This window comes from Calonectris borealis, chromosome 20 (assembly GCF_964195595.1).
Source record: "Calonectris borealis chromosome 20, bCalBor7.hap1.2, whole genome shotgun sequence".
Classification (NCBI taxonomy): Eukaryota; Metazoa; Chordata; class Aves; order Procellariiformes; family Procellariidae; genus Calonectris; species Calonectris borealis.
In genome coordinates, this window is record NC_134331.1 from 8,316,834 (window position 1) to 8,437,003 (window position 120,170).

At 45.4% G+C, this 120,170-nt stretch overlaps 1 protein-coding gene across 4 annotated transcripts; it reads right to left on the reverse strand.

The window, feature by feature from the left end:
- Nucleotides 1–6,711: 6,711 nt before the first annotated feature.
- GAS7 (growth arrest specific 7) lies at nt 6,712–112,203 on the reverse strand. 4 transcript variants are annotated; one of them, XM_075169745.1, is made up of 14 exons: nt 111,944–112,203; nt 73,101–73,224; nt 53,158–53,229; nt 51,800–51,885; nt 48,636–48,689; nt 38,971–39,060; nt 36,662–36,777; nt 30,286–30,360; nt 26,946–27,024; nt 22,607–22,735; nt 20,492–20,615; nt 17,964–18,043; nt 15,497–15,595; nt 6,712–14,785 (listed from the first exon to the last, which is right to left on the reverse strand). In XM_075169745.1, exons 1-14 carry the CDS (start codon nt 112,124–112,126, stop codon nt 14,672–14,674), a joined length of 1,425 nt encoding a protein of 474 aa, XP_075025846.1. In that variant the 5' UTR covers nt 112,127–112,203; the 3' UTR covers nt 6,712–14,671. The 4 variants fall into 4 exon arrangements, with proteins under 4 accessions (XP_075025846.1, XP_075025847.1, XP_075025849.1 ...); XM_075169746.1 differs by having other exon boundaries at nt 73,101–73,221; nt 111,944–112,150; XM_075169748.1 differs by lacking the exon at nt 111,944–112,203 and adding an exon at nt 78,496–78,651 and having other exon boundaries at nt 73,101–73,221.
- Between the last annotated feature and the right edge of the window lie 7,967 nt (nt 112,204–120,170).

The following is a 120,170-nucleotide window of genomic DNA, read 5'->3' on the forward strand; positions in this document are numbered from 1 at the left end:
TGTGGTGTCCTCAGTTCACCAGCTGTCACCATCTTTGGGTCTCCCATAGCACTTCTCACTTTCTTAGCTACCCCAGCATTCCTACCTGCCATTGCTATATTGGCTTATTATTTGGCCAGGATACCAGGTTGTTAGACAGGCTGCATACATGCCTCAACTTTGTAGATCCTTCCCTTCAGGATACAACTTCTTCCTTTCATTTGATTCAGGAATTTTCTTACTTTTTCTTACTTTCATTTGATTCAGGAATTTTCTTACTTTTTCTTACTTTTTCTTACTGTCTTACATCAGTCTCAGCTCCCAGTAAGAGAAACTCTGTGATCTGTAAAATTCTTCCTGACATTACTAATTTTTTTCTTTTTTAATCAAGAATATTTTACCGATGTAATCTTTTCCAGCTTTCATAGCTACCACAGTTCTGGATTTTTATTTATTTCTTTTCAGCCTGCCATTCCAAATCTCACAAACCATCTGCTGTGCTAAATGTCATGTTGTGTTTAGGTATCTTTGCAGTCATTCCTGGAGCCACACAGAACTACAGTGAGAAGCAGCTGCTTGTAAACTGTGTCATTGCAATTAGCTCCAGGAAATGAAATTGGAGCTGCCGCATAACCAGGCCTCAAAGGCTTGAAGGCTCAGTTTCCTTGTGTATCATGCTCATCACATTGTAATGATTATTTTCTCCCATCACAGCCAAATTCCCACTGCTCTCCCTGTTTGCTGTTCAGCTTGTTCCTTTGCCTTCTCTGGGGTCAGCTCTTATTTTAAGCCCAGCAGCATCTCTACAGACACTGCTGAGCAGCCGTCCTGGGCTGTTCACCCTCTCCCAGAGACTGCTCTCTTCCATGCATGTATCTGAGTCCCTCTAGGGCTGAGAGTCCTGTCTACCCAGCATGCCACGTCTGTCTACCCAGATGCCAAAACCTGTTTGATTTTACCATGTTCCACATGGGTTCTTTCCCCACAGTGTCACAGCTTCCCTGCCTGGAGGACCATATGATTGCCAGAAAATGGCATGATTTGCAGGATTCGGGCCTGCTTGAATGTGGAAAGCTGACTCCATGTGATGTGTACGCCTAACCACAGACCCACATGGGCCACATCAACAACAGAGATTATGAGGCTGACTGGATGAGAAGATGCTGTTTGATGAGACTAAGTGATGCATGGTGGGAGAGAAAGCAGGAAGAAACAGGGAGGTCAAAAAGAGAATAGTTTACTGGAGGCCGAGTTGTGGGAAGTGAAGGGGCTGACTCTGAAATGAGACAATGAGATAGAGGAGTGTGTATGGTCCAGGCAGGAACTGAGGGGCCTGAAGAAAGGGTGAAGAAATGATTGTCTGCGGCCAAGGGTAGCTCAAAGGGTAAGATGGAGTGATGTCTTTGCTGGGTGAGCAACTGGTACGTGTGACGGTTAAAAAAAGTACAGACCAAAACCATCAGAGGTAGTATGTGTGCAAGGAGAGCATTTACTCTGACAAGAGCATCACTGTGCTGGAGCCATTGCTGAGAGTCAACACTTCGGTGGTTACTTTTCTGATAGCTTCACACATGGATGGTAGAGAGGATTTAGTATCTTAAACTTCACTGTTGTAACCACCTTGCTTTTAGTACTAGCTTGTGCCTAAACTGGTTCTCTAGGCCTTCTTTCCTGTACCAAATCAGTAGAGGTTATGCTTGTTTTCTTTTAAGATTTTAGAAGATACAGATCTTTCTCCAGATTTCAATGATACTGTTTTAGATAACAGCATCTATAAGCATTGCAGAACAATTTCTATGCAAGAAATTCAAAACACTGTTTTCTTATAGTTGTTAGCTAAAGTTCCTATTAACTTTGAGGCAAGGAATTGCAGAGCAGAGGAACTGTCAGGAGAAAAAGCAACATAAAAAAAAAGTACTATGGATTATTAGGAAAGAAATAGCCACTCAGCATTATGTTATTGTCAGTGGTCCTACATCTTAAATATCTTGTGTAGTTCTGTTTGTCCCACCTGGACAGGACAGAGCAGAGCTAGGTCAGGCACATAGCAGGAGGATTTTGGGATCAGAACTGCTCACCCTGAACAACAAATGATTGGGGCAGGAGTGAAGGAACACGACAGTGAGCTGTCAGATCGTGGGTTGACTACAGAAGGCAAGTAGCTGTCTCTTCCTGTGCAAGAACTCGACAACAAATTAACCTGGAGAGGTGCAGAGTAGTAGGAAGCAGAAGGAGATACTTCATATCGTATATGACTGTGCTGTGCAGCTGTTTTCTACATAATGCTACGGGAAGTTTATATGAGTTCCAAAATCAGCTCATGGGAGAAAAAAAATCTGTCAAGTGCTGTTTAAATACAACACTGCCACTGTTGGGGAAGAGAGTCCCTGAGCAGGGATCACCAGGGGCTCAAAGTGAAATCTAGGGACGAATCACAATGTATTTCATTACAAAGCTTTCTTCTCCCACCCTTTCCTAAGAAACTGGTACTTACTGGTCACTGTCCGTGCCAGGACACTGGACTATATAGACCTTTGGCCTAACCCAAATTTTTACTTTTCATAGACTTGAGAGGCAAGAAATGAATTTGTTTCAGCAATAGAAAAGACTGAGGAAAAGCATAAAGCAACAAAGGACAAAAAAGGCATTGACCACACATCTTCCTTCAATATATGTAAGCACCACAGCAACCAGTTAATTATACTCTTAAGCATACAACTGTAACACGATTGCAGGCATTTTCATGACAATGTGAGCGAACATGGAAGATTTCTGAGAATTCTGAGCAGTGCTAAGAGGGTATCCTGACTTGACTCCCACATTTCCACATTAACCACAGCGCCATCCAGAAACCTTTCTCCCTTTTAAATAGGCTTGCCAGAAAGTGAAAGGGCAGTGAGAAGAGCTCCTGAAGCCTGGACCTGTGAGCAGAGAGCCATGGTTGTCACCATGTTGGAGAAGTCAGTTTACAGACATCTAAGCAGCTGATATAAAAAGAGTGTCCTAGTCTGTTTGAGCAAACAAGAGAGACAAATGATACAGTCTTAAAGCATTTGCTAAGTCTACAAATAAAATCATAGCTCTGTAAATAAAAAGACTATAAATTATGCTGTAGCTCCAGGAGACTGAGTGCTTGTTTTTCTACTTTATGAAACAGGAAGTCAAAATAAAATTGGAGCTAGATGTTCTCATCCTCTACTTTCAGGGACTTGTGAAAAAAACAGTGCAAACAGAGCATGCAGCATTAACCAGTGAGGCTGGACTGTTTGTCCCTACAATAAATACTTCACTAGTGCATGTTTGTAATTTTTTTTTCATTTGTATAAGGACCCAGACAGTAATTTATACAAGCAAGATTCTTTGAGTAAGAAATGTGACATTAGTATTTCTGTGGTTTGAGTCAAGGTAGAAGATCCTGACTGCTGAAACTTCACTTGTGTGTGAGGTTAGTTCAATGTAAGGTGTGCAAACAGAATTCCTTGGGCCATTTTGTCTTGACCATCAGTTCAGAAATTGCCTTTGTATTTAATGAAACCACGTGACAGAAATGGTAGCTGGCACCTGGGTAGCAAACCAGGAAATATTACAAGAGCTTAAGTTAAACCAATTGCTCAACTTTGCACATAGCTTTGCTTTTAAGGGCCTCATGAAGGACATATGTCACAATGACCTGTGAGGGTTTAAAAACATTTTCATCCCATTCAGCTTGCAGAATAAGTTTAACTTCTTCATTTGACTCACAGCAGTAATTATGACTGCTGCTATTCAATGGTCTTGTGTGAATACTTCCATGAGCAGTGTAAATCACCATGAGCATCTCTGACTTTCTGCAACCTGTTTCTCTGTCCATCTGAAGCCCTGCAAAGCAGAATTGTCTCTTCTTGTGTTTGTACAGTGGCCAACATGGATGCAGACAGGTCCAACAGATCACTATCTGTCAGGCCCTTAAATGCACCTCACCAGCCTGACCTGGGGCTTCCACCCACACCCTCTGCCCATCATTCCAGGAGCACCATTTAAGTTCAGGCCTGAGCCATGTTGCAGGTGTCTAAGCTATCTCTAGCTTTGCCTTATGGATGGACCTCAGACCTTTGTTGTAGCCTTGTCTCCTACTCCTGTGTCTGCCTCATCTCCTATTGCTCCTGACAAATTCGATGGATGATTCCATTCATTACCACACCTTGCCTTAGGATGTCGATGCACCCCATTACCAGCACCTTGCTTTTTCCACATTTTTCAGACCTGTGCCCCTGGTCAGTGAGGGTTCTGCCTGTGCTGTGGTCACTTAGCTCCCAATTTGTTCCACCCTGCCTCTTGCTGCTTCCTGACACCATTGTTCAGCACATTTTTCATCAGGAAACATGACTATTTTTGATGGTTATATGTGAAACATTAGAAGACATAAGAAGCAACTCCACTAGGGTGATACCAGGGAAAAGAACTGTCCAGTAGGGATTATGTGGTCCCTTTCCAAACTTGGCACCCTGTCATCCACCTGGCAGGTGGAGATGCTGGGTGCTTTGGTGCTTCCAAGACTGTAGCTCCCCGTGGTATAAAGCTCCAGCATCACTTCTTTCTAGCTGCAAGTTATGCCCTACTCCTTGAGCAAGGCATCTTGTGCTGCACCACCACTTCTCTTCCCTAGAAGGATGCTTTACGTGCAAGGCTTTTCCCTGAAATCCCATCAGAGGTTTCAGATCAGGGTTAAGCAGTAATGCTTGAAGTAGAGTATGTAATGTGGCTACAGATGTGTTGTCTTCTGCTGACCATACGTCAAGGTCATACACAAAGAAAATGATGCAATTAGAAATACATCACATGGCACATCACAGGACATGGCCTGCCATCTCCTCTTTCCTTTTACTGTTGAGATACATTGTTCCAAATTCCTCTTTCCTTTTACTGTTGAGATACATTGAGGCACTGTAGACTGACAATGAGCAAGAATGAGTCAATTATGGCAATAAAGCCAGATTTTAAAAAGCACGCTGCTTTCACATTTGTGGCTGAGGTGATGGATTTCTATGCTGTTGGGTCTGTGCCTGCACATGGTCCACCACCAGTCCTGGTAACACACCTTGCAATTTTCAACTGACACAGCTGCAGTTCTCTAAAGACATCCCAGTCCAAAGCCCTCTAAGGCAAAAAGGGAGGCACACTGACATCTGGTGTAAAAGATTGAAACATGCACTCCATTGTAAGATGCAGAAATGGCTTTGAACTGCAGGAAGGTGAAAGGGCACTGGCAAATAATCCTAGGGTTTCTACTCAGGCAGCAAGTTGCTTAAAGAGAAAAATATGTGGAAAAGCTATCATCTCATATATTTTAAAAATAAACACTTAGAAGCAGTTTACCCTGTGTTCAGGAGAACTTGCAGATTCATTTTCAGTGCTATTTTTAGCTGATATTTTTATTGTGATAAATAGATTTAATCGTGCTACTGATTAGATTGCTTGTTTCTCTGTCTCAATGACTGGTCTTTTAACTATGCTTTTGTCAAGCACCTGGTGTGTTTCTTGTCTGTAATCAGAATAGAGCTGGAGCCTCTCGGCTCTGAACTCTTCGGATCTCCAGTGTAAACCAAATCAGCATGGATTAGGTATAAATGCATGTACTCATAACAAGACTGCTGAGTTCACCCATGGGGCAGAAGCAGAAGAGTGCCGGGGCTTGCTGGGGCATGTCCTGTTTTAACCGCAAAACCCGAGCAAATCTGAGCCTATGAGGAAGCCTGTAAGAACCTTTAACATGTTCTTGAAACTCACATTTTTTGCTGCTTTGTGTTCTGTCTCCAGTGGTGGAAAACCCCATACAGCCAGGGAGGAGTGCACGGACAGGCACATGCCTTGTGCTCCCTCCCTCAAACTCCTGCCATAGTCCATACAGCTGCAGGACCTTCTGCCACCAGAGGCTGAATCTCTGGCTCCAGCAGTGCACACACCACGGAGCTGCAGGATGCCATTCTGCAGGTGGTTGCAGAAACTAAATTTTTACATGAGTTCAGAACTGGACAAATTCCTAGAAGAAAGCTCCACTGAGGTTTATGAGATGTGTGGATAATATCGTTACCTTCAAGGTCTGAGTCACACATTGCCGGGAAGGTGGGCTCGTGTTCTGCAGAACTGCAACACCCGCTTGCTCTGAGCTCTGCTTCTATAGCAGTATCCCATGTTGGTCACTTTTGAAGACAGTTGTTAGAGTAGACAGGATTTTGGCAAGGCTGATTTTGACTTTGTCAGAAAACCTGCCAGCATGCATGTTAACTCAAATATCTGAAGTAGAATGATTTATTAACAACAACATTTTACAACAGTGTTTTCTTTCAGTGAAACTTCAAGATGCACATGGAACTTGCAGGTAAAGGCCTGACTGGGTGTAGAAGACTTATAGATCACTTAAAGCATGCCTATTTCACGGCAGCTGCTTTCAGACTGATCACGGTCAGCTTGCCTGCTTGTTTAAGAAACAAAACCATTTAACTATAGGTGTTTCTTAAATTGATTTGCTAATAAAAATGAAATTTTAGGGACTGTACTCATCTGAATATCATAAGAAGATCTGAAAAAGATAATTAGATTACACCCGAGTGATGTGATTGCAAATTCAAGCTGCATTAAGCTGGTATCAACAAAGCAGTACATGTGCATATGGCACCCCAAGTGTTCTTCGATGATACTGCATTCAAAAGGTGTATGGCTTTGGTAGAAGAAAAAGCAACGGGGTAAAGACAATTCCATGCTCAGTATGTCTCTGTACAGTTTATTTTACAGATGAGATGAGCACTGTGGCGCATATAAACTTGCAGAACAATATAGGAAAATACAGTTTAACCATATGAAATTGTTTTACAGTAAGACAGAAAAATTTTGTACAGGAAATGCCTTCAACACTGAAGGACAAGATCCTCAGCTGACATAAAGTAGCTTCCACCAAACTCTGCCAGTTTATCTGAGCTGAAGATCTGCCCCTTAAATCTTTTCTGCATTCAACTTCTTAAGTTCCATAAGTGATTCCATAAGTGATGTATCCTTACGGAACAAAAGCCATCCTGTAATTTGCACAATGATCCAAGATTTACTAGTTACCCAGACAGAGGCTGCATGATACATAAACTATTTAAGGGGTCTATTCAGCCAACATTTATGGAAAGTTATAAAATTTTGGTTAAACATCTTTAAAAATAAGTCATTAGTACTGGCAAAAGACAACTTTCCTAGAAATTTAGAAGTATTTAGCAAAGTTACACAAAAAAGACCAAACAAGCAACTTTATTTTAGTAGAAAACTCTGGTTTAGTTTATGACTGGTGATCTGGCCCACCTTTGAATCCCTGCTGTTAGAATGTCTGCAAAACTGTTCGGTGGATTTTTCACACTGTCTTGGGCTGCCGGAAGAAAGGAAATCATCTAAGGAGGAGAAGAAAATACCAGTACCTGCTTTTTTCATAACGGATAAGAGGTTGCTGTCCCTAAAGAGTGTTTTTGACCTGCTGGATTAAAAGAGTGGTAAATGGACATCTAAATTCCTTAGGCTATTCTGAAAATTTCAGCCATCACATAAAAAAACTCCAAAGGAACAAGGGATTTCAGGTCAAGCGTTCCCAAATTCAATGACAAAAGATTGTCATGTCATGCAAACGTGAGATCCCCGAAATCACTATTCAGCTTTAGACTTCCAGTACCAGAAAATTTCTTCTCAGCAACTGCTTTAACCAAAGAGTCAAGTTTTTTTATTTTACACAAGAGAGGCCTATTTGGGCCCCAAATGCCACGTACTCAACAATTATTTATGCAGAATTCCCTGCTTATTCTGCTGAGACCCCTATACTGAAGGATGTGTCAGAAGATTAGGTTAGCAACGCTCCTTCAATACAGTTGCTTTTCCTACTCTGTTTTCAGCATTGAGAATTTAGGATGACTGTGCTGGACAGTAAATGATCAGTGAGACAAAGGCAGGTCTACTGGATATGTGGATGTCCTAAAAGAGTGCACAGTGCAGAGCAAGGAAGGGGGGTTAAGAATCCTGCACAGATCTGTACATACTGCCTGCTCCTGAGTTTTGGAAATCAGTAGGGTGAATCTGTGTATTTTACATGCTTGTAGCAGATACAATTTAAAGAGGCACTTAGAGGGGAACTACTACCAGAATTTTAGTAGGGTTGTGATACAAGCCATTACTCAGTTACTTGTTAAATTAGTAGCCCTGAAAGACTGCATATATTCAAAATTATAGTCTTGTCCGCTCACTGAACCTGAATACAGCAGCTGAAAAGCTTTTGTTCTGAATATCCACTGAGTTTATTTCTTATGACACACCTGAAATAGTTCAACTTAATGTAAGTTGAGGGAATTAAATTTGAATGTTTCAAATTTATGTATTTTTTCTGTAATTATTATGTGGTTAACCTAAGACTTATTTTTTTATTGGTCTATGAAAGATTTTTTCTGTGTACAATTCTTAGAATGAGATGCATCATTAGGCACAAAAGGTTTCTGCTTTGAGGAACACAGGGGATTAGAAATTTAAGTCAAATTGTGCTATGTGTTGGTCCCTTCAGAAAAAACGTCCAAGAAGAAAAAATAAACTGTGACTAGCACAAAAAGGAGTCATTGCACTTCCAAACTCGGTGGCTGATACGAAAAATCCGAAACAAAAACCAAAATAACCCCTCCAAAAAGCATGCACTTATCACTCTCAGAAAATATCCAAAAGCATGAAGTTTGGTCAGCACATTAAAGCAACAGAGACGTTCTATGAAAATTCAAAATTAAAGAAAAGATTCTGAAAACTGGTCTATCTCAGTGATGGAGGGTTGGCTACAGTAACAATGAAGAGGAAAAAATAAGAATTGAAAGATGCACATTTATATGAGTAAGATCTACTAGAAGACAAAGTAATGAGTATTATTTACACAATAGTGCTTTTCAGGAAAATACAAGGATTTGCTGACGGGAAAGACTTCATCACCATTATGCAACAGAAAGACTGTGTGCTCCAAGCTCCTGGAGAATACCTGCATGCCAGGCTTGACATGTCTCCACCTGACTTGGAGGAGTGCAAGGGCGCAGGACATCACAGCGCTGCCAAATGCCAAAAACCATTCTGTAGTCACCAGTGTGGCATTGCCACATACAGGTCTCCCGCTGGCACAACCAGGTGCTAGTTGGAGAGCCCTGTATCAAGCAATAGATACAAAGGAACACTTCATTACTGATTTTCATGTGCTAAGCGGAATTCAGAGAGTGATGAGCCTGTTACTGGACCCATCAGGGTCTGAGGGAGACGAGTGCCTCATGTCGAGAAGCTCAAATGCCACTGGGGCAGCTAAATATTTTCCTGTCCCATGTGTCTGTTTTTAATTTGAATCTGCCTGTGACTATTGCCCACCTGATTAAGTTAAATGTGACCAGCAGGCTCCTCTGGTAAAATGTCAGACACTTCTGCTGTACAAGAAAGATGCCTGTCAGCCGTTCCCTACCACTGTACAAGTACGGAAGGAATGCCCACACAGCAAGAACCATTCACAGCAATGCTCCGGCAGCCTCTGGGACCTCGTTCTCCTATTTCAACACATGCTGGGTAGCAAAAAGCCTACAGACCTTCCAGAAAGCTCTGTGATCAGGAAAGCTCATTATTTTGAAAACTGCTTTTTTGACACTGTCTTTTGAAGACCTAGTTCTCGCAAAGCAGAAATGTAAAGCTGACCAGGACTGCCTCCAGGACACTAGACTCTGACTGTCATCTCTGGGAACAGACCCAGCAGACTGCACTAGTGCAAAAGAGCACAATAGCTACTATAAAATAGCAAATATGTTTTCAATTCAGAAGGAAACAATCAATTGATCACACCAAGAAGTCACATCTACTCATTCCGGGAGGACCTTCAAGGTGCTGGTCTGGATTTCTTAAGGTGCTTGATAGTGAAGGACCCACCTGGGTAAGCAGTGCTCTTTTTTCTCCCTGTGTGTGACTGAAGAAATAGATGGGCAGAGCTACTTTTTCCACTTAATTTTGGATTTGTTTTTTTACAGTTGCTCTAGAGCTGCGCTCCTAGCACAGCCTGACACAGGGTCAGTCACGGAGCTGCTGGGAACTGCATGTATAGCAGCTAGGTCTTATTCATGAAGTATCTGAGGTTCTCATTTCTTAATGTTTACCTTACACATGTACTCAATGACTAAGGAAAAGAGGCTTGTGCATTTCTATTTGTTAGCCTGATTTTCAAAGTCTCTTATCACTTACATGCTCTCTGTTGTGTTCCAAGAAATCTCTGAGTGCCGAGCACTTCCAAAGAGCAGGTGAAGAGTGCACATTCCTACACAGAGAGTCTAACTTGCAGCAAATATTTAAATAATGACATTAAAAACAGGGACAAATTTAAAGAGATTCTGAAAAGGTCTAGAGAAATTAATGCTGCTAGTGAGCATGTGAAAGTTTCCTGTGAATGCTTTACAGAAAACTCGTTAGGGAAAAAAAAGAAAAAAAAAAAAAAAACAAACCAAAAAAGAGGTGATCTGAGTGCAGTGCAATGTCACAAGACAGCTACACACACTGACATTACAGCATGGGGCTGTCAGTTAAACAAAAAGCAGCTAATTCTGCAACATGAAACTACACAGATGCATAAAGGGTAAAGAGAACCAGAGCAGAAGTTTGCATGCTGCCTGTTATGCACGAAAGGAAGAACGATTTCAGTGTTTACTGTAACTGTAACTGGGGGAGCACAGCTACCCCACAGCAGCTCAGGCAGGGCTGCAGAGGGGGAAAAGTATTCTAGAAACATAACAGGGATTTCCATTTTACTTTCACTGCTGTTACGATATTTTAACATTTAAAAAAAAATTAAAGTTATCTCTAAAGATCCCAGTGTCAAATAATGAAATAACATTCCTATAAGGGAACAACTGAAGTCTTTCAACACATAGAAGTGATGAACAAATGTGAGATACAGATGTGAGTGAATCTGGAGCAGACTGGAAATCTGAGAATTAGGCCTTTTTGGATGTTGCTCTATGAAAGCAACTGGAACTTTGCCAGTAATGGGAGAAAAGTCCACTTGGCCCATGCGGTAAAGGACTCATCGCTTTCAGCTCATTAACTCCAACAGGAATCAGCCAATAGCACTGGATCCAGAACGAGTTCTGTTAGGAAATAAGCTCACCTTCTGCTCTGTGACCACAGAGCCGTATGAAGATGTAAGACAGCCTTGTCACTCCACAAAAAAAGACTGATATCTGTAGTGACTAAAATAGTAAAAACTTGCACCAAGTGTGTGAGCCCACCTGCCACACGAAGTGAGATGACCCTTAAGCTCAGTACCTACGGAGGCAAGAGACTTACTTTCCTATTCCTATTAATCAGTTACATTGCAACATCATCATGCTTTTCACATGATGATGAACATAACATGTTCACGTAACACAAAGCTTGATCTTGCTCCGGAGAAGCAGCTGTTTAGGATGAGCTATTGCATGAGGGAAGACTGGGTTCAACTGCATTTTTGCAACTCAATGGAAGATGAATAGAGCAATGCTGAAATCCCGAAGTTACCTTGTTAGGAACGAACACAAGGGTAGGCGTCCACGCTTCCCTTCAAACATGCCACTACCTTCTTTGAAGATGCTGTCCGTTCAGAAGCACAGGGGCTCCAGTACTCCCTGGCTTGTAAGGCATCACACTGTCCAGGATCCATCAGCCAGAGAAGTCAATGAACCAGGTAACACTGATCCCACCGTCTGCAGAGTCATATCACAAGGGAGTATCATCTTTTGCAGGAAATAAGCTGGAAACTGTCTACAAGCAACGGCAGAACTTCCCTAACATTTCCACCGATTACAGATGAAAGTCTTGTTGTAAAGGAAGCATCTCACCCATTGCAGAGCAGCGCCGTGAGAGAGTTTGCTGGGCCTGGTAAAGATTAACAGCCAGGTACAAGTGCTCTCCTCAGATTATCGAAGTGAAAAAGAGATACAGACTCCATCAAGAGAATTATCGTTCTGTGCAGCTCACACATTCCTGCAACATTTCAAATGGACCAAAAGCTAGAATTAGGAAAACTGTCTGGAAATAAAACAAAAGGCAAAAAAAATTTACTAGAAAATACAACTGAGAATTGAGAGCAGCTTAAATACACCTTAAGAAAGGAACCAAAATACATTTCAGTCCTCAGAGAAAGCTGTGCTAATGGACAGTATTTCCAGTCCAAAATACATAAAATAACAAACATCTTTAAAGAAAGAGGAAAAATTAAGTCTCATTGATAAAGATTATTTCAGATACTTATTACGGAGAATACTGTATAAAGTGCACAACTAGCTTGGTTTTGCAATCAAAAGAAGAATGTGGTGAGGTGTCGTCAAGATTGCTCATTTTAATTTACAATACAGCTTAGAATACAGGGGTCGACCTGAGATGCAACTCTTAAGTACTCCAGTTATTTTTGGCCACTGAAGTTTTGAAAGCTCACCCTGCACCTGTGGTTTAAAAAAAAAAAAAAAGAAAAAGAAAAAGTGCCTGTCCTCCAAAGTGCATGGTAGAGATAGGAAAAGTATACATTGGTATGCCAAAAAAATTAATAGGACAGAGAGTGAATCAATAGGAAGACTGAAAAAGAGAGATCATCACAAAACTTCCCTGCTTGAGCAGCAGAAGAGGAGTCCAGGGAAGTGCATGTACGGTAACCGAGCTCAAGGACTACGCGACGCTTAGGCAAACCATGTTCCATTTGTATTGCAATGGTCTTTGCAGTAACTTAGGAGAGACTCACATAACAGTGTGCTGGATGCTTCCAACACCAAGAATAAAATAGTAGTCACAAATTCAGAAGTGTGTAATGGAAGTGCAGTATGGGAGGTGTCACACCAGGAACAGTGATCCTGAGCATGCAGTGGTCATGGCATTGCACCTGCCAAGGTGCAAAGGTTTATAAAGGTTAATGATGCAGCAGAGAAGTGGATTGTGGAGGCATTTGCAAGACAGGAACAAATCTATACTGGTAAAGAGATGGTTGAGAAAAAGGGAACGATAAGAAAATGCAACAGAATTCAGTTTGAAATAACAAACCAGGAAAATAATCACTGTAGAAACATTAAAAATGTGTTTCAGATAAGACTCCTCTGTGTCTCAGTTTGTATTTGTAAAGGGGAATATTAATTCTCAATGATCTAACCACAGCACTTTGAGGCTGGTGAACAAAAACCTAGAAGAGTAATAGAACAGAAGAAGGATGCAATTTTGGTGCTGGGGAAAAAAGGATGGTAACAATGAGATAAAGTGGAGCATAACTGTGGATCAAAGGAAAGAGTACGGTTTGGGAAATTGTAGGTAACAACACAGTAAACACTAAGTAAAGGCCACAGTGCTCAGAATCAAGGTTTCTGCTGGATTTAAAGCAAGAATCTTAAGAATCTTGGCATTGCATGAAATGCTGAAAAATATATTAACAGCAACACTGAATAATCAATCAGAAATAACAGCAGCAGCAGAAGATGAAAACCTTTTCAAAACCAGTCTCCAAACTACAAAACACTATGTGCCAAGAGCAGTGTTGAATTTTTGGTAGTTTGTGGCAAGGGTAACTAAGGAAAAACCTAAGGTTAAGAATCTGATGGTGCAGAAGTCCTGGGTACCTACATCTACATTTAATGCAATCTAGTATCACAGATTCGTGGCACCTTTGAAAATCAGTTCTAAAAAGATAAACCCCACAATTTAGCTGGACAAACTTGATAATTAGAGATACTTAAAGGCTGTGATATTCACCTGAAGGAACCAACAAAGGGCAATTTAAACCTGGATCCCAAATAAAATGTTAAAGGACTGTCTTTAAGTAGATTCTGTGAGAAAACACCTTGCATAAACAGGGAAGGTTTTGAACATCTCTTTTATTCGTTGGTATATAACCTCTTTCTGTCATTGAGGGCACTCAGACAGCTGATGAGGTAGGTATAGCACAACCAAGTCTTTCCTGATAAATAATGGTGATGGTAACACTTTCAACCTTATTGATTGGCCTAGAACAGAAATCATGATGATGATGGGTTTATGTATCCCTGAGAGGGAGTATAAAACAGGAAGAACAGAAGTCTTCTCAATAGATTTTGGGAGAAGGGCCATCACTTCACTGCCATGGTGAGAAACTGTTACATGAAATAAATGTATTTGCACAGCATTGCTGTGAGATACGCGTGTTTTATAGATGGGGGAGCCAGAAAAGTTAATTGACTTGCTTATGGCCATGAAAGCAGTCAGTGACAGAACTGCGATTCATGATCAGGACTTCCTTGCCTCCTGCCTCATGTTCAAAGTTATCTACTTGCTGGCCAGAGGCTCACTGCATGGTTGTTCTAACATACTGTATAAAGATAGTCATGCAAGGGATGTAGCACAAAGTCACTGAAGAACAGAGCGCTCTCTGTACAAGAAAGCAGATTTCTTCTGGAAGCTGCGTGTAATTGGGAACCTCTGGTGGGACGCACACATCTGGTTTCTTCACCCTGGAATGTCTGGTGCTTAAGGCTTAGCACAATGAGGACCATTTTAACGACTAAATGTAACAGAGAGAGCCCATACAGGCATAAATTACAAGGTGTCTTGTAGTGGAACAATCTTTTCCCTATGCTGTTCTGACCCTTAAAAAAAAACGTTAGCCTGGTTAATTCAGTGGACTCATCACATACAGCTATAGATCAGTCTATATTTCCATGTCCACAGGTCGGATATCTCCAGTTTTGTGTTCTTTTACCCACAGTTCCCTGTCTTTGGCAGGATCCACTTTCCGAAGCAACTGATCCACGAGCTCTACTGTCTAAAATGAACAAAACAAGAATCAAAATGTCAAGGGCGCATTTCAAGCAGAGACAGTCATTGCTCTGAAGCGTAGACCAGCTATGGGCATGCCTACGTTGCATTTGCAGTCAAGTGAGAACTGCGAGGCTTGGTGGACAACAGCCAGATCTGAATGTGAAGCCTCGTAGCGGGAAGCAGAGAACGTCAAGCAGAGACAGGCTTCCTATGCCAAGCATTGACCAGTCAGTCTCTGACTCCTGTCCTGCAATCTGTACCTTACACCAAATACAACCACGTACTGAGGTCAGCATTCATCCCCCATATTTTAATATTTGAAAACTAGCCAGTTTTTTAATACGAAGAAAATATATACTCCCTCCCCCAACAGTGAAACTATTTACCATCTTCCTTGCAAGAACAGATGACCTCAAGGAGTAGTGCATCATGCTAGGAGAGCTAATAATGGCTCATGCTGGCCAAATGTAATTCAATTCATTGTGTCTCCCCCAGCAAAAAGCTGTGATCCAGCAGTAGGAAATGTAACCAGGATCAGAGAGTCTTGGAGGAGCAGGACTGTAGGGTGGCAGTACAGTACTGCTGCAAACTAAGGCTGACCGCATACACTTTTCACATCTCCTTTTGATACACGTCAGTCAGATCAGAATAGGGACCGTTCTGCTTAGCTGAAGTGCAGTGAAGACCACAGGGACCAAACAAAAAGCAGACTTACACTTTGGTTGAACATATCTGTCTCATGCCGCAGCTGTGTATACTGGCAAAGATGCTGCCGAATCATCTCCACCCTTTCAACTTCTAGTCTCTCAAGCTCCTGGACATGAAGAAAAACAAGTCCACATTTTTCTTGGAAGCTGAGCTTGAAGGCCCAGAGAAAGGACGACACACAAGAGGTTGCCAGTCAGTGCAATGCTACCCCAGGGACATGCTTTGGAGCTGAACTCTATGGTTGGACATCCCTCTGATTTGCAGAGAATCAGAGACAGCAAGCAACAGAAGTCACTTCAGCCTGAGCCTAACGACAGAAAAGAAGGTCAAAACCTTTCCAAAACTGAGACAACCAAGGCAGAGAGAGGAACTACTGTCTTCAGGGACGCTGCAAGCAAGAGGAAATCCGTTTCCTGCAAGAAGCTTTGCATGCTTCGTTGCTAGCTCCAGAAGTTATAGTGATTCCTTGGGAAAGCAGGAGACCATGTTGGGGTATATAGTTCAGAGGGCCTGACTGCCCTCATTCAAACCAGACACCTGTAAGAGTAGTTTTATCTGTTCACCAGATGATGAGCTGGGACAAGTCTCCACCTCACTCAGCTGGCAGTAAGCAGACCCCAGCAACACTTTAGTTGAAAAGGCAGGTGATATCTAACTTTCCTCCTAATTTTTTCTGCCTCTTTCTTCTCCTGGATTCTGATATTATACCCCAAAAGCTGCATTTAATCCCTCCTTGTCCATCTGAGTGGTAGCAGTGGAAGCAGCATGCTCTGGAAGTCTGCCTTTAAAGACATATACTGTAATGGAGTTTGGTGTTTCCCTAGAAAACTCTGTATTCACAAGGACATCAGTGGGGCCAAATCTTAAAACAACTGCCTTCAGAGGGCATTTCTGGTGTCCACTTACTGGGCATCATGGTGGAGTGCAACGTGAGCATATAAAAGCAGGCAGACTGCTACATGGCCTTCCCTGTGCTATCTACAATTTGTTAAACGTCTTTTGGGAAACATCCTTCATTAAAGCACAAAAATCTCAGGTGGCAGACTATCTGCCTGGGGAGGAAGAAGAACAAAGGAGCTTATAGTAAGGACAGGACTGAAATACACTGAGCTCCTATTGCTGTTGCCGGTTGATGTACTGCCCTTATGGAAAAAATGGCCCACTTTGAACTCAGACTCCCTTACTTAGGGCACAGATGCACAGGACCAGAATGCAGAACCCAGTGTACTAGTGCTGGTAAGCGTGCCATACGCAGAACGTGCATTATGTCTGCACCAGAAACTTCAGGGAGGAAGGTATGGAAGGAAACACAAATCTTCAGACCTTGACTCTCTCAACTTTGTATTGCATATGAACTAATCTTTATCTGAGCTGATCAGATGCAGACTGTTTTTCAATTTAGATTGTTATATTCATGAATACCAAGACTTACCTTCAAATGCTTCTCAGCCTGAGTTTCACAACTGACAAACCTGCTGTGCAGCCTGTAGGCTATGACTTCCCTCTTGAGCTATCTACTAGAGCACTTCTGAGTTGTACTTCTCCGGAAGCAAATATGCAGCTAACATGTATCTGGCTGTATCTGGACACAGTGGCACTGATGGTCAGTGTCATTTGCATCAGTGAGAAACCACCAGTGAAGGTGAGAGGAGAATCAGATCCCTTATGTATAGGAACAGCCAACTTTTTCTCTTTTGTTCCGCTTTTGGGAAGATAACTGCCTCTGGTTTTCCACTCACCCATCTGCCTTTATTTACTGCAGTTTAAATATTGCACTGACACACTTCGAAATGCTGAGGAATGTATTACCCTGCTTCTTATTAGGAGGAGTTTACAGTTTTGTGTTTGTCCAATGACAAAAATACATGCAAAAGATATTTTTATTTCCCACTTTGGAAAGCAATTGGCCGTTGTCCAGAAGGGCTCTAAGGAATGACATGAAGGAGGAGCCCTAAAGCCAAAGCACAGGTATTTCAAGGAATACAGCACATCCAACCTGTATCTTGGAATCTCGGTGACTAACCTCAAAGGTAACGCCCTTAGGGTGAATACTGTGAGCTGTGTTAACTTCAGAGAAACAGAACAATAGGCAATTAAAGTATGCCTCTTCTGAGCTGGCAATACTCTGTGAAGAAATTGTAAAATCATGGAATACAAAAATTCATTAACGTATAAATGGATACAGTGATTTATCCTATGTTTTTCCATGTCTTCCTGGGGACAATTCCAGCATTCTTGCCCCTAAGCAGCCCTGAACTGGTTTAATGCCTTCTGCAAAGAAATAATTATTTCTTCCTTCCCCTAATGATGTAAGTTTTTCTTAGAACTGAGAATGGGAAATTTATCACAATGAGAGATTTATCACCCAATTTTTCCCACTGCTTTGCACAGTAACTAGGTATGAGTGATGAATGCTGTACACTATTACAATTTCACAATATTATACATGTAAGATGCTAGACAGAGTTACATACTAGAGTGGTGGTCACCATTTCCTCAAACCACTTGGACTGGGCTTGATTGTAAAGATCCACGCAGCGCATCAGGTCATCTCCTGAAAAGTTCAAGATAGCAACACATTAGTCTTCTCTAGCCAGTGTTATGGAGCTTAGAAGGAAATTGCAGTTCAGGTTTTGTAGACAGACCCAGAGGGTTTGAAGGTCAGTCCTGGTGGAGTTGAAGGCAGTTCTGTTACATGGCATTTTTTAGGTGCAACAAAATTTCAACAAAATGCATGCACTTGATGTGTGGTAAAAGATCAGGTGATTGGGGTGAGAAAGAATGAGGGGGAAAGACTTTTAAAAGGAAAATATGAACATTAAGCAATATTTTAGAAAATGCTCAGAACTATGAAAGCAAGTTACTTCAGTTAAAAAAAAAGGTCATAGCCAGCAAGTTGTATCTGAAAAATAAAATCATTAAAATGGGAAATCAGTAATAATGAGTTATTAAGCTGCAGGGTAGCACTCTGTATGTGAGACTACATTCTAAGACAGGTCTGTTTAAAATGGTAGCAAAGCTCAGGCTCAAGCTGTCTGAGATTGAGGAATGCTTATTTGCAACCTCAACCCAGCTGCACACTCATGCGTTCTCCAGCCTCTGAAGATGCACGATTCCAGTCGAGCTCTGGCTTCTTCCTGCGTTACGGCAGTAACACAATAAGCTGCAATTATTTCAATTTTTTCTTTGTTACAAGACTCTGCTCTGACAGAGAGGGAAAGGTGGGTGGAAAATTTGGAAGGCATGTCACGGAGATTACTGCTTTCTGGCTAGTAAATTCTTTCTTCTTTAAATGAGCCTGTTACACTTTCCCGAATGGTTTGATGCCTAGGTCCAGGGCTCAAATTTATCCTGTTCTTTTAGGTGCAAAAAGGTCTTTCTACATGAACCAGGGCAAATTAAGCTTTAAGAACAGGACTCATAGACCAAACAAGTATCAAAGAAGTAAATGCATCTGGAAGTCTCTCAGGGGCTTAGACCTTGGGGTGGCAACCAAACTCTACGAAGAAACCAGGATTCAGGGCTTAAAGCTCTGCAATAAGCTTATCCATCCAGACAGGGGATGCCTAGCCTGACATGACAAGTCTGAACTAATGGCTGCCACACTCCAGGAGGCTCCTTGGAAGCTATCTGACTTGGGGTTATACCACCCACCCGAGTGAATCTGAGCTGCTGCACAGCCAGGAAAATGAAAGCCGTGAAACACATGAACAATCCATGGGAGCAGAAAGCAACGACACCTATCAGTAACCAGTGGGATCATAGAAGGGCTCTGGTCTAGAGCTCTCTAGTCCTATCGTCCACTTGCAGCAGGCCTAATTTCAAAGCTAGATCACTACATGCTGCTGCTGTGCGCATTGCAAGCACCCCAGCTGGGCTGCTGGGTAGCACTACCTGCGGGGATGGGGCAAGTCCTCCCCTGCCACACACCGAAAGAGTGGCACGAAGTGGGGGAGAGTGATGGGGAGACTCACACCAAACTCTGCGTTACTCCCATCTGATCCTCAGCTCTCCCTTGCTTGTTCAATAAATACCTATTACAAACAATTTCTGAGGACCCAAGAAAACACAGAGAGGCTGTGAATTTGCAGATGGTTAAAGAGCATCTCTCATGGAACCTCTTGTTGCTAACATATAAGTTTTGTTTCTCCTCAAATGGTTGTCTATACGCATGGTCACACTGCAGATGACTCTTCTCAGTCTCCTCAAAACCCAGATAGCCAGACAGGCTATCCTGAAGTTCTAAAAGCCTCAGAACTATGAAGGACCACTCTGCCAAGGAACAGACCTATGAAGGGAGGAAACATGGAAGCCCTAGTTAAAACATATTTTCAGCAAAGCTAACAGAGCTGCACATATCAGCTTTGCAGATCTCAAGAAAGACAGTTCCTGATAGATCCTGTAGAAGTAGTTTAAGCCTCTGTAAAACACGCGTAGGTCACATCAAGTAGATGTGTCCTCAGTACAGTATAGCACATACTACTATATCCTCAGTATCCCTTGAACAGAAATCATTTTAATCACTGAGTAGCAGTGGAAAAAAGACAAAAAGTTCACTTTCAAGGTAAAAGACAGTAATAGGAAGCATAATAGGCACCCACGTAGTTGTGGGTGACTGTGATTTAGGAAAGAACCAAGGAAGGAACTATGATTTAAGGAAGAAACATCCTCAGCTGAGCTTCTTTGAATCTGACTTTGAAAGTTTCACAAACCTTCACTTATCTCAGCACACTGTCACAAAATGAAAGGATAATCCACCCTCCTTTTACTGTTCTCACACCAATTATCAAAATCATCATTTGGAACGTCTGACTTGGAAAAACTGGGCTTGTTTCTTCAGAGGATTTAATACCAAACAGATTTGTAGCATGGTTCATTTTGACTTTGTAGCTACAATATTAAAAATAAGAAACACGCAGGTGGATGGGCAGTTACATCCCATGTTGTTCCTGCCATCCATGGGGCTGCTCGCCTCCGGCCGCTGACAGACACAGGTACTCACCCGCCTGAGTGGACTTCCGTCTCGCCTTCTTTATTTCCTCTTCTGTCTTGTTGCTGAGCTTCACCTCTAGCTGCTGCGTTTTCATTTCCAGATCCTTCTGTCTCTCTGTCAAGGCTTTCCGGGCCTTGGAGTAATTAAAGAAAAGTCACATGTTTTCGAGGAAAAGAGCTGTCAGCTGCTTTCAGCCACGTATGACTCCTTCACACAAGTAAGAAGTCAGGGACTCTGCATAAAACTGGGTCCTAACTGGGATTCAAGTTCTTAGGACACCATGTAGTGTTCAAAGAAGTGTCCTACCACTATACAGATGTTGTCACCAACAAATCACAAAAGCATCTGAATACTTCATAGGTTCTTAGAAAGACACAGTACAAAAGGCATCATCAGACTTTCATGTTTCTTATTAACATTATCACTATTTCTGGAAGAAAGGGGAACGGGAGCTTCTTCCAAATGTCTTAACCAGTATCATCAAGACACCTTGTCCATTTGCTTTTCTTAGGATCTAAATTGTTGAAAGAATTTCAAGTATCTTACAAAATTTATTTTTAAGTACCTTCTGGATTCAATATACACTTATCAGAAACTCTAACAATAGAAACTTTTAGACTTATTTCAGAAAAACTAATTCAGGTTCATGACAACAGCAGTTCGTACTGTAGAAATCAAGAACCTGAGACCTGGTTACAACTGATTATTTAAATTACTTTACTTCAAAGTCCTTCAGGCTTTTAAAACCTGATTTATCAGTATCATTACTGAACTTACACAGGCAAATTAGTGAAGTGTCTTAACAAATAAACATCATTACCAAATATGCATGCTGTCACCTCATTTGCCAAGGTTGCCTAAATACATAAAATAAAAATAACTTGTTTTGCATGGACTTGTTATAAAATAAGTCACGTTTCTTCCCAGGTATAGTGTTTAAAACTAGATTTGGATGATTACACTTTTGTTAGCACTTTGCAGTTTTCTACAGTCATACCAGCCTGTCAGTTACAACGCTCGAGGCATTACCTGATTTTTTTCAATTTGCAGTTTTAAAGACCCTGTGCTTGGTTCGGCAGGTCGCAAGAGGGAGCTGCAGGAAAGCAATTTGGTGAGAAGCTGTGTGCTTCATCAGGCACACTGCAGACATGGCTTTTCCCTTTTTTTATTCCTTCTTCTCAAGGCTATTCTAATTCATTCTTTTCAGTATCCCCATTGAGGACTGTGTTTCTTTGCAGATACGACTGTGAAGAACTTGTTTTGCAGAAAAATGCCTCCCCGGCATACAAACAGTCTAATAACCTTGTGTATCCTGCAACAATTCTGTCCCTGGGCGAACTTTCTCATGTGTGCTCTGATCTTTAATGAAAGCCCAAACAACCTTCTGGGTTGACTGAGCAACTTACACCCAAGAGCAAACTGCATGAGGATACCATTTGGCATAAGCGTCTTGGCAGCCGAGGCATGGGTAACCCGTTTCCTGCCAACTGCTGATAAGAGAGCACTTTTTGTGGGTATCTCTCCCTAAATCACAACCTCAGCTACTGGGTGTTCACGTTACAACAGCCCCTGACACTAGGGTGCTGCTGACGTTTGGGTTTTTCAGGTGAGGATGTTTGCTGTGAGGCAAATGGGAACTGGGAGAGGATTTGTGACTTGCTGTGCCAGGTTCGAGCTGCCTTCCTTGGCCATCTGCTTTTGGCCATTGCATGAGAGGATAGTGAGCCAGGCGAGCCTTTGGCCCGACCCTGCTGCTATTTTAAGGCAAGGTTTTCTAAATTTTGAGGGCAATATATGTGACTTCCAGATGCACACGAGCAAGGAGTATTTTTATCAAATGTATCAGAAATATATTGTCCCAAATTGGGAAGGGGAGGATGACACAAAAAGCCAAGCCAGTTCAGCAGTAACGTGTTAGCCCTGCCTGTAGCCCCCAGTTTCCCAAATTTCAGCTAAGCAGCAAACTACATCAGGGGCCTGGCATAGCATAACTAACAGCAGAAAGCACTCAGCAGAAACCTTTGTGGTTCTTCATGGCAGAGCAGAAACTTTTCACGGGGCAGCTGCTTTTCTGTCCAAACCAGCAGTATCTCATAAACTCTCCAGTTTGTTCTCTGCTCCCACCTTTTCAACTGCTGCATAGCGGCTGGCCAGATGCTTCCGTAAGTCTGCAATATGGTGGTCACACTTCTTCATGTCTTTCTTAAAGTTCTCTCTGAAGTTGAGCAGGGGTTTCTCTACCTCGCTCTGAAGCTGGTAATGAAAACAAAGGAAGAAATGGCAATAATGAGGAGCTGGGCAGTAATTCCAGGCCCGTCTGCTGAGCAGAGCTCAGGACAGAGAGGAAACAATACACACACTGCAGCCAAAGGCAATGTCAGACAGCGACACTTCTCTTCCCCAAGAGAGCTCTGAGTGAAGGTACTGCAAAACTCAGCTCTTCGCAGGACAGCTCTGTTAAGGGAATATTTACTGAAGGCAGCAAAAGGACGGAAATCTTGTCTTCCTCTCTCGCCGTTAAATTATATCTCTCTTCTTACAGATAAGATCAAACTGCAGGCAATATCCAGAGCACTACTTGAGGTGCTCTGATTCTGGCCTAGCTGATGCAACTTAAAAAAACCCCAAAGTACACAAACTAAAGCTGCTAACCCTGACTGCAACAAGGTGAGTCAGTGGACCGATCACCTCCCTGCTCCTGCTGGCCACACTAGTTCTGATACAGGCCAGGATGCCATTGGCCTTCTTGGCCACCTGGGCACACTGCCAGCTCATGTTCAGCCGGCTGTCAACCAGCACCCCCAGGTCCTTTTCCTCTGGGCAGCTTTCCAGCCACTCTTCCCCAAGCCTGTAGCGTTGCATGGGGTTGTTGTGGCCAAAGTGCAGGACCCGGCACTTGGCCTTGTTGAACCTCACACAGTTGGCCTCAGCCCATCGATCCAGCCTGTCCAGGTCCCTCTGCAGAGCCTTCCTACCCTCGAGCAGATGAACACTCCTGCCCAACTTGGTGTCATCTGCAAACTTACTGAGGGAGCACTCGATCCCCTCATCCAAATTGTTGATAAAGATATGGAACAGGACCGGCCCCAAAACTAGGCCCTGGGGAACACCGCTGGTGACGGGCCGCCAACTGAATTTAACTCTGTTCACTACAACTTTCTGGGCCCGTCCGTCCAGCCAGTTTTTTACCCAGCGAAGTGTGTACCTGTCTAAGCCATGACTGCCAGCTGCTCTGGGAGAATGCCGTGGGAGACAGTGTCAAAGGCTTTACCGAAGTCCACATCCACAGCCTTACCCGCGTAAGGTGAGTTGGGTCCATAATCACCTAACATGCCCCACAGTGGAGTAGTATTAAATAGTCCTTGAAAGCAAGTATTTTCAGCCTTTCAGTGCTATTTTAATGGAGAAAGAAACTTCATTCAAGCTCAGTAGAGCCTTTTAATGCAGAGAGGCTACAAAGACAGCCAAGGCCCTATAGCACGCATCCTGGAGAGGTTAAATAAGCGTAAAGCAGAGCTTGTTTAGGCAGATAAAGACGGGCACCATGGTGATCTAATATGGCCTACAGCTATCTGAAGGTCAGATGCAAAGGTAACAGAGCCAAATTCTTCTTTGCAGGGCCAGGCAATGTCACAACAATGTAATTTAAAAAAAAAAAAAAAAAAATCACCAGAATGGTAGCTGGGCACTAGAACAGGTTGACCAGAGAGGTCGTGAAATCTCTGTCCTTAGAGATATTCAAGACTCTGCTAGACAAAGACGTAGCTGACTTGATCCACTGTGGGTGATGGTCCTGCTCTGACTGGGGGGGTTGGACTAGAAAATTCTGGACAATATTTTTATGACATCATCAGGATGGTCCCAGGCAAGCTAATAAAGAGCTGTTAACGATTCTGTTACAGCATGGTTACACAAGCTCTCTCAAAAACAGAGGTACAAACTGACAGCTGTGCCAGAAGCATTGTCAACGCTCAACGAAACAAGAACTGGAACAGAGAGAAGTTCAGGATGGCTTCAGTGAACTCCAGAGGCAATATATAACAATTGATAGAAATGTCTGTGTCCAACTGAGTTTGAAATAGCTAAACAATCTGCGTGCCCTTCAGACTGCTCCATTAATAAATGGATTAACCTGGGTAAACAACCCAATATGAGTCAATCATACTCAGTGAAAGAAGTGGCAACCTGACTCATCTGACATAAGCAGGCATTGCTGTGAAAACCCTTATAAAAATCCCCAGGGCCAGGGACACACCAATGAGGAGGGAATTTCACTAGTAGTTTTACTTGAATAGAAAGTAGAAGATATTTGTTTATTTCACATGGTTTATAATGGGACAGGAAATTACAAGATCCTCATAAAGATGGGAAACGCACCACCAGGAGGCTCAAAATGCAAACAAGGCAACTGCTTTCTCCAGTTTTGTGTTCTGGGAATCAAAGAGGCGGACTTCTCAGTGAAGGCAGTCATCTTTCCTCTAGCATCATTACCCCGTGTGAACTTCCATCTTGCAAGAGGTACCATAAAGCTATCAAAATAGACTCACATGTGAATACCCAGGCTTTTAAATGTTGCATTATAGTCGGCCATATTTATTCTTTTTTCTTTTTTTTTTTTTGCTAGAAGATCTTGCTAAAAGACTTTCAAATGCATAGCTGAAAAAAACATAAACTACTTTCCTAAGATGAAGGCATTTAAAGCACCAGTGCATACAGACAACTCTGACACCTACCCATCACTGAATGGGTGAGATGTGACAAAGGACTTGAAATCTCAAGAAGGTTGCTAAAAGAAGTTATCAGGTATAGGACAGAGACCCCGTATCTCTGTACCAGTATGGTAGAGACTTAGGCAGAAAGACAGAGGCATAGGGTTAATCATAGTATTAGATGCTGGAGAAACTACACAGCTGAGTTATCAGAAACCACACTGCAGAAATTCCGCTGATTTCACAAGTACTTATTTTTTCCTTTGCTCCATCAACCATTTCCAGAATGGCTGGTAACACACCATCATATTCAGGCCAGCCCACCATGACTTCAACTAGTACAACATGTGTGCATCTTCTCTTCCAGCAGAACTCACCTCCTGGCTCTCAGTGAGGGATAATCAGATAGCTGGGGAAGAGGTTCTTCTTGAAGGATTCCTCGTGTGCATGTATCTACAGCCACCATGCCAGTCTGTACAGGCATTAGTAGTGTAACAATATTTTATGTTCCAAGTGCCACGAGAATGCTGTCACATTCTCCGATCTGTTCATGACCCCCAATATAAGTGCCGTGAAGGACTGTCACAAAAGTTGTTCAATGTCTTCATGGCTGGTGTTTATGTTTGAGTATTCTTGGTGTGCTCTGCACTGTACTGACTGCTTTGTGCCAGCACTGACTGGTTTCGTTCGACTATCAACGAGAAATGTAATTACTACTTCTAAGAATAACTTCTCTGAAAGTAATAGCAATTATCAATACGTTTAAAAACATACTCTGTTAATAAAAGAAAGCCGGAACCAAGAACTCCCAAAGCAGGTACAGGAACAGTGGGCAGAGTTCAGAGGATGCTACAGGAGTTTCTGTGCAGGGTTTAAGGAAAAGTAAAATCATGAAAGAGCCCCTATACATTGCCTGCCTAGATGCACACACCACTCCAGGGTGCATTTCTTCCTCTTGGAAAACAGTATGAGAGGACAACTGGGAGCAAAAGTATTTCACTAATTACAGCCCTGAAGTAGAAGTTCGAAGCAGAGCAGTGGGTTACCAAGGCAGCAGCTGGTTGCCTGAGTAACCTCTGCATAATCACTTACAAACAGTACAGAGCTATAATTTTCCTCCAGAACATGGCTGTTGTGCTGCGATATCTGCCCCTGTACTGAACCTGATCACAGGGGTTAACATAATGAACAGGACGCAGGAGCATGTCACATGTGGTGGAAAAAACCAGACAAATACCATAATTTGTATAAGAAATCTCCCTGGGCATCACTTGAGAGAAGATCCAAAAATAACATGAAGTAAGTTCTCAGTGTAGTTTTCAGAAAGGCTAACGATACGAAGAAGTCAGAGTCCTGGTTCTCTTCCTTCCAGACAGATACAGTAGACTCTTGTTGGAAAGCCAACTATTATGTTTTATTTCTTACTCTACAGAAGTAATCTGTACAAGCTCTAGGTAAATTTACTTGAACAGGCTGGAACTTAGAGCCCTAGATGAATAACCTCTAGAATCAGTTTTCCTTCTTTTTTATGAAAAATTAAGGCTAGATGTGTTTTAAGTTACTCATCGGGTAGATTAAATAAACTATGATTTTGGCAGGAAGAATGGATAGAGCTTCAGTAAGTTTGTTCACCAACTTATTAATTCTTCTAAATTTGTACCATATGCATGTGTATTTTCCCCACTAACAAGCACTGAAGGAAGATCCACACCAATTACAGGGCAAAAATCTTTGCAAAAGGAAAAACTATTTACCTTAGAAGAAAATTTGAGATGAACCTCTGCTTCATCAGCTAGACTCTTCTTTAGCTGAGCCCAAGCCTCTCCTAGTGTGCTGAAAGAACACAGAGAGACAATGATCAATGCTCTGTCTTCTGCACATCCTCCTGCAAATCTGCAAGATTTGTCAGATAGTGTCAGATAGATATGGTAGAACACTTTGTCCCATATCATGCTCAGCAAAATCATGGAAAAGGGATAGCAGAAATCTAAGAAGATAACCGATCTCTGTGACCAAGGCAAAATTATATTGGCATTGTATGTAGCAGATCTTTGAAAACACTGTTCATAATCTCCAGTTACAGAGATGCCACAGTCTTCATAAGCAAGATACTTCAGTATCTTATCCTTACCATAACAAAGTTTTTCTTTTCTAATCCTTAAAATAAATGTTCACCAATGCAGTTTTCCCATTGCCTCTTCTACTTTACACCCTACCTTTGGTGAACAGATTATTCTACCTCTCCTCGGAGAAGCCTTTCAGTATTTGAAAATTACCAGTTTTTTTCTCCACCTTCTTTTTCCTTCAGACAAATTATTTTCTAGACAACGGCGGTTCAGGTATGCTTCTCTAGACCCTCTCCAACAGCCTAGATTCCTCTTAATGCGTCATAACCAAACCTACACTGTCTTCCAGCAGAGGTCTCCCAGTTGCTAAACTGGTAACAGATTATTTCGTATCAGACACTCTTTCTTCTACATATCTCAGTATGATTGCTTTTTTAGACAACAGCGTGAAGTTGTTGATGAATAAGCTTGTGATTCACTATAGCCAGATCCTTCTCCCACAAACGGTTATGTAACTGTATCTTTCGCATCCTGTGAAAGTATAAAACCTGGTACTTTGTCCTCATTGAAATGCATCTTAATTTTTTTCAGTTCCCTTCTCTAGTTTAACAAAATAATTCTGAATTGCAACCTTTTCTTCAAATTGTACAACCATCCCACCTACCTTTGTCTCATCTCTGATTACAGTAAACCCACTATTTATTCTGTCATAAGTCATTAACAAAAATATGGAAAAAAATCTGGGCTTGGGACAAACCTTATGGGATCTCACTCCATAGCTAATTTCTGCACTTTAATTTTTGTAAGTAGCAGGCATGATTTCTTACCTAGTTTTGCACCTTAGGCTTTATTTAGGCTGCATTTCTCTTGGCTGCCTACAAGAATCTCCCATTGCAAAAAGCTATACTAAATTAAGAACTATGATGCTGACTTCTTCTGTTATTCCGGAGGAATTTAGGTTGGTTTGACATTGTTTGTTCTGTATGCATCCACAATAATTGCTTATCACTTGAGTTTTCCGCTGAGTGCTTCTACAAAACTTGATGGTTTATTCTACCACTTTGCACAGGTTATATAAAGCTGACCAACCTACAATTTCCCCACTCCTTCTCTCTCTCCCCCACCCCCTTTTCAAACATAGTCATATTTGAACCTTCCTGATAGCCTGAAAAATAGCCTGTCATGTGCAGTGCCAAAATAATGATCTGTAATCTCCAACATTGCTCCAATGAGTTGAGTCCTCAAGTATGGTGTTCACCACAGCTAAACAACCTGAGATTGTTTCCACTACATAAGTGCTCCCAAATGTTCTCCTAGTCCCGCCCTGAGGTCCCCTCCCACTGTCCAGTTCTTCCTGGTACTAACTATTTTATTTGATCTATTTAAGTAAAGAAGGCATTTCAGCCTGCTAAGCATCGTCTGCATCTCTTATCCAACCACAATGACTTAAATGACCATGGATTGTATCACTTTCTGTGTACATGCAGCACCACTGTACTCACAGAAACTTGGACAGAACCATCCCGATACCACAAATCGGTCCCATCTTGTCACCCTCGCGTCCCACTCACATACATGATGGTGGGTCTTCTTACCACCAGAAGGAGGGCTGAGGACCCTGGAGGGACAGCCCATACCTTGTGTCAATTCCATAGACCGCTGGACAGCAAAGCTGGAAAATGCTCTGTGGAGTATGAAACCAGCAGTGGTAACCAGTGTGCTCACAGAGCAGTTCATGGGGTCCTCTGACTCACACCTTCTCAGAAATGAGAAGACGACCCTGGTGAATGTTTACTTTGAGTGTGCTAGGCTGCAGTCCCACTTTTGGCTCCTTCAAATCCTCCTGTTGGCTGCTCTTCCTCCTTCACTTTTTTAAATGGAATTTTTCCCTTTCCTGGGCCTCACCAATAATGAGGATCTTCTCACTAGCCTCTTCCTGGTCCTAGCCAATTTGGCCACCACAGCACCTTCCATTCCCTCATCTTGCCACCTCTCCAGGCAGAGCACCACCAGGCAGTGTTCCTAGCTCCCTACAGTCTGCTCTGTGTCCCCTTCAGTTCCCTACTTCAACTTTTTTTTATGCTTCGGTCCTTATTCTCTCTCTTTTCATCTACTCTCCCCTAGTTTCCTTCCCCTTTGTTTTTTTTTCTCCTACTGGGGGTAGGAGAAAGTGGGAGGAGGATGTGGAAGAAAGAGGTTTTAGCTTTGCTAGGACCAGTTTAACACCCACCCCTAAAGGGGAAAGAAGAACAGAAACCATTGTCAGTGTAGGTGCTTAGAGAAGTAACAGCCTAGTTAGCCTCTTGCAATTTCTGTCCCTGCCTACTGGAAGCTGAGCAAACACCTCGTGGAGCTTCACTGCCAGTAGAAACACACTGTGTCAGAACTAGGGTGAAGACAGTCATTTCCAACCTTGGCTTTCAGTGCTTAAAGGGTTAGAGCAGATCGAGCTAACAACTTCTAATCTTTCAGGAGAGGTGTCTTTTCATTATTACTGAAGAATTACAATCTAGTCTCAAGTGCATTGCCTAATACCTTCTTAATAACTTCCAAAGCATGAACACGCTGTAAATAAGGGACAATCTGCTGCTATTCTTGGAGGGCCAGACCCAAGATGAGAAGAGACTTCTTCCTCCCTCTGTATGTGCTGCTCCAGTTCTACTGGCCTGACCTTATGGATCTACTATCAGCAGTGTATATATTCCATATATTCTTCCATATTCAAAGTAATTTAGTACTTATACACGCTAATCCCTAAAGGAACTAGTGCCGGCTAGAACAAGGATAGCATAAACACATTGTCAGAAATGCAAGGTTTTATACAGATATTCCTAAAAATTTACCATGAACATCTTCAAAAGAAAAATATTCCAAAGCAATTCTATCTTCCTCAACACACCCAGGATGCCAAGCTAAATAAACCTCTACTCAACGGGAGAACTCGGGAAAAATACATGTACCTGTGTGGGAGGAATGCCTTTTATGTTAAAATTCTTGTCTCCTGCAAAAGTCACAGAGACTCACTTACCCTTCTTCCTGAGCAGCCAAAGAATTCTGAGACAGTTTGGACAGGTTCTTAGCATATTCCTCCTCAATCTTTATCCTACACTCACACACACACAAAGACAGAGAAAATAAAAAGACAGCAGTAAGTAAGCTTTAAGGCAGAAACCCACACACATAATTTAAAGAAATTCTCTGTATTTTAACAGATCTTGCCACAGCAATTTTCCTTTCAGTCTCCAGGGCTTGGCAACACCAGTTTCAGGATCCATCCCTCCCCTCCATATGCTAAAAATGCAATGGCAAGAGCAGGGATATATGCAGGACAGCATGTGTGATAAAATTAGAAGAAAAAAATACAGTTCTGGAGAGCAAATAACAAGGACAAAGTGTTTCTACCGTGCAACATGGACTGCCTGCAAAATTGAGCTCACTTGAGAAGCATGTGTTTCAGTATGCTGCTAAACGTGAGGTCGCACATCCTTGAAGCAAAGATGAAGGAATGCAGCGATACAGAAGAAATCCAAATAAGGTTTAGGGTGCTGGATGGCGCCTTTCCTAGGGACACTGAATGTTTTCTGCTCCCTGTTACAGACAACAAAGCTGGTGAAGATGTGGCAGGGGCTTCTATCACCGACAGCCCCTGCCCTTCACCCATCCCACCCACTGCCCTGTCCTTGTCTCCTCTCCATTCACTCAGCAGCACCACACCAGGAACAGGATCTGAGCTTGCCAGGGGTGAGGGTGCAGAAGAGGGAAGCTGTTGGCACACAACCGCTATGGGAATGGCTGCAGGGAGAAGAACAAGTGTAGCTGTTGAGCAAGGGGTCAAGTGTAAAAGCTGACTGCACAGCAGGGAGGAAAGCAGCAGCTGCTGGTTCAGAGGTGATGTGCATTATGCCTGAAACCCACCTCCAGCTCTCCTGAGTTCTTCTCCTAGTGAAACATTTGCAAAGTAGGTGCGATCCCAACTAGGGCAAACAACAGGCTATTCGCTGGTTTTCAAACCAGCTTGCTCGATAGAGCATCTCCAAGAGAGAGCTGAGTGACACCCAGGTGGAGCAACTCCTGATTCTGTGCTAACTATGTACAAGCAGGGGAAAAACTGTACTATGCACAAGCAGGTTTGAAATCCATCTCCTTCCAATGAGAAGACAGAAGGTGGGATATTTTTGGCATGCCCATTTGCAGTAGCTAGTTGAGCAAGCTCTGTTATGCATGGCACATTTGAGACAAAAGGGGTCCCTTGAGCCAGCTAAGAGGGGTCTGATATTCTGGGCTGCTGAAAATATGATCTGGATGTCACTCTGTGGAATGTAGCTGGCTGAGGCCCACAGTGATACCCAGCTCGGTATGGCACAGTACAACTACAGACTTCACCCAGCATGTAGGGGTCCTCTTTTTCCTGCTCCCGTGAGAACAAAACCAGCCAACCCCCAACGCCTGCTGTAGCAAGACCAACAAATACAGTTGTCCAGCAGCAAAGGCTACACTGTGGCTAGGACTTCACTATGAAAAGGGCTTTATCCAGGCACATTTAGAATCATAGAATCATAGAATCATTAAGGTTGGAAAAGACCTCTAAGATCATTGCATCCAACTGTCAACCCAACACCACCATACCCACTACACCATGTCCCTACATGCCTCATCTACACATCTTTTAAATACTTCCAGGGATGGTGACTCAACCACTTCCCTGGGCAGTCTGTTCCAAGGCCTGACCACTCTTTCAGTAAAGAAATTTCTCCTAATGTCCAGGCTAACCCTCCCTTGGCGCAACTTGAGGTCATTTCCTCTCGTCCTATCGCTGTTACTTGGCAGAAGAGACCAACACCCACCTCGCTACAACCTCCTTTCAGGCAGTTGTAGAGCACGATGAGGTCTCCCCTCAGCCTCCTCTTCTCCAGACTAAACAGTCCCAGTTCCCTCAGCCGCTCCTCATAAGACTTGGTCTCCAGGCCCTTCACCAGCTTCATTGCCCTTCTCTGGACACGCTCCAACACCTCCATGTCTTTCTTGTAGTGAGGGGCCCAAAACTGAACACAGTATTCGAGCCTCACCAGTGTCGAGTACAGGGGCACAATCACTTCCCTACTCCTGCTGGCCACACTATTTCTGATACAGGCCAGGATGCCATTGGCCTTCTTGGCCACCTGGGCACACTGCCGGCCCATGTTCAGCCTGTTTCACCTGACTTACTTTAAATACCTACTTTAGGATGAGACTAATCTTGTCTTAGAAGTGACAATTTCTACAGACTGGAAAGGGACCATAGGTCAACTATAATGAAGATGCAAATGTCTAAATGTAGCAGAGATAAGTGTCCAGCCCAAAGCTATGGCTCACTACTTTTACCTCAGTTATCAGGAGTTCCCAACCAAAGCTCTAGTCTACATCCTTCACCATGCAACTTTGTCCTGCTGGATTTTGGCTTAAGGGTGCCTTTGAGTGATTTACTTGTGGATGGTAGGTGTGCAAAGGTGCTAGCTGGTCTGCTGACTGTTCTGAGCTGCCCATACAGACAGACCCACACAGAATCTGTCTGTCTTGGTCCTTCAACTCATGAACAGAGGAATAACCATCTTCCATCATAAAGGTTTGCTGTGAAAATAATGAATTGAAAACCCTGGGAAGTTCTTCCTTGATATTGCTGTAGCTGGGGAAGACAAAAGGAAGCCTCATGATTTTCACAATCACACGTGACACACTATGTCTGCTGCGATCAGTGCCATCACCCTAAATGCAAAGCCACTGGCTTCGATGGAATGGTCCTCACCGGTCACAGCTTTGGCCCAGGCTCTGGGATTTCAAGTGGTAGTTGTACTGCAGGTGTATGGCACTACCAACAGGGCAGACTGCCTTGGCAAGGAGGAATAACAATAAAAAATAACAATAAAAAGGTGAATTGCTTATTGCTTAAGAGTCCCAATTATAAGACATAAATTGTTCCACCCCAGCCTGGCGTCCTGTCACCATCTGTGGCCAAAACACCTGTTACCTTGAACACCTCAAAAGATGCTAAAAACCAAGATGAAGATACACCTCAAAGAGGGGAAAAAATATGCCTCCCGGTCCTGGCTGATATAAACACCCTGCAAACTCTGGATTGTGGTGACTGTGAAACACCAACACACCAATACACAGGGACTCCTGAGCCTTGTAAGCCAACCTCCAGAAATCCCCATGACTGTTTTGCAGTTACTCCAGCTTCACACCAAAAAAACCCTAAGTTTCTTGTTTCCACTAACTTGTTTGAAAACTTTCAGAATTTCACTCCCTGTGTAGTCAGAGGCATTACATATAAGTGCATTTTGACCCATATTGTCTTGACTTTATTAGTTCTAGTTGCTCTTGGATGTTTATTCTCTGCTCTCTTAGGCTTTTTTTTTTAAATAAAGCACTTCGTGTGCCCACACTCAAGTAGTTTCAGTCACACCATGTTATAATGGATGAAGAAAAACTAGAGAGCTACAAAGGGAGGCAAAGATGATCTGATGTGACTATCATGCAAGAAGAAACTAAATCCATTAAGATAACATGGGGATAACACAGAGAAAAGGTGATAGAGGATACCTGACAGACATCTACACAACTGTCACTGTGTGAAGACAGTGCTATGAGTCTTTTTACACTATTTCTCCAAATTAGGAGGCAACAATGAAATTAACAGAAGCATAATTACTTTTCCTGTCGTGCATAAATTGCTACAAACTGTTGCAGTGGTCAAAAACATAAAAAGACTCAAAAGGATCAGACAAACAGTGGAAGATGTTTACAAGTATCTGCTGAACATGGCAGACCTAAGGCAAACTCTGGCTCTGGAAATCCCCAAACTTCTGGTTATTGGAAGCTGGGAGGACATAGACTCTCATGCTCTTTTCCTCTTACACACCCTGTATTGTCATGGCCAGATTAAAGTCAGCGGGCTAGACAGACCTTCATCAGATTCACTACAGCCATTCTCCTGCTTGTGTTTCTTTTCATGTAGCTAAATAATCTGCTATTTATTTTAAATTTTCAAAGCATAGCCTAGCTCAATTAAAAAGTGAGTGGCCAAAAGCCTAAGACAATGTTCCTTTGCTAATAAAAACACCGCTTCTTGCACTTGGAAAGACTAATGCTATTCAGGGCAGTCTGCAGATTTTCTTGGCTGTTTTGGAGTGCTTACTTGAATGCAAACGCTGGACCATATTTTCACTTTTGACTTAAAGTAATTCTTTCCTTCTTTCACACCCACATCCTCCATCTTTCAGTTCAGTCAATTTACTAATTATTTTCCTCTCTTTCTTGAGGTCTGCCTTATTAAAATTTGAAGTCTGTATTATAACCCTACCTTTGTCAACAAGAACTGAATGAACACATAATTGCTCAGTCTAAGATTGCTATTTACAAGTAGCTCCTCTAAAAGCATCTACTTGATAAACTAAGTTTCAGTTAGTTTTTGGTTATTTGATGAAGAAATCTGGTTATAATGCTCATCCCAGCTTCCTATTTAAAGCTATTTTTATTAGCTGCCTGAACCTCGTCTCCAGAAGGCTGGTTGTGGATGGAGAGAATTTTTCGGGACATGAAAACCCCTAGTTAAACGTGGTCTTGTATTCCCCGAACCGCCTGATGGTCATCAAGAAAGTCTTATCAGTACTTCTTCCCTCTTAGCTGGAAATGTAAAGGTTCCCCTGATGGCCTGAGCTCTCATTTCCGTGAGTAACCTCTCCAGCTCAACACCGTCCTCCTCCTTCTCCACACAGAGCAATCCTGAATCATTTGTCCCAAACAGAAGAAAAATATACTCATTTTTTTTATAACTCCCATCTAGATCCTCTTCACACTCAATTCCAAACCTTTTTTGTTTCCAGCACACAGTTAATCTTTTCTGTCTTTTCTTCTATAACATGCCTACTTCTTCCTCTACTTAAGACACAAACACGCCTCTTCCCAGTGTCAGAGCTGCTCCCTCCTTGCTCTCTCTCATTTCACGCCAACTTTCCCTCCCTCTTGAATGCTGCTTTCTTTTGTTTCTGTCAAATTTCATTATATATTACTTTCTTTGAAGCAGCTTTCCATCTCTTTTCCCTGGCCACAGCTATCACAATTCTGCATGCCTTCTCCTCATCTTCTAGCTTAGCAAGACTATTTCTCAATTGTATTCTTCCTTTGCCAGCTGGTCCTTTCTTCTATCTGCATCCTCTGGTCACACTTTTTCATGGACCATAGAGGCAACTGTCTCTCGGACTGTCTTACGTCAAAGGCATTAGGAACCACACATGGATGCTGGGCACTCTGCACCTCCTGTATCAGACTGTCTTTACTGCCTGTGCTATACTTCGCATTTCTCCACTTCTGCCATATCCCTAATACTAAAAAAAGACAAGAGGGAGAAAGAAAACAAACCACAAATGAAAGCAGCTATCTGCAAGTTCTGCCCAATTGAACTGTCCCCCAAACGCTAACATTGGTGCCTGTTTGTTGTCCCGTTCATTGCTTCCACCACTATTGATTTACATCAGCACAGCCACGCTGTGTCTGCAGCAGCAGAGCAAGAAGGCAATACCATCCCAGCAGCAAGCACCAACACAGAGGCAATAACAGAGGACAGCAGCTCTTCAACTGGTGCAATTGCCTCCAGGTGAGAACATCCATCAGCATGCTCTGCCTTCCTCCTGGGAGTAAACACTACTTGTTCTCTATGGGCTGTCCTCAAGTTTTGAGAGTCATCCTCAAGATGATTTACACTGGCTTGGACACATGACAAGCAATTTCAAATAACGGTGACACTACTTATGAGTAATGGTGTCACATCATCTCCTGTACATGGCTGAACTGAGCATCTATCAACTGCTTGTTTGGTGCTCAGTGCACTTCCCATGTCAGCAGGGCAACGGACCATTAATAGCATTCTGGTATTTTCTGGTAGCGACATCTGCCTTTATGACTTGGGGTTCACTCTAAATATCTGTATGTGTAATTTAGCTCCATAACCAGCTTAAGTCCCAAGTGATGTCTTTTTACATCTTCTCCCAGGAAACTGTGCCTATGTCAACAAATTGCTTCTCTATTTTTCAGGCAAAATATTTCCTTTCTAAATATCATCTCTCTGCTTTTCCCATGTCTGTGTTTTTTCCTTGAATCTGCAGCATAAAACCTTCTTGGTTCCCTTTATCTAAACAGACAGCCCGTGTGCAATACAACTGAGACAGGCACAGCAGGAGAAATGAGTGAGAGCTGGGGAAGACTGGAGAATGTGGATGGACATTAAAGAAATATTAAATGTTCTTTAAGAATTGTAGCTCATCTTTTACGCAGTTTACGCTACGTCATTAATGTACCGAAGGAATTTCTAAATCAGGAAAAAAAAATATTGCCATAAATAGTTAATTTGATAGCAAAGTGCTAATTACCTTTCTCGAACGAACTCTGCCATTTCTTTCTGCATTTGTTTCCCTTTAAGTTGCTTTTGAAGAAGAATTTCAAATCCTGACACTGTATTGTTCCCTTGCGAATCCTTCTTATCAGCCTGGAAAGAAAAAGGAAGTTCAAGAAAAAGATATGGGGATCAAAACCACAGACACATAGTTCCCAGCGGCAACTGCCCAAGCAGTCCGAGCGACAGGGGGCAATGGTATCTGAAGAGTCCTCCTCTAACAGCAGCTGATGGTTGCCGCACCTCAGCCCCTCTCAGAGGAATAGTCTAACACTTTCTCTTTCCCCTTCCTCTTATTCCTTTTTTTTTTAATTAAGAAAAAAAAAGAAGTTTTACAGTTATCTTTAGCCAGCATAAAACTATGTTGGGGCCAAAGCAGCAGTCTTGCCTTCCCTTCTGCCCGTGGCCTTTCAAACCTGATAACGCCCCTGGGCTGGCTCCGGCAAGTGTGAGCCCTGACAGCTCAGCCCTGCAAAGAGAAGAAGGCATCCTGGAGCCAGCACAAGGGAACTGCTGGAGGAGAGGGGAGGACACTGCTGCTCTTTCCAGGGGTAATGCAGCCCTGGATAGACTGTAAAGCTCAACCCTGATTTGCACTCAGAAAAATAGAGCCAGTCTGCACAGGTCTGCTGTAAAGCAGGGTAAAACAGCACCTTGTTCAATAGATTACCGCCATACATCCCATCTTTCATTTTTTGTTTCCTACACAGCCCTTTTCACCCCTTGCTCCACTGACTTCAGGGTTGCTACAAGGACCAACACAGTCTTCTCTCTGCTCTGGCTTTTCTCTCCTCACTCTGCTTTCCCTTATTTCATTTCCCACCCTCTTCTAACAAACAGGCCTGGAGAACACTTCCCTAAGGACTACAGGTTTTGCTCCAATACCCTGGGTGCTGCACATTTGCACAGAGAAAAATGCCACATTAATCAAAGCAGGAGACTTGCAAGACGTCATGCCAGGCACTGGGCAGCTGGGCACTACCAGCCTGAGACAACAGGAGGAGTGGAGCTGATTGAAGAAGGAGGCAAGTCATGGGCAGACCATGGATTACAAGGCTGAACAAGAGGAAAGTCCTGGGAGCAGAACTATGGGAGGATAAAAGTTTGCAGAAGAAAGGCAGCTTTAGGTGGAGTTTCACTGAGAGTGAGATGTGACCAAACCCAAGGAGCCAAGCAATGGCCAAGCCTAAATGGAAAGACCCAAGGAGGGCAGCGACTTCTGTAAGACACATGCAAAAAATAAGCCTATACACCATTTCCGATTTATTGTTCGTGGGACCAGAAGACTGGAAGCAACCGAAAACACTCTGATGGTTTGGTAAAGTAACCATTTGCAAGTATGTCAGTGTATTTTAGCAAGTTACTGTCATTAGTCCTCACACCAACACTGAGCAGGCATGAGGGGAAGCGCTGCTGTGCCTCCAACAGCTACATTTTTTTGTAAGTGAAACTCCTTTTTTTTTTTAAAAAAAAAAAAAGGAAATTCTTCAAAAACTGATAACTGAAAACACATATGAAATTCATAAAATCTTCATTGTTGAGGTAGTATTCCCCCCACCCCCCAAAAAACAGTTTTGCAGTGGAAGATTTTTTCTATCAGTTCCACACTTGAAGGACTATTGTATCATTTTAATCTGATTCAGGATCCTGAAAGTGGAGCTAAGCATGAGAGGGCACACACAAAAACACAGCCACTGGAGACTTCCCGTGCTGAAGGCTGCATTAAAGCTACTCATTTAAGAGCTACTAATGGGCTCGTCCTTCACAAACTTCATCCTTTAAAAAAGTCATTTATCATCTGTCCTCCAGAATATCCCGTGGGAGTGAATTTTACAATTTAACACAAAGTTTGTAACTACCTGCTTGTATTAAATGTGATACCCTCAGCTTCCTTGTGCATCCCTAGCTCTCATGCTCTGGGAAACACTGAAATAACATTCCCTGCCAGCCACCTCGCTATCCTTCCTCCTGCTGCACAGCCCTTTTGGCTGAGGTATTTTGAGATCTGTAGTTTGTCCTACATCCTCCCCATTTCCTGACCAAAACCATCTCCTGACACCTGATCTTGCCTTTCTGGACACTTTTCTGATAATTGCCCACATCTGAGACCAGTTAGATGGTTTCCACCTGATCTTCATTGGCATTCTCAGTCTCCCTGGTGCTGCCCTAATGCATTGCATTTCAGCCCAAATTCTCCTTTACTTTGTACCACAAATCAAGCTGTTTGTTCCACTTTTTTGGAAGCTCAGGAGCTGCAATATGGCATGTGGCTGGCTGCCTACTTACCCAGAAATAATCACAGTAGCTCCACTCCGAAGGTTTCAGCAACTGCTGCTCTGGCATTACGTCAGGGTGGGGGAAAGTCACACAGTTTATCTGTTAAAAAAAAAGCAAAAGAGAGTTAGAAGGTAATGAAATTTAGCTGTTGATGAGAAATATGCAAATGAAAGGTTATATATACACGCGCTTCCAATCAGAAAATCCACAGTAAATGCATGTCAGTGAAGAAAAATTGGTTGTTGCATGGAAACAGCAGCTAAGTATTCCCAGAAAGCTCCTCTGAGCAAGCAGGAGTGTCAGCTCAGAGGAAAATAACTATCCATTTCACATGAGGAAAACCTGCTTAATTTGGAAAGCGCCATACAGGGAGTTCTCCTAGATCCCTAACAAACTGTGGTAAAAATCCTGACGTGAAACACACTGAGCACGTCCTGAACATAAGAAATACTGTGAGCAGCAGAGAGCACTGAAGGCACTATTGCCGTATCTCATCAGAAAATCTTGGCTATGTTAGTCTCTTACAGGATTACAAAAAAAGGTGTTACTTTTTCAGCGCGCAGCCCTTCCATCTATCACAGAGACCTGTTCAGATGAAAGTGATGCTCCCTGCAAAAAGGAACAGGGGCTCTCTAAAGTCAGCTAGCCTTCAGTGCACAAAAAACACAGCAATCTGTGAGACAGTCATTAAAAAAGGCATAAAAAAGTACAAGTGCTCATTAAGTTATCGCAGTAGAAAATGTAGCCTGATAAAAGCACTGAAAAGTGGAAGCGAAGAATGTGACAGCTACTGCAGAACGTGCTGCAGAATAACTCTGGATGCAGTTAAGCCCTCCAGGGGAAGCATCAGCAAGACTCAGAGCTCACTGTCAGTATGTAACACTCACCTAAAATTTCTGTTGGGCAGGCACACTAAAAGCAGTCCCTCTTATCGCACCCACGGGTTCACTGGACACTAAAAGTACTTATGTATTAATCAAGGAATCAATAGAAATTGGGGATGGAAGACTCACAAATGTAACTGTATGGGTTTTGGGGTTTTTTTTTGGATCAGTTAACATTCACAGGAAATCCAAAAACAAAGCTCTGGGCAGGGTTAGTACAGCTGCACCGGCAGACCTAAAGGTAGTGCTTACATGCAGTGAATCAGCCTTTGGACTATTCAGAGAGGATCAAAAAGGACACGACAACATGCTGCAAAGTGCTGACACAGTGTAAACCCACCGTGCTAGAGCAATGCAGACAAAGCCTTTAGCTGATACAATGCTGTTCCTACAAACCCACAGTGGCTCTGCTGCTATCTGCCCATGCTGAAGTTTCAGTGGCTGTCCTGTATGTAATGCAAGAGCTTTCTCCACCCCCCTTCTCACAAAAATCACTCTGTCCAGAGCTTGCCAAGTCCATTTCAAAGCAGGCTGAGGACCCTGTACCTATGGTGTCTTTGGCTATCACCTCAGCTAGATCCTAAACTATGCATCTTCCCTTCCAGCTTCCTTCCAGCTCCCATCGGGCTTCAATCTGATCTGCAGGAGGTCAGAGACCAGGGCCCTCACTTCACCATCACTTTGCAGGCAGCAGCTGTGCACCAGTGAGCCTGCATCTCCAGCCAGAGCCAGCCTTCACTGGCCACATGGTCCCAACAACAGACAACAGGAGCTGCTAAAAACACCTTCCCATTCCTTCACACTCCCCATCAGAAGTGCCACACATCAGGAGTTATAAAACATTAGTTCAGTTCAGAGAGGGATGGCCGCGCAACAGAGGTGCCGGTGCTCACCCTCGCCCGGGCACCCCGCACCCCTGTGGCATCAGGGGACATGCCAGAGGACATGCCAGTGCAGTCACACTCAGCTGGGCTTGCTCATGCTGCAGCGATGCTCCCCTGTGTTATCCCAGGCTGACCTCTGTCACCACCACAGCCTCCAGCACGAAGCCCTTCCATGAGGGATGTTCCACTGAGGACACAACCTATCCCTGCTAAAGTTTTCCCCTCCTGCCTCTTCAGCTCAGTTATCTCAGGACAGCACCGCAAGCCCATCTTGCTCTGTTTTTTTGATTAGATAGGTTGGGTTACCTTCCCTTCTCCATTCAGGGATCACCAGATCTAAAAGCCTGCGAGCAGATCCCATCATCCACTGGAAGCGGCCCAGCCACAGGAGAGGAGCTAGCACCTCTCCTCTGGGCACAGCCAGCACAAGCAGGGGTGTGCAGAGCTGCTCACAGGCACTGCAAAGCTCCAGCGCGAGGGGCTGCCAGCATGCACTGGCTCCACACCCTGTTAGGAGACTCCTCTCACCTCCCCACCAGGAAGCTTCACAACTGATCAGCCCAAATGTCTTAAAAATACCGTCTAGAAAGCTTAAGCCAAATTGATAATTTCAGACAGCGTCCAACAAGCACTGACCTGGACCAGAGCTGGACCAGCGCACAAGGACAGACGAAGAAAAGGCTCCGCTTCACAGATCACCAAATCCCATGCCACTGCTGATCACGGGCTGCACTGGTACCTGGACATGCCCCTACGCTGTCACAGCCACACACTATTTCTCAAATAACGCACTATATTGTAGTTTTGCCTTAAAAAAATGAGATGGCCTCAGAACTCGTGCACAATTGCTCTGCCACATATCATAGCAGGCCAACTGCTTCCCATGAGTGAGCAACGCTGCAGCTCATCCTCCTAGAGCAGGGGAGATATGGGAAACAAAGTATTGTCAGCAATGACAATATTACAGGTAACCATGTGAAGGTATGCGGTGTCAAGACAGGTTTTAAACAACTTCTGGCTTTGAGGATTTCTGGCTTTGATGCTGCATTTCACACTCACTGAATAAAACTTTGGGTGACAGGTCACTTGGATGCCAGCTCTTCCGGCCCCTCCAGCCTCTAGAGCATCTCCAACCCCCCCAGCAACCTCAATCCCCCCCAGCAACTCCAACCCCCGCAGCACCGGCAGCCTGTCAGCCTGCACGAAACACTGCCCTGTGCACAGCTACCATGTGTGCTTACACAACACACCTCATGGGCATCCAGGTCAAGGTGCTGCCCCTTGAAAGCAGACTGCCAAGCTACAGGAACTCGGGATTTAGCTCAAGTTAAAAATCGTTAGCAGCAGAAGGCAAAAGAGGTAAAGAGACTGCATGGAAGTTTTAGGTATGCTGGAAACAATTCACATCTCCGCATCAGGAGCGTCAATACTGCAGTGGTAAAAGGAGAGAGGTTATTCTGGTTTCCACCTATCTTCTAACTGGTGGTCTTGCAGAGAATGGCTAGGAGGTCCCCTGTGGAAATACACTGCTGAGTGGAGTTTTGTGTTGCCCAGGATGACTTATTTCAACTAAGAAAAGACCAAATGCTTCCCATGAAGACAGCAGTGTTTTCAAGGCAGATTTCTAGGGACCAACATTGTCACACTGGATAATGAGAAGGGGGGAAAACAGGCACCTCCTAAGTGTATTTTGCAGCCCTTACCAGAAGACTGGGCATCATCGCACCGCGCACCAGGACATGGAGGTGACGTGCAGCCAGGAGCACGTACAGCGGCACAGGAGTTGTTCCCTGCAGCCTAAAAATCTGCAAAGGGAAACTGCAAGGGAAATTCATATTCCCTGCTAAAATCGGCATCTGTTTCACAAAAACTAAATCTGTGTCAATTGGAAGCTGCTTATTAACTTTATGACTCTCGGTTACATCACTAATGTCCTGAAGAAATAAAGAGTCACTGGAAATGCCCACACTTGGACGGGTCAAGGTGTCCCACTGCGATGGACCGAACGCACTGCACCACATCCATGCACGTAGCAGGAAGAGGAACAGTGAGTACACATGTCAACAGGTGATGAGAGTAAGGTTAATTCACATATTTCTCAAAGAGTATCATCAGATTCAAAGTTTTAGGAATAAATCAAACATTCTTCACTTCTCAGAAGCTTATACTTAATTGTCTAGAAACGATGATGAATTGTCTGGAAAAAGTCATGAGGCCGTTTGGGTCTAGTATCACATTTAAAAGGAAATTGGTGTCAGAATTAAAAGAAAAAATGCAGAAGCTTTTGCAATCTTAACAAAAAAAAGAAAAAAAAAAGGATTATTTGTGTGGTAAACAGAACTTACGGTTTTCTACACAATGTCCCAGAGGGGGCATGAAAATTTTCAAAACTCTAGAAATATTACTAAAAATTATACACGACTGCATAGGAAATCCTGTGACTCTTTCTTTCCTTTCATCACCACAGATTTCTTACACTTAAACAAGAGCTCTTGGATCTGTATTTCTGAACATTTCTAAAACCTCTCAGGGTTTCCCAGCAGGGAGGGGAACACCGGGCTGGCACTGAGCAGGACATGGCCACGCGCCAGCAGTGGAGTGACCACATCTCACTCCCCCCACAATCGTCCCTCTGAAATAGTCCTTTTCTTGTTTCTAAAATCAAAGATAGCTGAAGAAAAGCACTTGGTTCACCAGCTTAGTCGCACTGATGAGCTTTTTGACTTATGCTAAAGAGAGAAGCATCTCACGATGATGTCCTGATGTTTAACAGCATTAAATAGCTCTATCAGTCCCACAGACAGTGACACCCTCTTCCCGCGCAAGGGACCACTGCTCTCACTCATTGCATCCCTGACAGCGGGTCAGGCTATGTGCAAGGTCTAAATTCAAACAACAGGATAGATCATCGCAGTGCTAATCTCTTTCAACAATGCTGACTAGCCAACAAGGCCTGAACAAAAGCATGCAGAAGCTATTACAGCTGTAATTGCCACTAAGAAACAAAACAAATTAAAACATGTATCTCAGCTAATGACGGAGTCACAGAACTTTAAGAGAAAACAAGGCGTTATGACCCGCATTACATTCGCTCAGGCTCTACTGGGACAGTCGAGATGATAATCAGCCTTACCATGATATTATGTCCTCATCCAGCCTCTTCACTAATAAAAATAATTGCTGTTGTCAGCTTGCAACAAAGCAAAATTAATGACAAGACACCAGCAAGGCGTACTCCAAGTATAAGCTAAGCAAACACGCCAGAGGACAGCTGCCTGTCCTTCCAGCTGCCACTGGACACAAGTGGCACCATAAAACCTGTGTGAGAGAGCCACTGGATCGCCAAGGCTAGAAGAAGGTACACAGTCAGAGAAGACACGCTGTGAAAAATATGGTGAAAACAAAGCTCAGGGTTAGGGCAGGGGGGAGAAGAAAACCAGACAAGCAACATAAACTGATGCATTTCTCTTGACAAACCTGCTGTGTACCAAACACAATAAACAGGTAAAATACTTTTGCCCGTATACCGATCATGAGCAAAAGCAATTATACTCTTAGCAGCTAAATATTCCAGCTCATATTTCACATGAGTGCATCGGCAGTGATGGCAAAATGAGCTGTTTACGTTGTAGGTGACACTTGATTATGTCTGAGATGTGAAAGGGTGACAGAAGAAGGAAAGTCACAGGGAGGCAGGTGAGCTCACAGGATTTGCACAGGATCAAGAAACTTTGTTGGGTTGGACATGCACATTAATTTCATGGATTTCAAAGTCCTCTGGAGGCTTTTAAGTTGCTACCAGCACTCACCAGTAAGTGAGACATTGCCAAGCAACATGAATAAAACAAGAATAATTTGTTCAAGGCTTAGGTAATCAACTACATGTTTATTACATAAGACACTATATAAATAAATGAGCAGACAGTGGGTGAGCTTACTGTGCTGTGCTAAAGTGACTAAAGCTGGGCAACATTCTTGCTCATTTCTTCAACTTAAAAATACAAATTATTTTGCCTGATTTCTGCACATTCATAGCACATTAAACACAGCACAGCTGTGCCAGATTGCCTAACTCCAGTATCGGCTTTACAATTTCAGCTGAGACCCGAAAAGTACAACAGCCAACTCCACTAGATGTAACGAGTTCACCTCGCCAAATGGGACCCTTTAGGCAAAACAGCCAAATGCAAAGGCTGGAGGAGATCTCAGAAGAGCTTAGGCACAGACAAAGGCTTGGGCAGTTTTAACTCTACCCAGGGAAGCCCAGGAATGCCTAGACTGTTGCCGTGGTTTAACCCCAGTCGGCCACTAAACAGACGCTTGCTCACCCTCCCCTGCCACTCCAGGGGGATGGGGGGGAGAATCGGAAGAGCAAAAGTAAAAAACCACATGGGTTGAGATAAGAACAGTTTAATACTTGAAATGAAATACAATAATAATTGTAATGAAAAGTAAAACAACGAGAAGGGGCAGGGGGGGAACAAAACCCAGGGAAAAAACCAAATAATGCAACCGCTCACCACCGGCCACCCACCACCACACCCAGCCAGTCCCTGAGCAGCGATCGCTGCCCCCTGGCCAACTCCCCCAGTTTATACACTGAGCATGACGTCATATGGTATGGAATATCCCTTTGGCCAGTTTAGGTCAGCTGTCCTGGCTGTGCTCCCTCCCAGCTTCTTGAGCACCTGGCAGAGCATGGGAAGCTGAAAAGTCCTTGACTAGCCTAAACACTACTTAGCAACAACTAAAACATCAGTGTGTTATTAACATTATTCTCATACTAAATCCAAAACACAGCACTATACCAGTTCATAGGAAGAAAATTAACTCTATCCCAGCTAAAACCAGGACAACTGTGTCTAGGTAGATTCAACATGTGGTTTTAGCGTTGGCAAGGTGATGCTGTGGCTACGGTACAACAGAAGGGGAGAACAGACAACGGAAGTCCTGATCATTAACAAAATCAATTGATACACTTTCTATTTCAAAGGGAAGATTCTGCCAAAAGTGTTTAGGAGCGCTCTTTATTTGGTCTATCTGTAGAAAGGTTCAGAGATGATTCAGTCAATGCCTGCCAAAGCAGGGGATTTCTGACAGTTTCTGCCATGCAGTCAGCCCCAGGACAGAAGGGAGAACGGTGCTGAATGTGCAGCCTCATACTGTGTTCATCACACTGTGTCAGACGCAGAGCACAGCAGCAGAAAATACCAAGTTACTACATGTAGGCTGCCCCTCTTCCCATCTGCAGCATGTGTTCATTTATGTGTCCAACATATGCAATACAAATGCCAGCATTTTCCAAGTCATGCCGTATCTTGACATGGCACTAGAGCATTCTTCAGGAAGAAACCCACAATGAGAAATACCATATCATCAGATCGGTTTCTTGCTCTTCAGGTGAGACATAGCTCTGTCCCTGAGTCGATGTACCCCTGTACCTTCTCCATTTAACTCTCCCTCACCTATGGCAAAGGAGCTCCAGCTTCCACAGGTAATTCATAGCCAGAGACAGCTCTTCAAGAATCACACAGCAAACCATCCAGCCTAAAACTAATGAGTGCACCCTGAAACCCACTGCAAAATCAACGCAGACTGCAGACCACAGACCTGCACTGCTGCTTTCTAAGTGAGCATCAATAATTTGTGCAGTTTCAAAACAGGCTCTGATATAACCCAGCTGGGGTTTCCCTTCCAAAGAAAACAGACAACACCACAATGTTGGTAACATTCATTTACCAAAAAGAAAACACCATACTCTTCTTGTTGGGTGCATGTAGATGAGAAATACTCCAGCTCCCATCTGCCTTCAGGATTTCCAGAAGCCGTGCTCCTAAATGGCTATTTGGATGTAGAGGAGGCAGATGCATTCCTAGGAAGATGGGAATGAACTCCCACTCCTCTGCTGAAAGCGGTGAAACAGGGACAGCTAGGCTGCAGCTGCTGGTCAGGCTGGACATCACCTGATATCCACAGTTTACGTAGCACAGGATTTCAGTTTGTGGGGAGGTTTGCTGGACTGAGAGCCCCAAAGTTAATCACAAAATTCCCCTCTGCAAGAAGAGGTTCTGCCTGAGCACTGCAACAGACCAAGAAAAACCATCTGACAGCAAGCTAAGGATGTGCCCTGCAGCTCTCGTTAACCAGAACATCCCAATGTCAGCTTGAGTGGCGCTGAACAAATATAACCTCGTAGGAGACAGGGGGAAAATTTACATTGCTTTACAGTTTACACTCCATATGAGAATGTTGTTTTTCACAATGCTTCCTTGATGCAGGCTATGGCTTGGAGCAAACAGCTATTAAAATTAGCTTGTTTTTGTCTGTCTGATGCATCCTACTTGAAAGCTTCGGACTTCTGCTGGAGAAACGCACATCCAGTGACCCTGACATAACACATAACACTTTCTCACTTTGCAAATGCTACCAGATGGCACATGGGCCAGCAAATAGAACAGTGAAAACCACCCCTCAGTGAACAGTCTGAGTCCTCACCCCTGCAAGGAGCGAGTATTTCAGAAACAGAAGTGTTCTTGCTCTTGTGCTGGGCCTGGGACCATGTCTAGCCCCTCTGGACATGATGTTCAGCCCATGGTTTCCTCCAACCCGGGTGGGCAGGGGACTGCATTAGGTGGGTCAGATAAGTTTCCAGCCCCAGCCACCACATACTTGGAGGCCCTACAGCTGATTCCCCAGGACATTTGTAAATCTCCCCAAACCAACAGATTTATACTTACTTCATGACATACACTCTCTCAATACACTAATTAACAGTAACAACACATTTTTTATTCATAATGACTGATTTTGATAACCAGGTAAACTACTGGAGATATTTTAATTGGTTTTTCCCAGAAAACTGTACCTACATGGCAATGACTGACCTGCACTGCAGTCAGAGACACCTGTACGTGCTCCTTTTGAACACCCGTCCCTGTCACCAGAAACCCAGGGAATCGTGCCCACCATCAACAGGCTGCATGTGATAATGTAGACAACAATCTCCTCCTTGTAGTAACAGTTAACAATGATGCATAACATTAAATTATTCCTTTTGTTCTCATGGATTTTATGTCCTGCCAATGCTTGCAGCTGTAAGCACACTTATTGCCTCTCCTTTATCACTGCAATTCATTTATCTGCTCATTTATTTTCTTTATTATTTCCTTTTAAATAAACGTTTCTATTCCCAGCCACCTTCATTAATCTATTTTGATTTCCTCCCTGATTTTAAACATCTGTCCTGCACTGAGGAGTCCAGAAATGCAAACTGTATTCCGGATGAGGTCACCATGCATACAAAAGATATTAATGTCTGTAAACATGATACTGGGAACATCTTAATTGAGTCAGCTATATTTAATTACCAATATTAAAATGTAAGATTAACTTCATACCGAAACCTAAAACCTTTGCCTATATTTCCCATCAGAAATATTCACTTGGACACTCTGGCACAGAAAAATACCTTCTGACACCTCTTTGAGAAAAAAATAAAGATTCTGCCCTGGCAGGGCAATGACCCATCTCCTCAGTTTGTACTTCTGTAACTTTTCAGTGCTTCTCCAAATAGAGGCTGGGGGGGCGGGTGGTTACCAGGTGAGGAAGTTTTTTCAGGACACCTGGTTCTCAGTCAGCATCTGAGGCACGCGTTGTTGCCCTTCCTCGGTCTGTCCTCACCTTCTGCTCATCCCAGAACCACCAGAATCAAAGGGAAACTGATAGTGGAATTCTGCCCGGGTCGGGGATCCCAAAGCCTCCCTGGACCCCTGATTTATTAGTCTTTAAACACCAAAATTACTTGTCCCACTGGCCGGGCGCCCGACGGTGCCCAGCAGGGAGCCCCCACCGCCCCCGGCGGGCACCACCGCCCCCCCCCACCCCGGCCCCCCCCCGCCGCACTCACCGTCAGGCTGCTCTCCTTGCTCTGCCGCCGCGGCGCCGCCGGGGACCCCGGGGTCTGTGGAAACAAACGGGGCGCATCGTCACGGCCGCTCTCGGAGCCCAGCATGGCGGGCGCGGGCCGCGCGCTAGGCGGACCCCATGGCCCGGCGGCGCGGCACGACGCGTCTCGGCTCGGCTCGGTTCGGCGCGGCGCGGCTTGGCACGGCGCGGCTCAGCTCGGCGCGACTCGAGGGGAAGCTGGAGGCGGCGCCGCCGTCCGGCAGGGCCGCCCCCCCTCGCCGCCGCCAGCCCGCGCGGCCAATGGCGGACTGAGCCGGGCCGGGCCGGGCGGCGGAGCCACTCCCAGCCGGGCGAAGCGGGCCGCCGACCCCACCGCCTGCTGGCCGAGCCCTCGGAGCGGCACCCGCCTGGCGCTCCGCCTCTCGCCTCTGCCGCGCCGGGCTGTGGGAGGTAGCCGGGGCCGAGCCGCGTTGCCGGGGAGGTGTGGGCACGCACCGGCCCCGGTGCGGTCCTGCCCCGGCTGCCCGCGCGCTGCCGGCTCGGAGGCAGCGGGAGCTGATCCGCAGCGGGAGCTGATCCGCAGCGTGCGAGTCCGCTCCTGGCAGCAGTCGCTGGGCTGTGCCGTGGACTCCAGCCCCTGTCGCCCTGCCCTGGCACCGCGTCCACAGCAGCCGCCGTGGAGACGAGCAAGGCCGGACGCTGGGATGGGGGGAGCATACCCCCGCTGGGCAGTGTTCGTGCAGCGCCCCAGAACAGCGCGCTCCCTTTGGGCTACAGCCTGAAATTCGACGTCCAGCTGAAGTCACAGCAGCAGCAACGTGCCCAGGACTGAATGCGTGCGGTTTCACACGGGCCCGCTGCTGGCCTGTGGGACGCTGGCCGGCCAGGCTGTGCTGCTGCTCCCTTTGTGGCAGTTGTGACAACCTGAACAGGCAGCATTTAGCTGCTCTCTAGGAAGCTGTAAACAAGGCCTGGCCCTGCGCCCAGCACAGTACAGTACAGCTCCGTGTTGTTCTCAGTTGTGGCTTTTTCCCCCTTGACCTGTTTCCAAGAAACGTGGCTGAGCTTGCCAGCGTTTGTTTGCATGATGGCTGCTACCCAGCTCTAAGAAAGCATCCTGGAGAATGCCTGGAAGCTGCTCTGCAGCAGGAGACAGCCTGTGCCAAGAACAGACAAGAAGGCAGTCAAGGTAAAGCAGCTTGGGATGGCCCAAGACAGGCAAGTAGGAGAGGGACTGGCCAAAGTGTATGAGAGTTTGAGGGTGCAGAGAACAGCTTCTTGCAAACACCAGTTTATGGTCAGATGTTTTCTTTACTAAGGACTCTTCTGCGAACTCTTCCACAGCTCCCAGGAAAAGCAGGCTCCCAAGCGGGCGTGGACACAAGCTGCTCTTAGAATTAATGGCACCAGCAGCTAGTTATAGATTCAAAACTAGTTATAGGTTCAAAGCAGGAATTAAGCCAGGACTTCAATTTGGAAAAACCTGTAGTAAAGGAGCAATGGAAAGAAAGTATCATGGGGGCTGTTGAAGTGAATGAGAAAAGTCATGAAAGGGATTTTTGTCAGTCTGATGGTTGAGTCAGCTGACCAAACCAGTGCATGGCAATGGAGTCCCCATGTGAATTTGACCAAAAAGGTGGCTATAAACTCGAGTCAGACTCAGCACCGTAAAAATGGAAAGTGGCAAATGTTATTACAAAGGAAGTTCTGGGGGAGTCAGTTAACCTGACTTGTGTACCAAGCCAACTGCAAAAACATTGTGAATCAGATACCTTGAGAAATGAGATTTGTTGCACAAGGATTAACATAGGTTTTTTAAAAGGAAGTCACAGCCTGCAAGTTTATTCGAGTTCTCTGAGGGACTCAGAGCAGACGTGTGGACAGGGGTATCTGGTAATGCACTACATCAGTTTCTGGAAAACTTTTGACCTAGTTTAGGTGCGCACATGCTCTGCCTCCAGCCTGTGCAAACAGCTCAGAGAAGAAGCAGCACAGGACAGTTAAGTGCAAGATGTTTGATGTGAATGTGGAAGGAATAGGGAGTCCAAAGCTCTGGACTGTATCATGGAAGATGCCATGAATCCACTGGTGCGCAAGCAAAACCAGAAGTGCTGACTTACCTGAAACAGCACAGATGAGGGCAGGGCTGAAGGCCACTACCTAGGAGGCAGTGGGCGAGAAAGTGGGTTGAGGCAAAGAGGGACAGTTGGCAGACAAAACAAAATTTAGACTAAGAAATAGGAAACATCAGAGGGACGCTGAGAGCAACAGGCAACCCAGGTCAGCATGGTAGCAGCACACAAATCAAACATGCATTTCACTGGGTGTATTTAAGTAGTTGCACTGCAGAAAAACCTACCAGTTAATAGAGAAATGAAACAGAGAACTCCGGTCCGGTACCACCAGGGGAAAAACGCCAGCGGGCAGCGAAGCACAACCTAACAGGAGTGCAACCCCCCTGCTATTTAGCTGTTGCTGTTTTGGCAGAGAGCGAAGAGTTTCATGGGAGGAGCTGGAAGAGGGCCCTGTGCTGCATCTGCAGACCTGAAGGGAAGACTCTCGCGGGGACATGAAGTGGTGCAAGAAAAACTGCAGGGATATTTATTGAAAATTTGGACAAACAGGCAGGGGAGAACGGCTGTCCACAAGTCAGCGTCTTGAGCTGGGTGAGGCATGGGCTACGTAAGGCACAGAGGAGGGCCTGTAAAAGGACATGCAGGAATGGATGAAGTAATTGAGAAAAAAGCTTCAGACAAATTCTTTGTGAATACTGTCTTTGGGAGGGAAAGCTGCAAGAGAACACAATGAGATACAGACATGGGCAGATGTGCAAGTCTAGAGAGAGGACTGTGCTGGAGACAGGTCCAGGCTTCAGGCTGGAGTGGCAGGAAAGTTTGTAGGTTTGTTAATAGTGACTGAAGTGGCCTGGTGGATTTTTCAGAAAGGAGTGATAGGACAAAAAATCCAAAGTATCTTGGCATTTTATACTGTTTTACCCATTGGACACAAAGACTAACTATTCTAGATGCAACAAATCTGTCTGATCTGACAATTTCTAAAAGAAAATGCCTCTTGATCTCCTGCTCTGGGCAGATTCCTAAACTACTTAAGTGGAGACCCATTTATTCTTGGATACCATTGTTTGGCTTTTTCCCCAGAACTTACCTGGGGGTCCCCACTGGCTTTTCGGAGGCTCATATGGCCAGAGTCGAGCTGGTGTACCGGGGTCCCAGAGGTGTGGTAGCCATTCACTGTAAGAACAGATGTAGAGTTAGCAGGCTTGCTGCTGGTAGCAAATGAATAATTGCACATTTTAAAAGCTAATCACATAATTGAATATACAGATACAAATTACGGTGCCTTTTTTGAGTCACCAATGTTCACTGCCTCCAGCTTAAGAAATTATGGATGCTTTTCCCCATCCCAACAGGGTGGCAATGTGATGTGTTAGCTCCAACCCAGAAAGAACCCAGAACCGGACTCTGCAGAAGCTCAGCCCATGGGCCCACTCCGCCCTCAGGTTCCTGCAGCGGGCTCTTATCAGGAGTTACAACAGGAGTTACTGAGCTGGAAAGAACCAAGAAAAAGAGACCTCCAAACTCAAAACAGTTCCCATACTGCTGTTCGGTAAAATGATGTGTTTGAAGAAGCAGGGTATGTAAAAAGCACGGGTTTAATAGAGATGGGCTTTTCATGTCAAGGAAGCAAGCTTTGTAAAATGTTTATGGTTCATGTATACAGCTGTAGGGTACTTTAATTTTGGAATATACTGAGCAAAGCATAATGCTCGAAGTAGGATTAAAACATGACACACAACTACATCACAAATCCTTTGGTCACAACAAAATACGCAATCTTCAAGCATACTTCCCACTCTGCTGATAGAGGGGCATCAGTTCGAAAACCATCCTCTAGACTGCATTATTTACAGTCAGCTGGCAGCAATGGCCTTTACATTTAACACTTTTTATTCTAGAGTAATTTTTGCTTTGCTTTGTCTTTCTGCAGTACCTGAAGCTTTTCAGTAGTTATGCAGCTGATTCTCTGTTACTTGATTCCCTGCAACTTCAAGTCAGGACAGAGGTGAAGTGGTCAGCTCTGTAGCTACCACTTGCTAAAACGCTTGCACGTGCTCTGCGTGCAAGAGCTATAGCCAGCGCACGTTCCTCTGCAGCTTTTTGTTTCCCCGGCCCCGGCAGAAAGTGGGACTGGGAAAGGCAGCCTGTCCTTTCTTCCCAGAGCTGGCAGCACCGCTGGGTCACCATCTGCCTCCATGCTCTAAGGAAGGAGCCATCTCAGCTCTAAGCAGACACTTCAGACAACCAGCTGGAAAATGCATCAGTAGGGAAACAGCAGGTGAGAAGATGTATCGGAAGGGAAAGCCCCACCACGTTTATTCTGCTACGCTCAGGTGACTGTGTACATTAAATATACATCCCATGTAATCACAACATTTTCCTTTGCTGAGTGGTAGAGAAGCAGATTCACCCAATGCAGTGGTCAGGCACAGCATCAAACAGTACCTGCAGAACTCTTCTGTGACACAGGGCTCTTTGGAGTCCCAGGCACACTGCTTGGCCGCTCCCAGGTCGTTTCTGTTGAAGGGAAACATCAGTGATGGAGACCTTGCACACTCGTCAGAGTTACGTCTATTACACACACACAAATGAGCCTGACCCTCAGTGTTCTCTGAACCAGGTTCTCACCCTGTGAGGAAGTGCACCTCTTTGCACTCCCGATCTCCTCCCATCTCTTTCTGCTGTCACTTCCCAGCCCCCGCTCCCTTGGCAGTGAGCTGGGATGGGTCAAAACAGAGCAGATTGGGAGCTGCATCACTGGTTCTTCCAGTGCAGGTCTGCCCCAGGGCCGTGCTCGACAAGAAAGCAGGGATACAGCTGTACACACAGATCACTGCCTGTGAGCTGCTGCCACAATCTGCACAGACAGCATTTCCAGGTGTAGTTAAATCAAGCCCAGCGCGGGGTCCTACCTGCAGCCCACTGTGGACACGGAGCTGCAGCACAGCCAGTTGTGGCCCTCACCCTGGGAACAAGGACCAAGCAGTGGCAGTGCCTTTGCCCCTGCTCTCTGCGTGAAAGGCAGCTGTGAATAATTCAAAGATGTTGTTTTACTGACATATACACAGACCGTAGCGTTTTCTTCCCTCAAAAAACAATTTCCCTGGCAAATTTCCTTTTTTCCACTTGGGTCCTTTAGCAGCTGGGATATGCACATTTATGTCACACCAGTTTTGATACTCAGAAGATGGCTGCTGCTTTTCCCCTCTCAGTTTCCTCTGTAGTTTAACCATTCTGCTCATTTGCTCAGCAAATGGAAAATTATTTTTGACCGCATGCTAAATACAGAAGATTTAATTGCAAAACTTCGTAAAAGTTGCAAACAGCAGACAGTGGAGTTAGAACAGCAACTTCTGCAGAAGTCTAGCTAGAAAGCCCAAGCCACCATTCCTTTTGAATAAACATATTGGTACCAAACCAAATAAATAATACTGACTGACTGCCAAAATCAAATAAGAAAATAAGCAAGTTAGTGTAATCAAGTCAAAGAACTACTTTGGCCACTTTGTTTGAAACTGTCATTCCCAAAATCCCAACCAACAGCCATCTAAGCCTGCCAAAGCCTGAAATCCTGCATGTCTCTCAATATTCTGGATGAACATGGTCAACCAGTAACGGGGCAAGAGATGCTGAGAGAGCCCTTGGGCATAACAGCTTATGGGCTGGCAGTCAGCACTTCCATCGAGGCACATAAGGCCTCCTATCCTGGGTGAATGCTTATTTGAGCAACAAACAGGATGTTAACATGCTTCAAGAACCATGAAAGGCCTATGGGGTAAAGAAGGGAGTACTGTTTTATCTGTCTTTATATGTACATTCATGCACATATATACACGTCCAGATGTCCTCAAGGGTTGCGTTAGGTTCCTTATTTCAGGAAAGGACTCAGGATTACGGATCCCAAATGGAGGAAGGTGCCATCACCCACACCTGTGATGCCCAAATCCTTGAGATGCTTCCTGCTTCCCCCTCTCTCCCCTTCTCCCCAAGCCAGAGCATGCTTTTGCTTGCAGAGAAAAATACTTTGAGCCTTTTTTTTTCCCTTGCAAATGCAAAACCTGGTGGACTAGAAGCTTTGATGAATCATGGGGAAATATTTAAATTTTACTCAGCTTTTTGTGAATTGGGTAGTAAGTTAATAAATTCCATGCTAGGTCAATGAGGAAGAATTGGAATGTTTTTTAACTAAACAGAAGGAAAACCAAATGCTAAGAGTTGTCTTTTATGAGTCAGCTTGTCTTGGCTTAAAATACACAAGTGCATGGTTAAATAAAGACAAAATCTAATTTACATTTATTGTAATGCAAAGGTAAACAATAAAATACGCTACGTTTCTGGTAGGTTTTTTTTCTAATGTAAATTGTTGATTAATGAATAATGTGAGTTGACTTAAGACAAATGTTTTAAAGAATGGCTTTTGGAGATCTGTGTGGAGAGGTTGTGATGTCTGCTCTTGTTATGCCCAAGTGCAATCAGTGGAATAACATGTTTTTGTCAGAACTGACTTTGAGATTAGCAGTAAAAACAGTTATCTTCATATTTGGCTTGGGTTTTTTTATGCAAGCATATCTGTCTACAATATTTTTGCATTTTTGAGACTGTACAGAGAAATGTATCTAAAAACCTAACAAATATATTTGAAATGTAATTAATTGGTTAAAATTAGCAACTGCTTCTTCTAACTGGTCTCTACTTTGCCTGCTAGCTGCTGTGAAGCTGGTGTGAAGTACCTAATTCTTCCCCTCTGCCATACAGAAAGCCCAGATGCATAACTTCAGGGCAGAAATTTTATACATGAAAGAGCAGTGCCCAGTGATTAGCATATTTGTGAATACAATCCAAAACTCTCAGTGTCTTGTCAAATTTTCTAAAATAAAGTGATTGTGCACATTGAAAAATTGAGATATGCACATTGAAAAATAAAACAAAAAATGCTATAAAAAAGCATAAAATAGAAATAACATCTTTTATTGGATAGGAAATGAAAAGAACAAGAATGTTTTTAACCCCATTTATTTTGAGTGTTAGGAGAAAAAAAAATGCACTTCTGTGCACAGAGTAACAGAGGGATTATTCCAGCAGTCCAAGCAAGGAAAGGAACTAACTTCGATCAGGACTGCACTGCTGTAATGCCATCTACTGGAAGCAACTAAATTTACCAAGATAATACTGTAACATTACAATTTCTCTGCAGCTTAGTCATGAGTAGAAGTGACCGGTGGGTGTGTGATTTTTTCCATAACTAGAAAAGGCTTCGTGAGACATAACGCCCTGTTTGATATAGCCAAGACAGAGTCTCGTCTTGGAGTACCAAATGCAGCCTTTGATCCTAGTGCTTGGAAAATCTGAAGACTACTTGTAACACTGTGGTAAAACAATGATCACTGCTATTAGGAATAGATTCAATATCGGACAAGATTTTATATCCCACCCAATTTTCCAGCGAAAAATTTTTAGTAGTTGGAGACAAGCTAAAACCTCTTACTCTGTGAGAGCGTAATTTAGCACTGGCAGACCAACACCGACAAGTTCTGTCCTCCCTTATCAGCCACATGTTAATTATTCTATTTAGCCAATGAGGGGAAGGAATAATCAGTAGTTTCCTTGTCACTCTCTGGACTGCGAAGGAGGTCCGCGAACAGAAAGAAGTCCTGCAGCCCTGGGAGATAGCTGGAAATTAGTTACTAAACAGCAAGGCAGTAGAAAGCCACTTGTTCAAACTGAAATGACGTAGTGAGAGGAAAAATAGTTACAAGACCCAAGTGATACATGCTAACAGAACCAAAGAGGGTTTTCACAGATGTGGTTAAACATTTCCTCCCAAAGGAAAGCGGAAACCTGTGGTGTTTGGGGGAAGAAAGTTCACTTTGCATCTGTTTGGCAGAATGAGAAATGACACGATGTGTCAGGCCTTCAGAGAGCCACACACTCTGGGACCTCATGTTAGTCAAGAAACACAGCTTCTGAGGACGTCCCGATGCAGACAATTTTTGTGATCAAAGTGTAGCAGCTGAAGAAGGAATTTTGTGTCCCTTCTCCATGAATACAGTAGTGCTCTGAGGTCAAAGCAGCTGCTTTGCAGTCTGAACATACAACATCAGCCAAATATCAGGGCTTAAAGTTCTAGCATAATCTCTCCTGAGTGTGCTTATATTGCTTTCAGGAATGGATTTAGTACCTCTGCATGGTGTCATGTGTAGTGCTATTTTAGGAGCTAAACGCTCCATAGTTTCATTGGCCAAACTACGAGAACAGGGCAGAGCAAGCCAGAGGACCTCCGGGTCTGCTTACTGTACAGAAACTTTCCCCGGTCTTAAGGATCTGTAGCAGCTACAATGTGTCACCCAACTGCTGGCACTATCTCATGTCTTTATAAATAGGTTTGGAGTTTGTTTTGGTTTTAACAGCAATAAATCTGTAATGCTGAGCAGCTCCAAACCCAGTTTCTGCCCTGAATAACGTGAAGCTGTGCAAGCTGCACAGGTCACTCTGACATGGATGAAGAACAGCAACAGAACAGGTCCCTCCTCAATGACACAAGAAGAAACCCTGCAAGCTTCTCCCAAACTATTCCTGAAAACATACAGAATTAGAAGTGATATTCACAGTAAGGTAGAACAGGCCCCACAGTCTTACCTCATCTTTTTTGGATTCACTTTGCTCTTGCCAATGACATGTAGGAATCACCCATATGTGCAGTTTGCAAACCTCCTAACCTTCCTTTGCTGCTCCACTGCATCTCCATAGGCTTTCAGCAAGGTTGCTGCCTGTCCATGGCTCCCCAAAGTGCAAAGATTGGTTGGACCTGTAAGTCGAAGGGAGTGCAAACAGCCCTGCTTTGGAAACAGGTTTCCTTTAACAGCGCAGTACTGCACTCCCCAGTCCAAACCTCCAGGCTGCTTGGAGCCACCACACTACAGCTGGCTTTGCTGGAAGCAAACCTCACCTCGCCAGCCGAAACAAAGTGCTGTCAGTGCTCTCACACCTTATCTTCTGTTTCTTACTAAGATCTTCCCCACATTTGTGATGAATCAGAAAGGGTTTCATGGCATTTCATTTCTTTATATTGTGGGGGAGGGGGGGAACAGCCCAAAGGAAAGGCAGAGGGAGTGTGTGGGTTTGTGCACGTAAGGAGGGGAAACCACTTGCAATGCCCTGAGACTGGAGTAAACCATTCAAAACTTTAGAAGCAGGAGTGGGTGAATGAGAGTACAATGAAAATGTTTTCCTCCTGTTCCGTAGAGGACATGTAGCACAAGGAGATTTTGTTTCACTGGAATGAGGAGGTCTCACCTCTGTGTCACTTCACAGAACTGACTCTAGGCCAGGGAGAACCGTGCTGGCTCTCCCCTCCTGACCTCCTGCAGACCAGAGTCTGAGGACTCTCCTGATTCAGCACAGCAGCTCTTTTGTCTTTGTGCTCCAACGTTTTGGTCCAGTGAGCCCTGCAGTACTGAACCCAATATGAGTCACCTATAGCAACATCAGCTCAAAAAGCCCAAACAACCAGCCCATGCACGAGCCTCTGAACTGCAACATAGTCCTCTAAATGGTCTTGTCATTGCATTGCGAGGTCACACTGCTCCATGGGCCTCCCAGGGCCCTGACCTTTACTTCCATCCTTATACCTAATGAAAAGAGACATGAAAAGCAGGCAGAAGTGACAGATGCAAATCTCTCTGCACCTACGTGAAACATGAGATTCAATCGTGCAAGTGCTGAAAGCAGAGCACCATGTAGAGCATGAACTAGTTGCAGTGTCAGAACTGAAATCCAGCTCCATCCCACAGGTAGTTCAATAAAAAAGAGACTGAGGCTGCCACACAGCTTTTATCCTCAGTCCCAAAACAGCGCCATGGAGACAGGCACCATTCAAGAGTTCTTGAAATCTTCTGTCCTTGTGTTGAGGGTAAAAGTGCTTGTCGCTACCTCAACAGCATGGGAAAAGCTGCTGACAATAGTCCTGACTTGATCTTTCAAAATGAGCACTGGGACCTGTACCATGCCCCTCCTTTTGCAAACACCATGTGACAAAAGCAAGCCCTTCATTGCAGACTTAGTAGTGATAATAATTTCCAGCACTTTCTGAGACACACTTTGTTTTTCTAGGTTTTAGGTCACTTTACCAGGGCAGGTTTCTATACCACCCTTTAGCTAGGGCATCCCGTATCAGAGGGAAACTGTCACTAAAAAGTTTTATCTCTATGAGAAAAAAAAAGTAATAAAAATGCTTGACATCTCTTAGGTGTCTTCACAGATGACTTACTATTTCAGCTGCAGTTCGTAAGTTTAGTTGGAGTAGGTGTTGACTGTAGCTGATGAGATATGAAAGAAAAACCTCAACCCACAGATGAAATCCTTCTAAGCTCCTTAACTGACTCAGAGAGATGGAAAAATATTAGGCAGAGGAAGTACTAGAGTAGATTGTGGTTATATTCCTTCCATCCATGATCTCTCACTTTGGGTCTAGCAAGTACTTCAGAAGTGGCAAGAATTGTCTGCAAGTGGTGAACTTCCTCACTGCTTTCCAGCATCGCAGTACTGGTTGTCTTCAAGGAGAGAGCCCCTTTAATGCATCTGGCTTTGTTAAGCCCCAGGCTGACACACACACACACCCTGGCTTTCAGGGACGCGACAAGGTGTGCTGGGCAGGCGCTCCAGGAACGTGCCAGCCTAGCCAAACTATTGGGTCATTTCTCTCAAAGAAATGGCATGCTTTCAGCTCACTTTGAGGTTGCTTTCTAATCAAGCAAAGATAAAATAAGTCTTGTTTATTCTCTGAAAATAAAGAGTTCAAGATTTGGTAAAAGTTGGAGGTAAACTCATAAAACGACCAACTGTTATTAATAGCCTTAGTGCCATCATTAGCCAGATTCGTTCCAGGCTGTGCTTGAGCTGCCAGGATAAATCTCGTGTGCATTTCCTCTGGAGAACTGTATTCACCCAGTTCCCTTCCGCACTCAAACAGCATCAGCGAAAATGCAATATCACTGTGTGATCGCAGGGTAGAAAATTCTCCTAGTCAGTCTGTTGTCATCCTCCAATTACCCCGTGAAATTAAAATTGCTTTCATATTCTTGATTAAGGTCTAGCTTATGATGGTGCAGTAGGGAGGTTTCCTTTGCACCCAGTGCTTCTTAATTTGATCCTTTTTATGTGCTTACAATGCTTAAAAATTATGTGTCTTAGGAAAGAATTGTTGAGCTTGCGACATACTAATGTTACAGTGCTCTCAGCTCTGGCATTGCATAGAAGCTATAAGACATAAATGTAGTGAATGATGTATTTTAGGATGGAGAATCTCAAAACACGCAGAAGTCCCTTTGAGTTTCTGTGGGTATTCTGAGACCCAGTGAGTGTCCTAATGACAAAGGTGTCGCATACAAGATGACCACAACCACTGTTACCATCTCTTATCTGCCCATGTTGTGCCAGGCACTGTGCATGATAACAGCCTTCGGACAAAGCACAAGGAGGATGAAGATTGGTGGAGTTTCCAGCTGTGGATTCCAATGGGGCTTAGACATGATAGCACTTGACCACTCAGACCAATATGTTTTAGCAGATACTGGTTTGGTGCCCTGGGAAATTTACTTGCAAGACAAAGACAGCACCATGCTGGATGGAAAGAACCCAGCTGCTCACTAGCTGTAGGATGTTTAAGGTCCCTAAGCACTAGGTTTGCAAGGGAATTGCAATGTGTTTATGGCACTGAGTTCTCAGTTATTGTTTGGGCGCCAGCTAGAAAAGCACAACCTGTTGTTTCTGCTCTTCCTGGGGTCAGTAGGCAGGCTGCAGGTTGCAGTGGTTGCACAGCTGGATCAGAGACTTGCTTGGAGTTAGGAACTTCAGCGGACGAAAGGTGAAGGGTAAATCAAGATAAGCAGCAAAGGGTACCCAGGAGGGCAGAAACAGAAAAACTGGCTGGTGGTACTAGGAGGATACTAAGTAATACATATTTTTTCAGGCAGATCAATAAAGTTTTCCTAAAACTTCACTCTGAAGCGCTGGACTTGAGATTCCTTTCAAGGGAACAGCTGCTTGCAGCTACACATTTCAGGACTGCCTGAAAGCCCATGTCCCAGAACTTGCTGTTGCAGGTGGCATTTTACTAATGATGTTTGTGATGATGAGAATATATGGACCTTAATTAGGATCAAGATAATGTGAAAGCAGAATTCCTGCTTTCCAGGAGACAGAAAGCTGTTTAGTAAATGCGAAGGATGTTAACACCACAGACAAAAAAAGCCTGGAAATAAGCACACACCATGTAAGGCTGACCTCAGCTGAGAATGCAAGATGGCAGCAAGCCACACGCACACTTGTGTCATAAGTATGTAAGTCATCTTTAATGTGATGGACAAGGTAGCTGGAGTGCTGTTGTTTGACTAATGCAAGAGGTATTACAGCTGCAGCACATCAGAGAATTTCTTCAGCATAATCAAATATTTTCCTGCTGAATCTACCACCCACGCACAGTTGTAAACCACTCCCAAAGATGCTGAGCAACTGTATGGTTAACCACATAGTAGCTGTGCATTCTGGGCACATGGTACTTTCGAACTCAGCATGGCAGTGTGATCCTAGGGCTTCCCTTTCAGAAAACACACCAAGGCCACCCCTGCCGAGCAGCTTGGAAAGTTTTCCATGTTCTCTTACAGTCCAGGTTATGTGCAGCATCATCTGCTCTGCCTGCACCATTCAGTAAATGGCTTACAACAGTCTCACATCTGAAAAGAGGATGAACAGGATATCAAAGCAGAGGAGATTGCTCACCCAGTTTTCTTAAAGATGGATAAGTGCACAGAAGATGGTTTTATGAGGCTATGTGAAGCACACAATTCTTTACACTTTTCAGAGACTGGATAGCATCTCCACCATCCCACCCTGACTGCTTCTCACCTTCGCCCCTTCATTTACCCGTCGTACCCTATGTCTTTACATCCTTCCCCATCACTTGTGCTCATGTCTGCTCTCATTTGCTCCCAGACTCATGTCTCCTCTCATTTGCAATCACAACACAGAACTACAATTATTATTGATAAGAAAATGTCATACTAGGGAATGACTTCAGAAATATAGATTTGTTTCAGATTATGCCAGTGTAGTCCTGGGAAAGGGGAGAGGCTCAGCCCTAGTAAGTTGCATGAAGTTGCCAGCAGTCCTGACACTGCCTGAACCGAATACAAAGCATTGTAAAGAAATGCAGGCTATTTTCATTGCTTTAAGCTCTGAAAATGCCAGCTAGAAGCCTGCTGCCAACCCCCCAAAACAGCAGCAAGTAAATAAACATAGTTATTTCACAGGACTGTCAGGTAGGAGATATCCAGGGCAGAACTGATTTCACCTTACCTGCACCTGCCTCCAAATGACCCACAGGTTGTCCAGATGTGCTCAGGGTTCAATGTAAATGTCAGCACTCTGTCTATTTGCCCTCTCTCCCAGACAGGGTTTCCTCCTACTCAGTCTTCCCATCAGCTCATACACATGAAAGGTTTTGAAAGCTACACACACAGTGGTTTTGCAACCCAGACCGGCCTGGGGACATTTGTTTCTTGAAATTCCAGCAGAACAACAAAGCTTCTCGCTGACTTGCTGCAATGATACCTGTCTTGGGAAGGGAACGGACAGGGACACCCCTGTACACAGCCAGGTACAGGCAATCTCAGCTGAATGGTGAAATGGACAGAGGCCCTGAGGGGCCAACAGAGGTCTACAGCACTTCACATAAACACTTACTGGCTTTTCTTCTGTAAGACCACACACAACAACCCCTCATCTGAGTCACAGACAGAGATGGAGGAGTGTGCATAAAGCACTGGGATATTTATCAGGCTGGGACTTGAGCCAGCTCACTTGAAATATGAAGGTCACAAGATAACTGGCAGTTTCTGGAGGCCTCATTTCGTGTTTCTCTGAACAGGTCAACACTGGAGCTGACCTGTGAGTCCAAGCAGAGTGCAGACGGACAGCCGGCCTTGAGGGATGGAACCCACCACTGTTTGCTGAGGTAAAACCAACAAAAAGGGCAGCGCAGTTCTGGTGAAAAAGAAATAACAAAAAGCCTGTGTTTGTATTTTTTCTGAATCAAATAAGGGAATTCGATGGGCAGCCAGGTTGGTTCAGAAGCAGCATGGGAGCTGTGCACGAGGGTGTTTTATACTTTCTCCAGTCCTCCTACACTTTTTTCTCCCCTTGCCTGCAAACAGGACCCCTAAACCCATCCTTCTTGGTTGTACAGACCCTCTTCTCCCTCAGGCCATCAGCTGCCATCAACCCCAGTTGCCAACACCCTCCCCCATCCCCGGGAAGCAGAAGCAGCCATCCTTACAAACCCCTCTTGGCCACTGGGAAGGATCAGACCAGAGAGGGGTGGGTTGCACAGCATGCTCTCCCCATCCAGAGTCACAAGCACCATTGCTGCAGCCCAGACTTCCTCTGCAGGGCAGCAGGAGCTTCAGGACATGGGGATGAGAAGGTTGGGCTGCTTACACACTTCAAACAGCCAATTCCTCTTCCCTTGGCACACGCAGTGGGTGTGGCACAACACAGACTGAGCACACATCCCAGAGCGCTTGTGCTAGTGCAAGGGGCTGTGTGCCCGTGGGTAGTAATGCTGAGCCTGGAGAAACTGGGGAAGCATGGGCGTGGAGATAGCCAAACACTGGCTAGGAGGAGATTTTAATGTCTAAAACTTGATGGGTAAAAAATCCAAGGCAGAATAGTATTGTTCAAGGGCACAGGGACAGAGTGCTGAGGAACAACCAATATTGCTGGTCTGGGAAGGACCTTCTCAGAGAGTTACTTCTCAGAGTAACCACTGGTCTCCCATTCATTGTTCCTACAGCAGAAAAGTATTTCCCCTCCATCTGCTAAATCAAACCTGTGAGTACTGCACACATAAATGCAGTTTTTTTCAGCTCAGACCTAGTAGCTTCTAGCACGTAGAAAAGCTTTCTGCGGGGCTTGCTGCTCTGTAACTATGAGCTGCAGCTCTGGCCAGCTCTAAGCCATATGCTGTGGCTGCCTTGAATGAGGCAAAGTGTGCGATGGAGAAGGTGTTCTTCTCGCTGAGACATCCCTGAAGCTGTACTTGCAGAGCCTGCCTTTCCTTTCCACTGCCTTCCTGCCAGCCCCCATGTGGCCTCCTAGGTTCTTCTTAGTACTTGTGCAATGAAGGTATCTAAAGTCATATTTGTCTCCTCAATCATTGCTATGCCAACAGGTCATATTTCTGATATTTCTGATATTTCCTAAACCTGACAAGGCTTCCTGCCCCTGGATAAATATTTTTGCCCTGGTCTGATTTGCAGAGCTATTGGCCTGGCCTTCCAGCTCCTGTTATTCAAATAACACCCAGGAATACTGCAGCTTTTCAGACACTGAATCTCCCCCAAAGTGCTGTCCCTCTGAAGTGTGAGTATATGTGCAGATGTGCGTTTGTGTGCATGTGTGAGCATGCCTGGGTATTTGCAACAGCTGTAGGAACTAAGTGTAGAAATGGGGTGAGGCATTTTACAGATGTCCTATGCATCCTACACACTGTTGGGGAAGAAAGCCAAGGCAGGTATTTTGGGTGTGAAGGGAGGTGTGCTCACCATATGACAGGAGGAGACTGTTTCATCGTGCAGCCCTCTCCCTGCCTGCTGACACCATCACGACTGCATTCTGCTATGGGAGTAGTAAAGGGCAGTAATCCCATGCAAGGAAACTGAGGACATTTTTTAAGTTCCCCTTCAGTTGTAGGCTGTAAGCTCTGGTCTCTGGTGAGACTCACTACAGCCAGCTTTACCTGTCTGTGGAGTCAGTATTGTCACTGAAGCTCTCCTTACAGTCAATGAATAGACAGCACAGGACTCCTTGCAGAGTTAATGATGCAAAATAAGGACCATGACTGCTACAGAGAAGGGTCTTCCAGGCATTTTAGAGTGGCTTGTCATCTCTCTCCTCTTCCTTATGTTTTGACATGACAAGCTTGGATGTTGCACAAGATAGATGCCAGGCATCCTAACTGTAATGTAACTGATGCAGACTCAACCTTCCTACAGCAGGCCATACTGTGAAAACAAATTTTAGGTATATTCAAATTCTCTTGGGCTTCATTCTGCAGACCATTTACAGGTTAGAGGCCTTTAAAATGGTTTCAGGATTGAGTCCAACCAGTTTCAAAGGATGATAAATGTGGAGTGTTTATCTGGTTGGGCCATCAAGTTGAGATAGACAGGAATGTGCTGTCTTTGTCGGCTGCCTCATTTACCTGTGCAAATCTATTTGCTCCATACAGAGTTACCCCAATTCTTTCATTACAGATTTTTCTAACATCTTTTTTCCACATAAGAGCACTGTCTTATAAAATCTATTTCCTTCCAGTTAAGAACCAGTTTCCTTGTGTTTTTCACATAAAGACAATGAAAATTAGATCACACAACACCACGCATGCTGGAAATACTATTATGGTCAGATAAGATGTATGGATGGCACAGGCAGATGATCACAGTGTGGAAGGACACTAACCACTGGAAACAGTTGTCAATAATATCAATGGGGGGAGGGTTCTGTCGTATTTTGAAGGCTCAGAAGAATCAAGATGTTACTTGCCCCTAAAATCCCATTTCCCATCCCCAGGAATGGGAATGCATACTTCAGTTCCCATCTCTGAATAGCTCAAGCACCAGAGCAAAAAACCTATTTAATTCAAAAAAAGGCTTCTGCACCGTGTGAGGAAGGAAGCAAATGGTGACGTTTGCTTGGTGAAGCAAGATGGTGCAGTGCCAGGCATGTTCAGAAAGGCAATTTGTTGGATAGACCAGTAATCCAACACCTCCTGTTTTCAGGAGGAGGGAGCAGAACCCACAAAGGGTTCAGCTAAGGAGCAGCACAGAGCCCCACTGAACCAAAACTTGTATAGCTTTTGCTTGCTGACCTTCTTCAAAGGCCGTGTCTCCTCCCTGCTCCCAGCCGTGCACCCATCCCAGCAGACTGACTGCACGGCACAAAGCCCACCGGCTGCTGCTGCCCTGCACACTGGCTAATCCTGCCTTTCCCTGGGGAGCATGAGGGCAGGATTGTCCAGGGAGGAGCAGGATCTGTCCCAAAGCACAATGGGAATATTCAGCACAGGTGCAAGTGGGTACACATGAAATGAAGCACAGTAGATGTTCCTCTGAACTCATATTAAGATTCTTTGACTTAGACAACCAGAAAAATCAAACCGGCAGTTGAGTGACAACAGACTAGTTAGATGTGATGTACGTAAAAATTGGGGAAACACAAAGATACCAAATAAAGAACAACTCCCATGTGAGTCCCAAGCATTTGTCATCCTCTACATTGATAAATATTTTTCATATAGGTTAGGCTTTACAGACTGAAAAAACAGGCCTGACAGGGATTTCAGGAAGTAATTTTGTCCCTGCTGTGCCCCAAAGCAAGGCCAACGTGATTTTTCACGGTTTTGCGTAACCTGCTCTTAGAGACCTCCAGTGATACAGACTCCCAGGCAACTCCCTACTCCCACACTCTACTATTTTAGAGAGCTAGGAAGAGTTAGAGTTGTCCTTGTTGCAACTGAAGTGTGTTACTGTGTCTTCTAGTCACAACAGGCATTGCAAACGGTCTTCTCCGCAACAGTTCAACTGCTGTTCACGTGGAACTCTGCTCCACTTCGGCCTTCAAAGCTCTTGTTTGAATATTTGCTACTACCACCAAGATCTGCACCTGCGGCAGCTCCACCTGGGCCTACTTTTATGAAGCCTACTTTCATGTCCCCATCCATGTCTTTGCTTTCTTAGGGCAGACAGCCCCAATCTCTTAACATTTGCCCACAGGCCACATTTTCCACATCTCCCATCATTCTTGCTAGTCTCTTCTGGGCTTTATCCAACTGGCTCACATCTTTCCTGAAATGTAGAGCCCAAACAAAATAAAATATTCCAGCTGAGACTTTATAATTTCCTTGTAAAGTTGGAGGCTTACTTCATGCCGCACAGACAACATTCCTATTTATACAACGGAAAATGCTGGTTGTTTTTGTACTAACACAACACTGCTGGCTCACACTCCGTTTTAGATTCTCCAGAGCCCCTACATCTTTGTCTGTAAACTGCTCCATTGCCTGTCTTTGGCACTTAGTTATTTCTGATGAAATCTCCAATCTTTACTGAATGGCATCCTACTCTTTCCAGTGTGTGCCCCCAGCTGCAGGATGATTGTGAATTCTGAGCCTGTTCTGTGCAGCTCACCATGTTCTCTCCCAGCTTCAGTTAAAGTTAACATTTGAATAAGTACTCTCAATGTCAACATGCCATTCATCAGTGGAAATACTGACTAGAATGAAGCCTCGGACAGATCCCTGCAGGATTTCCTTCGTTGCAAACTTGACAAGGGACCATTGATTACCATGCTTTAAGTATGATCTGCCAAGCAGTTTTGCACCATGTTATTGTAATTTAACTACGGTTCCCTTTCCCTTTAGTTATTTTCCCTCTAGCCAGCTTTCAAACTGCCTTTGCTGCTTTTAAGACCTGTCTTCCTGTAAATAAGCTGCCTTTCCTGCGCGTGGAGTCTCTGCTCAAAGACCTTCCCTCCGGAGACTGTATAAATGTTTAGCAACAATCCTACCACATGAGAGGGCACGTACCTCCTCCCACCACTGCTTGTCAAAGATGGAAGTACTAAAACTGCCATGAACCTGCCAAGAAAGCCTGTTTTTGCTAGCACCCACCTTCAGAAAGGCACCCACCCCAGAACAGGGCAGGAGGATGCTCTGTTGTGCTCTTACCCAACCCAGGGCTCAGCCACAGCCCTGAGCTTGGTGAATATCCCCACCCTGCTCTGGGATATGCCTCCCACTGACTGACAGGGCAACTGGTTGGGCACACAGGACAGCTGCAGTGCTGCAAGAGAAGGACATGCCACTCAAAGGATGTCCAAATACAACATTTAAAAGAACAGTGAATCCAATGCCTGGAGCTTATGCTTAGCATACGGCTGAGAGAAGACTGTCTTCTACCTCATGCATGAAAGACATATGATGGAAGGGACAACCAGAGGGAGGATGCATAATAGCAATGCTTAAGGGATATGTTACATGTGTAAAAAGAAAGCAAGAGCATGGATTTGTGGGCTTCAGTGCTCCAGGAGCCCTGGCAGAGCGCTGTTCAACCAAAAATGCAGCGCTGCATTTGCTACGTAACATAAGCCCTGAAGGAAAAACCACAATGTAGCACTCTAGCAATTAACTAAGTGTAGTGGCATGGTACAAGAGGTACCAAGTCTGGGTACCTCTGGACTCTGGAAAAGGTGGGATCAGAGACAGCTCCTGCAGCAGTACGCTGTTGGTGGAGGCTCAGCAGCTGCATCCTTGGATGGAAGCGGCTGGACAGGGTCCCCAGGGTGCGTACAGGACATGGGCAAGGCAGAGCTCAAAGGAACTGCTAGCAGGGCTCCAGCTGAGGAGAACTGAGGATACTCCTGGATGCTCTGTGTCATGTTCCTTCCACTCACTTTCTGGCTACTTTTTCCCCAAAATCACTACCTGTGAAAGAGCTCTAGCATCTCCCACTCTGTCCACTGAACAGCTCTGTGCTTCTAGTTATTAGTTTCTCCTCTCAAATTTCTGCATGCTTGAGTAGAAGTAGATAGCCTCTTCCCTCTACTTCAGCTCCACTGCCTGGCTCAGCTTCAAGTGGGTAGGAGAAGCACAGAGCAGGACGGATATTCTAAGTTATTTAAAATAAGAGGAAAAAAAGGCATTAAAAACAGTCTCCACAGCAGCCAGAGAGACCTGCTGTAAGCTAGAAGAATAACCAGACATATTTATTCTCTCTGAAACCATGCTCTCTCAGCAAGCAGAGCTCACACCATGGTTGAGATACAGAAATCCCTTCTTGGATTCAAAAATTTCAAGGAAAAAAAAAAAGGCTACATAAAGTACAAGCCACTATAACAAAGCTTAAGTTGTACAGTCATTAGAAAACTTGGTGCTTCAGCACCTGAAGAAGACACTCTTGATTTGGCAGGGTGATTCTGATCCAGGTCCAGATTCTGCACCTGCAAATGGAAGGAAACTCCACAGAGCATTCCAGAGGAGCCTGGGAGGGAACCTACCTTTGGTCGATCACAGATAGCAACCACAGAGCCTTTCTAGGACTATTTCATGTTTCTTCCTGTTGAATAGGAAGCTTTGTAGATCCTGATAACAGGAGACATGAGACATACACAGGGACACGCCTAAATTTCTCTGAAGTCAGAGCCTCCTTCCACTTTGGGACTGAAAACTGAAGTCCTCTCTGACAGAAAGCTCCAAATGGAGGAAAAGAAACACTCATTTTTCACTATAGCTCAGTGTAACAAGGTTCCTGGAAAACCTTACGATCCAAGTATGTGTCCCAGTGTTTTCTTGCGTGTCAGAGGGTCCACCCCTCTGGTGCCAGCTCTCCATGTAGTCCATGAAGCAGAAGGCCCTGGTAGGGCTGAGCAGACAGTGTATTGGCTGAGGTCCCCCAACTGAAACCATAACCTTCAGTGAACGGTGCCTTGCTGTTATCCAAGTTACCTTAAACTCACCTTCCAATGCAGTTCTATTAATGTACAATTCTAATAAAATACTTTATTCAAACATCTAGTTTCAGCAAAGCAGTTACAGATGCTTGTGAAAGACAGAAGTGAAAAAAAAAAAGAAAACCACAATTAAACCACTTTTAGACTAAAAATAACCAGAAAGTTCTTTCTCATTCCCTTATCGCTCTGAAGTGCTATCCTCTCCTGGCAGGATGCTACAAAGAGCTTCCTTCTCCAAGCATACCTTACGCCTTGTTGCATCTGTTAAGGAGAGCCCTCCATGAGAAAGTCTGCATCTCAATGTACACTCATGAGACAGCTCTGGGAAGCTCCTTCACTGGGGAAGGCTCAAGCCCTTTGAAGGGGGTTCAGACAGATTTAATCTTTCACTCTGAATCTCACAGTACTTATTCCTTGTCCAGGAGATAGTTTGGCCATTTGACTTCATTAAAATAAGGACTGCTTCACTCCCTTGGAGATGTAAATATTTCTTCCTCAGATGGGTGGGACCTACTCTGTTTGACTGACTGGTTAACACTTTGTTGCCTCGAGAAGTTCCCTTTTCTTCCCTCTAGTGACTCACTGGCATGTTTAACTATGAAATGTATCTTACACAGAATCTTGTATTTTGTAATAGTCTGTACATTATCAGGTATACTTGTTGCACCCATCTATATGGGATTAATACATGTAGAACATTGCTGGCATTTGGTTGAGACCAGATACAACAGTAGTGGGGTGAGTAATCTCTAACATCTTTCTCTCCTAGACAGACTCAACATCCAGATTCTGCTGGGCTGCATGGACAGATCCCACAGCTGTTACTCCCATGCTATGCTATATTCTAAAAGAGCTTATGCTTCATCAACCCCGCTGAAGCCGGACCTCTGTCCAGCAAGAAGTTACCAATACGGTTTGTCAGGATGTGCAGTGTACATGCACATCCTAGCAAGAGAAGTGCTCATGCCCTTCTGGGGAGGCACTATTGCCATCAGCACACAAAGCAGTATTCCCTGACCCCTCACAGTCTCCTGCTGCATATGTGGGGGATGAGACAAAGCATCATTTCAGACCGTCTCAGCTGTGGCATCAGAAGGGAAAGACCATGGGAAAGCAATGAGCACAGGGTCTACAGTATTTCCTGATGGGTTAGCAATGTCCCTCCTCTTTCAGCTGAGACCAGATGTACATTCTAGCAATGGCTGTCACCCCTACAGTGGTTTTACAGCAAGTCAACATGCAGTCAGCCAGCCACTTTGTGAGTCACTGTGTGAAAGCTGCTGAACACCCAGGCTTCCCCGTGGTAGAAAAAAAATTGAGAGAATTTTTGAAGATTCCAGAGGAGGTCTTGAAACACTTGCATGCCAAACGTGACTTTATGGTGACTGCATGGCTCAGCAGGTCCAACTTTGCAGCACAGTCAAGGAAGAAACTGCATATCCAACATGAGACTTGACAATCTGCCTATGTATAGTCCTGCACTACCAGTTTTGCAGGGACAAAGGTCAGAGGCAATTAGTCAGATTAAATCAAAACAGTGTCCAGGCAGCTGCTCATGCCAGGCTGGATGAAGCTTCATCATACACTTCAACAGAAAGGCCTGGAGGTTGCATTCAGCTTCTGCTTTGTCTGAGGCCTAGATGACACCACAGGTGACACTTCTTTGGCACATAATCCACTTTGAGGAAGCACAGGCATTTGGGATGTGAATCTGATAGTGCAATATAGCCAAACTAGAGCAAAAATACTCCCAAGCAGTATCATCAAACGGATAAACTAACAAAAAACAGTATCTACACAGCTAGAAGACTTTCAGGCAGCAGCATGTTCCAAATGAGCAGGTTGAGAGAAACTGAGCTTGTCAGGAACACCAGCTAAGCTGGAGGAGTGGAGGGGCCAGAGAGCCCCTGTACATGCTGCAGGAGAATCCTGTTGTCTCACAAAAGGCTACAGCCCTCATGGAAGGTGTGGGAGGCTCAGAAATGCAGGATTCTTGAGTCCAGCACAAGAAACAAGAGCAAGGCTAACTTCAAAGCCAGTTGGGCTTAGGACTACTCTGGTGAGGAGCTTTCTCATCTAAACAGAACTTGAATAAGTGCTCCCTAACGCAAGGACCAGAGCACAGAAATCCCACTTCTACTCTCTCTGTTATTCTGAGAACCGTATTTCTTGCTGCATAGCAATCCCATTGCAGTAGCTGAGAGCACAACCAGAGGTGGTTTGGGCACTCTCCTGAGAAGGACTGGTTGGAAGTGACCTCTGGAAGTCTCCAGCCCAGCTACTCACTCCGAGCAGGATCACTGCTAACAACAGATCAGGTCAGCCACAGCTTTGTCTAGCCAGGTTCTGAGATCTCCCAAGGATGGAGATTCCACCACCTCCCTCGTCAGCCTTTGCCAGGGGTATCCTGCCTTCCTAGAGAAAATCACTTTCCTGAGTTCTGACCTGGACCTACCAAGCAGAGTGTGGCTATTGGCCCTTATTATATTGTCTGTAACTTTTGTGAGGAAAGTAAAAAGCTGCCTGACATTATGGAGAAACTGAGTCCAGGCCATCTACCTTTCTGGGGTAGGGTTCCTGTGACAAGAGCTTTTCTCACATAAAAACCAGGCTCTGCCTCTTACTGGTTTTATGTGACCTCAACCCAGTGCATGTGAGTAAGGGTCCATCACCATGATAGCTCAGGACTGAGTTTAATCACCTCTCACCCACCTCTGAATTGCAGTGGGGACAGGGTATCTAACTCCTACTGATCTCCCCAGCTGTGCAGGGGATGCTGCCCATGAGCCAGAGCAGACTATGCTTGAAAATGAAGGTAGTGTTTAATGGCAATGTGCCTTCTGGAGGGTCCTATGAGATGTCAGTGCATAGAACTCACTCAGTAAATAATGACTTGGCCAAATTCTAGGTCAAAGGCTTCTGAAATAAAACACATCAGTCCCTGAATGGACCATGAGGTGCACTGTGACAGCCCATGGCTCTCCTTGCACTCACAGCGAGTCAGAAAGAGGAACGCCAGTGGTCATTCCTGATGGCTTTGACTCCGTTGTGAACAAGGTAAACTCCTGCTATCCTTTCCTCCTCTGTCATTCTGTCATTCTTTCTGCTACAGAAATCTGGTTTTGCTGGTCACAAGTCCCTGTTTTGCAACGCTGTTCTGAGCTCATGACAAGAAAAGCAGGTAGTCACAGAGTCTTAGGTAAGCCAGAGGTGGTACAAGTTTGACAGGTCTTGAGCAGCTGATAAGATCGTAAATTAAGTCTGCCTCTCTACTAGCACGACAGTGAATAAAACACACAAATATAGACTGAAAATTCTGTCTTTGATGTCCCATTACATGTGTTTTTCTTCCCTTGTCTCCATGGGCAAGTTGACTCTGACTTGAGCAACTTTTCAATTAACTATTTCTGTTTTCCCCTAATGGTGCTTCAGTGATACCTGACATTCTATCAAACTACTTTGCATATATATACATATACAGACATAAATATCTCCAGCTAAAGGGAAAGGAAATAAGGAATGTGGTAAAAATTATCTCCTTAACAGTGTTTTATATTCTAAAACATTTATGGCAGGGGTGTTTCTACTTTACATTCTCTGTCTTTTGTAAAAGCTTCAGATATCTTCCAATGGTCAGAATTAAGATGACAGAGGATCAGAAGGCTATATCTTCTTATAATTATTTTCTTTCATATGGTGGCAGGGTCATATTAATTCCTTTGACTCTAAGCCTACTCTGTCATCAAAATCAACTTGAGAGACAATTTCCTGCAACAGATCTGTACTGCTAGGGTGGCACATTTACTGGAGCCCCCACTCCCACTTACCATTCGTGAAGGTGTTCACATAGTACCTTCGGCCCTGGGGAGACATATAGCTCTGCCAGCCGGGGGGGAGATGGCCATTCAAGGTATCTTCTCCTGTCTGAGGAGTTGCCTTTCTGGGTTTCTGCTGAGAAAAGGAAAAAAACTCAACCTATTAAGTCAATATCTAGATAATGTAAAGTCTAACCAGACACACATCTAGAAAGGGACCATGTGGTTTGGCATTCTAGAGATCGCAATACACCCAAAGACTTTCAGTCCATTTCCGCTCTCATCTGTCCTAGCTTCATCCAGAACATGAAGCAATCCTCCCTTGGAGCACTGGCTACACAGAACATCCTTTGGGAGAGAAATGAAATCCTTTTGTATTTCATGTCCCATGAGCACCTGGACCTGTCCAAGAAAATGACTCTAGTGAAGCAGTAAAATGCAAAGCATAAAATAATCGAATGTCTGACAAAGAAAGGCATGCATCTGGCACTCATTTACTTTCATGTAAATATATATATACTGGTGGGTCAAAGCACTGGTCATGGAGGTGCTGCCCAATTTAATTTACAGGGGCACGATCACCTTCAGACATTTTCAAGAAGAAACACTGCAGAGCCATGTTGCCTATAGGAGTAGTGTGCTGAAGTAAATTTATCAGTATGCTGCTTATATACTAATAATCCATGTAATTAGCAATGTATACATTACTGATCTAGATTTAATCTAGATCCATATCATCCAGATACAGGATCATTAGGAGCCAGATTACTAGGAGTGATCCAGACTATTAGGAACAGCAGGAGATGAGCGTCATGCTGTCACCTGCTCTCCAGGCACACACAGAACTGCTATCAGGGTTCAAGTGCCACCTCAGCTGTACATCTCTTCACCAACTCAGTTGCAAGCCTCAGTGCAGATTCAGGGTGTAAGGAAAACAAAGAGGTGAAGCTGAAATGCAAGTAATTGTCTGCACTACATTGCATCACCTGAACTATTTCCCTCTTCCAGGTAGCTCTGGTTGTTGCTTGGTAGCTTGGGATATACAGTAGCTGCTTGATGTGAGAGGCAAAGAGGGCTTCATCCCAAAGGAGGCATGAACCCTGTCTGGTCCCTTCAACTGGGAACACTGAATAAGGCAAAGGTAGAGAGATAAGATGCATGGCCAAAGATTGCCAGTTGCAGCCCTACAAGGCTGTGGCTATGAACTCCAGAAAGCTCCACTTTGCCTTTCCACATTCCCTAAGGCAAACCAGGCATGCAATGTACTCATTTTTTGTTTGCTTGCTTGCATTGCCTTCAAAGGAAGAAATATAAAAGAACAAGGAAAAATGTGTGAAATGGAATTATTTATCCCATCAAAGCTAATCTCTATCCAGGAAATGCCTTCTGACATGGTGGGGGACAGGTCTGAAGTGACTGCACTTGATTCACAAACAGTCACATCCAGGGGACAGGCAGATTTTCAGCATCTGACTGCATATAATGTTCAAACATTGACAGACATATGAACCATACCATCAGAAAGAAACCTGTCATGTGTCCTCCTCCTACACATTCAGTGTCTGAGTGAAATTCCAACTCTGCTCCAACCCAGAATAAAAGGGACATTTAATGATTTTGGAGCCAAAAGTCTATTTTATGTTTCCTTTCAATTTCAGAAAACTCTGATTACAATGGCTCTCAAGAGGCACTGAACTCGAGAATGATCTTGCATTCATGCCTCATCAAGCGTACTTGCACAGACAGGTCACAGGCTGCAAGGCAGCCATATGAACCCAAGGCCAGTGTGCGATGGATACTGTCTCACTGCTACAGCACAGATAGAGCCTATGCTAGTTCAGATTTTAGCTCCTCTCCTTGAGCAGAGATAGAGCCTGGGAGACTCAGCTGGCCCAAGATGAATTTAACAAGTTAGCTCGGGAGATACTAAGGGAGTCTACCAGGTGTATGACTCAAATCCCATGCTCTGCGTGCCTATGACTAGCAGAGGGGTATGCAGAATTAATCAGTAGGATCTCCGCCATCTATTCCTACCCCCCGTGTTTCTGCTCTGTAAGGTTTAATCAAATCAATTTACAGTTCCACTCACCCTGCTGCACGTGTGAGAAAGCAGAAGCTTTCACACTTTAGGTTACTATTTGATTTTTTTTTTTTGCTGATCTCAGCTTAGGATGCAAGTGAAAACTTCTCTTACACATTAGCCTGTGCAAAGGCTCAAGTTCTCATTATTGTTAGTGTTATACTATTGCCAGAAATGCACTAAATGAAATTCTTGTCTGAGGGAAGCTAGCACAGCCATGCCTGTTCTGTGATCACAGGGGCAGCACCCCTTCATACATGCCACTGAAACACCTCTCTGTTTCATATAGCTTTCTGTGAAAGCTCTGAATCCTACTAATGAAAACATTAAAACTCATGAATATGACAGAAAAATTAAGCTATGCCAGTTTTACCTCTGGGTTACTGAATTCTTCTCCAACATGATATGGGTGTTTATGGAAGTGCCTTGTTTCACTATGTAATGCCACTGCTAACATGGCTCCAACAACCACGTACTTATTTCCAATTCTTTACAGCCATGTCCTGGCACCACCAGAAACTTGCTCACGCAGCCCTGACACCCGCAGTATGGCCCTGATATCCAGCATCATCCTTTTGTTTGGTTTTACTCTCAGTCAAGACTGAAAATAACTCACTGCATGCTTCCTAGGCATGACATCCCTGGAAGCATCTTATTGCTTGTGCAGGTGATGCAGACCAGTGGATGGGTGTATGGTACTGACACATACTTTTATCACGCGGACCTTACAAACAAAAGCTGTTTTGTGCATGCTTCTTTTTGGTCCTGTTCAGCTCCTGTGACCTGCCATGCAGGGGAGCTTTTCCATCTCACTTCTCCCACAGATACCCCTCTCTACAGTTCCACCTAATGTAATGAAACACTGGGAAGAAAAAGAACTCTTGGAAAGAGTATGTCTGACCAGCGCCATCACCCCAGTAATTGTAATGACAGCTAAGAAGGTGACTGGTTCATTTCTGCCTCCACAACTACCTTCTGAGGGGCTGTTCTTGCACCTTACCCATACACAGTTCTTGTCCAAAACACAAGTAGGTCTGGTGAGAAAGCCAGGGCTAAAAGGCATTCAGAGATTCAAGATCAAGTAACACATGCAGAGAAGGTCAGATCAGAAGGGAAAGTGTGATAGCCCCAAGCTATTTTTTTTGAACCACAAAACCATTCTCTCTCAGCATATTCCAAGGGATAGCACAGAGTGCTGGGACAAATCCTGGGACAGCTCCTGAACTCTCTCCATCATCTCCATTAATGCCCCCCCATTATTGTTTGCAGAAGCACACTGAAGAAAAAAGAAATTCCGCAGTGTAGGAGTATACCAGCTCATGAAGAATTTGGCAGCAGGTTGGGTCCCTCAGATTCACTGCACAGATCTCTGGCCTTGAAGATAACAAAGTTACACCAGACTATCTCTGCTGTGCATGATCATCCCATAAAGAGGAATTTGGGATAATCCAACCCTGGGTTCTGTTCCAGAATCTAGAAGGTACAGAATTTCACACATTTTTACTGCACGCTCGCCATTTCTGTCCTTAACACCTTCTTTCCCTTCTGGAACTGAAGTCCTATCCACTCTTGCTACCCTTCTTTCTTAATATGGTCCTATAGTGATCCCATGTACCAAGTAGGTCAAGACTAGGTTCAGCTCACTTTAGGGGCCCATGGTACTACTTCATTTCACATGGTCAGCACCAGTACCCTGCAAGGACAGATACCGCTGGTTTGCTTAAAAGAAGCTCTGCAATTGCCCCAACATCCTTTGAGTCACTTTTTCAGTGTTGCTTCAGGTGTCCCTGATGGTCTGCAGGAAAAGCAGAGGTCTTTTACAGGCAGGTGCCATGGTTTTTATCTTAAATAAAGGTTATGCCAAGACATGGATGTAGACAGTATAGAGTGGACACCAGCAAATGTTGGATGGAAATAGTATAAAGACCAAAGTTAAGCCAATGTTTTAGCTATAGTTCCTGCCAAAATGCATATCACTTCAAAAAAGCACACAAGCATTATGTTTTGCAGTTGCTAATTCTATTTTTGAGTTACTAATATTTCTATCTTTGCTTCTGATTTTGCTAATAAAGAACTGTTGCGAGTACAGTAGTCCCTATCAATGATGGTCAAGAGGACTAAATATAAGGGAAACCCCAGCACTGCCAAATGCAGAAGTTCTTGTAAACAATGGGGCAATGGTTTGCTTGGATGTGTGCGGAGTATGGATGTGTGGATTTCTTCCTTTTGTTTTGAAGAGGAATGTGATCCTAAACAGCAGCTCACTGTTGGGCAAGACTTTATTCCCCCATGGGGACTGCAGAGGAAGATCCTCTGTGTTAAAGCACCTAACTGGTCCCAGTGCAATCCCCTCCCACGCACACTTGAATTCCTACTCCTATAGCAGCTCTGCTCCAAACTGATACTCTATGGGCAAAAGAGGAACCGAAAATGGCATAGGGGAGGAATCAAAGAAGAAACGAAACTTTGCTTCATCCACTACTGCTCACCACCCTACACCCATTGAAGCAGAGATACAAGGAGGCTCTGGGATAGATGGTGTGGGGCAGTAGCATATGGGGCTGGGCTCTATAATGTGTCACAGATTAAGTACCTCATAGTTTTGGCACACTCAGCAGCACATCCTTTCAGAAATGAGAGTGCTATGGAGGCCATGGTGGCAGCACATCGTCCCTTCTTTGTCAAAACAGGAGATCTGAGTAACAGAAGAGACTTTCTCACTCTGTTTTTCCCGGCAGACACAACCCTGTCCTAGCCAGACCCTCTGCAGTCCCTTCTTCCTGGTATCAGCACAGTTTGCACACCTGTATGGGAGAAGTTCAGGCTAACCTGGCATATAATGATAGGCAATTCTGCTGCCGAGATGAGTCAGAGACGGGGGCCAGGAGACATCACGGAGATGGGAAGCGACCGGCAGATGGTGTTCAAGAGCCCAGCTCCACAGCTGGCAGAGCACCGCCAGACAGGCTTCAAACCTCTCCCCAAATCCAGCTCTTACCAGGACACACCCTGTGCCCAACCACATGTCACAAGAAAAGTGAGGCACTTCTGCTTGCACACCTCTTCCTTAGACGGCTCGACAAGACTGTACTATTAATTTGATCTCTTGTTCCTATTTTTAGGAGAATTATTGCCAGGATAGTTCATGAGAACCGTAAATCACAACAAAGGACTGTCTACATGGAGCGGAGGTTTCGGTATCAGCAGAGAACATTATGAACCAGCAAAAACAGAACAGCAGACAGTGACTGGAAGTTGAAACTAGACAAGCTCAGACTGAAAAGAATCTGCCAATCATGAGGATAAGTATCGACTGGAATGGCTTACCAGGGGGCTGTGCACTTTTTGTAGCTCCTCCATCAGGATTAAGTGCCTCTTTGTAGAAGATCTGCTCTATTCCAGAGAAAAAGATGGCACCCTGAAGCCCCTGACCTGGTGGTGCAGAAGCTTGGGCTGGGTCGGCTAGCGATCCCTTCTGCCTTCCAAATCTTGCAACTCACATAGTGCCTTTGAGCCGAGAGAAACACGCCACTCCCCTCACTGTCACTTCGGGGAGTGTCACCAGCCGCTGCATGGCGGTGGACAGGCAGATTTGGACCTGAAAAGGATGTCTGCAACACACTGCTGAGGAAACAGGAAATCTGAACAATGTGAGCAGAGCAGAGAACATGTGACCCCAGTGAAATCCTCCTGCATCTGTATTCGCTGCCTGGAAAAGGGACCAAAGTATCTCTCAAAACATTCAAAGCCAAGAACACAAACACTTCCCTCCTATGAGACTTCCTAGGATCAGAAGTCCATATAGCAGGGGTACATGCAGGGGTAGAGAAGAGCCAGCCACCAACAGGCCTCATTCTCCATGATAAGTGATGGTTTTCATTTGCTGTCTGCAGAAACATAGGGACAGGATTCTCCTGATATATACATAGCAGAAAGGAACCAGAAATGAGCAGCAAATGCAAAAGGCATCTCAAAGCAGAGAGGGCACTGGAGCTCTTCAGCACCAAACCATGCGCCAGAGAGCTAGCAAAGGTGAGCGTATGAAGTAACCGCAGATCTTAGTCCAGGACACCAACACTGACAAGAGGCAGAAGGATATGCTTTTTAGGGCAGACCACGTGAACCTGACCATTACCTGTGGCCCATTCCCTCCGCATCCACAGGCATTGGGTTAGGGATGTCAGGGAGAGACCGACAACCAGTGTGGACAGAACAGCCATCCCACAGCATCACAACCTACCCAGAGGTGACACTCTTCACCAGGGAACAGTGTTTCATCTGTGCGCTGTTAAGCACAGATTGTCTACAAGCATGTCTGAAGAGAATGACAACTGGGTCAGATATCGTGGATGCTCCATGCAAAAAAGAGCACCAGCTATGGCCTGCACGTTGAAGCCCTGGCACTTGCTGTCTAGCTGAGCCAGCTCAGAACAGGGCAGCATGTCCAGCAGAGAGGCAGTGGGGGTGCCTCTCCCACTCCACCTATTCTTTCTGACTATTTTGTTTTTCCTTTCTTTCTCGCTCTTCTTGATCAAGTTAGCAGCAGCCCAACTCATCCTGTTCCATTGGAAGACCACCTGGCAATGTGATCCCCTCCCAATGATGGAAAAAAGAAGGCCAGAAGGGGTTTTATACAGCAAAGTGAGGCAACAGGGAGTGAAGGGCCTACACACATCAGTCCATCCCATGCTGACTGATCCCCTGAGACAAGTTCAGCCTTGCTCAATAGAGGAAAATCACTTCCCATTTTCAAACTGCAGGAAATCCCCATTCCCCTTCAAAGAGGGATCCTAGGGAGGAAACATCTGTGCACTTAAAAGCCTCAGCTCCCTGAAGATGTGTTAGCTCGCATTGCGCTGCGGCAGAGTGCAGCCCAGGGCCTCTCCCGAACACACAACCCAAGGTAAAGCAAAACAATCCCAAAACCACAAATGCAGGCCCTGAGCAACCTGATCTAACTCTGAACAGGGGGTTGGACCAGAGACCTCCAAAAGTCCCTTCCAATTTAAATTATTCTATGATTTTATGATCCTATTTCAACAGAGCATCCAGCCTTGGAGCAAATGAAGAGGATGCCTCTAGGTGTAGGAAAGGTTTGAATTAAATGCGGTGTCAGGACATTTACCTGCCGTTGCCACTCGCTCAGAGTCACACTGCACTTCTGCTGCAGATGCAACAGCACAAAGAAAGGCTACGGGTCCAGCTAAGCAGCTCCCCTGCAGTGTCCTGCCCAGAGCTGGAGGATTACTGGTGACTGAAAGCGGGACAAAATGTGCAGGGGAAACTCCCCGCAGGAAGCAATGCAAGGACACAGCAGAGAAAAACTGCCATAATATGAACCTGCACCAGAACAGCCCTCTGTCCTGTGGGGAAAAGCTTGCTCTGTACTGATATTACTGAGCTTATGTTTCTATCTAACTGCAGTTTTCATAAATACCTAACTTGGCAAAGGTGTGTGTCAACCCAAGGCAGACATGGTGCAGTCAAAGAAGTGAGGTCTGTGTTTGAACATAGCTGATGCTGCAAACAGTATTTGCTAGTGAAAGAAGCACTTTGCGGCAGGGGTGCCTACACCAACACTCATGTCCATCCCAAGTTTGGCATGAAGATCCCAGCACTGAGAAGCACCCCCGCAGCACCTCCCCAGACTGGGCACCAGCATGCCTGCACTAATGTGTGCCCTGGTGAAAGGAATGCCCAGGGCACCTCTGAACCCCTCCAGCATTACCCGCAGCCTCTCTCTCTCTTGTACTTTGAGTCATTCTGTATTTTGTTCATTTTTATGCAATCTTTCTTGCTCAACATTTGGTTTCCATGGAGTCACATACACTGTGTGAAACAGATTTATATTTAGAAAACAGAACGGGTCATATGACCTGTCTCGGTTGTCATGGCAACCAGCACAGCTCCCGTTCGGCTGAATCTGATGGCACATGGCTGCTGGGGACAAGTCGCCCTCCCTGGGTGGCCCTGCGGGCACTGCCTCTGCAGCAGAAACACAGCAAGACACTGCCAATGCCGCTGCCCCTCCAGCCCCCAAAGCCCAGCCAGTGGCATTCCTCTTCTTTGGGCACCATGCCTCATCTCTGGCCATCTTCTGTAATACTAGCCCTCTTCCTCCAAGGGAAACAGTCCCTTTGCCTGTGCCAAGTGTTAGGGCGTCTCAGAGCGCTCCTTGCACTGCCAGGCTGGAGCCGTGGGCGGAGCTGTGCCCAGCACATACCCCACATGCCAGTCTAGCAGGACAGCTCTCATTTTTCCCAGTCTTAAAAATCTCCCTGCCCTAATAAGTCTCCTCTGTGCCATGCCAAAGTCTTCTTCACTCCTTCTTCCTCCTAAATAACTTCAGCATCTCTGTGCAGCTATTGTTGCCTTGGATGCCACCTCTGCCACCTTCCTACCAACCTACTGCAGCTGTGACCAGGAGGAGGACCAGGTGGCCCTTGTGCATGGGTCTCTGCTCTGGGGCCAACTCTCCTGTAGCTCTCTACCCCTCTATTTCCTATTTGGCTCTGAAATGCAGTGTGCATGCTTCCCACCCAGCTCTACCTTCCCCGCTGAGGGCCTGCTCTCCCAGCCAGATCCACAGCTGCCAAAATCATCCCTCTTCTCCCACCCAGGTCCCTGGCTGTGGTGCAGGTATGTGCCCAGGACTTTGCTTTAAGGTAATATCCATGAAAAGCATTGTGTTTGCAGAGAATTAGCCTTCTGGGACTGGTGTATTTTTCTCCGCCAGTACCCTAAACTAGGAAAAAAACAAACTGCTTCTGAAGGATACATGACCCAGGGAGACAGACTGGGTGATGTTTTCTGGCTCAGTGCTGTGCGAGAGATCAAAATGGGTGGGAAGAGAAATTCTCTGCTCCGTGAATCCTGCCTAGACCCCTTCAAAACAGGGGCTGTCGAACCAGAGGTGAAAAATCCAAGAAACTCCAGTGCAGCTCAGTCCTCTCCCTTCCTTCTCAAATAGGCCTGGTGCATGAAGCCACATAAGGGGCCAGTCTGGAAGAAGCCACAGCATTGAGCTGCAGCTGAGCCTGTCCCCTGTGGTGGGTCTCATGGGACCCATGGCACCAGGTCTGGTCCAGATCCTACTGCAGACGATGCTCACTCCCTGGCAAAGCAGCAGTTCAGGGAGGCGCTTGGCAATGGCTGTAAGAAAGATGGGGTGGGGGGGAATTCAATGTGGGGAAAGAGCAAGGGAGTGGGGCCCTGATTTGGGGAGGGTGGTTAGCAAGAAAGAGAATAAAAAGCCTGTGTCGGCTCCCAATTTGGGGAGCAGCAGGTGTGGCAGGAGGGTGAACGCAGTTTGCAGAGGAGGACAGCCCGGCGGCTGGCTGTCTCACCTCTTGTTCTGCCTGAGCTCTTGGCACTCTCCAAGCAAGTTCATCGCTTTCCTATGCTCCCTTTTCAGTGTGCTCACAGCTGGTGTGAGTGTTACCCTGTGACAGTATTTAGCACTAACTGACAATGGCGTAGAATCCTGGCACTGAATTAGCAACCCAGAAAGGAGAAACGAAGTACCACCCTCACAGCAGGCACCGGAGACCCTGAACCAGATGGGAGTGGTGTCTGCTCTGAGTAAGAAAGCCTGTCTAGAACATGGTGACCATGGCTACACGCACACATGTATCCCTGCAAGTATAATGCATATATACCCGTAGGGAGCTCAAGAATCACCCCCTAAGAAAATACAAGTTTGTTTTTCCTTTCTGTGCTAATGGACAAAAGGTCATTTAATGGACAAATCTGTTTTGGAGAGGCCAAAGGTGCACTTGGCCAAGAAAGGGTCAACCAGGCAGATTGCTGTGATGAAGGGCTCAGCTCCGCACACAGTCGAATGCAGAGGAACAGTAACAGCAACACAGAGGGACTATGATGGGTGGGGAACCGAGATAACCTAATCCCACAAACAGAACCCTGCCTGGAGCCTCCCTGTGCATGAGAGAATCAGCCCCATTGTCTGGGGTGAAAACCATCACAATGAGTCCAGGGAAAGGCTCTCTAGATCATCTTCAAGACTGACACTGCCTCTAGGGGATGGAACTCATTATGGGATGCAGGCAAAGAGCATCTTGGGATGCAGGCAAAGAGCATTTTGGGATTATACAAGACAAGGGATGGATAGGGGAAGAAACAAAGGTGGGGGAAGGGAGGAAACCAGTGTGTGAAAACAGAGGGGTAAGGGGATGAAGGGAGCTAGTTGCGTGTAAATGGGCAGCTGGTCATCACATTTGTCTGTCCATGCCCCGAGTCTGATCACTGCAGTCTGTCCTGTCTTCTTATTAAAATCCATTTCTAACTGTTCTCCTGGGTAAGGGCCTCTTCATTCAGTATGCATGTGCATGCATGGAGATTTAATTACTGCCAGCAACTGTAGTGGGGACCACAAGTCATAGGGGCCAGTGTGTTTGCAGTGCCAGCAACTGGAGGACTAGTGTATCATGTGGGTGCATATGAAGCTGGACTAGCCAGGTATTGAAACAGCCATAAGTCTTGGCCAGATACTGGAGAGACCAGAGGGTCTTTGAGCTGCTACTGGAGGGACCAGGAGATCCAAGCCAACTACTGTAGGGACCATAAGTTCTGGTTGTTGGCTGAGACCCATTTGCTTATGCATGTCTCTGTGTGTGTCAGGTGAAAGGATTCATGGCTCAGCTGCCAGGTAGACGTGGTATCTACATCCAGTTACTGGAAGGATCTTCAGTATGTGTCTGTGTGTGCTGGTGTGTGCAAGGAGGCCTGCGAACCGGCAGCTGGAGTGGGACTGCGGTCTCAGGGGTTGCATGACCAGGTACCAGCAACTGGGGAGACTGGGATCCAGGGCCAGCTCCTGGACAGACTGTCCCAGGCCAGTTACTGGAGGGCTCCACATTGTATATATGTATGCATTCCCCACTAACAGACCTTTACCCTTTTTCAGCCAGAAAGGGGAAACAGGATGAGGCTGTTGGTGCTGTTTGTAAGAGTGCTGAGTGTTTCTGTCTGTGTTGATCTGTGTGGCTGGCCATGTGTATAGATATAGAAGAACCATGCATGTGAGTTTGTGTTGTATACCTACTGGGAATACATGCTTAGCCTCTCCACTGTCTGGACCTGGGGATATGGAGCTGTGGCAGTCTTGCCTTCAGTGGGCTACCCGATTCAGCAGCCCCTAACACGGTGCACATGCACTTCCTAGCCCTTGGTATTCGTCTTTCCAAGTGCTGTGTAGAGGACAGTTAGCCGAGATGGAATAATACCAATCCAAAACAAAGCTAAGCAATGATGAAGAGAGATACCTCACATGTGCCTATCCCCTGTTATAGGCCTGGGGGAATGGTGGAGTATTGCAGCATATCTCTGTGTTCATGCCTTTGTGCAGAAGCTCAGCTCAGCAGCACCAGTTTAAGAAAAACCTTCACACGCTATATCTGCCTAAACTGTAAGGCACAGGGTACTGAAATGAGGCAGATCTTAGCATCAACATGTGGCCTTGGAGACCCTCATGGGAAGTCAGCATATATACTATACAGAAGTTAAAAGGCAAGTGCAAGAACGCCAGGAAGGATTGGGCTCACCGGTTCCCAAGCACAGCTGTATCCAACTGCCTCCTTCGAACATGGAGCAATCCCTCCCAGCAATCCGTTTTCCTGTAGCAGTCAAGGAGTTTCTCTGAAATATCTGTAGTCCTTTTTCTTCTTCCCAAAGACAAATAAAGAAGTTAGCACTCTCCCGTTCCTCTTGTTTTCTTTTCAGCACCATTGTTTCTTGCTGTTCACAGAGTTAACATTTGCCATCTCCAATATGAGCTGTGGAGGTCTGGGAATGGTTCATCTGCCAATGTACAGCCAGCTTGGGTCACTAACAAGCAGCGCACTGCGTGCTTTGCCCTGCTACCTTTCTGTTGTTAGGAAATGAAGCCATAGTGTCTTCCTACCATGATCTTGATATAACAGGATGTGCCCAGCTGGGACAAAGCTGATTTCTCAAGAGATCCAGAGCCGATGATAGCACAGTTTCATGTTTCTATGCCCAAGCTCTACATGCTGCCGCATACACTCGGCTCACTAGGATGTGACAAAGTTTGACGTGAGCTACTTGAGTCACAGCCCTATTGCCTCAATAGGAATTGAGACCTGGAGCTCTGCCACAGGCTGCCATGAGCTGGCTCTCCTGGATCCTAAGACTTCCCCAGGCAAGAGGATGCTTGAGCATACTTCACCATGGCTTGGTAGAGTGGGAATGGGCAGGAGAAGGTAAAAGCCTGGCGATGAGGCAGTGCCAGCACTTCATGAGCTCTGGGCTGGATGTGCCCCATGCCAGGGCAGGCCAGGAGGAGGCAGGAGCCTCCTCTTGCCCTGCTCAGGAGGGATGTGCCGCTCCATCTGACATCAGCATCTGGTACAAGGCAGAGCACCAGGGCCAAGCGCTCTGAAGAGCTTTGTTGTCCTGGGCAGCCAGGGACAACAGGGCTATTGTTGAGCAAACCTTGTACTGTAGGAGTCACTCCCATAGGCCCAGAGAGTCACAAGGCCAGATCAGGCCAGCTGCAGCATTACTGCTTGTCTCCAGTTTGAAATGACACGCTGCAGAGACAGATCCCCCCTTGAGTGACTGCAGAGCGTGACACACCAGCAAGATGGTCAGAGGCCCAAGAGGCAGCCAGGGAGCTGGGAGCATGCTGCTTGCTCCAGGTGCTCTGCACTGGATAGGTGACTGGAAGCAGTTAAAAAAAGAAACTTCCCACAGCCACCTAAATTTGCAGTTTGACCCTTCTCCCTCGGCTGCTGCATGGAAAAGGGGGGCAGAGAAGTCACCCGCAGCAGGCTTGAGGGCAGGCAAAGAGCTGGGCAGCACGACTGTCTTCTGCGCTCCTAGGGCCCTGTGAATGCAGCTGATTTTGGAGAAATGAAACATCTGGGAATAATGCCAAATGTTTTTTATATGGGGCCTCCAGCCCGCACGCTGCAGGAAAGCTCAGCCTGGGTAAGCGCTCTCTGCTCTACCCACTGACACAGAACGCTCTTACTAGCCCAGGATGAAGCCCCAAGCCTACCCATGCTCACCTGCACACAGGAACGTATCCCCTCTCTCTGGCCAGGGCCAAGAAGCACTGACAGCTTTGTGGGATTAGATGCAGTGTCAGGATTGGGTATTTCACAAGACTTTGCAGCGAGCTGCAAAATGAATGCATGAAGAACTGGAAGGGAGCCCCAAGCCACTCTGGTCTTTGTGGGGATGTGCCATACCCCCTCCTGCCATGACCGTCTCCAAACAATGCCACAGGGTTTTATCTGAAGACAAATGTGAAGAAGTAACTGCTTAAATAGGAAAAAACTTGAACAGAAACCTAGCAGAAATAAGAAGAGGTGGTAAAGAAACCTGTGCCTTGCCCACGTGCGGCTCTTTCAGGTCCGCTCTTGATCTCATGCATGGACTTTCTGCGTTGCACCATACTTTGGATTGCCCTCCTGGTCCCTCAAACAAAATCGCTCCTGGAGGTGCGGGTGGGGAGCCCTTGGCCCCCCGTGGGCTGCCGCGGGCTGCCCAGCCATTTGCTGACCCCTCTACCAGCCCTGCTGCATCTGGCAGCCTGGCAGCCTGTCTGCCTTGAGTGTGCTCCACAGCTCCCAGGAATTACAAGCATCCTCTCTTCCAGCAGCATTGCCTGACCCAAATAAATAGGTAAATAAACCCCAGTGTCAGCCACGGCAGTGACACAATAAAAGAACTGCCCCCAGCAACAAAATACTCCTGCTCCAAGTCGGATTGCAGGCATCCAGCGTTTCTCCCAGGGACAACGTGAATGTGGTGCCATCGCAGGAGCTATTAGCAACACTCACTTGCTTTTGTGGTTTATATGGAACTGGGACACTTTTCCACTCCAGCAATGTACAAGGTGCAAAAAGAAGTTATGAAAAATATACAAATCACTATGAAAGAAAATTTTTCTCTCAAGGGTACAGTGTACCTATGCAACGTACCTTCATAAACATATGCCACTTACAAGGGGGCTGTGCCAGGGCATGCCTGTACTTGCTTCATTTCTCATACATCACTATGTTTTTTTTAACAAGCACGATTCCACTGCTATGTTTTGCAGTTTCCCAGACACAATAAAATCACTTCATAACAACTAATAATTAGTGTCTGTTCTTTTAGGAAGGAAGGGATTCTCCCTTAAGTTATATAGACTCTCCCACGTGCACACACAAGCATGCACAGCAAAGCTAAGGCATGGCAACACCCACCTCTGCTGCAGTCATCTGCCAAAAATGGCTATTTACAAAAAAATTTTGGAGCAAGTGAGTAACATATTTGTAAGTTAGAAAAGTAAGTAAAAGCATCATAGAATAGTTTCTGGTCAGAACTCCGTTGCTGGTGTATTCTCCTTCTCAAGAGAAGTTAATGAAAGGATATTCTGAGATTGCCCAAAGAATAATGCGGGTTAGTTGTGTCTATCTATCTTTAATTACCTTTTTAAAGACTTTAAATATCCTCTCTCTTTTAGGAAGAATGTTGGGACCAGGTCCCTGAGAACCTTATGTTAATGATCTGCTTTTCTAATATGAAATTTTTATTATAAATATTATCTCAAAATCTATGCAATTAAAATAAAATTGGAATAGTTAATTCAGATTCTGTTCCTGGCCCCAGGCCTTAAGCAAAGCTATTAAGGTTTTGGCATATTGTAGCTACATTTTCTTGCACTTAAAAATGAAATTTGCTTCCCCCTGTTGCTGTGGTAGGTCAGGATCCCCAAATAAAGCTCCTAGCTACTTTTGCAGGCAGCCGGGATAGGGACTTTTTTATTTACAATTGTCTTCAGTTTTTCTTGAAAGGTGTTTCCCTGCAGAGAAAATCTGTTATGCAGTCCCGACCTGATATTCCCTGGATTAAATGGCCCTCCATGACCAAAACTTTGGGAACCTCAGATGCAGAGAAAACAATGAAATGGCCAAGATACAAAGTGCTGCCAGATGCACATTCCTGCACTCTCCCTCGTAATCTCTCTCAGGCGCAGGGAATGTAACTGTCGTTGCCTGTAACTCTGCAGTAAAGCACGCTCAGACAGACACAATATTTAGTTTTTATTTTTGCTGCTGCTACAATTCTTAATAAATGAGCAAACAAAAAAGGCAAGGGAAGAAGGCCATTCCCACAACTTGCCAAGGCCGAGCGAGGCTGCTGGAGCCCTGGCCGGAGCCTCCGCACGGAGCCGTGGCTTGCCCTGGACTCCTGCCTGCCCGCCACTGTGGCCAGACAGACGGACAGGCAGCCACCACTGGAGCATGGGTGGGCGCTGGTCCGGGAGTGGGGCTGGTGTGACAGCAAGTGGGAGGCCATGTGCCCATCCCTGCTGGGGGGACAAGGTGGCAAAGGGAGGACTGGGGGCTTTCGGGCTCTATGGTGCAGTGCAAAATACTTGCTCCCCCCTTGCAGCTGGGACACAGGTCTCCTGCCAGGCTCAGTGGGCACGTCCTTCAGGGACAGCCGGGCTGATACGCGTGCTTGCTGCATTTGCAGCATTTTTCCAGGGGTCCCTTCTCTAAAAATGCAAAGTGTGGGATTGCCTTTGTACCCTGACAGAGGACTGAGATGTCACTAAAGCAAAATCCTCCTTCTCTGCCAGGTTCAACGACTCTGGAGGTTGCTCAGGCAGGACATGCTAAGCGTGACCACAAGCATCTCTGCCTGGCTGCCTTGACCCCCTCCCACAGGAAGGTCTAGACAAGCGTGGCAGAATTGCCTGCTGGCACCAGAGTACGCTATATTCATTTACAAGCTTCTTCCCATTACAGGAATGGAAAAAAGTGCAAATGCGACATAGAGGTAATGCAGCACCATCAGCTGCTTCTGAAGATGACCCTTGGTGGTCAGAGCAGCAGAACATGTCCATGCTCCGCAAAAGCCACGTGCTCCCCCCTGCAGCTTCTGCTGCTCCTGGGAAGGACCGAGCTGGTTCGCATCGATCCTGGCAGCACGAAGTCCTTTCTGTAGCTGTTGTCCCCTCCCTGGTGCTCCTACACAGAGGCTCCGCTCCTTCTTCTGGCCTTTCTGATTTGGAGGAGGACACCCACAGAGGACACCCGTGTCTCTCTCCCAGAGAGACCTCTGCCACCTACTCAGGCCTGTAAAGTGAGCCGTCATTTCAAGAGCCTGGGCAGTCCTTGGTAACATGGATGCCTCTTACCTCTGATGTACCACCGCTGACATGAAAGGCTGTTCATGTTTACTTTCTAATTAGCAGCATACCTTTGAGCATTTGAAAAACCTCTGCTTCTTGTCCTCAGAGCTACTGCTCCTGGCCCTCTGCACACTAAAGGGAACTCAGATCTCATTTGCCCTGTTTATCCCTTTTAAATGAAACTCCAAAGTACAAGCATTTCATCTGAGAAAAAGCATTTCATCTGAGAAAAAGAATATCCAGGTCACCATATTTGTGCAGTGAAATTCATTTAGTCCTGGGATGGCCCATATACAAGAATAACATTTAAGCCAGCACACTGCAGACGGTGGGACGGACTGCAGAGAAAACGGATGAGAAAGGCAGACCTCAAGAAAAGTGCCGGGAAACAGCGCAGCCAAGCAGGTCCGGGACAGGGAGACTCATGGGTCGGAGGTGATCAGCTGCAGCCGGGACAGACACATGCAGCAAAGTGCAGCGGGCAGAAACACAGACAGGAAATATAAAGATGATATTCAGCTTGGAAAAAATGCAAGTACAAGAAAACAGCCCAAAAAACACCCAGTGGGAGGGAAATCCCTGGAAACAGTTGTTGACGAATTTTAATTTCTCCTACCCAGTAACTGAGCATCCTCAGAAGAACACAGTGAGTATCACTGGGTCACCTCCCCCCACTCTCTTTGCCCAGTCACTTCCCTGTCCCACTAACACTGGTTTAGAGGAAATAAATAAACTGCCCATTTAAAAACTGCCACGTTTCCCTTCTAGACCCTCCATTCTCTTCAGACTTTACCTGACTTCAAGCCCCCAATTGAGTGTCTATGAGGATGCATTTTTGCTTCACGTCAGATTTGTTTATGCAGCAAAAAGGATAGAGAAAGTTCTTAGAAAAAAGGCCTATGTTAAAGCATGGTTATGCCAACGGTCAACCAGTACTTGGGTGATATGCCTAGGAAATTTAGAAGTTTTTCTAGGAGGTGGTGGTTGCTCCTGGCAGGACTTCCATGGGCCCTGGGAACAGCAGGCCAGGTTATAAACTGCAATGTTGACACATCACCAGAGGTTCCCTTTCTTTCTCAAGCCCAGCTATTCTGTTGGTGAACTGCTAGTCAGTGACATGATGAAATATGTGACTACACTTTGACATGGAATGAGACACTGAAGTACGAATTTAGCACTGAACTCATCCTCAAATATGATTATTTCTGTGCAGTTCACAACTTTTTCTGTTCCAAGGGGACTAAGCTTCAGCCTGAGTATGCTATCTACATAATAAGCAAGCACAGAAATTGCCTACTACCACAACAACAACGTTTAAATGTAATTTTGGCTTTGAGTTACTGCAACTATACAAAGGGAGCCAGAGGCACCAAGCCTATATGATTTAATTGCCATTACAAATAAAGCTCATCGCAGAGCTAAGAACTGAACGTACTCATTTGGAGGAAGGCTGGCCCCCTAATCCCTGGGACTATCCTACAATGAGGATGCATTTCCAACATGGTCCAGACACTGTGACCTACTGCTTACTCAAGATTCATCACCAAGCCATACCGTCTCTCAAAGCAGATACAGAAAATCTATCTGCTTGGTTGCTCTACATCCAGCAAGTTAATCTTGTTTATGAAACTCGGCATTTCAATATACATCTTCCTCTTATGTCCACTGGATATAATTACCTCTTACTGCTGCAGTGAATTTTAATAATTATAACATAGAAACATCAGAAATCATTGGGACAGGGAACCCTTTGTGCCTGGTGCTATGCATGTAAGGAAAGGAACCTTTTAGATTGCTTTTAAATGAAAAATAAGCTGCACAAAAGTAGATAAAATCGGCAGAAAAGCATTAACAGTAACACGAAATGTTCTATAAATGCAGTAGTATTACGAGGAAGACCAAGTAAAGGAACCAGTTGTGGCTCTGCAGAGAAGAGCTACCCATGGATGATCATGTTCAGTATCTTCAACAAAAAATAATCTGTTAATAAAAAAGTCATCCATGATCAAGTAGCTGTCACAGTTAATATTACCAACAAAGGGTTAAGATCTCAGCCTGCAATAGGGAAGGAGTAAGTTGGAGTACACTGAGATTGATTAATTCATCCTAAGACTTTTAAAGAACTGGCTCATAAATCTCAGAGCCATTGCTAATCATCTCTGAGAATTCATGGAAAATCAGGGAGGGAGAGTTCTGGCAACACAGAAAAGGCAAAACATAGTGCCTAGCTTGGAGAAATGGGAAAAGAAGGAGATGGAGTCGTGGAACAGCCAGGTGAACTCCAGTTCCTAGCAAAATTATTGAATAAATTATTTAACAACTTTTTGAGGACTCTGAGAAGACATCAAGGATATAATTAAAAGCCTACACCATTTTGTCATGGATAGATCTGTTGAACCAATCTGATCACCTGCACGTGACTGAACACTAGCCCCAAGGTGGAAGTGGGGCTTGTAGAGGTGTCAGCAGTGGTACACTCTCCTAGAGAGACAAACATCGTACTGGGAAGGAAAACAAGACAGCAGCCTGAGATACATATACCTGAGAGACATATACCATAGACCAAGACTTCAGCTGGAGCTACGTGTCAAGTTTTGAGCTTCAGTCTTTAAGATAGGAACAAACTGGCTAGTCCAGAAGAGAATAAAAATGAGAGATCTAGAAAAAATGACCTGAAAGGAAAGAGGAAAAGTTGTGTAATACAGAGCAGGAACGAGTGAGAGGGGAGCGTCTCGTATGTGTCACAAAGCTGCTGAAAAGAGAAAAAGGATGGTTTATTTTCCAATCCATCAAAGGTGGGATAAAAATGGATTTAAATTGCAGGAAGGGAAGTTCAGGATGGAGGCGATATTGAAGCCATGGTATAGCTTGGAACTCCTTAAGAAAAGACCAGATAACTGTTTATAAGAAATGATGTAGGTATTATCGAGCCTTTCTGGGAGCAGAGGAGTGAGCCTATGACGATAGTATGAGATACACATACGTACCCTGGGCGGTTGTTTTCGAAGATCACACTGTGCTGACGTTCCCTGAGATGGCTTGGAATAGAACTTGATATGAAAATGGAAATATTACTTGAAGTATGACATCATGTATTAAAAACAAAACAAAATCTAATATAAGAAAATGCTACTTAGAAAAGGTCAGTGTTTGGAACTGAAAGTAAAGAAGAATTGGGGTGGGGACTATGTAATCTCTCTGACGGCATTCACAATGCAATCTTTAGTAACATTATCACAAATCATTCTTCCACAGGCTTCTGATGCTTGCGTTATGTGATTACTGAGAAACTGCTTAACTTTACCTCATTTCTGTCCTCTGGGGGAAATTTATTACAAGGGTAATGGACTCAGCTGTAAGAGCAACAATTTAGACTGACAGCAATGGGGAATAAGGCCCTGGAGACCACCGTGACGTGGGTTTTACCTCTCCTTTATCCTGATACTTAAGAACAAATACGAGTCATCTAACTACCACCAGCCAAACCAGTAATATCTCCCTGCAGACACCCAAACCAGGCTATTTTCAAAGGGGTGTGGAAGGCCTAGGTTCAGTTTTATTCATCGATCACTTCTCAGATCAATCATGTTCCCCTTGCATTTAGACAATTCTCCGTCCGTAAGCCAAATGCAAGAGACTTTTCCAACCCAGCCTGAAACATGAAGACAGATAAGCTTCTGGACTGATCCAGCAGGCCGTTAAAAATATCAGTAAAAAATGAATGTGCTTGAATGACAGAGACACAAAGTCATTGTTTTCAAAAAGACCTAGTAAAAACTCAGATGGAGGTTGACGTGATCGCAGAGCCAAGCCTCTGCTGTAGTATTCAGAGGATTCTAGAGATCAGTGACCTTGGATTTGTACAAAGTACATTGGGCAGAGTGGTCTCTGCCAAAGCCCTTAGGCATTGCAGCACACACATGCTTGCAACATCTGAGGGCTTCTACAAGAGGCTGAAATACGGAGCTGCCTGTTTCCCCCTCCAGCCCAGCACCCCAGCAAAGGCGCCATCCTGCAGCCCTGCGCTCTCACATCACCCTGCTCTTCTCAGCATGTGGCACTGCCTCTGGTCTCATGTATAATTACCTGAGGCACAAAGAAATAATTCCTAGACTATAAACCCTCTCCACATGAACTGCTGTGAAGTTTTGCATGTACTACTCCACAGTAGTATTTGCAGTTGAGGTATTTTGAAGGCTGGGACTGCAAAAAAACTGAACCTAGGCAAAGCAAGAAAGTTCTGATGAGTCTGCCAATTACATCCCACTGCTTTAGATGGGATTTTTAAGGCCACAGGATTTTTAATTCATGTGTTTTGGTGAAAAAGGTAGAATTCTATTTTTAATCTAGACTTGATGTAAAAATAAAGGGTTAGAAATTTCCTGGTAACAAGCTGCTACCCTGTGGATAGCAGAAAAAACACAGGAGTATTGCAGCACAACTTTTGGTACAGCTAACCCAGGAGTCATGGAAACACCCTCTTGAAGATATCCAAAAACCCAAGCTCCTGAGACGTAACCTCTGTCAGGAGTTTGCCCTGTTCGGGATACCTCACTGTCTGTACCACTTCCCTCCTGAAACTTCCCGCAAAGTCCACAGGCCAACCTCTCCGTGACATCTGTGGCAGCTGCACACAGCCAAATACTTGTGTGGCTCAGAGAGACAGAGATGGGAAAAGAAAGCATTTACGTTCTAGGAAAATTGTTTTAATTCAAACCCAAGAGCCACTTTTTGGCTTGTAAAAACCGTATTTGCACCTTCCTGTTCTGCCGCAACAACCCTGTTTATGAAGGAATCATAAAGCATAGCCTTGCATTTGCAGGCAGGTCCCACCTCCTCCTGGACACCAAACACCAGCCTTGGCCTCATGCCTAGGAAAGAAGCAGGACGATGCAGAACAGATGCTGAATTCAAATTACAGATTGATAACAACACCCCCAGGCTCCTGCTCTCTGAGTTAGCAATAGGAAGAACAGTTTGGCAAGACATGAAAACTACATTTCAGCGTAGGTCCTCGTGGAGCTGTTTTGAGCGCAGGGACATCAATACGCAGAGCTGGTCAACACTCCTGCCTCCGTCCAGCACTGCAGCCTTCACCTGAGTGAACACAGGTACCCACAGCCAAGCCAGTCGGGCTGCTGCTCTCTGATTACCGAGGAGAAACCAGCTCCTTCAGCCTGGACATCTGAAAAAGCATCGGGAGAATTTGACCTCAGAAGTACCTCTTCCTCAGTTGGCTATAAAGGAATCTGAGTGACTGGCTGTTTGTCTCTCTAAAGTATAGATGAACTTGTTCGCCGTCTGCATGTTGAACTGAGAAGTTTCTGCTCCAGGACTGCTCGCCCGTCCACACTGGACCATCACAGCAGAAACAATCCTTGAAGCTTATGAGAAACCTGCTATCCCCCTGGACTCCCTGTGCGTGCTCTCCTGCCTGCCGACTGCCCACGGGGAGCCTCCCTGGGGGCAGGAGGATGTTCACTGCTCAGCCTGGCAGCCAACATGCTCCCCGAGAAACGGAGAAGTATGCACTTGACTCCACACAGAGTAAGAGGAAACCAAAGCCACATCTCCCACTTCCTGCGCTCAAGCCTGCTCAGGAGGTTGGTGGTTAACGGCCTCCTCTCCCTGCAGCTTTTAACAAGCCAGTGGACATCAAACGCATACAGCCCTCCTGCACAGCCCCACGTCAGGCACTGCAGCTACCAGGAGAAGGCCTCGCTTACACCACCCCCAGGACTTGGCCTTTCCCACTGGTGAGCTTTGGGCAGCTCCTGCTAAGCATAAACGAACATTCAGTCCCCTTTGGAGAAACCAGCGTCTCTCGCATTGCCTGTACAAAAGGGCTGGATGCCTGCCTCAGATGGTGGAGATAACCTGCTTGAGCAGCACACTTACATGTTGGTAACCAGGTGGAGGTCTGGCTCTGGTGCCATCTCTAACACCTTGTGATCTGTGTGCTCAAACTGCTTCACCACCACCCAGTCCCAGAGAGGCAAGGGATGTGTTCAGCATCCCTGGAGACCCGGCTGCTGCAACCAGAGAGTAAAATACCGGAGGAGGCATTGAGCTGCCTCACAGCAGGGTCCTGCTCCTGTCCCCACTCTCAACGTTGGCTTTGAACAGGCTTTGGTGCTCAGCGGCCCTGCAAGCTCATCCAGCAGAGAAGCCACCCCAGGAAAACAGCGAGTGGCCTGCTGCTGAGAGCTGGACCAGTTTGTGGAGGGAGGTGCAACAGGGTCATCACGGGACTGCCGCCGAATGCAGATGGGGTTAAAGCGGCAGGGGAGAATTGAAGGGGAGGCCACACCTGGTCAGCTCTCCACCCTCACCTGTCATAGCCTAAACATCCTTCACATTGCAGTAAAAATTGCTGTGCCCATTGCTGAACTGAAACAGAGAAAGCTTATGGACAACCCAGGACCAGCAGGATCTGTGTGCCTGTGACATTTGTATACATGCTGCCTTCCTGGGCAGCCCCCATAGACAAGTGTCTATCTATCTCCCCCACCTTCACCGGTGCTTCAGAGAGTGTCAGTAGTGCAGTGGTGCTCCTGCCACAGCAGCTCTGTGTTGTCCATCCCAAGTTCCTGTAATTGACTGGATTAAGGGAGAAAAGTTGGTCTGATTACAGAAGGAATTTCCCTGGTGAATCCTGCCCAGCTGCAGGATCTCACCATGTGAAGAAAAACAAAATCTGCTTTATTTGAAGGAAATCTGGGAGGTTATCCTGGTTTTGGCTTGACTCTAGTAGTCGTCTTGCACACTTAAACATATTGAATCTGTGTCTAATTAATCATATGCTACTGCACCACGGCAACACACTTAATGTTATTGTTCTTCAGAATAAAATTGTTTAAAAATACAGAGACCTGCAACTTCACTGTAACTCGTGGTTGTTGTTCCTCAGACCGTGCTCCTGAGAGAGGGAATCTCTGGAACTGAAAGCCGTTTTCTCAGCATGCTCTGAGCAAAAATAATGAATGTGACATTTCATGATCTCCACTGAAAGAGAGAAGTCTTTAGACAGGAAACAGGGCTGAGATCAAAATTAATGTTACAGGAACAGCTTTCAGATCTGGCTTGCTCTTTTCTGGAGTGATATATTTAACTCCTTTAGCTGAAGAAATTGCCTTCCTACTGCTGGAGCTGAAGCCTAGCAGACAGAGGAGAAAATGAGCCAATACTGAAGAATTTCTAAATTTATATATTTTCTTTATTTATAAGTAAATTTCTCACCTTGAGAATAAAATGTGGAAGTTGTCAAGGAAGACATCATCATAAATAAAGGAAAAAGTTTACAACAGAGGAAGAAATTGTGTCTTACATTGTAATGATCAGTGATTCAATTCTACTCCTTGGAAATATTCTGATAAGGCAATTGAGGCAGTTACCTGTTACATGACAGAAAAAGACAACTGCTGCTCCCTGCGGAGCAAATAAGACATCTTAGGTGTACACGGTCTATCAGAGGCCAAGCTGTAACCTTATTTGTTAAAATGAAAGTAAGTATTTTTAAGGATTTTAGCTGCACTGCATTTCAAGCCATAAGATGCTGGAGGACGTCTGCCCTTCAAGCCGCATGCCACCTGAACAAAGAGACAATTACAAACCATGACCTAAAAATATTTGCTATATGCCCTACCTGGCAGAAGAAGCACTCATGAGAGTTGTCTGTTGCATCCAAGCCAAATAGTCCTGACAATGCTAATGCTGCATTTCTCTAGAGGGGTACAGGTGTGCACCCCGGGCAGCCATCACCAAGAGGTGCTGGGAGCTGCACTGTTAAAATAAGCAATGCAGAAACCCACGTGTGTCAGAGAGGATGAAGGTGCACGGTGGTTAAAGCGTAAATCCTCTGAGATGAGAAAAAAACAGCAGACTGCATGAGGCTCACACTTGGTGGTGAGGAGGAAACATCCCATCCCAGCCCAGGGAGAGAAAGGCCTGAGCACAGCAATTCAAATCAACTCCCCGAAACGCTTCCCTCCCATGGGGTGGGGAAAAGGGGCTTTCAAGCTCTCTTCCCTCTAACCACAGGCAAACATTGGGTCCTCCAGCACTGAAAGGAAAAGCAAATTCCGTACCACGGAAATGAATGTTGAGATTCGTTCGCTCCAGGGGCTCACACTGGGGCTGGAAACAGACAGGAGTTCCTGAGCTGCTCTTCACCGGCTGCCAGGGCACATACCCTGACCCCAGCGGTGGCATCTGAGCTCAGGAGCAGTCGTGCCCCCCGAAGGAAGCAAGAGGGGGAGGGGAGGAGGAGCTCAGCCACGTGGCTCTAACAGCATTGCATAAATCCGGGACACACACACAGAGCACTAATCAGTGCTAACACAAGGACTGCAGGGATTCCTGCTTGTGTATTTCTGATCCTGGAGTCACAGAAGAGACATTTCCAGAGATCCACATCTTGTCCAGCAAAAAGCCACTCCATTCAGTGCAGCCGGCTTCGTTCCCTGTGTTACAAAAATCACTCTTTCAGCTGTAAGTGCAGGGTCCAAGAGCTGCTGCTTTGCACAAGACCCAGTGCACAGCACTCGGCTGGCCCCCTCTGATCAGCTCCGCTCGTCAGCACCAGCACCTCCCCCCGTCCTGCCAAAACGTTGAAAGACGGTAAGAACAAGCCTATTCATAGTCAACTCGGGGGAAGGGATAAGACCCAATGGCTGCAGAGACTCTGAACCTAATGCAAAGTTCACTGAGGTCAACTCAGAGAAAGAAAAACGGTGAAGCAGAAGAGCCCTTCCCAAGAAGAGCTTTGTGCAACTGAGGCTGCGGCAGCAGCCGGCTGCTGCCTGGGCCCGCCCCGGCTCTCCATGCAACCCATCTACAGGCAAACCAGCAGCCTGCCAGCTCAGGAGTGCCAAGATGTGGGCAGCTTTCCGTGTGACATCCATGCAAATGATATAATGAGGTGATCTGTGTATCTGAAATGATCTGCGCTTGGTTGCAAACTAGCAGCCTCTCGGCCCAGAATATATGGATGGAGCAGCTCTTGGCCTGGAGAAGGGAGCCTGGGGAACACTGTGCCATTAGGTCACGGTTACGAGGGAGGTGGCAGTCCCCATATTCCCCAGATCAGACTGGAGTGGTCCTCCCTTGGACACAGAAGGAGTGCATGGGTGCAAGCCTATAAGGCTGTGATATAAAGAACTTACTGGACATCACTGGGTGGAGCTCTGCAATCAAGTTCTCCACCTACTTGAGGAAAAAATGCAGCTGGAGTTGTAGCATTCAGTTTCTCTGATTCACTGTGAGGGCAGCAGCCCTCAGCTTCTTTCCCCTTTCATGTGCTGCTTGGGACTGGTGGTCTTTACCCTTTGGTTCCCTGCCATGGGGCTCCAACGTGGCCAGAAGACCTCTTGTCCTGCTCCAGTAGAGAGTCTCACCTCTGAGATGTGGCAGGTCCCACCTCAAAGCTGACAAGATGCCAGAGCAGGGGATCATTAATCAAAGATATGTTGGAAGATGCCCTGTTCTCTCCTACCTCCCACAAGGCAGGCAGCATCCTGCTTGGTGCACACTGGACAGCGCAGAGCTGTCACCGGCCACAGTGATCACAATATGCTGGGAACAGTGATTTGCACCAGCTCTCCTCCCTGCCACTTCCAGCACAGCCAGCAAGGTACATATCAGAAGAATTTGCCATGGCCCTGTCCCTGAGCTGAATTAGAGCCCATGATCATGTCTCTGGCTGGCACTGAGAGAAAGCGTTGTCCCTCACCAAAGATCCATATTCAGGCTTGGTAAACTGTGCTGGCCAAGAGCAGAGGAGGGAGCAGGAGTGAGGGAATCCAGCAAACCCTGGGACAATGCAGCTGAGATAGGAGATGGGCACAGGAGCTCACTGACTCAGTTTAATTCAAAATTATTTTCCAAAAGGAACTCATAGATAATTTAAACATGATTTCTTTTTGGAAGTACCTGAAGTTCTATTCTTCATCCCATAACAGACTGAGGTTCAATTCCAGTCTTCATTCGGTGCCAGTTATCACTGTGATAATCAGCAGTTCACAGTGTAATGAGACAAGTCATAGGCTCTCCTCTAAATCTTGCTATTGAGAGTGATTACTTGGCCTTGGGTAATGAATTAGTCCTATTATACAGCAGCTGGCACAAGAGAAGCAAATCTGCTGCTCAGGCAGCTCATTACATGGGCAGGGCTGGAACTGCTCAGCCATGTGCTACACACACAGCCCTCAGCAGGATTTTTAAACTGAATTCTGCAGACAGTACACACATTTCTCCAGGACTGCAAAATACACTACATTCATCAATCCAGTTTCTGTCTATTCCTTTCTGAGTTAAGCATTTGCCTTGGAAATATAATTCCTCTTCTGTGCAATTTCTGCATGGCGCTTTGCCGTATCGGTATCAAATTCAAACTGCATTAATTCTTCATACTCTGCCACTCCTTGCAAACTCTGTCACTCCAAATCTCCATTTTTCTCCTCCAAAACCGCCATACTAACTATTCCTTCTCCCTCACTACCAAAAACTTGCCAGCTCTTGATGCTTGCCTCTTCTATGACCAAGCCTCACTTCTGCAGCAACTGAAACCGCTCTTGTCATGCACCAGCTTGTCATTGTAGGTCTAGCTTTGTGGCTTTGTGGCACATGGCTCAAGGAGGAGCATGTGGGCACACAGCAATTGCAGGGTTTTGTTTTGGAAACATGAATAAAGTGCTAAATAAGTGAATTAGAAAGGATCAGGAAGACAAAACAGATCCAGCCAGCCAATTTAAAAGAACATTCTGAAAATGCTTATAGAGTACCAGAGGAACAAAAAGCAGAATGACAAAATACACTCAATAGCAATGTTATAGCCATGACGGCATAAGCATGTGTTAGCTACTCTTGGGAGTGCTGATATCTTCTGTTAGACCAACTATCACAAGCATGCTTGTGAAAACATAAACTCCTTTCTGTGAAGACTTTCAGAAGATAAGCAGTCAAGGAGTGAGAAAACTACTGTGCAAAATAAAAAACTGATAAGCGAGAGAGCAAGGAGCAGAAACAAGAAGAGTTAGTCTTCCTCAAGTCAAAAGTCAACCACAAAGGCCTGATGATGCCGCTCACTCCTCAAGCAATTCAAAAAAAGGAGAGAAAGAAGTGTGTTGTAAATATGTGCAAGTTATACATAATTTTTTATGTAAGGCAAAAGCCTGAAGAGCTTCAGTAAGTCTTCAGTGAACAGGTAACATTGCAGCAAACAAATTACACTAGTGATAAATGCAAAATATTACATACAGAGGTAATAATTGGAATCCTACATCTTTCATGTCCCAAACAATGTTCACCAGATCAAAGATCCTTGCACCTTCCCTCTGTCTTCCACAAAAGGAGAGGGGAGATGCTTAATTTTCACCCCTTTCATGCTCCCCATTCAACTGCTGTATTTTTCTTCAACAGTCTCAAGGCTGCTTGACCATGTCTCTGACTGAATGGGTACGAGAAGGCTAACAGAGGCCATGAGCAACGCTGAAATGCCAGAAAGCACTCTGCAGGTTCAGTAAGAGATCAGATTTAACTCTGAGCTAACAGATCTGCCTCTGAAAGTTAAGGAAGATTTTACAGGGATTTCAAGTAAAAGATAGGGTGCAAATATGGGAAGATAAAATGAGCAGCTTGGGACTTTTAATTATGTTGTGATGTGCCTCTTCTCCCTCCTCACTCTCACACCTTTCTCCCTTTTACCAATTCCTGGACTGGCTCAATGTGAGAGGGCATTTCGAAGACTAAGATTCAGTGCTAATGGGACAATGTGACAATTACAGGCTGCTTATCGAGTCCAGAGCGAGCTCTTGCTTTTTCTCTATGTAATACGTTAAAGCCTTGCAGCGTTGCCCCTGCTCTGGCAGCTCCACCAGCAATGCTGCCCAGCCCTGGATCGGGCATTGCAGCAGCAAGCGGGGTTGCAGCTGGGCTGGGCAGACCTTCTGCAGCTTTCACGTCAGCTGCATGCCTTCCTTGCTTCAGAGCACTCTGTAGGACAGCCATGGAAAACTCACTCACATGCTTTCTTTACAGACCTTGGCCTGATCCATCCTATGATACAAACATCCCAGGTCTTCACAAGAAGTTTTATTTTTAATTACCTTTTACTGAGCTTTTTTTCCTCCATGGAAAACCAACTGACAGGGCAGAAGAGAGAGGCACAGAACTGATCAATAAGGGCACACATATAGCAGATGAAACAGTTAATGTTGAAATTATTTTGTTCCTAGCATACACCCTGGAGACTGCAGTAGCAGAGATGCAGAGGGCTATCACAAGCTGCCACAGAGCTGGGAATGCCCTGGGAGAGCTGTACAGAAAACAAACTTGGTGCTCAGACCAACACTGGAAGACCACAGTGCTTTTGCTGCCAGCATCACAGTGGGAATATCTGTGGCTCAAGAACAGCCTGCACAATCTACTTGTACCAACTACGAATGTAGGAAGACGTGCCAGACAGATCTCAAACGATGTCAAAGAAAAATTTTCGACCTTTGGGTCTGCACCTGTCTAGGAGTTCAAAGATCAGTGACCAAAGTCACCTGTCAGTCAGCCTAAATTCACTCCAAAGTGGCCCATACCAACAACTGAGCACTGAGGGGACTGCTCACAAATGCTGAAAAAGGTGATGTTAAAAGACACTGGCCTGTTCCACTGCTAGATATGTTCCTCTACAAAATGCAGAGTGGTAGCTCCTGAGTAACCCTTGTTATCCCCCTTCTGGAATTTGCCAGCAAAAAAGCAAACCGCAAATGTACTAGGTTAATACAAAAGCTATTTTGATAGCATAATGTGGAAAACTGGATTACTAGCACAAGCAAAAAACTTTCTCTGCTATTACATACACCTGTAAAAGGCGTGCTTCCCAGGACAGTCACCACAGCATGCACAGAGAAAGTACCACAGCAGGCAGAGTATTACCAGCAAGTCTATAGCCTGCTCTCCCCCTCAAGCAAAACAAGTGCACTTTTGCTAGTATGGCAGGTATGCGAGGGGCTCTTGCTGGCCCGGCCCTCTCCCATGCCTAACCCCCATGCTGCATAGGCTCAGCCTGTCTGCCTGCACTGCAGCTACAGTGCAAATCTGTAGAGCTGATAGCCCAGGTTTCCTGCCACATACCAACCCTTTACACGAGATCCTCTTAATAGGTAATGTTTTACACAGTGGCATGACATAAAAAATTCCAACTACACTAAAGCATACTTCTATTTTTCAAGACAAACACTTTTTGAAGCACCCTGTTCTTGAAAAACAGCGGCTGAACAAACTGTTGGCCTTGATTTTACACTGTTCTGCACTCTAAGTGGATCATACCAATGAAAGGGAGCGTGACATGTAATTAAATACAGCCAACGACACTTTAAACTGACGTAAACTGATGACAGCGTGCAAAGCACAGAGTGGGGACCATGAAGTCCATTATGCTTCTTTCAGATTTCCCCAGGTCCTCCTTCCTTGTCTGCAAATGCGGAGCTGTGCACCATCACTGGAAATGTGCACGGCAGGGAGCAGCCACCGCAACACGGCCCAAGCTTTTGGGAGGCTTCCAGCAGATCTGCTGTGTGTGCATAGTAAGCAAGGCACATCCCAAAAGTGCTAGATTCTGAAAAAGCTGCACAGAACAAGTGCTTCCTGGAAGTGTCAGAAATCAAAGACAGAAATATCGGTGCCTTATGTCAAATATTCCAAGACACAAGTTAGCAGTGCTGCCTGCCTTCCACGCTCAGCAGGCTGGCTCCCCATGCTCTGCCAATGGTGCGAAGAGGATGAACACATGCAACGTGAGAAATATCATTCTTGCTGCCCTGAATTGTAGCGTGGCCACAACAGTCCCAAATATTTCCAAAGACAGATACTGTCTGCAATGCTGCAGCACTACTTGCTCCTATTATTGTGGGACTTCTCCAAAATAGAAGAATGTCCTATCTTTGGGATTGTACTTGGTGTCAGTAGTCACTGAAATAATGAAAAGAAGTCCTGAGTACATACTCAGACATTTAAGATTCTGATAACGCAGAACTAGGGTGCATTACTGATAATAATGTGCTCCATGGGGCCTAAGCAACCATGGAAGATAAGGAATCATGGAGAATAAAACAAAGGTTTAAGCTGGTTATTTAAATGACCAGTTAATTCTACCTGGTAATTTATTATCATACAGGTAAAAGTGAAATAAGTAGAGAAAATCAAATCCCACCAACTCTGACAGAATTTTCTGGTCCTGGTTTCTGAGCTAAATTTTCCATTTTGGACAACAAAATAAAGCAGTTTTTTAGAAAATACTGAGTATCATCTGGCATCTTCTCATTATTCCTACTGTGTCTTTTTAAACTACCTTCAGTATACAGTACCATGTTATACATTCAGCACACGTTGTTTGCAGTGCAACACCCAAGACATTGAAGGTGCATTTTGCACCCAAGTTGGAAAGTGAGACTATTTAGAGTACCCCATGCCTACCACTGCAGAAATCACTCCTATGTTTGTCTACAGGATGCGTGCCTTATTCAGAACACAGAATGAACAGGGAATTCTTTAGGGAACTAAGCGATCTTCAAGTGAGTCTTTAAATGATCCACATTTTTCATCTTCGTTGTATATCCACATGCAGGTGCATGGCAACTCATTTAATCTTCAACATCTACAAGGTAGACATCTGCAGTGAGGCCATTTTTAGACTCTCTTTGTAATCCATGGGCAGGAGGTCCTTCCAGAATTAAGCCTCCCATGACATTTTTCATCTTTTAGATAAGGATAAAGAAAAACATCTTTAAAAATTCTGTCCTGTGCAATTTCTGCAAGGCCACCGATGTGATTGTTCTCACCTGCTATAGGTGCAGCATCTATGAGCCTAGCTTCTGCAACTTGTGCAGAGGACAGAAGAGCTCACAAAAAAGGCGACACCCATCAGTAAGACTCTTCCTTTCACAAATTGTGGGTATTTATGGTACTATTCAGTTTTTAAATTCTATGTGTAACTTCAACAGTCCAAGACAATTAACACCAGATGCATGATAGATGGCACTCTTATGAGCGAGGGATTGTGAACTGTAGCATCACATGTCCTTCACATTCTCATGGGGCTTTAAAATCCCTCAGAAACCTTGATCGAAAAGTGACCTTCTGGCAGCAAAACATAATTTCCTCACCCTTTTAATACAAGAAAAGAAATTATTTCATTTCGTTCACATTTTCCAGAAATGTCAATGGTCAGATGACCAGAAGTTTCAGGTCTGAAAAGATACAGCTACAGAAAGTCACAGATACAAAAAATGACACTTTGAAGCTAAAACGCAAAGCAATACCACACGATTCTCATTGTCAAGCCTATCTCACAAATGCCCCACTTTGGACAAAGGTTTGCTGTTGAATCACGCAAAGCAGACCAGCCTCAGCAGCTGTGAGTGCTGAATTTTGAAAACTCTGCCCTTCACCCTGAGACAACACCCACAGCAACCTCCATCTACAGCCTTGCGAATCTCCCCCTTTGCCTTTCTTGGTCATCCCCTTGGTCATCCCTGCACCAGGAGAATCAAAATCATCCTTCTGTGCCTGGAGGAGATGCCATCCCCTCTTTGGCTGCGGTTGCTGCTCCCCAGCACCATCTCTCAGTGGCAGCAGAACAGCCAGAAAGCTCAAGGAGGTGCCACAGGCATCCCTGGGCAGGGATGGCAGGAGACAGGAGTACCGGTTCCAGCCTGGCAGTTGCTCAGCCAAGTAGCTCAACTGCTAAGTTTGTAGCATCAGAAGCTGAACACCATACAGGTTTCCTGAGCACAACGCCATGTTCACTCCCTAGCTGCTTAAAAACCATGGAAGGGCTCAGCACCCACAGCCTTATCACACTGGATTAAAGACCAGATTCCTCTCCCATCATACAAGACTACATATTGGAGCATTACTTGTTCCATGGAATATCTTTAGAAAACAGCAGTGTAGCAGCTGTATTTGTACCCGAGATCGTCAAACATCCCCTCAGTCCTTGTTGCTCTCCATGACTTTTTATGTTGAGCTGATTTTTGAGTGGGAAGATGGAGGAACAAGAGAGTGTGAGATAACAAGCTCCAAGGATGTAGAAGAACCTGCTAAGAAAGCAAAGCACCATTGCTGCATGCAGGAGGTACCAATGCCACATACAAAGAGTCCAGGCCTCAGGTACTCACAGCCAGCCAGCTACTTTCCATACGCAACCTTATTCTTTGTATGGTCATCAGGATAAGCTCTGTTGCAATAAGTACCAACATCTCCTCTCTTCCAAGTGTATCATCATACACATTATATAGCTCCCATGATAGCAGAGAGCAGCTCCAGCAGCTGCTTGTGCCAGCCCTTGCTGTGGCAGCACACAGCACAGCCGTCACACCATAGCACTGGCTACAGTAATGCTCATTTCTAGGACTGGCTGGATATTTTCTGACAAAATGTTTTGGGGTTTTTCTTGGTCAAAATACGCTCCATCACTAACGTGAAGAAAGAGAAATACAAACCATAATTTTTTTCTCTCTAAAAATAGGGGTTTCATCATAATACTGTTTCATATAAATGTTCGGAAGTTGGATTTTGTCACGAAATGGAATTCTCCTTGCTCATCAGCTGGCAGGTTCTAGTTTCTCCTTAAGCACCCTGTCTCCTTGGATCGTATCAGCTTACGACAAGATACAGTTTGGCACAGAAATACTCTACACATACTCTGCTATTACAAAATAAATTAGAGGCATTATAATTTCTATGAATTCCTTTAATCCTTTTTCTCTATGACTACCTGCGCACAAAGAATGAAGCAGTTCGTGCCATGCCATGCCTCCTGCAGCTGCATGTGCCGCAACCTCCAGCCTCGACTGTTTGAACATTTCAATGTCTATGTGGCAGTCGTCACAGGTTGGGTTAGGTGAGGTGAGTTACCCCCCGAATATTACACAGCAGTGGAGTAATGTATAATACTGTCTGATGCCTGCACGTGCACCATGCATCAGGAAGAAGCACGCAATTCTTTCCATCCGAAGTGCCTCACGGTTCCAGTAAATCAAGCTGTGAAAGTGCAGACAAGATCAGTGGCAGCTCTCAGTCCTACTCAGACCAGCTCGCTCAGTCAGATTCCAGAGCCACCTCCATCCATGCTGGAAGCACACACTGTGCTTCATACAGAGACTTACATCTGTGGGATGACTGAAGCTATAAAAAGTGCTGACAATTTTCAGCAAATTTGCATATGTTGCTACCACTGCTGCTTATATAAGTGATTTCTAGCTAACCACAAATACAAAAAGCAATGCCCAAAATAGATTTTAAAACAAACCGCTTGCAAATGTGACTAAGTGACGCATCTCCCCACCCCTCTGAAAATCACTTCTCTAGAAAAGGCAGACGCAACAGCCAGTGTTTCCCCAGAGGGTCCCGTGCAAAGCACCTCCTGCAGTACATACCCCAGGGGTCTAACACCACCTCATCCTCTTGACATTTATGCTGCCCTGCACCAATAAAGGTTGTGACAAACTGGGACACACCTGAGACTTGTCCTAGGTTGCTCTCAGGTCTGGAGCTGTATAGATCTTTCTACACCCAAGCAAATCTGATGCAGGTGGAATGAGGAGGCAGTCAGCCTCTGGGTAGGAAACATTTTGTTGCCTTCAGCTGTTAAGAAATCCCTCTCTGTATCGCACACCACATTCCATTTGCTCTATACCTGTGTTCACCATGGCAGTGCTGACTTGAAGGACTGCTCATCGCCTGTATCTGCACAGACTCCTCTTTGCACCAGGCTGGGAAAGGCAATTGCTTAACCTGGGACTGCAACAGTGTGGTACAGAGGGTCCCTGTATGGCTCTGCTCAAATGGTCAAAAGGTCAGGCAAAAATATAAAAGTACGCATGAGGGAGGAAATAGAAGATGCAGCTGCTAATCTCCTACTTCGAGGTTGGCTGACATAGCTATAAATCACCAAAGGACGGGTGAAGGTTGAAGCTGATGGTGTATCTGCTCAATGGGATATGGATCACAAGCAACAACATCCCTCCTTCCCCAAGCCCTTGAGTTTGCAGAAGGGTGTTGCTTGCTCACAGATCAAACTCAGTCAAAGCAAAACCATATAAATTTGGCAGTACTCTTTTGGATTCCTCTGGTGTCAATGGATTCTCATGTTCAGGAAATGCTCACTGAGGACTGTTTCTGCATTAACCTACTATCTTCAAGAGCACAACAGTATAAGAAACAGTACTTGGCTTCCCAGCACAAGGAAGACAAGGACATACTGGAGAGAGTCCAGCAATGGACCACAATGATGATTAAGGGATTGGAACATCTGTCATACAAGGAAAGGCTGAAAGAACTGGGACTGTTTAGCATCAAGACAAGAAGGCTCCAGAGGGATGTTATCAATGTGTATAAAAACCTATGGGGGGGATAGTAAAAAAAGCAGAGACAGATTGTTCTCAATGATACCCAGTGAAAGGATGAGACACAATGGGCACAAATAGGATACAGGAAATCCTTTTTAAACACAACAAAAACCTGTGAGGATGGTCAAACACTGGAACAGTTTGCCCAGCAAGGTTGTCGAGTCTCCATCCTTGCATGTATTCAAAACCTGACCAGACACGGCCAGTGAAGCTGCACTAGCTGATCTTCAGAGGTCCCTTCCAACTCAGCTATTCTGTGAACAAGACCGCAGCAGCCTCCCTGACTGCTGCCAGCTAGCCTGGCCTTGAGGAACCCATCTGGAACCCCATGACAGAGCTATTACCTTCCCTTGCTCACTTTGCTCTCTGCTTTTGACAGTCTTTTGGTTTATGCTATCCCTTTTGCTTTATAACTGTATCCTCTCCAGAACTCACAGAGACATCTTGTTTCTGGCTTATCCCTACCACACACTCCTCCAGTCTCCCTCCAGCTCTCATTGTTTCTATCATTGCCATGAGCAGGAACTTCCAGCCATCATTGTTTTCTTGCAACCCACCACTGTGGGCTTGCAGCAACCATGGGAGAAGGAATAGCAGGATGCCAAACATCTTTACCTCTTTACCTCCCTGCATCTGCCTTGCCCCACATTTACTACAGTTTTGGTCCTTTCCTTGATCTTCTGTGATGAATGAATTGAAAACACATTTTTGCTAGCAAGTGAACTCAGGAGGCAAAGGCAGCAATCCCTCAGGAACGCCCATCTCTAGCACTGGAGTTTGTTTCCCACAAGCCACCTTCATGGTTTTCTCAGAGCTGTCCAACTCCACATTTGCCATTAAAACCTGTTTTGGTTAACCACCAGCCACGGATACCTATTTTTCTTTGCTAGAGCCAAGAGCTACCACTCAGTGTGAGTGCACAGGAGGAGGACGAGCCTGCCCTATCCTCAGCTCCTGCATAAGCCAGCTAGGGCCATGTGGCAGCATGCAGATGATTGGCGCTGGCAGCTCCACAGCCTGGCTGCCTGTGACGAGATGTAGGTGCTGTTGGTGCAGCACGGTTCCTCCCAAGTTCACAGATAGCATCAGGAACAGTCATTTCTCCTCTTTTGTCCGGCAGGAACCAGCATGCTGCAGACTGGCTGCTAAACTAACCGCTCAAGTGTGGAAGAGGCTCCCCTCTCAGCTGCTGTCCTTCATACCTTTCTCGCTTCCCTCTTTCAGCTCAGGACCAAAACTCAGTGCAGACTTTGGAGCAGCACTGTCAGAGGAGATTTCAGTGTTGGTAAATGTGAAGTCGTATGAATGAGAAAATCCAGCCTGCCTGCCTATACACAGTGGCAGGCTTAAAGTTACAAAGGCTTCAGAAGAAAGCCATCTCCTTTCGGTAGCACCCAGCCACCTGACAGACTTTGCTGTGGGAAGAAAGGGTGCGTGCCATGCAGGGCAAAACCTGCCAGCCCTGGCACACTTTGGACAATGCTGCGAGCCATGTTCATTCACTGCTGTGGCAGAAAATGCAGCCAGCTGTCCTTCAGGACAATGAAGTACAGGGCTCCAGAGAGAGGAGCACAGGTACCTGCATGGGGAAGTGAGGGCAGGACAGAGGGCGGGAATAACATCTTCCTCTTTCAACAACAGCGTATAGTTAAGTTCAGCTCAGAACATAACACTGAACCTTAGTGAAAGCTGCAGGGCCAGGCTTACCCAAGGCCAATGTAAGTGCTAGTTGGTACTGAAAGGAGAATCGTGCTCATGGCCCCATCTGGCTATGCATTGTCATCACCTCCCTAACGCCAGCTCCAATGTCAATGTGATTGGACAGAGCCTTGGATCAGAGAACAGAGAAGGAGAGTATTTCTATCGTGGTGGCTTTTAGTTAGATGAGGTCCCTGAGCAAGCTAGCTGCATACCTGCATACAAGGGAAAGGCTATCTGCACAGAGCCATGACAGAGAGACACACACAGATCTTTCTTCTTCTCACACATCTACTCTACTCTAATGTGTGCCAAGTACCAACTGCCAAGTATGTGGTCCCATAAATTTGGTTAATTTTGTTAATTAGCTCTCATTTCACATATTTATTAACTCCGGTTCATAGTCCTTATTAGGCACCACATCTGGAGAAAAGGAAAACATGCCAGAGTGAACATCACTCGGCACTTGCCATCTTTCTTACCTTCTTTCCGAAGGTTTGCTCAAGAGAAAGGAGGCTGGACTATGTAGACAATTGGTATGCAGCAAAGTTTTCAGTGGTACATGAGCCAAGGGTCAGAAGGGCACATCTGGGGGGCTGCAGGCACCAGTCTGAGCACAGTGCAACATGCTCAGACTTAAGTAGGAAAAGACGAGTTTCCAAGAGCAAGATGATAGGAAAGCAAAGTTATTGTGTAAGCCCTGCCTTTGCTAAGCAGAGTTTGTCTCATCTCATGATACATTTTGCCTCAAACAATTCCTAAATTCCTGGTTAGATGTGTAAATATTTAGCAATTTGTGAAACCACAAACATTCACATATCTCAGTAAATGATCTTGTAGGTGGCAAAACTGACAAACAAAAGGACTCCCACATTCTTAAACTAACAAAAAAACCCCAAGTGCTTCAGTGGCACAGAAAAGTCCCTGGCCTCACTCTTGTAGCACTGAGTGGGGAAATTTTGCTTCTACTTTCCTGTCTTTCCAGGTAAGAATGAGAAACAGAAACTCAACGGAAACATCACAGATTTTTTAATTCATTTGGATTAGAGAAACCAAAAGGCAATGCCAGACCTTTAGGCAAAATGTCCTTTTGCATAGAACCTTTTGCTCACAGGACATTGCTCTGCCCGCACCTGGTGGGCCCAACTCAGGGCTGTGCTTCCTGCCACTCTGGATTCCCCAGAGGGTGTGCATGGAAAAACTTAGGTGGGTAGTGCCTGCCTTGCATGTAAGCAAAGCAGGCTGTCTGATTCCTCTTAGAAACCGGGAGGACAAACAGAGGCTGACCGAGAAACATTGTGCTGCCAACCACTTCAGCCCAGTCACTGCAGGGACGCTGCTTCTGGAGACCATTTCCATACCCACATCCTAGGTTAAGTTCCAAATGACAACAGGGCATGGTCAGCAAGGGAAGGAACGATGGGCTCACAGCAGGTTCTTGCTTTGGCACACGGGATGTTTCAGATTTCACTTTCAGAAATGCAGAGGTTGTAAAGGCACTCTTTGTGGGCATGTATTTTACACTCACATTGTGTCTTGTTTGCATTGGAAAGTAATAAACAAGTTCAGACACAAGCAGTCCTGAGGTGGGAATACAACTCTTGCCCTAACTGTCAGGGCCCTGAAAACAACTGAAGCTAACAGAGCTTCTCAGTATCCTGATGGAAAGTCCATGACCTTTGAGTCTGGGCAACTGACTCTAACTCAGCTGGGGCTCCCTGGGGCAATGCCACACATACAGCAGCAAGGTACCTCCAGCCAGCTGGGAAACTGTTGCAACAGAAGGGATGTATCTCTTCCACAACATAAAGCCAAGAGATGTTCAGTGAAAGGAAATGAGGGAGAGGGAGAGGGAGAGGGAGAGGGAGAGGGAGAGGGAGAGGGAGAGGGAGAGGGAGAGGGAGAGGGAAGGGAGGGGAGAGAGAGAGGAGGGAGAGGAACTTGCCCAGCATCTGGCCCACATGCATGACTGACAGGAGCTGTATCACCTCAGCCACTGACTTCTGCTGCTGTTTAGCAATTGTGAAAACACAAATGTTCAGAGGAGCCCACAGCTCGCCATGCACCCTGAGCCCTGCCACTCCATGGCTATGACTGAGGGTACCAAGGGCTCCGGTTGCCGGAGCCGGGCCCGGCAGGCTGCTCCTTCTCCGAGTGCCGCATACTCTTACCACCACCCAGCACTCCAGCCCTGGGGTGGCGGGGCACCTGCCGTGCCCTGGGCACAGGGCACAGAGATGCCGTGGTGGGTCCCCGACAGCAACGCCGGTGTGCAGCCGCGCGTTCCCCCCCAGCACAGCAGAGCTGACGGCTCGGGCACCCCGGCTGCCGGCCAGCGGGACAGCCCCGGGCCGTGCCTGGCGAGCCGAGCGCGGGGCGCTCCCGGACGGCTCCTTCCCCCGGCCCGGCCCGGCCGCCGAGCGGCTCCCGCCCGCCCCCCCGCGCCTGGCCCGCCCGCGCCGCTCCCGCCGCCCGCTCGGCGCGGCCCCGGCCCCGGCCCCGCTCCTACCTCCAGGAGCTGCACGTAGCTGGCCGGGAACCAGCCTCGCAGCCCATCCTCCTTCTGTCCTTCCCACCAGCCGCCGTCCGGCACCTGCAGCACCGTGATCAGCTCCCCCGCGGCGAAGCGGAGCCCCTGCCGGTGCCGCTCCCCGGAGAAGGGGTACAGCGTCTGGCAGCGTGAGCCCGACATCCTGACGGCGGAGGCGGACGCCCGCCGCCCGCAGCCGCCCCGGCCTCAGCCGCCGCTCCGCGCCCGCCCGGGGGGCCGCTGTCCGCCCGCGGCGCGCAGGGCTGCGGGAGGGCCCGCGCTGGCCGCGCCCCTCGCCCGCCCCGCTCCGCTCCGCTCCGGCGGCGCGGCGGGCGCCGAGCGCGGGCGGCGGCGGCAGCGAGAGCGGGGCAGCCCCGGCGCCGGGCGCCCACGGGCACCGCCGGCTCGGGGCGGGGTGGGGGAGAGGCGGGACAGGAGAGGGGAGGGGGGGAGGGAAGAAGGAGGAGGGGGAGGAGAGGCCATCCGAGTGCGCAGCCCGCTCCGCGTGTGTGACACTCCCGTGCCGGCGGGACAGCGTGTGCGCGTGAGAGAGAGAGAGACACCGTGTGCGACCCTGAGAGACATCGCGTGTATGCTCATGAGAGACGGGGCGGGGGGGATGAGAGACACCATGTGTGTGCGAGTGCATGAGAAACACCGTGTGTGTGTGTGTGTGTGTGTGTGTGTGTGTGTGTGAGTGACAGATACTGTGTCTGAGACACATTCTGTGTGACACCTGTCACCCCTCTCTGTGTGTGTGTGTGAGAGAGAGACACCGCGTGTGGGGGACAGACACTGTGTGACCCCATGTCTGCGTTAGTGATACCCACGTGTGTGTTTGTGAGAGGCACCCATGTGTATGAGAGTCACCATGTCTGTGAAAGGCAGCACGTGAGACAGTGTGTCTGACGCGTGAGAAACTGTGTGTCTGACAGCCGTGTGTGTGTGCAACATCTGTGTGTCTGTGAGAGACGGTATGCGAGACTTTGTGTGTGTCTGTAACACCCATGTGTATGACCCAGTGTGTCTGAGACACCGTGTGTGCATTTGGAGACACTCGTGTCTGTGTGAGACATCTCTCTATGTCTGAGACACCGTCTGTGTATTTGTGACACACACCCAAGTGTGTGAAATCCATTTTGCCTGAAAGATATCATGTGACACACCCAAGCACGTGTGAAACAGACAAGTGTGTGTGACACATCCCCAGTGCATGTATCTCTGCAACGCTCAGCTGAGTGCATGACTTGCCCCATGTGTGCATGTCTGACTGCAGCATATGTGAATTGCACATGTGTGAGACACCTCTCTGTATCTGACACCTGGGTCTGTGTGACACTTTTTTGTATGTGAGAGATGCACTGTGTGTGTGTGTGTGATACCCTCATCTGCGTGACACTCGTGTATATATGTGTGTGTGAGACACCACCGTGTGCGTATTTTGTTTATGAACACCCACTCTGTGTGCAGAACCTGCTCTGGGTGTGCATGCCTGACTCACTCTGCAGCACATCCGTGACTCCTCTGTATGTGTGCGTGTGTAAGACACACCTGTCTTTGTGCATGCAGATGTGTGTGAATGTGTGTGTCTCTCTCTGTCCAGGTATGCACACCTGACTCAGTGCACATATGTAATATACACCTGCCTGTACATGTACGAGCACTGGTGTGGATGTGTATGTATGAAGCCCGGGCATACACGTATGTGCAACTTGCTGCAGGGTGGGCTGCCTGACCCACTCAGTGTGTGTGTGTGCGCGCATGTGTGTGTGTGAGAGGATGTGCACATGTGAGACTCACCCACATAGCGCATGAGATCTCCACGTGCATGGGTGTACCTGAAAGGCAGGGTACGCATACCTGAGTGACTCTGTACAATGTCTTGTAAATTGTTTATGGGATATGTATATGTGTGTTTGTGTATGAGACTCTCTCACAACTGTGTGTGAGAAACTCAATCAGGTATGAAACTCAACCTTGTATGAAGGTGTACATATGTTTGCTTGTGCAGGAGACACCTGTGTGCATGTGTGAGACTCACCTGTGAGTATGACTTACTGGGGTGCATGTGAGCACGCACCTTTGAGGCTGAGCTGTGTGAGTCACACCCATGCGTTTGTGTATATGGCTCCCCCTGAATGTGCAAGACTCACTCATACAGGAGACTGACCTGTATGTGTGCTTATGGGACAACCATGTGAGACCCAGCTGCATGTGTGTGACTTGTGTTTGTGTGTAAGCTGGCTGCGTGTGTGCCTGTGTACACCTGTGCATGAGAAACTCACTCCAGAGTGCCTGTAAGAATCAGTGACCGGTGTGACTCATTGCACCACAGGCGTGTACAAGAGTCTCATCTGTGTGCAACCTCCTACACGGCGATCTGCACGTGTGGTAACCATCAGTAGTATGTGTGGCACCCATCAGTAGTACATCTGGCATGTGGAGGAGAGGGAGAAGCTCACTTCTGTGTGTGCAAGATTCATACCAGCATGCGTGTGGAAGGGATGAAGCAAAAGGAGTTGGATCTGCCTGACAAGCGCCCCACAGCCATATCCAAGCCTGCCACCCAGCATCCTTTTGTGGTCAGTCAGTGGAGAAGGGAAATGAGGGCACAAACCTGCTGCTGTATTCAGACATCAGTGAGATGAGTGGGTCCTTCTCTCCCCTAACTGATAGGAACCAGACGTGCCCTGCAGACATGTCCATGTCTCCTCTGATGCTCACTCTGTTGATTGCCTCCCAAGCACTGTGTATCTGTGGATGAGCAGGAAACCACATGTCTACCTCCAGTGTATTTGTGAGACCCTTAGGTGTGTGCAGGTGTGTGAGCACCGAACTCAGCGTGCATGTGTTCGAGAACCTCGTTGGTCCACAGGAGAGGCTGGCTGCAGTACAGGGGTACGTGACTGACTCCAGAATACACACACACACGTGTAAGACTGCACTTGTCTATGTGTGTACACATCGTTTATTTCAATGTGTGTGTGACACAGTCCACTGTGAATGTGGCAAAAAACTCCAAATGTGGGCAAAACTAGAGATGTGTGGCTTGACTCAGCCCAGTGTGTGTATGTCTCAACAGCAGTAGGCATACACTGCATTTCTCTGCGGTTTGATGAGATCCTCCACTCAGGGAGGCTTGAGACATCGTGTGCTCCTATATAAGCCACAGTGTATTAATGCATGCTACTCTGAGGAGCATGAGATCTGTGTCAGTGTGTGTGACTCCCCCTGTGTGCATTACAAATCTATCTCAGTAGTCACTAACTCCACCGGCCTTATGATTCCTCTTGCACGAGTCAGTTTATGTGCACGAGTCAATTGGGTGTCCCATTCTGCTATATGAGAGTGCTTGCATGTATGCTGCACATTTGGACATGCAGGTGTTCATGTGACTGCAACCTGTGTGTGATGCTCCTTGTCTGTTTGTAAATCCCTCGACTTAAGTGTGTACATGACCTGCTACAGTGTGTGCAAGTCAGGCATTTCACCTGTCTTTGCCCCTCTGTGCATATGCACAGCCACGTGCTTGTGCAACTCACTTCAGGGGGCAGGTGCTGGTGTGGGTCCTGCACTTCAAGACATATGCATCAACTTCTGTTCCAGTGGAAAGGACGCAGGTGCTTCTCTGAGTCACTCCAAATTTTGCACAATTTGTGGTGTTTTGCTTTAAGCTTAGTCCTTTTCACAGACCCCATCTGACCACTAACTCGTCTATAGCCTGTCCTGTTTCTAAGATTCAGATTCTTTTCTCTTCCATCTTTTTTTCATGGAGGAAGAGCTGCTCCTTTTGATTTGTTCTTGCTTTGCAATCAGTAGTGAGGAGCAAGTTCAGAACAACTACAACCTTTTATGCCCATAATGTACCATCATGTGAGTGTCTCCTGGCCTGGGGCTGCACAGGCTTTTTATTTACGTGACATTTTATTAGAGTATTTTCTATGTCTCTTTTCCTGGAGTTTTACAAATTTGCAATACCTTTTTCTTTAAAGTGAGTAATCAGGTAGCCTGACTGTAGCTTTTCTCCTGAACATTTCAGAAGGTGACTTTCAATGTAGCTGTCGTCATTTAGACAGGCTAAGCAGCAATCTGAGCTGAGCTCTTCAGGGTTTTTTCTTAGGATTCTTTCAACAACTTTCGGACTACTTTCCACAGTTCTATTTTTGATTCTCTGAATTTGTGGTAAATTGCTTAAAATCGTCCCCTTTTGATAAGCATTGAAGCTGATAACTATTGAACTATGATCCATTCTGTGTTATTATGACATCAGCTATGGCTTGCTTGGCAAAAAGCAACAGACCTGATACCATGGCACACATCCAGGTACATCTATCAGCAATATTATCTAACAATGCTGTTTATAGATGGCAAGAACTGAAATCAAACCAAAACCCCCTATTTTTCTTCAGCATATACAAATCCAGCTTTGCCTATGTTGGACACAGATCTAAATAGTTCAGAGCTTTCATGTACAACACTGAATTTTAGTCTGAATTTTACTTTTCTTATAATTAATGTTGCCAGAATACTTGTCTTCAGTTTATTCTCTGACATTTTTTTCCTCTGCTATTTTTATACTTCCAACTTGTTCTGCTTTCCCTTTATCTCCCTTTCTGATATTTTTGCAGGCATCTTGTCCTTCTTTGCGTGAACTTTCTCGATGACAAAGCCTCTAGCAGGGTTTTAGTTCTAGGGTTGTCCACTTCCTGAAACAATTACAATCTTCAGCTTTTCAGCAGACAAGCCCAAATGTAAACACTAACTTCATTCTTATTTTTCATTTTCTTTCTAAACCTGTTATTACAACTTCACTTTGGCTTGTGTACGAATGTCCAGTCTGTAAACAGGACTCTGTTCGTGTCAGAGGATCCCTTTCAGTCACTGGAGGTACATATCTCTTGAACAGGTCCCATTAAGTAGCCCTCATTTCATTGTGCAGATAATTACATCGTTAGTTTCTCTTGAGGTATGTCTGGTCCTTCTCCTCAACTTGCAAAATGGCTTTACTTCTCGCACAGAGAGCAGCTCTTACCAAATGCTTAGACCTATGTTTGCTTCGGCATCATGTATTGTCTTTATCGTGAAGGATGTTAAAGGATGATGTTTACTGTCTAAGAGGAAAATTATTTCTGTGCATAGAAAACTTTTTTATCTAGCATAAGAGATCAGAGCCAGAGTCACTAGATGGAAGATATAGAAGCCATCCCAGAAACATGCAGCTTTTCAACTTCAAGGGCACCAGGCATTGGAATGTATTGGTTAGCTTTCAGTCTCAGCCTTGTTTTCTATCATCTCAGCTGAAGCATCTTGGCTGGATGCAGGTGTTCTCTGGCCAGTACTCAGCAGCTATGACTGAATGATCAAAACAATCCCTCTGGCTGTAAGATCTCACCGAATTTATTTTCTGAGCCATCACAACTGTCATATTCACTCTGTCATCTGTTCTAGGAGGGTATTCCACGTAGCAATGAGAAACCAATTCTGAAATTAGTGTCACATGAACATACTCTGTGTTAGGGTGAGACAAATTTCACCTTGAAAGGACCTTTTTCTCCCTGTCTGCTACCAAAGTCTAGGGTGAAGACCTCAGTCTTAGACATCTAACTTTTTAACAAACCTTAGTGTCACTGAAATGCTCTCTGTGAGAGATAAAGAGCCAACTTCATATAACACTGCAGAGAGCCTCAGTTATGGTTATCCAGTCAGAGAGAATTTATTCCATGATTTTACAGATTGTACCTGGAGCTTAAAATTACACCACTAAAACAAGCCCTATACAGATGGGCAGATTCCCTGAAGAGGGACCTAGGAACATCTTGGGAGTAACAGAAGAAAGTTCACATCTGACAGCTGTAGAAGCAGCATGGTCAATGTTTTGTTTGTTTAAAGCAACATCTGACAATCTATCTGTCTAGCCCATGGAAAAGAGCTAAATTACTCCTGTTGTCTTCACTGAAAAGATCCTGCAAAGCTCAAAATGAGAAAGGGTTGGCATAGGTGTATGGGAGAGTAGTCATGATGGACTGGAGATTCACATGAATAATTGATTGGCCATACCTGTTTGCAAGACAGAGCAACACCAGGAGATCTCCTGAGGCCAGGAACCAGGAAAGAAAGAGACTAAAAAGAAAACACGTGTAGCACTGGATCTTTAAATGACCTTTGAAGTCTAAATGACTAGCAGAAATTAGTTCTGTTGTTGGAGAGGAAATGTTCTGAGCCTGTACACAAAAGATACTTCCAGTTGTTAAAATGCTTAAAAGCTGTAGATTTTGATGGAAGGGACCATTCTCAATGCTTTGAACAGCCAAGGCATAAGAACAGATACAGGAGCTCAGAACAAAATTCCTATAGTCTACAGTCTTCTTTCTGACAGCAACTCAAAGAGAATGCATAGGATGGAGTGAAAGAGCAGGACAATACATAGCAGTGCTTCTCTTGAATACTCTCCCATCGTCCATCAAACTGCAGTTTATGGATTTCCTAAGCCAGATATTCTTGAGTATCACACTTGGAAATTTAGGTGTCCAGGACCTCAAACGTTCCAAGGAGAGGACTCAGAGTCATGTTCATATGACCAAATATGTGATTCAAACACAAATAAAAAGATACAGAATGGCTTTACCTTTGATTTCTGCCTTTAGCAGTGTTTCTTGTGGCTCTGCTGACCTAGGCACTCCTCTTGTACAAGGTCAATGCTGAAAATAAGATCAGACATGCAGTGCCTTGCCTGGCTGTGGCCAATGTAAAACTTAGTGATGTTCCAGGGCAGGTTTAGTAATCTTTGTCGTAACAGAGCTGTACCTACAATTTTAGAGTCAGACACAAACAAACGTAGTCTCTGTCTATAAATGGACAGTGACATTACATGAACAAATAGCTTGTGGTGATTCACCTGAGACTAAACTGGATTTGCCTGCCAGGATAATTCACCTGGAGAGCTGACTCCTTCCATTCACCTCCTTTCTTGGAAGCAGGTTGAGAATAACAAACTGTTCCGATAACATCAGCCTACTTCCAGTCAACATATTTCCTATTGAGAGGTAGGGCAGGTCCCACCCTGTTACATGACAGGCACATACTTGGTCATACAAATGTGACTCATAACTCTGACTCTTCTTAGAGTTAGGTGTCAACAGCAGACAGTTGTCACAAAACCCTTGTTTGAAATGGTGATGCCATGCCTTCTCTCCAGCAGTTCAGTGTTCATCTCTCTCTTCCTGGGGCTCTGGAAAGCCTAAGTAACAACAATGTGCTCCAATCAGCTGGCTATAGAATTTAAGGAACGAGCTTCCCTCAGTCCATCTCGCTGCTATTCCTCTTCGTGCAAACGAAATATGCAGGGCATATCCAGGGCATTTCATGGCAGTCAGGATGCTCACAAAGAAGAGGACAGGCCTGACTCTAGACCACCTCAATGATTCCTAAGCATTTATATTCATTAGAGCAGATACTGTAGCCTTGTCCTCTCTTCTACCAGTTCTATAAACACTAGGTCACACAGTTTTATTTATTGAATGTTTAACTATTTCATGCTAAATGGAAAAGCCATTGAAAGGAAGAAATCATATAGTTTCAGTATCAGTAACAAGCAAGCTGTGGCCATTTGGGTCTCAACTTCTAAGTATTATACAACAACATGAGACAAATAGTTTTGCATCAGACCACAGGTCTGTCTGGTTTATTATCCTGTTTCCAGCAATATCTAATAGCAGAAGTCTAGGGAAAATGACAGGTGCAGAGAGATATTTCTGCAGAACATCCTCTTGATTTCCAGCAAATAATAGCTCAAGTCTTCCCCAGTTAGAGATGATATCTTGTATCTAATACCTTGTTTCCATTATTTATTTTTTGAGCTCATGCAAACTTTTGGCATCCATAAAATTCTGTAGCAAGTGTTTCCAGTGCAGGCACTATATATTGGAACCTGTCCCTTGCCTGTTTCATCTGAGGCAGTGCTGGCCCACAATCATAGGCACAACCCACCCACAATGACCTTTATACAGTTATAGTTGCACTGATGTCCAAACCTGAACCATTGAACTGAAAGTCACCTGCATGTGGAGATGTGGGCATGAACCTACATAAATCACCTAGTTTAAGGGTCTTAAGGGACTTGTCCAAAATCACATGGAGAGGCACTGGAAAAGCAGGAAAACATCCCAAGAGGACTCTGATGAGGCACCTAAACCTTCCTTCATACCTC

What these genes read in the sequence shown, in the direction of transcription:
- GAS7 (XM_075169745.1), bottom strand. Translation starts at nt 112,126, where the DNA reads ATGTCGGGCTCACGCTGCCAGACGCTGTACCCCTTCTCCGGGGAGCGG. An exon ending in GCTACTGTGATTATTTCTGG is followed by an intron (nt 36,778 to 38,970) that starts GTAAGTAGGCAG and finishes TTTTCTTTCCAG; the next exon opens with GCTGATAAGAAGGATTCGCA. An exon ending in GCAGAGTTCGTTCGAGAAAG is followed by an intron (nt 30,361 to 36,661) that starts GTAATTAGCACT and finishes GTGTGAGTGTAG; the next exon opens with GATAAAGATTGAGGAGGAAT.